Source organism: Sceloporus occidentalis, unplaced genomic scaffold (genome assembly GCF_023333645.1).
Source record: "Sceloporus occidentalis isolate IW3139 unplaced genomic scaffold, rSceOcc1.0.p SCAF_5, whole genome shotgun sequence".
Classification (NCBI taxonomy): domain Eukaryota; kingdom Metazoa; phylum Chordata; class Lepidosauria; order Squamata; family Phrynosomatidae; genus Sceloporus; species Sceloporus occidentalis.
Genome location: NW_028316985.1, coordinates 185909827 through 186031591, shown reverse-complemented (window position 1 = coordinate 186031591; position 121765 = coordinate 185909827). Strand labels below are relative to the sequence as shown.

The window sequence follows — 121765 nt, the reverse complement described above, 5'->3', positions numbered from 1 at the left end:
TGTACCAAACTGGTAATTATATATATATATATATATATGATTTGTCTTTCATGACTTGTTTCTCTGAAGCCCATGTTGACTGTTTGTGATTATGGCATTGGTTTCTAAACATTCACAGACTCTCTGTTTAATACTCTTCTCTAGAATCATTCCTGGTATTGATGTCAGACTAACTGGGTGATAATTGTTAGGATCCTCTTTTCTCCCCCTTTTTGAAGGTGGGGACAAGGTTTGCTCTCCTCCAATCTGCTGGGACCGCTCCTGTTCTCCAGGAGTTCTCAAAAATTATTGCCAATGGCTCTGAGATGACATTTGCCAATTCTAGGCTCCGACAATAACATCCCTGTTCTTTCCCTTGTCATGAACTGAGACTTCAGGTCCTTTTCATTGATCCAGGGAGAGGTTTGAACACCCCAGACTACAGGGCTTTTCAAATGAAACACAGGGGAACCAGATCTGGGTTTATACACTATTCATGTAACATTTATTAAACATTTATACATATATACATATGTACAGCATGCTTTGGTACCAAGAGCACACACACACACTCAGTGACTCACAATCACAGAGCAGCAGAAGGTGAATGAGAAGGGTTCTAGAATGTTCTGCATCAGAGGGAAAGATAGTTCAAGCTGCTGGAGGAAGGAACAACTCCAAGGGAGAAACACAGGTAGGCAGAAGATAAACTGACTGACTTGCTGGTGTTTATGAACAGGGGTAGTACTGGATAGTGACTGTAATCTGCATGAAGTTTCCTTAAACCTACTCATCATCATCATTTATACCTCACGTTGCCTGTAAACTGGGACTTAAAATAAATACAGCATAAAGAAGATCAATATTAAAATGGAAGCGAGCTATTCACACTGCAATACAAAAGTATTTGCCAGATATTAGTTATTAGAAAGGGCTCCGAGAGAGCGTCGCCATATCTGACTTGACCTTGTTGGCCTTCATGTAGCAGGATGATCATTTGGAGGAATTTGGGGAGGGGGCATCCTAGTCGTTCCAGGATCTGCCACAGACCTTTTCTACTCACAGTGTCGAAGGCTTTGGTGAGGTCGACAAATGTTACATAGAGTCCTTTGTTTTGCTCTCTACATTTCTCTTGCAGTTGTCTAAGGGCAAATACCATGTCTGTAGTGCTCCTATTAGCTCTAAAGCCACATTGGCTTTCAGGAAGAAGTTCTTCTGCAATAGCAGGGACTAATCTGTTCAGCAGTATCCTTGCAAGGATTTTTCCAGCGATGGAGAGCAGTGTTATACCTCGATAGTTTGAGCAATCCGATTTTGTTCCTTTTTTCTTGTACAGGGTGATGATGACTGCGTCTCGGAGATCTGATGGCAGTTCGCCTTTTTCCCAGCAACTCACAAGGAGCTCGTGGAGTTTAGCATGGAGTACATGACCTCCATGTTTCCAGGCTTCAGGTGGAATTCCATCAATCCCGGCAACCTTGCCATTTTTCATCTGCTGTATGGCCTTAACAGTTTCTTCCAAAGTGGGAGCTATGTCCAATTCCTTTTTCATCGGTTGTTGTGTCATATGTTGAATAGCTGAGTCTTGGACTACACGGTTGGCACTAAAGAGGCTTTGGAAATGTTCAGCCCATCGGTTCAGAATGGAAGCTTTATCTGTGATTAGTGTTTGACCATCTGTACTGTATAGGGAGCTTTGGATCTGATATGTAGGGCCAAACACTGCTTTAAGAGCTTCGTAAAATCCTCTGGAATCACCCAGATCTGCACAACGTTGTGTCTTTTCTGCTGAGTTGATCCACCACTTGTTCTGAATGTCTCAGAGTTTTTGTTGGAGTTGACTACATGCGAGGCGAAATGCTGCTTTTCTTACATGGCAGGATGGCTGGGCGAGGTGTGCCTGGTGAGCAGTTCTCTTCTTTGCCAACAGCTCCTGGATCTCTTGGTTGTTTTCATCAAACCAGTCTTGGTTTTTCTTGAGGGAGAACCCTAAGGATTTTTCCGCAGACTGCAGGATGCTGTTTTTGATATGTTGCCAAAGTGCTGTAGGAGAAGAGTCTACAGGATGGTCTTCAAGTTTTGTTTGCAAATTTGCCTGGAAGTTGTCTCTCATGGCAGCTTGTTGAAGATTGTTGCACAGTCATCACATAACTGCATGAATGTAAAGTAATATTCCATCTTCCTGTACAATTTTGGGCCCCTTTGAGGGGGCATCAAGGGTATATAAAATGGCACATAGACTGACTTTGTTCATTGCCAGGTTAGTCTGGAATATCAATAAGCAAAGGCATCTTGTAGCACCTTTGAGACTAAGGGTCTGTATATACAGCCCCTAAGGAGCAGTGAGATGCCGCCCTTTCTAGCCGAATCAGGGCCACAGCAATCTCACGCCACAGTCCCGATCCGGCCTTTCAATGACACAAAAAGGTGCCGCAAAAAGTGACTCCTTTTTGTGCCCACAAAAGGGCGCCATAGCCATGGCTATACAGTGTTTCTTCAGTGCTGCATTGTATGGATGCAGCGCTGGAGAAGTGCCATGACACTGTGCACCATGTGGAGTGGTGCATGGCATCAGGTTATCCTGGGGGGCAGAATTGGGTGTGCATCATGAGGACGCTATGTCCTGACTCCAGCCCCATGTCAGCCTTAATGGCTAGTGTGTAGAGCAGGGGTCGGCAACCTCCGGCCCACGGGCCAGATGCGGCCCACGGAGGCCTTCCCACCGGCCCCTGGCTGCTGTTGCCGTTGCCGCCAGTTGCGGCTTTTCTCCGCTCTGGGCGCCGCCATTTTGGGTGAAAAAATGGCGGCGCCCAGAGGCTTTTCGCCGCTCTGGGCGCTGCCATTTTTTCGCCCAAAATGGCGGCGAAGTATCACGCGACCACAGAAAAGGTCGCGCGAGATTTTGGCCTCCAGGAGGCCTGCTGCGCCCGCTGAAGCCCTTGAATAGGGCTCCGGCAGCGGCAGCCGGCCTCTGAGATTCCCGTTGCCATTGCTGACGCCCTCCAGGAGGGCTCCGCCGGCGGCAGGGGGCCTCTGAGAGGCCCGTTGCCGTTGCTGGCGCCCTCCAAGAGGGCTCCGGCGGTGGCAGGGGGCCTCTGGGAGGCCTGGTGCCGTCGCTGGGGTCCTCCAGGAGGGCTCCGGCGGTGGCAGCAGGCCTCTGGGAGGCTGGTTGCCTTCGATGGGGCCCTCCAAGAGGGCCCCGGCAATGGCAAAAGGGCCTCCCAGAGGCCCGCTGCCGCCACCGGTGCCCTCTTAGAGGGCCCCAACGAAGGAAAAAAGACCGGCAAAGAGGGGGAAGCCTCCAGCGCTGGCGGCCCCCACCGGCTTTTTTGCCCGCCTCTGACAGGGCCTGGGGCCCTGTCAGGGGCCGGCAAAGATGGAGAGGCCTGGCCTCTGGAGGGTGGAAGCTCCGCCCCCGGCACGCGGCCCCACCTCTGGAGGGTGGAAGCTCCGCCCCTGGCATGTGGCCCCGCCCCCGGAGGGTGGAAGCTCCACCCCTGGAGGATGGAAGCTCCACCCCGGCACACGACCCCGCCCCCGGAGGGTGGAAGCTCCACCCCCGGCTTTGGCCCCCCCAGTCGCCTGAGGAACAGCAACCCGGCTCCCGGCTCAAAAAGGTTGCCTACCCCTGGTGTAGAGGGCCTAAGTGTGTCAAAAGAAGTTGTAACATAGTTTCGTAACCATGTTACCCCAAGATTTAGGCCCCTCCATTCACTCCTCTCTATTTGATATTAAATTAATAAAGTTGGAGTGGGGGACCATGGCAGGTTTGGATTCCTGAATGTAGGAGCTAGCAAAGGAGAAGTTGGAGGGAGCCCACCTTGATGAAATCAGTGGAATTACTAGCATTATCTGTTGATACCTGGGGAGGGTGAAGGGATCATGGCCAAGTAATGGGACTAGAAGCACATAGTCTGACAAAGGATTTGAGAGCCAGTGAGCAAACCCCTTTTGTCTGTTTGCACCTTTCATTCATTGCCTTCAGTCCGGTTTTGGACCATTCTTTTCCCGCTTGGGAAACATTCTAAAGCTTTTTAATCCTTTCAAGCTTTGGTTTCTGTCCCCAAGACATAATTTGGGTTATATAGGTGTGGTACAGACTGTCCCCTTGGGGCAGCCTGCACCCGCCCCTTTCTGCGGAGGTTTGGGGCCAGGGCACCCATACCGGCAGGAACACCGACAGATGGCCATCCAGCCTCCGTTTGAAGACCTCCAAGGAGGGAGACTCCACTACACTCTGAGGGAGTTTGTTCCACTGTCGAACAGCCCTTACTGTCAGGAAGTTCCTCTTATGCTGAGGTGGAATCTCTTTTCCTGTAGCTTGCATCCATTGTTCTGGGTTCTGTTCTCTGGAGCAGCAGAAAACAAGCTTGCTCCCTCCTCAACATGATATCCCTTCAAATATTTATGATCACCAACAATGGTCCTCCCTGGCCTCACATCGGGAGGCATGGAGACGCACCATCCACAATCCTGCAGCCTTTTTCGAAAACTCACACTGAATGAGTCTCGAAGAAAAACGACAACGCAGAAAGAACCACAACTCGGAAACATCACCCAAGGAGACTTTCCGCTGTGCTTTCTGCAACCAGACCTGTTTATCTCGGATTGGCCTTTTTAGTCATCAGTGCGCTTGTACAAAGCGTGGGATCATGAGTCCCTCCTGAATCTTCATTTGCAAAGAAAAGCCAGAGAGACTAATAATGAAATCAGAATAAAATCTTTGGTATGAGTTGAAAGAACAAGCTGCTTTTAGGACTTCCGGGCAAGATGGCGCCAAAAGGAGACACGGGTGTTTAAGCTCTGCTACCTGGTCTTCTTGCAGTGGTGGTACTTGGGGGAACGGGGACACAAACGACCCGTCCATAGCCCTCCTGATAAGGGGGACTAACTGAGCAGCTCGAAGAGGGGCTTGGAGAAGACTAGGGAAGTAGCCAGGCGGTGTTGCCGGCGGGCGGACCCGAAAACTCCGAGGCTGTAGAGCTGAAGCCTCCCACCCCTGCCTCTCACTCGGTGAGAATGACAAGTGCTCATTGCCTTACATAATTGAAGAGGAATAGAAGGAAAAAAGCTGTGCAAGGGTGATTTGTTTACTCCTCTGCTGGGAGAGTTTCCAACATAAACTTTAAACCTAAGGGACTCGTGACTATACAAATCTTTTTTGGGCAAATGAACCTTAATACAAGTTTACAAGTCTACAAGATTACTGCACCTTTAATGAAAGACCAGGCTCTAGGAGCAGTGACAGCTGCAGCAGCAGAGAGCGGATTACAACCGTTGCTCTCAATATAAAGAGGCAAAACTCCCCGCTGCCCTCCCTCTCTTCTGTTCTTTATGTATGGGAGTGAGGCTGAAAGCTGTATAACGCAAGGAAGAAAAGAGAAACATCGCGGGGAAGAGATTTTAAAATTAAAATCCACTGAAAAGTTGTCTAAGACCAAGTATTGAAAGGGCATCAAGGAGAGGAGGGAGGAGGAGAGAGAGAGAGAGGAGAGGAGAACATCGGAGCGACGAAGAGAGAAGAGGAGTTAAGGTTGGGAGGGAAGATATAGAAGTGGATGCAGAGTTGGAGACTGAGAAAGAAAAGAGGCAAGCTTGAAGGAGCAGAAGAAAAGGCTGGAGAGGGGGAGGTTTGTCTCCTTCTATTTTTTTTTTCTTTCTCTTTTTTCCTCTCCCTTCCCCCTTTGTACAGGTCCTCTGCGCACGCTCACTCCTACTGAGCTCTTGGACGTTTCCCACGACTGGCTGGGAAGGCTAAAGCAATAATTAAACAAGGAATTCTTTGTTGTTACTTTAGATTGGAGAACTCTAGAAGCCCTCATTGGGGATAGTAAAAAAAAAAAAAGAACTTGTTGGGACTATATTTGGAACAACTGAAAGATCATCCCCTCCTAAGGTTTACCCTATACCTCTGTTGTTACTAACTGACTATTTTGGCTGGAATGAAAGTATCTAGTTTAAGAGTGTGAAATTTGGAACTGTGGTTTAAAAGTAAAGACAGAAACACAACTGTGAGTTTGAACATCAGATTGGAACATACTTGAATGGAAACAAGAAGTGCATTGGCTAGAAGAGAAAGAGAAGAGAAGGCAGAAGACAATAAGGTTGTATAATTACTCTTTTCATGTATATAGCTATATGTATACTACATATCCTGTATTGTGGTAACCTTTGAAACTTTATGATAAAGAGACATAGACTTTGAAATATCAGTTTATAAGATCTGATATATATATATATATATATATATATATATATATATATAACTATCCTTTTCTTTCACTCTTTTTCCTTTTCTTGGTCGCCCTCCTCTTTCCTCTTTTAGGTGGCTTCTAATGTGAGAACTAAGATATACACTGTTATAAATTAGAGAATTTGGATATTATCGTATAGCATTATTAAGCACCTTTGTAATAGATGAAAACATGCTTCTTGCTACTAAAGGGAATATGCTGAGTAGACTAAAGTAGAAATTTAAGTTAAAACTGCTAGATTGAAGCTGGAAATAGAGAAAAGATGGGAACCATAGTTTGAGAAAGGGGAATTAAGGAAGCTAACTCCCCATCTCTGCTCTCATAAAATCCTATATATGTGTATATACATATACATATATACATATATATATTTTTTTCTCTTTTTTTTTTTTTTAATTTTTTATCCGGATTGACACGTAAGAAAGAGAAAAAGCAAGATAAGATGGCATTTAACAGGAAGACACAAAATGTAAGCCAGAGGAGAGATTCGCAGGAAGGAACTATAAAAACTATAGATCCTATGGCTCATATCTTAGACGAGATACTTAAAATGAGGCAAGAAATGAAAGATCCTTGTCAGGAAATGAAAGACGACCTGAAAGAATCAATCCGTGAGATAAGAGAAGAAATAAAAGAGGCTAGAGTGGAAATGAGAAAAGATTTCAAGAAAGAGTTGGATATTTACGGGAAAAGAATGGAAAAGATGACAACGGAGATTAGAAATACCCAGAGAGAATTATAAGAAATTAAGGAAAGAACCAAGGAACTAGAACATAAATCCCAAAACAACAGAGACAGACAGGAACAACAGCAATACATGGAATTGAACAATGAATTACGCTACCGGGACAAATGCATTAAGATCAGAGGAATCCAAGAAAAAGCAAATGAAGATCTCGTAGAAAGGATTCTTCCGGAACTGGCAAAATACCTAGGATTAACTGAAAGCGTAATGGAAATGGAAATTGACAAAATTTTTAGGGTGAACTCAGTGCAGGCCCGAGAAAAGAAAACTCCACGTGATGTTGTGGTTTGTTTGGTCCGATCTAAGATTAGGGATCTAATAATTCAAAGAAACTACAATACTAAATTACTAATTGAAGGAGAAGAGACTAAAATTTTCAAAGACTTACCCCCACAAATTTTGGCAGCAAGAAATAAATACAAACCATTGACGCAAACCTTAAATAATCTGGACATTAACTACAAATGGGAAAGAATTGAGGGACTTACTTTTTTATATAATCAAAAAAGATTTAAAATTGATAATGAAGAAAAGGCAGCTGAAGCAGAAAGGAAATTAAGGGAAAAACACAAAGAGAGAGAAGAGAGGAAAGGAAGTAAGACATACCCAAAGAGGGAATGGCAAAACAGGAACAAAAGAAAGGAAGAAAGTGAAAGAGAGATGGGAGAAATACCCAATAGAAAGGAAGGAAGTGAGGAGAAGGAAGAAGTAGAGAACAATCCAGAGGAGAGGAAGGAAGAAGGAGAAATCATCGGAAGCCCAGCCATACAAGAAGAAAGAGACTCTGAGTTATTGCTGGAACTGTGATATACTGTAGAAAGGAAAAGAAACATAACCTGTGCTCTTAATCTCTAAGAGATACAGATCTTCTTAGCCAATAGAGTTGTACAGGAGGAAAAAGAAAAGAACAATAACAACAATAACGCCACTACAGCAACTTTTTTTTATTTTCTTTCTTTTTCTTTTAAAGTAGTAAACTTGAATAAAGACTGTTTAATAAAACCAAACTAAAATAAAAAAGGGGCGGAAGGGGTGGAACAAAAACAAAAACAAATAAAATCAATAAAACAATATAAAACCAATAACGAGTACAAAAAAACCCCAATAATAATAATTAAAGAAATGAAGCTCACCTCTTGGAACGTTAAGGGAATCAACTCAAAATATAAGAGAAGCATCGTTTTTCACTACCTAGAGAAGACAAAAAGCGACATACTATGTATACAAGAAATAAAGATAAAAGAGAAAGATAGTAAATATATCAGGAACCCTAAATTAGGACAATGCTTCACGTCATTAAGAGAGAAAAGAAAAGGAGGCGTCGCAATATATGTAAACAAAAAGTATCAAGCGAAAGAGATACTTAAAGATAAAGAAGGATCTTATATTGCAGTGGAAGTAAAAACACAAAATGGAATATTTTTGGTTATAGGGGTATATGCACCCACAGATAACCAAAATAAATACTTCTCTGATTTGTATGAACAAATTCAAAATACAGAGTACTTAAACATTTGCTTATTGGGAGATTTTAATGCAGTCATAGAACCAAAACAAGACAGGAAATCCTGTAAGGGAAAAAAAATACGAATAAACCAGGGAAAACTGCCCTCCACCTTTTTTAAGTTAAAGGAAGATTATACCCTGGAGGATGCTTGGAAACATAAACATAAAGATGATCAAGGATTCACCTTTTACTCTGAATGTCATGATTCCTTCTCACGAATAGATCTTTTTCTTATTACGAAAAATTTAATAAGTCAGATTCTGGATGTTCAAGTCCTACCAAAAAAAATCTCGGACCATAATCCAATCTCACTGAAGCTACATGGAAAAAAGTTTCAAAGCAATTGGAGATTACAGAGCTACTTGTTAAACAATGAAGAAATTAGAATACAGGTTAAAAAAGCTTTGAAAGCATACTTTAAGGAAAATAGAGCAGAAGAAATTAAGAATAAAACCCTCTGGGATGCAGGTAAAGCGGTAATTAGAGGGGTATTTATTAAGATCCAGTCTGAGATAAAGAGAAAAGAAATGGAAAGAGAAAAAATGGTAACAGAAAAATTAATTATTAAGGAAAGAGAATGGAAAAAGACAGGAGATAAAAAATTGAAATATGAAGTAGAAGAATTACAACATCAACTGAGGCTAATGGCATTAAAAGAAATAGAAAGGAAACTTAGAAAGGTTAAACAAATACATTTTGAAGCAGGAAACAAAGCTGGAAAGCTATTGGCGAATAAATTGAGAAAAAACGAAGGAAAGAAAATAATCGTACAATTGAAAGATAAAGGGAAAGTAGTTACAGATTCGAACGGAATCCAAGAAATCTTCAGACAATTTTTTCAAGAGCTATATCAAACTAATGAAGAAAGAAAGGATTGTAGAGAAAAATTAGGAGGATATATTAACTCACAAAAATTACTTATATTGAACGAAACAGAAAAAAAAAAAGAACTGAATAAAGAATTCTCCATTCTAGAAATCTCGAAGGCAATCAAAAAGCTACACCTTAACAAAACCCCAGGGCCTGATGGACTCCCTGCAGCCTATTATAAGAACTTTGAACAAGAACTAATACATCCATTGAAAGATACATTAAATGATATCCAACTACACGGCATGCCAGATTCCTGGAAAACTGCTTATATTACACTAATTCCCAAAGAAAACAGAGAAACTGATGAGCCGCAAAATTATAGACCTATCTCGCTGCTCAATACAGATTACAAGATCTTTGCTCTAGTATTGGCAGAAAGGCTTAAGGAAATCTTAAACCGAATAATACATGAAGACCAATACGGTTTTTTACCTAAAAGACAGATGAGGGATAACATAAGAAATACGATCGATATTATTGAATATTTCGAATCTCATAGCGAAAGAAAAATGGCTATGATACTGCTAGACGCTGAAAAAGCATTCGCCAGAGTAAGCTGGCCCTTTATATTCGAAACGCTCAAAAAAATAGAAGCAGGAGATAGATTCCTGAAATGGATGCAAGCAATATACACCGAACAAAAAGCTCAAATCATAGTTAACAATGAAAGAACAAAAGACATATATATTAAAAGAGGAACGAGACAAGGATGCCCCTTGTCTCCCCTGCTGTTCATTCTAACTTTGGAGATCTTGAATAATCAAATAAGAGCAGAACATGGGATTAAGGGAGTTGAAGTACAGAATAAGAGCTTTAAATTAAGGGCATTTGCGGATGACATAATCTTATATATAGAAGACCCTATAAATAGTATAAACCAATTAAAGAAGGTTATAGAAGAATACAGTCTCTATTCAGGATTTAAGGTAAATCAAGAAAAAACAATAATAATAACTAAAAATATGACGCATGCAGAAGAAAAAATATTAAGAGAAACCTCGGGCTATAGGATAGAAAAGAAAGCTAAATATCTTGGAATTACGATAACTAAGAGAAACATAGATTTATTTAACAATAACTACATGGTAACCTTTAAAAAAATTAAAGCCGATATGGAAAAATGGTCTAAACTTAAATTATCATTCCTGGGAAAGAGTGCAGTGATTAAAATGAATATATTGCCGAGACTTAACTTTCTGTTTCAGAACCTCCCAGTTATATCACATATGAAATATATAGACAATTGGCAAAAAGAGATCTCTCAGTTTCTTTGGAATGGCCGTAAGGCAAGAATTAGATGGAAAATATTATCGGATGAACCAGCTAGAGGGGGATGTGCACTTCCAAACCTCAAAGCTTACTATCTAGCAGCATGTTTATGTTGGCTAGAGGAATGGATCAAACTCAGAAATAAAAGGATATTGGCATTAGAGAGTATTAATATGCAATTTGGATACCACGCATTTATGTGGTACAACAAAACACAAGCCAACAAAGCCTTTACACATCACTTCATAAGAAATTCTTTGTTAAAGGCTTGGATAAGGATAAAAGGAATCTTCTACCGTCAGCTCCCGTTATGGACCTCCACTCAAGAAGCTCTATTCCAAAGAACAAAAACCTACTCTTCTGCCCATTGGTTGACCTATAAAGATCTCCTTGATAAAAAAGGGGAGTTTAAACCCCTGCTTCAAATGAAAGAAGAAAAGCTTCTAGAAGATTGGTATCTACATAGACAGTTATGTGAGCGATATAAAATAGACAAAGAAAATATAAATTTGAAAGAAAAGTTAGAAATTGACGAAATAATATTTGATGATAAACAAGGTCATATGTCCAAATATTATAAACTAATAAACAAAAGATTTCTGGAACAAGAAACAATCAAAGACACAATGCTGAAGTGGGCTGTGGAAGTAGGAAAAAATATAGATCTAGAAAAGTGGGAAAAAACTTGGCGTGACAGCAATAGGTTTTCCCTATGTCAAAATTATAAGGAAAACTTTCTCAAGATGTTCCATCACTGGTACATGTCGCCGAATAAATTGAATTTGATCTATAAAACTGGAGATACAAAGTGCTGGAAGTGCCAAAAGTCTAATGCTAACTTCTTTCATATATGATGGAGATGCAGATCAGCACTAACGTATTGGAAGAATATCCACTCTATTATGTCAGAGATATTGCAGAGCCCAATTCCTTTCGATCCTTTACTATTTCTTTTAAATATGACGACTACAATAGAAGATAAAGAAAAAGAACGAAAAAATAAACGTATAATTATATATATGGTTACATCTGTAAGAATGGTATATGCCAAACTATGGAAAAAACCAACAATGCCAACTAAAGAGGAATGGCTCTATAAATTGCACGAAGCAATGGAGATGGATATAATGACAGCTCGAATGAAAAACTATAAAACAGAGGCAATAAGTGAAAGAGAAGAAGAATGGGGAGGCGTGAGGGAATATAGAGAGAGGAGGAGGAAAGAGGGAGACGGGGAACTAAGATAGTGGGAATATTTGGTTTATCTCATATGCTTAACAGGACTATAATTTAATTAAATGCTGTATATATCTAAACCGATAAAGCGCAGAGCCGATAAGGATATAAATTCTACAGTATATCTTAAGAGATGTAGAGTGGATATTGCAAATGTACCAGAATTGTAGGTCCCAAATCCTTTTTTTTTCTTTCTTTTGATACACCACAGTTATTCTTTAGAAATAGGAAACACGTGATAAGAAGGAATGTGAGGAGTAAATAACACTCTGGAAGATTTATAAATATTGGAAAAGCTTAACATAGGACCCCTTTTGTTTTTTGTGTTTGGCTTGTTGATATTTTAGATGGTGTATAGTAGCTGTGTATGGGTAGTGTATGTATATATGTATATAGATACATATTGTAGGTGTATATTTTATGTTATGTACGTGGTAAGGGTTTCTCAATGTTTGTAAATAAAGTCAATAAAACTAAAAAAAAAGAAAGAAAGAACAAGCTGCTTTTTGTATAGACAACTGAGAGAAAGATATACAATGGATATGAAACAAGAAGGAATAAGGAAGAGTGATATGGATCTTGAGCAAGAAATAATGTCTAATAAGGAAGCTCCATTATCTAGAATATACAAATGTATTCTGAAAATGTTTGTGGAAAAGGAGATCATTAAAGAAAATATGATAAAATGGTCCCAAACTCTTGATTTAGATCAGTGAGAACTAGCATGGAAGAAAAAACTAAGTTATACCTCTTGTCAGGGATTAAGGGAGAGCTACTATAACATTTATTTTAGAAGGTATTTGACACCTGATAAATTGTGTAACATGTAAAGCAATTACGATTGTAAATGTTGGAAGTGTAAAAAGGAAAAGGGATCTCTTTTCCGCACGTGGTGGACTTGTGAGAAAGCAGAAAAAAATTGGAAACAAATTCATTATGAAAGGAAGAAAATAATTAAAGTGAGCTTGGAATTTAAACCAGGGATGTTTTTGTTATATGGAATGAGAATTTGGAGGAAAAGTTTGGTAACATTTTATTTCAGTGGCAAGATTAATCAATGCCAAAAATTGGAAGAAAGAGGATATTCCTTCAGTAGAAGAATGGGCACTTAAGCCATGGATATTCTTGAAATGGGCAAATTGAGTAGAAGTCTGAAAAATGAGAAATCTAACAAGTATGTTGAAGATTGGAGCAATCGTATAGAATATTTTCAGCAAAAATGGGAATAGAGGTTGAAGGACATAAGTATTAAAACAAGAAAGAAAGAAAGAAAGAAAGAAACTTGTACTATATCTGGAAGTGGATTTAATTAATTGAAGATTTGTATACATTAAGAATAGGAAACAATACGAAAGTGGGAAAGAAAACGTACCAATATTTTCCTACTTCTTTGCTTTTTAAGATATTGACGTAGGTATTGATAATATGCTAAGATATTAGCGTAGGAATTGACAAAGAGGCTCATGCTTTTAGCACTGCAAATTTAGCAATAGCAATAGCAAGTGCAAATTTTTAAGGAACTTACCAAGTTCTTCTTGTATTTCTTCGTTTTCCTTAGCCAGATTGGACAGCTCACTTGATAAATTATGCGCAAGGGCGATTACTGCAAAATCTATATAATAATAATAATAATAACAATAACAATAATAATTACAGCTCAGATCAGTTGACTCTTTAAAGGTTGATTCACAGGAGTTATCTATTTAAATACTTCTATCTCACCCTCTATTGTGAGATCTCAGGGTGGCATACCATTAAACAATACAAAGAGATTTTAAAAATCTTTTGCATGAAATGATGCTTTAAATATTTTTTATGATCTTTAACAGGTCTTAACTTTTGCGATCAACTGCCCATCTGCCTTTCTCCCATCAATATTTTTATCCTGCCCCTCTGCGCAATGCAACCGGGGCGGCTTACAACATTAAAATATATATTACCTGTCCCCCAATCCCTCCCCCCTTGAAATGCAGTTAAACAATTTACAGCATAAATCATAACTTAAAAGCAAACACTATACAAACAAACAGTGACTGCAGCAAAAGACGGGTTCAACAAGTTAGGTTTTCTTCTGCTGGGTGGGCATCTATTCAGGAAAGGCCTGCCAAAAGAGAGCTGTCTTAACAACCTTTTTAAAGCTGTTTAAAGTGGTTATATGATGACGGATCTCATCATGGGAGAAGAGAAGAGGTCCTAAGCCATCAGACTAAATCTGACAGTTACCATCTCTCTCTTCATATCGTGGATCGTACTCAACAGCGAACTCCCGCATTATTCTCAATGACTCCGTAATGAGTGCATCTCTCCTTGCCAATATTATATCTAAAAAGAAGAAGAAGAAGAAGAAGAAGAAAAGAGCATGTGTTCAGCTGGATGAAGGTGTTGTTTGAAGGGATGTCACACTGAGGATGGAGCAAGCTTTTTTTCTGATGCTCTAGAGACTCTGAGCAATGGATGCAAACTACAGGCAAAGAGATTCCACCTAAACATTAGGAGGGACTTCCTGACAGCAAGAGCTGTTCAACCATGGAAGATGCTCCCTCAGAGATTGGTGGGGCTCTCCTTCTTTAAACAGAGGCTGGATGGCCATCTGTCAGAAGTGTTTTGATTGTGAGTTCCTGCATGGCAGGGAGTTGGGCTGGATGGCCCTTGGGGCCTTTTCCAACTCTATGATTCTATGATTCTGTGTGTGGAGGTAGTGGTAATGCTCAGGGGTCCTGGCCGTACCTTCATACTGGAAATGCTGTTGTTGGCTTTGGTGCAAGGCTCCTCATGTCTAACATTTGGAGCTCAGCTAAGGCCATATCTCCATAAGCCAAGACACACATTATCCCCCCACCTTCACCCTATGGTTCCCACGGTGTGGAGTCCTGATGATGCAGGACCAAATCCCCAGTTCTGGTGCAATCTTTACGGTATTGCTGTTGTTTGCCTTCAGGTTGTTTCCAGTTTATGGAGACCCTAAGGTGAACCTATCACAGGTTTCTGGGGCTGCCCAAGGTTTCCAAGGCTGAGTGGGGAATTGAACCCTGGTCTCCAGAGTCTTATGCTCAAACCACTACACCACACTAGCTCTGGAACTCAGGATAGAACACTCTTATATATATGCATGTATACAATGTGTGTGTGTGTGTGTGTGTGTGTGTGTGTGTGTGTGTAAACACTGACCATTTGCTCTGGATCTCCTTGGAAGATCTGGAGCTCTCCGTTGTGATGATGACAGGCAGCTGTTTACAATGCGTCCTATTCTGCTGCAGCCTGGTGCCACTGGCACTGGCATGCCTTGCTCGCTCTGAGGTCAGAACAAGGCGCCCAGCCATGTGGTTGATGATGGGTGTCTCACTCAGAGGTCAGAGAGAGTGATGAATGGCAACATCACCAATGCCAGGTGGCACAGTGGGACATATGTGAGAAGAGCCACCTGGCATTGCAATGAAGTTCCCAAGTAATGGGAAGATGTTGGGGGCAGCTCCCATTCAGATACCACCTTACCCAAGACGTCATCATTATGATTTTTAAGGCATGTGACACAGCGATGTTCAGTACAAAACAATAGCCAGAAATCTATTTTACAAAATGAAGGTCCTCCTTTCTCCAATTATTACAACTTTTAAACAGCAGCGAAGAGAGGGCTAAATCCATTTTTTTAAATGTTCCAACTACAGTTGGCTCTCCACATTTGTGGCTTTGACTCTGGCAGATTTGATTGATATGTGCTCTCTGGGAGTTTCTAGGTCCTCCGGTGCAACTCTGCCAGAGGTTGACCATAGAGTTGTGCTGGAGAACCTAGAAGTTCCTAGAGAAAACACTTCTCTAGGCATTTGTAGCTCCTCCGGCACAATTCTATGGTCAATGTCTGGGAATTGTCTGGGAGATGTTGGCCACAGAGTTGCACTGGAAGACCTGGATATTCCTAGAGAGGTGCTTTCTTAGGCCAAAAGAATTGTGTGCTTTGCCACATTCACGGGGAGGCCTTCACCTCTAACCTCAGGAAATCTGGAGGGACCACTGTGCTTCGATTCCCACCTCGGCCATAAAACCCACTTGGTGACCTTGGGCAAGTCACGCTCTCTCAGCCTCAGGGGAAGGCAATGGCAAACCTCCTCTGAACATATCTTGCCAAGAAAACTCCACTTAGGGTTGCCATACGTCAGAAATAATAAAGAATCACCTGCCAATGTGTGAGATGTGCCATTAAGTTAACAATTGTGAAAGTGTCATTGATTCAGTGGGCCTATGCTAGATTTATTCCATAGTGCAGGCATGCCTCAGTTAACAAAGCCCCTGACTGTGAAGCTCTGTTTTAAAAAGCTTTTAAAGCCTTATCCGTGCTCCTTTCCTTCATATCCTCTGTCTAGCTGGAGGGTTTTCAGCAGTGTTGGAAGGACAGTGAAGGAGGCCTGGAGAAACAAAGCCATGCTTTTTGAACAAGACCATTATTTCTGCGGAAAAAATATTTTCCAAATAATTTCAAAATGTGGGAATAGCAGGCAAAAACTACACAGAAATTTTAACCTTAATCTTATTCATTCCAACCAGATTTTGCAAGTCTAAGGAAATTTTGGAGGAGTTGGGAAATGAACAATGGCATCCCTTGCCATCTCTAGTTGGACATGAAACTAGCTAAGGGCGCCTGAATATTCAAGGGAACATGGAAGTGCCTTTGACTTCAGTGGGAGAGTCCTCAATCTTCTGTCATCTGACTCATTAAGATCAGTGGGATGGAAAAGGACTTAGCAGAGATTCAGGTAAATGCTCAGTTTTTCCAAAACATTTCAGAAAGGGCCAGTCCTTTGCATTTGCGTAAACCTGAGACCGTTCAAAAGGGACAACACTCTCTCCTCTTCCTCCCCACACCCAACAGATGAATGAAGAGTTTAACTTACACAAAATGAGCATCACAAGTGCAAGAATGAAAGAGATAACAGCAAAGACTCTCACAAAAATTTCACCCTTTCGTGTTTCAAGGAATGGTTTCTTCTCTGTGGGAAGGAGAAGAGGAAAAGAAATTGTGTCTCAGTAGCAGCAACTGGCACCCCACAGTCACAACATGAATAACACACATAGCCACCTCCATCTCTGAGTTCAGAGGACAACAACCACCCACCTAATACTTCTCTCTCTTTCTCTCTCTCTCCTTCTCTCTCTCTTTCTCAGGACCCACCCGCTGTTTTGCCATCAGCCTCAAATGCTAGGATCCTAGAATCCTGGAATCCAAGAGCTGGAAGAGACCACAAGGACCACCCAGTTCATCCACGTTCTGCCATGCAGGGACACAGAGTCAAAGCACCCCCGATATAAGAGATGGCCATCCAGCCTCTGCTTAAAAGAAGGAGACTCCACCACCCTCCAAGGCAAAGTCTTCCACTGTCAAGCAGCTCTTACAGTCAGGACGTTCCTCCTAATGTTGAGCTGGAATCCCTTTTCCCTAGCTTGCATCCATTGCTCTAGATCCTATTCTCTGGAGTAGCAGTAAACAAGCTTGCTCCCTCCTCCATATGACACCCCTTCAAATATTTAAACAGGGCTATCATATCATTTCTTAACCTTCTCTTCTCCAGACTAAACAGCCCTAGCTTCCTAAGCTGCTCCTCAAAAGGCATGGTTTCCAGGCCTTTCATGATTTTGGCCACCCTCCTCTAGACATGCTCCAGCTTCTCAGCTATTACTTCCTTTGAAGTAGTTAAACTGTGTGTCCTGAAGGGTGGCTTAAGTTGTTGCAGCAGGAGAAAGAAAATACCAACCTCAATAAGACCTGGAGGGAGAAAGACATAAGTAAGTGTAAGTTGGACTTAAACCTGCGTATGCCATTAACGGGACGCTAGGCAGTCAGTATCACCGACAGTGGCAGACGGCAGATTCAGATTCTATACTTTTATTCCTTGTTACGGGTGAAGAGATTTCCTGAATCCTAAAGCTTTGTGTTCAGTTTCCATGCTCCACTTGTCCCCAACCTCCCTTCTCGCCCCCATTCCTGGCCATTCCTTGTTTGCGCAATGAACCTCTCAGGTGTGTCCAGGATACATACCTTCAGCAGGCGCATCTGTTGGGGAGAGAGAAACAAACATAGGTTCATTCTAATAGATTCTAAAGCAAAGCCCAATGTTGAAATACAGTAAAATCCAGATTTTAACCAAAAATATATCAAAAAAAAAGGAAGAGGAAAAATCGGAAGAAATATCTGGCTGCAACAGAGCTAAAAAGGTGGGATCCCTTGGAATATGGCCAACTAACAGAAATGATGATTTATATGACAATAATTATAAACAAGCTTGGAGGGATATTCAATTAGATCTTCAATGCTAGAGCAATAAAAAGATATCCCTTTTCGACCATACTGCCGTCATCAAAATGAATGAGCTACCCAAGTTAATGTATTTGTGAACTTGTCAGTCATATCAAAAAACAGTGTATTGCTGGACTGGGATAAGGAATTAAGAAAATCTGTGTGGAAAGGAGGTAGACCCAGAAAAAAATGGAAGATATTGCAAGTTGCAACAATAAGGGGCGGTTGCCCATTACTCAGTTTAAAGCTATACCATCAAGCATCCTCTCTAATTTGGATCCAAGGATGGATAAAACTGGAAGATCAAAAGTATTAGATTTAGAAGGTGCCCAGTTGAGATTTGGCTGGCCCACGTACCTATGATATAACAAAAGCCGTATTAATCAAGACTTTAAGAATCACTACATCAGAAATGTCTGTGCGCAAGGAACCTCTCAGGTGTGCAATGAACCTTTCAGGTGTGTCCAGGATACATACCTTTACCTCCAGGAGGGGGAGCTGCTCCAGGTCCTTTCGCTAGAAAGAGAAACAAACATGGCTTCATTCTAATAGATTCTAAAGCAAATCCCAACATTGAAATAAAATTAGGGCTTTATTTAAATGAATCCCATGTGGCAGAAGGATAAAGTATACAGTGGTCCCTTGGTATCTGCTGAGGTTTGGTTCCAAGAACCCCCGTGGATAATTCCCATCATATACAGTGGCATAGTAAAATGGTGTTCCTTATATAGAAAGGCAGAATCAAGGTCTGCTTAGTGAAATTTATATTTTTGGAGATATTTTCAATTTGTGGATGCTTGAATCTGTGGGTAAAAGATTTGTGGATTTGGAGGATACATTAAAACAAACATAACACAACAAACTAGTACCCCAGTTCTGGCCCTGTCTAGACAGGCTGGACTTGGTCTCAGTAATAGCAGATGATGATGATGATGATGATGATGATGATGATGATGATGACGACGACGACGATGATGGCATCCACTTTTTCTCTCAGTTCAATGTAGATTACAACACGTAAAAGAAACATAGTTTAAAAATATACTAAACTCCATACTTTGGGAAGGGAGAATGAATATTCCTCCTCAGTTGTTGTTAAGTGCCTTCAAGTCATTTCTTGGCATCCTAAGGAGAACCTACAGTATGATGGGGTTTTCTTGGCAAGATTTGTTCAGAGGGGAGTTGCCTTTGCTTTTGCCTTCCATCAAGGCTGGAAGAAAGTGTCTTTCTCAAGGTCACCCAGTGGGTGTCCATGGCTCAGCAGGAATTCGAATTCTGGTCTCAAAGGTCATCGTCCAATGCTCAAACCACTATGCCATGCTGGCTCTCTTGCTTAACATAGCCACCAGCATTTGACAGATGAAAACCAGAACATGTGGGCCTAGGAGTTTATCACACGTGAAAATAGGAACTCCAATCCAAAGCCATTCCGAAGGGAAGGGGATGTAGGTTCAATTCAAATCCAAGCCAATTAACGTGATTAATTATCTCACATGAAGAGTGAAATTGTGGTCATGCCTGAGGCAAAGTAGAGCAAGTGCAACATAAGTTATCATGCCATGCAGATTCATGAATTCAAATTGGTACACTTGCACATGCTCATTGGGGCTCTGAATGCATTGAGTACTTTTATGCTTCCAGGGTGAAGAAGGAGTCCACTTCCTATTTCTGCTAGCCTCACGTGAATGATTGCTTTGTGTTTCTTCTTGCCCATAACTCCCTCCATGTGTGGTCTCGAGTATGTGTAGGTGAGTATGTGTGTGTGCACATGTGTAGTGTCTAAATATATGTATATTCACACACACACACAAACACACACACATATGTATATGTATATATGTATACAGACCCATATATATAGATATATATGTTTATGTATGTATATGTATTATATATATATACATGCATAATATGTATGTAAATATATATGTATGCACATAGATAGACATACATGTATATAAATACACACACACACACACATATATATATATATACACATACATGTGTGTATATATGTACATACACACATATACATATACACACACACATATACACATATATAGGAGGAGGAAGCAGAAGAACGGAGGGTGCAAACGGAGGCAAGATCGGGGTGACAGAAGAGGGGGGAGGAGGAAGCAGAAGAACGGAGGGTGCAAACGGAGGCAAGATCGGGGTGACAGAAGAGGGGGGAGGAGGAAGCAGAAGAACGGAGGGTGCAAACGGAGGCAAGATCGGGGTGACAGAAGAGGGAGGAGGAGGAAGCAGAAGAACGGAGGGTGCAAACGGAGGCAAGATCGGGGTGACAGAAGAGGGAGGAGGAGGAAGCAGAAGAACGGAGGGTGCAAACGGAGGCAAGATCGGGGTGACAGAAGAGGGAGGAGGAGGAAGCAGAAGAACGGAGGGTGCAAACGGAGGCAAGATCGGGGTGACAGAAGAGGGGGGAGGAGGAAGCAGAAGAACGGAGGGTGCAAACGGAGGCAAGATCGGGGTGACAGAAGAGGGAGGAGGAGGAAGCAGAAGAACGGAGGGTGCAAACGGAGGCAAGATCTGGGTGACAGAAGAGGGAGTAGGAGGAAGCAGAAGAACGGAGGGTGCAAACGGAGGCAAGATCGGGGTGACAGAAGAGTGAGGAGGAGGAAGCAGAAGAACGGAGGGTGCAAACGGAGGCAAGATCGGGGTGACAGAAGAGGGAGGAGGAGGAAGCAGAAGAACGGAGGGTGCAAACGGAGGCAAGATCGGGGTGACAGAAGAGGGGGGAGGAGGAAGCAGAAGAACGGAGGGTGCAAACGGAGGCAAGATCGGGGTGACAGAAGAGGGGGGAGGAGGAAGCAGAAGAACGGAGGGTGCAAACGGAGGCAAGATCGGGGTGACAGAAGAGGGGGGAGGAGGAAGCAGAAGAACGGAGGGTGCAAACGGAGGCAAGATCGGGGTGACAGAAGAGGGGGGAGGAGGAAGCAGAAGAACGGAGGGTGCAAACGGAGGCAAGATCGGGGTGACAGAAGAGGGGGGAGGAGGAAGCAGAAGAACGGAGGGTGCAAACGGAGGCAAGATCGGGGTGACAGAAGAGGGGGGAGGAGGAAGCAGAAGAACGGAGGGTGCAAACGGAGGCAAGATCGGGGTGACAGAAGAGGGGGGAGGAGGAAGCAGAAGAACGGAGGGTGCAAACGGAGGCAAGATCGGGGTGACAGAAGAGGGAGGAGGAGGAAGCAGAAGAACGGAGGGTGCAAACGGAGGCAAGATCGGGGTGACAGAAGAGGGAGGAGGAGGAAGCAGAAGAACGGAGGGTGCAAACAGAGGCAAGATCGGGGTGACAGAAGAGGGAGGAGGAGGAAGCAGAAGAACGGAGGGTGCAAACAGAGGCAAGATCGGGTGACAGAGGAGGAAGAGGAGGAGGAAGAAGTAGAGGAACGGAGGGTGCAAACGGAGGCAAGATCGGGGTGATAGAGGAGGGAGAAAGAAGAGGAGGAGGAAGCAGAAGGACAGATGGGGCAAACGGAGGCAAGAATACTGGAAGCAAATGGCTCAAAATTGAAGCGCTGCATCATGGGAAATGTGGCACCTTGGAGGTTTAGAGGGGTGTACTAGGACTGAAGCAAAGGTGCATTCCAAACCAAGACCAATTTGAAATGGATTCAAATTGACCTTGGAAAAAGATTTGTGAATTTGCTAGTTCACCAAATTCACCTACATCAGGAGTGACTTTGGACTGACTTAGGATCAGGCTCGGAATGACTCCCCAGAGACAGCAATCGTGTGTAATAATCTATCCTGTAATAACATGAATTTGCATGGTTTCAGATTGGAGTTGCAAAAATCATTGTGTGATATCATCTCTAGAAACATCACAGGGTGCTCAAGATGGCAACAGTGATTGCCAAGGAAGAACACACATACCAGAAGGCTTTGCAGCAGTTTGATTTTACCTGAGCCTACAGGGAAGGCAAGATTCTGTCCCTTCCTGTTCTCTTTACTTCCTGCTGAGTTAACTAAGGGGCTGAACCTACTCCACCTTTCACTGCTGGAATTGGGAGATGGCAACTACATGCTGTGGCCCCGGTCTGGCCTTTCTGCAGCACAAAAAGGAGCAGCTCCTTTTTGCGCCATGGGAAGGGCACCATAGCCACCAGCACTGTGGCTTTTCAGCACTCCTTTGGTGCTGTATCATCTGGATGCAGTGCCAGAGGAGAGCCGTGACGCTGCCCACTGTGTGGTGGGACGCACAGCATCACGTTGGCATTGAGGCGGAGTCGAGGTGTGCGTCATGCAACTGTTGGGTCCAGTGAAAACCATTTCTTCAATTTATACTCATCACTTTGGTTAAACTCAGTGCCAAAGAGTACTGAAAATGTACTGAAGTCTATTTGTTACACCAGCCCACAGCTACAGAGTGACATCTGCTGGGGAAATTCCGCATGCAAATAAATAAAATAAAATAAATAAACTTTATTTATATACCGCCCTTCGGAACATCAGGGCGGTTCACAGCAAACATCCAATACAATTTTTAAAAGCAATATCATCAAAACAATAATAATACAATAAAAGAACTTGTGCCAGATCGCAGATAAGTAACAGGAAACTGATGGGGGGGGGAGAGGGCTCTTAGGGCAAGAAATCAGGGGTAAGCCTGCTTGAAAAGAAACGTTTTTAGCCCCTTCTTAAATTGGGCCAGGGAGGTTGCTGAACGGAGCTCGATGGGCAGCGAGTTCCAGAGGGTGGAGGCCGAGATAGAAAAGGCCCTTCTAGTGGTATTAACCAATCTAGCCTCTGGAACTCTTAGCAATTGCTGCCCGGTGGATCTGAGTGTGCGGGGCGGATTGTACGGAGAGAGGCGGTCCTTCAAGTACTCTGGGCCCAAGCCATTTAGGGCTTTATAGGTTATAACCAACACCTTGTATTGCGCCCGGAAGCGAATAGGCAGCCAATGTAGGTCTTTTAAGACCGGTGTTATATGACTGGTCCTAAGTGTATTAGTGACCAGTCTTGCTGCCATATTCTGCACTAATTGCAGCTTCCGGGTATGGTACAAGGGTTGCCCCATGTAGAGCACATTGCAGAAATCCAACCGAGAGGTTACCAGAGCGTGTACCACTGTTTCTAGGTCCCCCTGGCTCAGGTAGGGACGCAGCTGGTGTATCAGCCGAAGCTGATAACAGGTGCTCCTGACCGTCGCATCCACCTGAGATGTAAGGTGGAGCGACGAATCAAGGAGCACCCCCAGACTGTGTACAGAGTCCCTCACGGGAAGCGTGATCCCATTCAGGACAGGTGGAACCACCGCCATCCCTGGGCCAGGAGAACCTATCACAAGTACTTCCGTTTTCTCTGGATTCAAGCTGAGTCTGTTTTCCCTCATCCAGCCCATTACTGACTCCAGACAGGCCACGAGAGGAGAGATGCCATCCCCGGTCACTGCATCAGTCGGAGACATAGAGAAAATTATTTGGGTGTCATCAGCGTACTGATAACCCTACGCCCTGCGCCCCATGTCTCCGGATGATCTCTCCCAGCGGTTTCATGGGAGACAAAATGGCTCCTTGAGGGACCCCAGATGTTAGGGGTCTCTTGTCGGAGCACACGTCTCCCAGCTGCACCATCTGAAACTCCCAGAGAGCGCAGAACCACTGGAGCGCAGTGCCCCCGACTCCCACCTCTGCTAGGCGCTCCAGAAGGATACCATGGTCTATGGTATCGAAAGCCGCTGAGATGTCCAAGAGCACCAACAGGGACACGCTTCCACTGTCAATGCCCAGACGGAGGTCATCGACCAAGGCGACCATGGCAGTCTCAACCCCGTAACCCGCCCGAAAGCCGGTTTGAAATGGGTCTAGATAATCCGTTTCATCCAGGATCGATTGGAGCTGGATCGCAACCGCCCTCTCGATCACCTTACCCAAAAATGGCAACAGCGATACGGGCCGATAGTTATTATGCATCAGGGGGTCAAGGGAGGGATTTTTTAGTAAAGGTCTTACAGTGGCCAATTTTAAATTCGATGGAAATTGCCCATCCCTGAAAGATGTATTAATAATCCGGTGTAACATTGAAGTTACCACTGGTCCCCTCTGAGCCGCCAGCCATGAGGGACAGGGATCGAGAGAGCAGGTCGTCTTCCTAACACTCCTAAGGATCCTGTCCACATCCTCGGTACTTACAGACTCAAAGTGATCCCCAAAGGGATCTTGTAGTACCTATGGGATTGTGCAAAAGACATTGCAGCATAATCTCTTGTAGATATCATTTACTTCCTCAGATGCATGCACCAAGGTCTAATCTGCACTACAGAAATAATGTACCAATTACCAATTGTTGCCTCTTGATGCTGCTTTGGCATCTTTCAAGTCCCCATGAAAGATGGAATGGGGAGGAGGAAAGAAGCTGTGTGATGCTATAGGCAACTGGCCAATATTCATATAGATCTCATGGCACTGCAAGCTATTTGGGCAACCATCTTTCAGACCTCTTCAATGTCATTGGTCATTACTGGCTCAAGATATGGGCACACTTTCTTCTTTTAAGGAACAGTGTCCTAAAAGTCTTTTTGTATTGTCTGGAAAGTTTCTGCTCACTTCCCATCCAGGATTAACCAAGGAACTCAGCATGTATCCTAGTATTGAACCATACAGGTCCTTTGGGTTTTGTTTTTGCTGTTATATATTCAGATGATTTAAAAAAAACTTTGCTGGGTGGGAATAAAGTGTTGCTACCGGTGCTAGGAATTGCCACCGAATGCTCTGAGACAGCAGAGGCACTGTTTGTGTTTTGTGGAATGAGAGGTACAGCAACAGAAACCAGTACACATTTATGTTACCTTTATAGCAACACGTACAACATTTACTCTGTCTGGAGACCTCCGGGATGAGAATGTGGCAGATATCTTTTCCCATGAGCATATATTCCTCTATTCTCAGACACATCTACAATATCCAACATGGTGTCTGTGGAGCAAGAGGCAATCAAGGAAGCCTTGAAGAAAATGTGCTTAAATAAATGAAGGCCACCAATGAAGTGGACCTCAGTTCACTAGCTACAGCCTTAGTGCCAAAGGACTTAAAACAATCACCACCATAGTTAGGAACACAGCTGACAAAGCCATGACAGTTGGAGAACTTCAAAAATAAAGGGCAAGAGATGACTCTCCACCTGTAATACATACCTGAAGCAGCAGGAGGCGATAGCATGGTCCAGTTCCTTGTGCAGGAGATGGAAGGCTTGTGTCCAGACTTAAATGAAGGGGCATAAACCTTCAAGCCCCGACAAGACTCTCAATGTTATCAAATTGTTCTGTTTCACTGGGAAAAGCCAAGTGTTCCACACTTTATTTTATTTATTATCTATACACGAAGATATTTCTACCTTGCCCTCTGCTGAGAAGCCCTATGGCAGCAGCATACAGTTAAAACAAGATAAACAGTCAGCTTTAGTCAGGCCTCCCCTTGAATCCTGTGTCCAGTTCTGGGCACCACAATTCAAAAAGGATATTGAGAGGCTGGAGTGAGTTCAGAGGAGGGTGAACGAAATGGTGAAGGGTCTGGAAACCATGTTTTATGAGGAGGGATTTAAGGGGTGATATGATAGCCCTGTTTAAGTATTTGAAGGGGTGACCTATTGAGGATGGAGCAACTTTGTTTTCTGATGACTAGGACATGGTGCAACGAAGTCAAAATACAGTAAAATAGATTCTACCTAAACATTAAGAGGAACTTCCTGACAGAAAGAGCTGTTTGACAGTGGAAGACGATGCCTTGGAGGCTGTCGGAGTCTCCTTCTTTGGAGGTTTTTAAACCATGGCTGAATGGCCATCTTTTGGGGAGTGCTTTGATTGAGGATTCCTGAATGGCAGATTGGGGTTGGACTGGATGGCCCTTGGGGTCTCTTCCAACTCTACGATTCTATGATTCTGAGAAGAATGGAGGGGAGACCGAAAGGAGGAGAGAAGAAGTGGCTCTGCCGGTGGATGAAAAGAAACTGAGGGAAGGTAGCTTGGGGGCTGGGACATGTGTGATAGGCACATAGTCTTGCTCAGCTCCTCAGCTCTGAAGTGTTCCATAGGGATTTTCTGTGCAGGTGTAAACCTATTTGTGTGAAGCACAGAAAACACAATGAAAAATGGAGGAGCAGGTAATGGTCCTCCTGTGGGGCCAGGATGCTGCATACTATCCTTACGTCTTCTGTCCAATGCAGGCAGAGCCTGATCCTGATCCAATGGGAACAATCCTGCTGTGTGGCATGTTAAGGACAGGATAGCAGAAGCATGGCAGGATTTCATTTTTATTAATTTTTGTTTGCCAACCTTACTGCTGCATAATAGACACAACCAAGGGCCCTTGCTGAATTGATTATACGTGCTTCATGATCTACACCACCTTTACTCAAGCTTTGTTTGGGCTGTTCCATTGCCCACACCTCTATCTTCTGGAAACCCAGGCAAAGTACAGACTCCACAGCCCTGGACTGGGTACTTAGGAGTGATTATATCCATGGTCCTTTCCATGTCACCATTCCATGCTGAGAACAAGGCTTCAACCAAATCACCCTCCCTGTCACCACCAGGAAATCCCTCAGAGCATTCAGAACCCCTTTGGAGTCCACAAATCTCTGGCAGAGACTGGCAGAGGGATTGTTGTGCACTCTGCCCAGCAAGAGCATCCACTGTCTGCAAAAAATAAGGTCCAAGATGTGGCTTGGGCCAACACTGTATCGAGACAACCTCATGGTTGCCAACACAGTGGCCATGAAGCCTGAAGCAGGCCCCATCACAGCACCCTTGGCATGACTATACAGGTTGGGTATCCCTTATCTGAAATGCCTGGAACCAGCAGTGTTCTGTATTTCAGATTTATCTTTTTAAAATATTGGAATACCTATATTTGCATATGTGTACATAGTGAGATGTTTTGGAGGTCTGAAGCAGGGGCACCACTAAAAGTGTGCGATGAGTGTGGATGGCCATTGGTGACACATGAGAGGGGCTGTCCTCTGGTGCGACGGGGCTGTCCTCCAGGTTTTGTAGATCTGCTAGCCAGGTAGAAAAGCAAGTCCCCCCCCCCCCTCCGGCTGTCTGGGCAGCAAGTCCACCAGACCTGGAAAGGCTGTGGGGTGGCAAGGGCAGCCTATCCCCACCAGCGGCTGTGGGTGGATAGGTGTACCTTCTGTCTCTGGCAGATTTGCTGACTGAGAATCGCCTCCCTTTGTTGCCCAGCCAGTAGCTCTGCCAGACTTGGAGAAGGCTGTTGAAGAGAGGAGCAGGGAGGTACCTGAAATGATCCACATTGGGTATCAAATATACTAGGTATGCCACTGGTCTGAAAGTAATTTCATATAATAGTTTAAATAATTTTGTGCATGAAACAAAGTTTGTGTACACTGAATGATCAGAAATCAGAGGGGTTTTGGAGTATTTTGAATTTCAGGATCAGGGGAGCTCAAGCTGTATTCAAACCACCCAAAACCAAAGTCCTGGGGTTCTCCATTCAGAGTTTACAAATAGAAACAGCTCTTGGCATCTTGATGAGCTATCTACAACGTATTCTCCCAAGACTGGGGTATTAGGTGTTGTATCCTACTTGATGGAGGCCTCTCTGGACAAGGAAAGGGAGGAAGTGTGGCAAGACAGTAAGCACCAAATGGACCAGAGGAGGCTGGTGGTCCTGTCATGGCACTGGCAGAAGCCAAGCCCAGTCCATCCCAGGCAGTGCCTGCAGATGAGGAATGGGATGCAGAGCTACGCAATCATGCGGAGAATCAAAAGTTAAATGCTGGGAGCAAAGAGTCAGGAAACAGCTTGCTCCACTTTAAATGGCAATTGCTGAGCAAATGAGGCCAGCTGGGCTGGTTTTTGTTATTGTTGTGTGTCTTCAAGTTGATTCTGACTTAGGGCGACTGTAAGGTGAACCTATCAAAACTCGTTTTGGCAAGATTTGTTCACAGGAGGGGTTGCCTTTGCCTTCCTCTTTGTCTGAGAAAGTACAACTTGCCAAAAGCCGCCCCATGGGTTTCCATGTTTTTCTAAGGTCTTAGTCCAATACTCAAAGCACCAAATCATGCTGGCTCTTTCGGCTGCTTTATTATTGGCTAGAAATTAACTGAACCAAGGCCATTCTGTTGCCCCATGATAGGTTCACCTTAGGGGTTACCCTAAATCAGAAATGACTTGAAAACCCACAACAACAAAAGAATAGCACCAACACTTCCTGAGAAATGGCTAGAGGCATCTCCACTGATTCCTCTGCTCCTCAGCCGCATGGGAATAGCCATGTTGCAGGGCAGAGTTGCTTAAAAGGTGGGTTTTGAGGAAAGATAGCTGCAGAGACTTCACTGCGTGGCAAATGTGTGTCTCCTGAGCATTCCAGCAAGTATTACAAATACTGCTGCAACAAAGAATACAGAGAATTGCTGACAACATAGAAAAGCTATGGACATCCTTCCCTGCCCTACAAAACACAAAGCAGCAGATTCAGATTTTCTCTCTCCTCCTAGTACTTGCGTTTTGGTGTATACTCAAAATACCCTGAACTACTGTCTCTGGGATCTGGCATGCTCCATCTCATCAGAAAAGTATAATCTGCATATTTCAGTGAGTTAACAAAAACCTTGAATTTTTTTGTTAAATGAGTGGTACAAAATTATCCGCACCTGTTTGTCTCACATTTGGCATACTTCATTGTTTCTAAAGGGATGATCTGAAACATATTGATCCAGTTCTGACCAAACAATTTGGAAGTTCGCTCTCTATTGATTTCCACAATAGAATCCATGGAGATACATTCAAAGAATTTATAGTGGCATCTATTAAAAGAAGTGAAATGAAATAGACCCATCCCTGGGTTCCCACCCAATTTTTCCTCCCATGTGCATCCCAAGAAAATCAAATTGCAATGACTACAAGTGAATTCTCCCAAACTTTATTGTTATAGCCATCTAAGTCAGTTTGCCAAATCCATTCTTGGAGAAGTAGGACTGCCAAGGAATTTTGGAATAACGGTGTCAGCGAGGTTATGCTGTTTCATGTATGAGTTGGATAACCTGGTGAATTGACTGTGGCTTCTGTATTTAATAAGCTGGATGGTGTCCCCGTTTCCTTCACAACAATCATGGAACAGAGTTCCATTTGTCTTATGTCTTACACTCATTTCATCCACTTTTCCTGAGGCTTCATCTTACAAAGCACTCTTCCTATTCTACTGCATGTAGCAGCCATCCAACATTTCTTGCTACTTGGGCAGTTTGTCGACATCAGCGCACAGCCTGGTTTTCTTAGATCATATGGTGGATGATTCTCTAACCAATATCTGAAAAGAAGAGCACCACCAAAAGGTCAGACCAGGTGCCTACTTTCTTCTACATGTTCTTCAATCAAGGAAACAATCAATATACCTCGGGATTCTTATCTATTCATAATTTTGATGTGTAGTTTGTACTGGGAGTCTCTATTCAGTCCCTAGGTTGGACTGCTTTGGGTCCCATCTGGGAGAAAAGCAGAATATAAATAAAATTAAATGAATTGTGTTGCTGTGGTAAAAGCTTCGTTTGGCTTGGTTGACCCTCTGAATCCAAAGGGTACTCAACATTGGCTCCTTTAAATCCTGGAGAGAAGTGACCGGTGGGGGTCCAGTGGGGTTCTGTCCTGGGGACAGGGCGATTCAACCTCTTTATCAATGACTTGGATGACAGAATTGGGGGCATATTCATCAAATTTGCAGATGATACCAAATTAGGAGGAGTAGCTAATGCCCCAGAGGAGAGGATCAAAAATCAAAATGACCTGAATAGATTAGAAAGCTGGGCCAAAATCACCAAAATGAATTTCAACATGGAAAAATACTAGGTACTGCACTTAGGCAGAAAACATCAAATGCATAGATATAGGTTGGGGGACACCTGGCTTAACAAGACTATGTGTGGAAAGGATCTAGGAGTCCTAGTATACCACAAGCTGAACATGAGTCAACAGTGTGATGCAGCAGCTAAAAAAGCCAATGCGATCTTAGTCTGCATCAATAGAGGTATAGTGCCTAGATCAAGGGAAGTAATAGTTTGCCCTGCAGCAGAAACGCGGGATACAAATAAAAGTTTTATTATTTATTATATCATCATAGTGCCACTCTATTCTGCTTTGGTCAGGCCTCACCTGGAATAATTCTGTCTCCAGTTTGGAGCACCACAACCTCTTCTAACTCTATGATTCTATGATTATATTAAAGCTATTTACAACAAGACTAAGACAAGAAACAGCTAAAAAAAAAAATACCCCGAGGATAAAAAAGTTAAAGCACAATTAAACAAGCTATCATATTAACATGCCATTAATTTCAAAAAGCATAAAATCATTTTTAAAAGTCAACCTCAAAAATACAGTAACTCCCTCCCAACTAAGGAAGCCCCCAACGCCTGGTGAAATTAAAAGGCCAGTCCCTGCTGGTGAAAGGAGAGCAGAGAGAGCGCCAGCCAGGGCTCCGGTGGAGGGAGTCCCATGGCTTGGAGCAGCCACTGCGAAGCCACTGGGAGGCTCCGGGGGTCACCCATGCGGACAGTGACCTGCCACAGAAATGGAAGGAGATTGGGCATCTCTGAATTCAGCAAAGCATCCTGGCCAGTGCAAACAAGGGCCTCTTCTCCCAGAGTCCCAGTTGAACACGCAGACAACTACACCATACTTGGATTTTTGTGGGGTTTTCCAGCTATGAGGCCATGTTCTGGAAGAGTTTATTCCTGACATGTTGCCAGCAGCTGAGTCTGGCATCTTCAGAGAATGCTGGCATGGAAGAGAGTGGGGTATATATACTGTTGGTTGAGAGGAAGTGAATTACATGTTAATCTGTGTATTGTTCCGTTGTTGAATGGCAAGGCCTCAGGGTTTCTATTTACTTCATGAGCCATTCTCTGCTGGGAAACCCCTTGATCCTGGGTGGTTTCCATTTGCATTTGCTGGGTCCTGATTTTGGTGTTTTTCAGGACTAGTAGCCAAATTTTGTTTACTTTAAGGGTTCCTTCTTTCCTGTTGAAGTTGTCCAAGTATTTGTGGATTTCAGTGGCTTCTCTGGGCATTCGGACCTGAAAGTTGTTGGCATGGTCCAGAATTTCAGTGTTTTCAAACAGCATTTTGTGCCCAGGATGGTTTATAACATGATCTGCTACTGCTGATTTTTCTGGCTGACCCAGTCTGCAGTGTCTCTCGTGTGAAAGGGATCTAGGAGTCCAAGTAGACCACAAGTTGAACATGAGTGAACAGTGTGATGCGGCAGCTAAAAAGGCCAATGCTATTTTAGGCTGCATCAATAGAAGTATAGTGTCTAGATCAAGAGAAGTAATAGTGCCACTGTATTCTGCTCTGGTCAGGCCCCACCTAGAATATTGTGTCCAGTTCTGGGCACCACAATTCAAAAAGGACATTGAGAAACTGGAGCGTGTCCAAAGGAGGGCGACAAAAATGGTGAAGGGTCTGGAAACCATGCCCTATGAGGAACGACTTAGGGAGCTGGGGATGTTTAGCCTGGAGAAAAGAAGGTTAAGAGGTGATATGATAGCCCTGTTTAAATATTTGAAAGGATGTCATATTGAAGAGGGAGCAAGCTTGTTCTCTGCTGCTCCAGAGAACAGGACCCGGAACAATGGATGCAAGCTACAGGAAAAGAGATTCCACCTGAACATTAGGAGGAACTTCCTGACAGTAAGGGCTGTTCGACAGTGGAATGCACTCCCTCGGAGGGTGATAGAGTCTCCTTCCTTAGAGGTCTTTAAACAGAGGCTGGATGGCCATCTGTCAGGGATGCTTTGATGTGGATTCCCTGCATGGCAGGGGGTTGGACTGGATGGCCCTAGTGGTCTCTTCCAACTCTATGATTCTATGATTCTATGATTCTATGATTCCTTAATTTGTGTTTGAACACTGTATTTGGTGTTCTCTATGTAGACTTGTCTGCAGCTACATGGTTTACAGTAAACTCCTTGCTATTCAACCAACACAGATTGACATGTAAATCACTTCCTCTCAACCAAGGTCACACAGTGTGTGTGTGTGTGTGTGTGTGTGTATACATATACACACACCACTTAATACCATTCCAGCATTCTCTGAAGATGCCAGCCACAGATGATTCCTAAATGTCAGGAATAAACTCTTCTAGAACATGACCACATAGCCCCCAAAACACATGAAAAAACCATAGATGCTGGCCATGAAAGCCTTCGACTTCACACTACGCCATACTCTTTGTGAAGAATTACTCTCTCAAAAGCATCCATATTTATTTCAAAATGAAGGCCAAGTTTTGTGCTATATCCTAGAAAGCAGTGGCATCACTAAGGGATGTGGGGGGCTGTGAACCACACCAGGTGACACCCTGAAGGGGGGATGACACCATTGCTCCCCTCTGGGCAGAAAAAGGCTGTGGCGTTCACCTGTGTCCCTCTGAAACGCTGAAGAGATGGTATGAGTGGGGTGAGGCTCAGTGGGAGGACAAAGCAGTGGGTTCAGGTTTTCTATTCTTTTAAATTTATCTTTAAAAACATCACATTTTACCACATTTTCACTTTAACCACATTCAGGCTGTGTGTATGAAACTGTAATTTGGAGGATTAACGTTTTGAATGTTGCTAGTTCTTTAAATCACAACTCTTGCCATTATACTCAGTGATATACACTAATTATGATTTATGAGTAACATTAGTACAAAAAACATGAGTAAGAGGCTGTGCAGACTGGGAGGAAAAGCCAGGTTGGGGGCAGAGTTGGAGTGTGGCGTCCATATGACACAGTGCATGGTGTGACGGCACACAGTGTGCGGCGTCATGGCAGTCCTCTGGTGTTGCATCCACATGACGCGAGGCACCTTGACTATTGCACCCTTTGCAGGGCGCAAAAAAGGAGCTGCTTTTTGCGGCTCCTTTTTGTACCCTGCAAAGGTCAGATTGGAGCCACGGTGTGTGGTTGCTGCAGCCCTGGTCTGAAGAACATGGAGGCGGCTGCAGGCCTCCCCTTCAGGGTGGTCTGCACAGCCCGTATGGTATGGTATGGTATGGTATGGTATGGTATGGTATGGTATGGTATGGTATGGTATGGTATGGTATGGGGGGAGGTCATTTAGGGGGTAGGTGACACCATAAGTTACCACTCTGGATGATGCCAACCCTAGTGACACCACTGCTAGAAAACCCTCACTGAAGAACAATAAGAACATTTCTTGAGAAGGTTCCTGCACTACAAGCCATAAATTAACATGTAATAACTCACTTGGTTGGCGGTTCGGTGGCATCAATATCCCATGTCCATTTGTCATCTTCTGCTCGGAGGCCAAGCCAGTAAGGGGTATGTCTTCCTTTGACTTGTTTGTATAGAAAAATCTGTTAAAAGCAGAATCAGAAATTTTTCCTGGGAATGACAGAGATTATCCAAGATCAACATTTTTCCAGACAGTGTCTCTTCTCCATTTTCTTTTGGTCACTGGGAGGAGGAGGAGCTAGAAGCCTCATTCTACAGAACTGCTGGTAGAGGCATGCGCCTAACGGCGGGCACGTTTTTCTTTTCTTTTCACATTCATTTTTATTTTTATAGTCAAGGAGGGGTTTTATTTTTATAGTCATGGAGGGTTTGGAGTACAGAGGAGAAGGTCGCCTGGGTACAGTGTTGGTGGAGGACATCTCCTTCAATTTTACACTTTACTTTTCACTACTCCTTTAAGGGGCTTATGGGGACTTGCTCAGAGAAAGTGGTTCAGAGACTTGCCTCTGGAAAGAGCTAGTAGCCAGGAGTTCTCTACATAATTAGAGTTCCAGTTGATTGAGCTCGTTAATAGAGTTTGGGGACAAAGGCCAAGCCATCAGGGGTTCTATACACTGGTGTTTAGCAGGGGAAACCCACAGTTTTGTTTCAGAGCCTCCTTAAGACTTCCCAATATGGACCCTGAAGGCCCTGCTGCAGTCACCTGGAACACCTGTGGGATGTTTGTCTTCTTGCCTAGGGATATGGGGAACTTTACCTGCCCCAAGTGCAAGTTGGTAGCCCTCTTAGAAGAGAAAGTACAGCAGCTGGAGGCCCAGGTCACTACACTTCAGCATCATATGGAGGAAGAGGTTTTCCTGACCAGAACGGACCAGATGGTCCTGGACAGGAAACACACAAAGGAATTTCCCGGGGGGTGGAGGTCTCTTCACATACAACAGATGTAGATGGTTGGAGGAAGGTCACACACAGAAGTAGGGAAACCAGGGAATGTTCTGTGAGCTTACAGCTACAGAATCAATTTGACTCTCTCTCTATTATCAAGGATGATGAGGAAGAGCAGCAGGGACAGAGCAGGGGACCCTGAGAGTACCACCAAAGGGAACAGCTGCTCCTAAGCCTTGGAGGAGGCGTGTGGTGGTCGTGGGGGACTCCTTGCTGAGAGGCACTGAACCAGTGGTTTGTGGGCCTGACAAGATGGCTCAGGAGGTGTGCTGTCTCCCTGGGACAAGGATCCGTGATGTGACGGAGAGGCTGACAAGACTGGTCAAGCCTACTGACCGTTACCCCTTTCTTTTGGTTCATGTGGGAACCAATGATACTGCGAGGCACAGCCTTCAGAATATCAGAAGGGATTATGAGGCTTTGGGTAGGAAGTTGAAAGAGATGGATATACAGGTTGTCATCTCATCTCTTCTCCCAGTCGAAGGACACGGTCCAGGAAGGGAGAAGAAAATAGCAGAGTTGAATAATTGGCTCCACAGATGGTGCCGCCTAGAACGATTTGGATTTTTGGATCATGGTCTGAGGTTCCATGAGGAGGGACTTCTGGCAAGGGATGGTTTGCATCTCATGCCAGTTGGCAGAAACGTTTAGATCAGGAGGGCTTTAAACTGAGTTATAGTGGGGAGGAAGACAGTATTCTGGAAGGCAAAGGGCTGGAGAAAATAGTCAAACTGACACAGAGGGAACAAGGCAAACAGTGCAAGGACCCAACAGTGGGAGGCAAAAGAACTTGCACAGGCAGCAAGTAAAAGGGACCCATGGTCTGCAATGTCTCTACACTAAAGCACAGAGCATGGGAAATAAGCAAGATGAACTTGAACTCCTAGTACAACAAAGCAAATATGATCTAATAGGCCTCCCTGAAACCTGGTGGGATGAGTCTCATGACTGGAATGTGGAAATAGAGGGGTATAAACTTTTTAAGAGAAATAGGCCAAACAAGAAAGGAGGAGGAATAGCATTATATGTCAGAGATATTTACACCAGTGAAGAGATCCAGGACATCAATCCTGGAAGCCAGGTGGAGAGCATCTGGATAAAAATTAAAGGGGAGGGAAACAACAAGGATGTTACAGTGGGAGTCTACTACAGACCCCCAAGTCAGACTGAGGAATTGGATGATATCTTTCTAGAACAGATGACTACACATTCAGAAAGGAGAGATGTAGTAGTCATGGGTGACTTCAACTATACTAATATTTGCTGGAATTCAAACTCAGCAAATTCCTCACTTGCCTGGAAGACAATTTCATGGTCCAAAAGGTGGAAGAGGCAACAAGGGGGTCAGCTATTTTGGATCTGATCCTAACCAACAAGGATGACTTGGTTAATGGGGTGCAAGTGGTGGGATCCTTAGGTGGAAGTGACCACGTTCTCCTGGAGTTTGTTATACAATGGAAAGGGGAAGCCAGGCATAGTCAGACACGCATTCTAGACTTTAGGAGAGCGGATTTCAGTAAACTTAGAGAAGTACTGAGGGCGATTCCATGGTCAAAAATACTAAAAGATAAAGGAGTTCAGGATGGATGGGAGTTTCTCAAAAGGGAGATACAGAAGGCACAATTTCAAACAGTTCCAGTGAGAAAGAAAAACGGGAGATGTCTCAAGAAACCAGGAAGGATGACTAAAGAACTTTCAACGGTGCTAAGATTAAAAAGGGACATGTATAAGAAATGGAAAAAGGGGGAAATCATGAAAAAGGAATTCAAAGAAATAGCAGGCATTTGTAGGGATAAAGTCAGAAAAGCTAAAGCGCATAATGAACTGAGGCTTGCTAGAGAGGTTAAGAACAACAAAAAGGGCTTTTTTGGATATGTCCGCAGCAAAAGGAAGAAGAAAGAAACGGTAGGGCCACTGTGTGGAGAAGATGGCAAAATGCTAACAGAAGACAGAGAAAAGGCAGAATTACTCAACACCTTCTTTGCCTCAGTCTTCTCAGAAAAGGCAAAGGCTGCTCAACCTGAGAATAATGGAGCAGAGGACAGAACAGGGGAATTTCAGCACAGAAGAAGTAAAGAGATAGTAGAGGAATACCTTGTTAATCTAAATGAATTTAAGTCTCCAGGACCAGACGAACTACATCCAAGGTTATTAAAAGAGCTGGCAAATGTAATATCGGAGCCATTGGCCATAATCGTCTTTGTTAGCTCCTGGAGAACATGAGAAGTCCCAGCAGACTGGAGGAGGGCAAACATTGTCCCCATCTTCAAAAAGGGGAAGAAAGAGGATCCAACTATCCTCCAGTTAGTCTGACATCAATCCCAGGAAAGATTCTGGAGCAGATCATTAAACAAAGAGTCTGTGAACATCTAGATGGCAATGCCATAATCACAAAAAGTCAAGATGGGTTTCAGAGAAAGAAGTCATGCCAGACAAATCTAATCTCTTTCTTTGATAAAATTACCAGCTTGGTAGATGAAGGGAATGCTGTGGATATAGTATATCTTTATTTCACTAAGGCCTTTGACAAAGTTCCCCATGACATTCTTGCAAACAAGCTTGTAAAATGTGGGCTAGACAAGGTAACTGTTACATGGATTTGTAACTGGTTGACCGGCCAAAGCCAAAGGATGCTCAACAATGGCTCTTTTTCATCCCGGAGAGAAGTGACCAGTGGGGTGTCCAGTGGGGCTCTGTCCTGGGCCCAGTGTTATTCAACATCTTTATCAACGACCTGGATGACAGAATTGGGAGCATACTTATCAAATTTGCAGATGACACCAAATTAGGAGGAATAGCTCCTAGACTAGACAAGGTAACTGTTACATGGATTTGTCATTGGTTGACCAGCCGAACTCAAAGAATGCTCAGCAATGGCTCCTTTTCATCCTAGAGAGAAGTGACCAGTGGGTCCCAATGACTTCGATGACAGAATTGGGGGCATACTTATCAAATTTGCAGATGACCCCAAATTAGGATGAATAGCTAATACTCCAGAGGACAGGATCAAAATTCAAAATGACCTGAATATATTAAAAAGCTGAGTCAAAGCTAACAAAATGAATTTCAACAGGGAGAAATGTAAGGTGCTGCACTTACAGCGGAAAAATGAAATGCACAGATATAGGATTATGGGGGACACTTGGCTGAATGAAACTACATGTGAAAGGGATCTAGGAGTCCAAGTAGATCACAAGTTGAACATGAGTGAACAGTGTGATGCGGCAACTAACAAGGACAATGCGATTTTAGGTTGCATCAATAAGAATATACTGTCTCGATCAAGGGAAGTAATAGTGCCACTGTATCCTGCTTTGGTCAGGCCCCACCTGGAATACTCTGTCCAGTTCTGGGCATCACAATTTAAACAGGACATTGAGAAACTGGAGCGTGTCCAAAGGAGGGCGACTAAATAAATAATAATAAATAAATAAAATCTTTATTTATAGCCCGCCTTTCCATAGATCAAGGCGGGTTACAAAATGCAGAGTATACAATTACACAATACAATACCGCGATAAAAACATTAAAAACTACAAATAACAACATCCAAGCTAGCTCAAGATGCGAAAACAGTGAAGGGAGAGCAGAAGTTACTTCGGGGACATTAGGGGATAGCCTGCTGAAAAAGGAAGGTTTTCAGCCCCTTCCTGAATAGGTCAAGGGAGGTGGCTGAGCGGAGCTCGCCGGGAAGCGAGTTCCAGAGCTGTGGGGCCGAGATGGAAAAGGCCCTCTGTGCTGTTGTAGAATATTTTGCATCTGGAACTCTCAATAGTTGCTATGATAATAATAATAATAATAATAATAATAATAATAATAATATGGTGAATGGTCTGAAAACCATGCCCTATGAGGAGAGACTTACGGAGCTGGGGATGTTTAGCCTGGAGAAAAGAAGGTTAAGAGGTGATATGATAGCCCTGTTTAAATATTTGAAGGGGTGTCATACTGAGGATGGAACAAGCTTGTTTTCTGCTGCTTCAGAGAATAGGACCCGGAGCAATGGATGCAAACTGCAGGAAAAGAGATTCCAGCTCAAGGAGGAACTTCCTGACAGTAAGGGCTCTTCGACAGTGAAACACACTTCTCCCTTGGAGTGTTGTGGAGTCTCCTTCCTTAGAGGTCTTTAAGCAGAGGCTGGATGGCCATCTGTTAGAGATCCTTTGATTGAGAGTTCCTGCATGGCAGAATGGGTTTGGACTGGATGGCCCTTAGGTGTCTTCCAACTCATTCTATGATTCTATGATTCTATGATTAGGCTGAGTAGTAATTTTCTATGCATTTTGCAAAATTTAAGCCCCTGAAGCCTGAGGATTATGAATTTAAGTTTAAAGTAAAAAACTGTAATGTTGTGTGTGTGTGTGTGTGTGTGTTATACAGTGTAATATTAGCAGTTCAAGCTTGCAAGCTAGTTCTGGGACTGAAGCCGATTTAACTAGAAACAAAGAGATATGGAAAAACAGCTTGAGAGAAAACGTTAACAAAAGACTGGGATATTAAAAAAAACCTGGAAAAGTCTTCTGAATTGCCAGAGGATCATAGAATCATAAAGTTGCAATAGACAACAAGGGCCATTTCACCATGTGGCTTTCTAGTTTGTTGTGGCACCAGAGTTATCTGACACAGAAAGCTAAATTGTGGCATTCCCTGGGAGACCCAGGGGGTGCGACCCCTCCCAGGATAGCAATGTTTACCAAGATTGAGGTGTGATAACCCTACTGGCAGACCATAGGATTATGACTCGCCTTCTGGTTGACAATGCTTTATCCATAATTGGATAAGCCCATGTTGATTCGACTGAGACAGTGTACACATCCTGCTCCCTTTGCTAATTAGGATTTTCCTGAATATACATTGGTCCCTGATTCCGCAAATTGCCTTCTAATGTACTATGAGATAATGAAAACCTAATGTAACCCTGATGTGAATAAAAGGGGCTGGCCAAGACCTGGCCAGCTAAGAAGTTTTGCACCCCCATTCCTGTCTCTGCGTCTCATTGCCGCCACAGCTGGTGACCCCGACGTGATACGGAGAAGGTGGCTTTGGCCCAGCTCACTCGACTGGAATAGTCTGCGCACACATCCTCAAAGGATCCCGTGAGTATGGGAGGAACGCTGACCGCCAAGCAAAGGTCTCACGATAGGGAGTTATAGTTAAGCGGTTGTCAGGGGATAAAAAAATCACCCGGAGAGACATTAAAAATTTAGTCGCAGAGATCTCATGCCAGTGTCCCTGGTACCCAAAGAGGGGAATACTCTCTGTGGAGGAATGGGAGAAGATAGACAATCATCTTAAGGCTGAGCCTCGTGCTGCGGCATCCCACTTGATTGCCTGGCAGGTGGTAAACTCGGCCGTGGGACGGCTAAGCCAATCCACGGCCCCCAAATCCTGCCCACAGCCCCCCGCTCCTCTAGCCACATTAGCTCCTCCAGGAGATCCACCTGGTTACCCCGTTCCAGTGGTTGCTCCTCCCTTATCGCCTGTAAGGCCCCGGCTGGGAGCGGTAGAAGCAGGAATAGCTGAAGCAAAGAAAAATCCTAAAATCAGAACACTAGAAGTGGCCTGGCTTTAAACTCTACCTGAGTTGAAAGGTGGAGGGAATGCCAATAAATCCCTAAAGGTCTTGGCCAATTTGATTTGGAGCAAGTGGTTTTAACCCAGACTCTTCATTGGACAAACCTTTTAAGGTATCCACCAACTTCGGCTAAAAATTGGGTCTGAACCCTAAGCCAATCACGTCTAAGAGGCTTTACAGCTTCACGACAGACTTGGAGGACATTCTTCCAAGGAAAGGAACAGTAAGTTTTCTCAGCTTTTCTGCCCTTCATCCTCCCACTGGAGGATAAGACTCAGATAAGCTCCCAAAATTGCTAGGGCTTTCCCCAACAAAATGAAGAAAGAGATTAAAGAATTGGTAGCCCAAGTCAACCTCCTCAAGGAGGAAAATTCCATTTTAGCAGCCAAGGTTCAAAAATGGGAAGCAACATCAAATCAAGAACAAACCCATTTCTCCATCGCAGAAGCATGTGTAATGGCAGATTTGTTAGGTCCCTTAAATCAGGAAACGAGCATAAAATGGATGATTCGGGCTGCAAATAGTTATCCATATGCTGCAGGATTTCATCTGACACAGTTGGCTAGGCTGTGCATGTCCTCTGCGGACAGAGACAACCTGGAAGCAGCAGTGATGTGTCGAAACCTTTTGTCCCAAGATATGTACTCCTGGATGGGACATATCTTGAGCCTATTGTGGCCAGGACAACTGGCCGAGGATTTATACTATGCACAAGAGCAAAAAAAAATGAGGGTCCAGAAACATACATGGCTAGGAAAATGTTGCTTGCAAGAATAGCTCTCCCCTCCAAAGCTATGAATAAAGAGTTCATGGGTGAAATATATAGAGGACTTCATCCCAAGAGCAAGGAGTCTCTGGGATGCCAAATCAAAGAGTCGGAGCTATTTGCGGGTTGGGAAACCTTTTCCCAGCACCTAAGGCAGCTCTCTTCAAAATTTCATCTGATGATAGCACAGAGACAAGAAAAGTCCCTAGCCCTAAGAAGAAAGCTAGGGAAAATTCCCTTAAAAAAGGCTTTTTAGATCCATCTAAAAGCCCTACTCAGCCTTCTCTCATTTCCCAAAGAGAGATGGAAACACCCAAAGGCCTGCCTCACCATAGCAAGCAGAAATTGCCAGAGATCCCCAAGGGACTCCATTCCAAGAGCCCCTATATTACTAGTTGCTCTGTAAATCTCAGGAAAGCAAGCCCCCCTTGCCCAAACGAAAAGAAAAATGTCTCACTTTCTTTTGGAGACACCTCTGCTACTGTTTGGACTACAGTCTACAAACAGAGAGATCAGAACCATACCCCAAATAAGCACTTCGAGGCCAAGAGGGTCAAAACCCCAGAAAACAGGGCATGGACTCAACCACAAAACCCCAAGCTTTGGAAACCTTTCCAGACAGACATGCCAGAGAAAGGGAACCTCAGAGGTCATATTTCCCATTCCCGTGGTTCAGATTGGAGTGGCACTGGGAGATGTGTTTCCTGGAAGGGGCAAAATCCCAGCTCCCTGGGAAAAACAGTGAAAATGGATGACACCGTCTCAGCTTCAACCCAGCTCCCTGACCAAGAGGTGAGGCACACTGTTTCAGCCTCAGCTCCCAGAACAAAGACCTCAGAAGGTAGTTCTCGGAAAGGAATCGTAGAAACTGCTCTTTGAGAAACACAAAGCCCTGCAGGCATTTTAAACATTGCAGAGAACTTTTGTAAGTGTTGGGATCTTAAAAGACAGGAAGTTTTCCTTCTCCTCAGTAAGTCCAGTGTATCCAGTAGTCTGTGTTTTTTTGTATTTCTGCATTTTCCTTTGTGCCCATGAGGCAAGTGGATAAGATCATTCAGTAGGAAATTCCAAATTGAGTAAGGACCCCCCCTCTTCTGTTCCTGCTTTGCAGAATTGAGATTGAGAAGGACAGGTTGCTTACCTGTAACAGTATTTCTTCGAGTGGTCATCTGCGAATACATACAAATGGGTTTTACTGCGCCTGCGCAGTGCTGTTCGGAAACTTCTGGAATCACTGGGCAAAGTTAACTCTGCAACATATTGAAACTTTTTGGTGGTAACTCCGCCCACCCGTTATAAGGCCCCTGCCTTCCCGCTCTTTTCCCCAGTTCCGTAATTTTTCCGCCAAGCAGGCGAAGGAAGAGAGCCAAATAGAGCAGGACACTGAGGGGATGGACGGGTGGGATTTGTATGTATTCGCAGATGACCACTCGAAGAAATACTGTTACAGGTAAGCAACCTGTCCTTCTTCTTCGTGGTCTCTGCGAATCATACAAATGGGTTTAGACTGACAAGCTAAGGTATACGGCGGAGGGAGTGTCCTGAGACCAAAGCTATGGTAAACCAAAGGTACATTTATTGCAATAAACACCTTGAACCATCAGAGTCAGTCATCTTATTCACGCACAGAACAAATAGCAATAACCTTGCTAAACCTGAGAAGGGAACAGAGGTCATGCAAGACCGATCCCATGGGATCTGTGCAAACTAACATTTAACAAAGTGTTAAACAGTGTCAACTGCACAACACAAAAATATCAGCAGTGCAATCAATGCAACCCTGAAACCAACACAGCCCTCCCGAAAGCTGCGTCTCGGATGGCTCTGGTGTCCAACCTATAGTGCTTAATAAAAGTCAGTGGTTGGGACCAGACAGCAGCCTTACAGACATCCTCCAAAGGAATCCCCGAGAGAAATGCGGAGGACGCTGACATTGCCCTTGTGGAGTGAGACCGAACCCTGCCAGGGAGAGGCTTGCCTATCAGTTCATAGCAGAGGTGGATGGTACCAGCCACCCATTTGGACAACCTCTGCGCAGATACAGGCAACCCCCTCTTCGGTACCGAGTAGCACTGGAAGAGTCTCTCGGACCGACTGAAGGCAGCAGTTCTGTCCAGGTAGAAGGCTAGTGCCCTCCTGACATCAAGAGAGTGCAGGCGTCGCTCCTCGTCCGACGTAGGGTTGGATGCGAGAGTGGGCAACACAATGTCCTGGCACATTTGGAAAGCAGACACTACCTTAGGCAGGAAGGTAATGTCCGTACGGAGGACCACCTTGTCCTTGTGGAACCTCAGGAAAGGTTGGTCCCTACGTAAAGCACAGAGTTCGCCCGCACGGCGGGCAGAGGTGATGGCCACAAGAAAAGCGGTTTTCCAAGTCAATAGTCTCAAGTCCGCTGTGGCCATCGGTTCAAAGGGCTTGGATTGGAGGGTGGACAGTACCGACTCCAAACTCCAAGCCGGCGTAGGCACCGACACAGGAGGATAAAGGTTTGCACAACCCTTCAGGAACCCCTTCACCAAAGGGTCTTTGAAGAAAGAAACCCTCCCCCCGAACTGGTATTTGGCACAAATGGCAGACAGGTAGCATTTGATGGATGTGAGGGACAGCCCTCCATCCAAAAGCGCCATCAGGAACTCCAACACCACTGGAGTGGACACCTGTGCAGGAGACAAGCCCTTCTGGTCCAGGAAGAGGCAAAATCTCCTCCATTTCAGGGCATAGGAGCGCTGGGTGGAAGGTTTCCTCGCAGCCAGGATCACCGTCCTCACCGACTCCGGTAAGGCAGTCAGCGCCGAATTCTCCAGGCCACCAGCAGCAGGCTCTCGATGTCGGGGTGGAGAATCCGACCGTCCTGGATCGAAAGCAGGTCCGGGCGAGGGTCGAGACGGAGGAAGCATCTCCCGGAGAGGTGGAGAAGGGATGCGAACCACGGCTGTCTCGGCCACCACGGGGTGATGAGGATCGCATGCGAGCGGTCCGTAGTCAACTTGGAAACCACTCTGATGATTAGAGGGAACGGAGGGAAGGCGTAGAGGAGCTCTCCCGTCCAGAGGAAAGCGAATGCGTCTCCGAGGGATCCGTCCATTCGCCTCCTGGAGCAGAACTGGGGACAGTGGCTGTTCCAGCTGGTTGCGAAGAGGTCGATCCGGGGGGTTCCCCACCGATCGAAGAGGTCGCTGACCGTCTCGGGATGGAGCCTCCACTCGTGGCACACCGACGGAGATCTGCTGAGGCGGTCTGCCAGCTCGTTGTCTTCCCCGGGGAGGTGAATCGCTTGGAGGAGAACGCGTCTCTGGATGCACCAATCCCAGATACAGAGTGTGAGGTCGAGCAAGGTCCTGGATCTGGTACCACCTTGTTTGTTGATGTAGTACATCACGGTGGTGTTGTCCGTCCTGAGGAGGACCACTCTCCCCGAGACAGCAAACTCGAATGCCCTCAAAGCCTTCTGCACTGCAAGCATCTCCAAGGCGTTGATATGGAGGCGCTTGTCTTGTGCGGACCACCTGTCTTTGACGACAAGGTCGAGCAGGTGGGCGCCCCATCCCTCCAGGGATGCATCGGTTGTCAGAGTCAGCTGTGCCTGGGGCTGATGGAAGGGCATCCCGGTGCAGACGTTGGAGCTGTCCAACCACCATCTGAGGGAAGCGGCCACAGGTCTCGGTACCGTGAGCCACTTTGAAGGCGGGTCCTCCAACGGAGAGAAGACAGAGAGGAACCAGGCTTGGAGAGGCCGAAAACGAAGTCTTGCCCAAGGGGTGACGAATGTCGTCGACGCCATGTGGCCCAGAGCGACTTGGACATCTCTGGCTCTCACCCTTCTGTGGGAGATGCACGGCCTGAGGGATGCTGTCAGGGCCTGAAACCGGTCCGGAGGGAGGAAAGCTAGGCAGTTGTCGGAGTCGAGAACGGCCCCGATGAACTTGACCCGCCTGGTCGGTGTAAAGTGGGACTTTTCCCTGTTGACGACCAGCCCGAGAGAGTCCAGGAGGCGCAAGGTGAATGAGACTGCCTCCTGCAGCTCGTCTTGGGATTCGGCTGCGAACAGCCAGTCGTCCAAGTAGGGAAAGACCATGAAGCCCTTCTGGTGAAGGTATGCCACCACCGGTGCCATGCACTTTGTGAAGACTCGTGGAGCCGTGGCCAAGCCGAAAGGAAGCACGTTGTAGTGGTACGAATCGGGGCCGACAGCGAAGGCGAGGAATCTCCGGTGGGACTGTCGGATCCCGATGTGGAAGTAGGCATCCTTCAGGTCGACGGTCGCGAACCACAGGCCCTGGTGGAGCAGAGGTAGAATGGAAGCCAAGGTTACCATTCGGAAGCGACGGTAGTCAAGGAACCGGTTCAATTGTCTCAAGTCCAGGATGGGCCTGATGCCCCCATCCGCTTTCGGTACCGTGAAGTACCTGGAAAAAAAGGCCCGGGAACACTGGTCGGGCGGCAAAGGGGAGATTGCCCCTTTCGCAAGCAAGGTGCGCACTTCGTCGAGGAGGGTGTCCGAGGGGGGAGTGGACATAAAGGCTCCAGTTGGAGGGAGCTCTTGGAACTCGAGGGCATAACCCCTGCGGACGATGTCGAGAACCCACGAGTCCGATGTTACAGAGGCCCAGGTGTTAACAAAGGGCCTCAAGATGTCCAGAAAGAAGAGGGGTGAAGGGGAGACGAAGCGCGCTGCGTCCCTTCAGGCTCTCTTCTTCCCCTGGTCGGTGTCCTGCCGGCGGGACTTGCAGTACCGGGGCGGGAAGTTGCGACGGCCAGAGGAGGAGGAAGACTGCGAGGGGAAGCGCTGTCTCTGAGGGCCCTGCTGCTGGGGCTGTCGGTCCCGGGAGAAGGTCCCCTGTGACTGACCTTGTGGCTGCCACGGGCGCTGACGCTTCCGGAACGGAGAAGCCGGTGCCGAGGACATGCCGTGTTTCTTCGCCGCCGCCTTCATCCTAAACTTGCGGTTTAGGCGGTTGTCGGTCTCGGCGTGGAAGAGGCCGGTTCCGTCGATCGGCATGTCCTCAATGGCAGCTCTGACCGTCGGGTTGAGGTCGGAGGCCCTCAGCCAAGCGTGGCGCCGTAGAGCCATGGAAGCCGACATGGCCCTCCCGGAGCAGTCCACCAGATTCCTGGAAGTGGTGATCAGCCAGCTTCCAATGGAGTGCGCCTCGTCCCTGATCTCCACCAGCTGCCTCTGGATGTCGTCTGGGACGTCCGGGACGAGGGGGGAGATCCGTTCCATGAGGGTCTGGATGTAGGCCCCCATGCACGCAGTGTAGTTGGCGGCCTTGACCCCCAGTGCCGACGCCGAGTAAGCCTTCTTGGCCAGTCCGTCCACCTTCTTCGCCTCCCGGTCGACAGGAGAGGTGGCCTGCTTCGGGACGAAGCTGTGCTGGGCTCCCTCAACGATGGCAGAGTTCGGCCGAGGGTGTTCGGCCAACCAAGGGCAACTCGCCGGGGCAACCCTATATAGCGACTCCACCTTGCGGGAGGGTGCCGATAGGGCGGCCGGGGAGTCCCAGGACCTCTTCACGATGGTCTGAAGCGAGGGAAGGAGAGGCAGACACGGCGGAGTGGGGACTCGTCCATGCACCCGACGCTCAACCGGGTCCTCAGCGTCGTCGACTGCGGATGCGAGCTCGATGTCGAGAGCCCTCGCCATCTTGACCACGTGCTCCGTGAAGGACCTGACATCGTCCGACGGAGAAGACGGCTCCGGGTTGTGCATCCTCTGAGGGGAGGCCGAGCCTGAGAGGACATCCTCGTCCGAGGGTGCCTCCGAGGGTAGCAGCGGCTCGTCTTCGGAATCCAGGTCGGAAGAGAGAGGATCAGTCACTCTGACCTGGGATCTCGGACGGGCTGGAGCGAAGTCGACCGAAGACCGGGAGCGTCTACGGGGTGGAGATAGCGACCTCTCACGTCTGCGGGGCGGAGACGGCGACCTCTCGTAGACCGACACGGTCGGTACCGATGCGGGCGGGTTAGACCAGTCTGTAGGAGGGGGGTTCAATTTGGTGAACTCCCTCAAGGCTCTGTCCTCCGGGACCGACATGTAGTAGCGGCGCGACTGCATGTCGTAGAAGAGGTCCGGGAAATCTTGCCCGCGAGGCAAGTCGTCCTCATCCTCAGTTGCCGGGTGGGATGGCGACCGATGCTCGAGGGAGCGAGGAGGCGCTGTGTCATCCGTCCCGTGGATGAAATCCACGGTCGGAGGAGGCAGAGGTGTGACCGGTACCGGGGTCCCTTGGTCCAGCGGCGTCGGTCCCTGGTCGCGGGGAGCTGATGAAGCGGAGGCGCGAGCCTGTTTGGAGGGGGAGCGCTTCTTCTCCTTCGGTCCCGGTAGGTCGGTGGTGGTCCGATCCTTGGAGGACTTTGCCTTTTTAGGGGCAGGATCGCGACCAGACTCATCGTGGTGTCTCTTCTTCCCATGCTTGGAGGGCTCGTCGGATGGGAAGAACGGGTTGTCCGGGAGGTCCAGGATGACAGCAGCCGCTGTCGACGACGAAGGCCTCGGTGATCTCGACCCTTGTACTGGCTCGGTCTGCTCCTTAGGTGTCGCATGGCGCGATGCCTTGGACGCCTTGGAGGCCTTGGAGGACGAAGGCGAGGGCAGATGGACCTTCAGCTCAGTAGCCTCCTTCGAACGGGAACCCTCCGATCCCTTCTTCGGTTTGGAGGCCCGTTCGGTACCCTCAGTCCCCGATGGCTTATGGGGGCGCTTGGAGGGTCTGTCGGTGGCGCTGGGCAGTTTGGAGCCACGGGCCACATCGGAGGTGGTGGAAGGGGTCCCGGCCGGGACACACACCACACTGGAGACGGCAACTCTCCCCGATCCCACGCTGGAGACACTTGCCCGGGACGATGAAGCGGGGGGCGCCAAAGGCGGGACAGAAGAGGACCGCAAACCTCCCTCCTGCACTTTCCCCAGGGCGATTGCCGACGTGAGCCGGGACTCACGGTTCTTACGAGCCTGAGTGGAGAGGGATCCGCAGAGCGTGCAGGCCTTGGGATCATGGTTTGGTCCAAGGCACAACAGGCAGGAGGAGTGCGGGTCCTGAACGGGCACCTTGCCCTTGCAGATGTCGCACTTTTTGAAAGGCGCCGGCATTTCCAAATCGTCAAGCCGAAGGGAAATCCGAAAAACGAAGTCAGCAGTCCGAAGGTCCGAAGTTACCAGGGGCGGGAGACAAAGAATGGTCAAGATACAGTCCGAGTTCAAAAACGAAAGTGATTCCAGCAAGCGAAGCAAGCGAAAGTTCCTTGAAGCAGCTAGCGCGGCGGAAAAAAGGAACTGGGGAAAAGAGCGGGAAGGCAGGGGCCTTATAACGGGTGGGCGGAGTTACCGCCAAAAAGTTTCAATATGTTGCAGAGTTAACTCTGCCCAGTGATTCCAGAAGGTTCCGAGCAGCACTGCGCAGGCGCAGTAAAACCCATTTGTATGATTCGCAGAGACCACGAAGAAGAAATGTCTCGCTATTTTCTATTGTTGGCACTCTACATGTGCTCAGGCAGAGTGACACTGTCTCAACCTTTTGTCTCTACATTCTGTTTTCAGAGGATTCTGTATGCCTTTAGTTTGTTCTCTCCTATTTAATTGTGGAAATTGTAAAGGGACAGGAGTTTCTAGGTTCCCCCCCCCCCACTCAAATCTGTGTTAATTTTGCGTTTTTGGTTGTGATAAAGCATAATTGAAATTCTCTTTGGACGCACAAATCTTACAGACAAAGAGAACATACCATTTTATGGAATAAAATCAGTACTTAGAGTGTGCTTGGAAAACTATGTCTCATTCTTCTAGTAGTCAGCTTGGCTTGCGCTCTGTCTCCTTTATGTGTTTGATTTGCCCAGGCTTGGCTGGAGAATTGCAACAGCCAGAGGCCAGCATGGTTGTTATAGATCCTATCAATTGTTGCTTGTATCTGTTAATTTGCTTGTTTGTTTGGCTGTTTATGATTAACAAATCTGAAGACAGCTCCCTTCCTTTAGTCCAAAGGTCTTTGCTGCATTGGTTTTTCGATAGGGATTAATTCCTGTTCTCAAGTGTCTTTTTCCTTGCTGCTAAGCCTCACTTTGGTCAGCACAGTCTATCTGTAAAAACTGTCTTGGCTAAACTGGGGAAAAGGTTTTGTCTAAGTTGCTGTATACTCTCATGGCTAAAGGACTACATATCCCATCTACCTAAATTGTGGTACATGTTTAGAAACAGATTCTAGTCCTCTTGCACCTAGAAATTGTTCATTTGTCTGTCTGCTAATGTGTTTGGATTTGTGCCACACTTTTGCAACACATAAGCCTGAATTTCTTGTACTCTTCCTCCATTTGTGTTGTTTTGCTTCCTTCTTTTATACATTGTTTCCTAGAGAGAGAGCTTCTCTTACCAGCACAGTCTATCTGTCTCTCTTACTCTTCATCTGGGTTAGCTATAGTGGGATTACTGGGAGGGGGGAGAACCCCCTCCTTCTCCTCTGCCTCGTCCTTTTTGTTGTTGAGTTTAATCCTGTACTCCATAGGTCTGCTTGCGGAAAAGGATTTGCTAAAATAGATTTCCTCATTTTTGCTAAAATTGGTATCCTACCTTCTCTACTAAAGTCTGCTATTGCCATTCTTCTATGTTCTTTCCTATGGATAGCCCTCTCTGTTAAAAGTTCAAAAAGGGGGGAGAGGTTCTTTTTCTCTCTCCTACGTCTTCTATAAACAAAAAAGGGGGGATGCACCCCCCACCCCCCCAATCAACACAAAAAGGTTGTGAACAGGGTCATATCTGTTGTATTTGATTTGCCTGGAATAATTTAATTGCACTATCTGATTATTTATTTCCAACACAGAAACATTTTCTTCATTTTCCCTGCTGCTGTGGCCCTTGGTGTGATATTGACAGTTTCCAGAGACAGCGGAAAGGACCAGCAACCCCCGTCATTTGGGGAAGAGGTTGTGCAGCAGTGTGAACATCAGCCAAGTATCTTAAACCTGCACACGGCATCAAGGCCTTCAGAACCTAATATTTCAATCCAATCAACAATTTCACATGATGTCAAATGATGAACAACATGAACTTAGAAATGCCACTCTGTACAATGGAGCAGCCATAGACTATTTACTTTTGCTGTGTGAAGACATCAAGATATGTGTTGTTTCAAATTGTCAGATAACTCTTATTCCATTAATAATTTGATTGAAGAACTACATGATTTACCTGACTCAGGTCCACCAGAACATTGGATATTCTGGATTATGAAGCTGATTGATTTACTATTTGCCAGACCTTCATTGGCTGAAAAGACTTCTTGTATATGGCATTATCATTTTTGTATTATGATCCTATTTTGCTGTTTCATCCAATGTATTCCTGCTTTGTGTTCTAGGCTTTTACAAAGGACAATGACAACCACGGAAAAGCAGCTGGTCGCAGGATATGTACACCAGCTCATAAAAAACAAAAAAGAGGGAGATGTGGCATTCCCTGGGAGACCCAGGGGATGCGCCCCCTCCCAGGATAGCAATGTTTACCAAGATTGAGGTGTGATAACCCTACTGGCAGACCATAGGATTATGACTCGCCTTCTGGTTGACAATGCTTTATCCATAATTGGATAAGCCCATGTTGATTCGGCTGAGACAGTGTACACATCCTGCTCCCTTTGCTAATTAGGATTTTCCTGAATACACATTGGTCCCTGATTCCGCAAATTGCCTTCCGATGTACTATGAGATAATGAAAACCTAATGTAACCCTGATGTGAATAAAAGGGGCTGGCCAAGACCTGGCCAGCTAAGAAGTTTTGCACCCCCATTCCTGTCTCTGCGTCTCATTGCCGCCACACTAAATGTCCCACAAAACTACAACTCCCAGCATTCCACAGCATTGAGGCATTGCAGTTAAAGTTTGGTCAAAGTGCATTATTTCTGCAGTGCAGATACTGCCTTAGTCCACCCAAAGGGGTGTGTGTATGTGTGTGTGTGTGTCTACATGACACACGATTCTTGTGCAAGAAAAGATGGCTGTTGGCCAGTAAGCATCCATAGCCATCCAACCAGCCAAACTATTTCTGCCTGCTTCTTGACTGCCATGGCCCAATGCTATGGAATTCTGGGAACTGTAGTTTGTTGTGGCATGAGAACTCTCTGACAGAGAAAGCTAAAGGTCTCACAAAATGTCAGTTCCAAGGAATTTCACAGCATGGAGCCATGGTAGTTAAAGTGGTGCTGAACTGGATTATCTCTGCATTGTGGATGCAGCCTAGGTTATTTCTCCTCACAAAGGTAACAGAGAGGAGAACAGAAAGCCATCCTTGCTGTTGCTATTTGCTCTGAAGTGCAGGAATAGAGAACGAAAGTCCTCCCTAAATTGGAATTAGTTGTTTAACAGCCCAGCATTAGAATGGAGTCCTGGTCAAGCTCTCTGTGTGACTTCTTTCTGTCCATGGAGGCGTAGGATAATATGCCTTTCCTAAAGCTTCAGCCTTTGATAAGGAAACAAAAATATTAAATGTAAAAAATGTCAAAGCCAAGCCTTGCTTTGAATGAGCAGAGTAGCAGAAATGTGCCTTTGGCCTGTTACAGACTGCCCAAATAAAGCTGCTTCGGGTCTCTTTGGAGGTATGCTGTTTAAATGATGCATGCATCCTAAGAATCCAGAAGCTGCACCAAAGCTGCACTCCAGTGCTTAGGAATGGAGTGTGGCTTTGGCGCGACCTCCGGACTCTTTGTTTAACTATGCTTCCCTAAGAACTAGACTGACTCCAAAAACAACACAAGTTGCTTGTGGTTCAAAGAAAAGTTTACTAATGGCTTTAAACTATATAAACATAAAGGCTATATCCCAATCTAACTAGTGAACAGAAATCTTTATCTCACCATCTTTACAAAGAAAATCAAGACAGGAGGAAAATGGAAAAGAGGCAGTTCAGTTGAACTTTGAGAAAGAATGTCTGTTAGTCCCAAAAGGAGAGTGACCTAAATCACATGTTTAATTTGAAATTGGGGGGGGGGGGGGATTTGCATGCAGGAAATCCCTATCTAACCAAGGAGGGGAAAGAGAATGCAAAAATCTTCCAACAGGAGGAAAGGAAGAGGAAGCAATAAGATAACCAAGTGTAAATGCTTATGATGGCTACGACAGACTTTTGTAAATACTGGAGGGACAGGATAGTTATAAGATTATTACCCTGTGAAGGCGGTTTTACTTACCTGTTCGGCTTCATCTTCAATCTTTACCAGTTCAGCTTTTTCCTTCTTACAAATGCCTTTCACCTTTTCCCAAGTACCTCCATAATCTTCCATTACATAGAGGGCACTATTATAGGCAAACCAGTCATGGTTCAATCTGTAGCGAACGTTATCTTCAACCAAAAATGGGATTGGGAGAGAGATTAGGATTAGAAGATGCTTGCTACTATATCTCTACAGATTTTATATATAATGAAAATACCTTTGTTGTTAGCTGCCCTCAAGCTGGTTCCAACTCATGGCAACCCTGTGGGTCAGACATCTCCGCGAATCCCTCTCCTCCCCTGCAGTCCTGCTCAGATCTGGCAATAAGCCCTCGCCCATTATCAAGTCTATCCATCTGGACTGCGGTCTTCCTCTCTTTCTTCTTCTTTCTACCTTTCCTAGCATTATTGTTTTTTTTTCTAGTGATCCGTTTCTTTTCATTATGTGGCCAAGGTATGACAGTTTCGACTTGATCCTCTTTGCTTCCAAGGAGAGCCCTGGTCCGATCTGTTCAAGAACCCATTTGCTGTCTTCTTGGCTGTCCATGGGATCATCCTAAGGACTCTTCCTCAGCAGCACATTTCAAAGGAGTTGGTCTTCTTTCTGCCTGCTTCCTACATGTCCAACTCTCACATCAGTACCTGGGGATGATGGGGAATGTAACGGCCTGGAAGATTCTGACTTTAGTGCTCAGTTGTTCTTCAGTATCTTTTTCCATTTCTTTCATAGCTGTTCTTCCCATTCCTAGCCTTCTCCTTATTTCTTGACTGCAATCTCCATTCTGGTCAATGTTCTCTTCTAAATATGGGAATTCTTTAACTATTTCCATTTCCTTCTTGTCTAGATTGAATTTGTATATTTCTTCTGTGGTTATTATTTTTGTTTTCCTTGATGTTCAGCATCAGACCTGCCTTTGCACTTTCATCTTTGACCTTCCTTATGAACTGTTCCAATTCCTGAATGCCTTCTGCTAATATTATGGTGTTGTTCGCATATCTTCCGCTGTTTATGTTGCTTCCTCCTATCTTCACTCCTTTTTCTGATTCCAATTCTCCTTTTCTTGTGATGTTTTCAGCATATAAGTTAAACAAGTGAGGTGATAGGATGCAGCATTGCCAGACCCCTTTGCCTATCGGGAACTACTCTGTTTCCCTGAATTCTGTTCTGACGGTGGTCTTTTGTCCTTGGCACAGATTCCTCATCAGGACTATCAAATGTAGTGACAACCCCATGTCTTTGATTGCATTCCATAGCTTTTCATGATCTATGCAATCAAATGCTTTGCTGTAGTCCATGAAACACATGGTGATTCTTTTTTGGAATTCTTTGGTGCGCTCCATTAGCCATCACATGTTTGCAATGTGGTCCCTTGTGCCCCTTTCCTGGTGGCGCAGTGGTTAAATGCTTGTACTGCAGCCAATCACTTACAAACCATAAGGTTGTGAGTTCAATACCAGCCAGGGCTCAAGCTTGACTCAGTCTTGCATCATTCTGGGAATGCTAAAATGAGTCCCCAGCTTGTTGGGGGCAATTAGCTTGCCGTTGTAAACCACTTAGAGACTGCTTAACTGGTATGAAGCGGTATATAAATGAAGCTGTTAAATGTCAGGAATAAACTCTTCCAGAACATGGCCACATAGCCCAAAAAACCCACAAAAACTATGAAGCTGCTATGGCTATTGCTATTCTTTTTCTGAATCCTGCTTGCACCTCTGGGATTTCTCTCTCCATGTACGTTTGGAGTCTATGCTGCAGAATTTTGAGCATTATTTTGCTTGCATGTGAGATTAATACTATTGTCCTATAGTTGCTGCAGTCTCTTGTATCTCCTTTCTTGTGGATTGGTGGGTATCTCAAGAGTTTCCAGTCTGATGGCTATCACTTTGTATTCCATATTTGTTGGCATATTTCAGTTAGCAATAAAGTTGCATCTGTCTGTAGGCACTGTCTCAGTTCAACATGCTAATAATTATAGTACAATTTATTCTAGTTTACAGAGTAACACTTCAAGACAGAGGCTACAGCCAATCTTCTTGCATGTTTCTTCCAATAATGAATATACTTAGCCTCATTCATTGGTTCCCTTCCTTGTTTCTCCTTTTTGCATGCATATATAAAAGTATAAAGGAATGTCTAGTATATTTGGTAACATGGATTCTGTGCTCTATCTAATTTCACTCCGCAAATGGGTCCTTGAACAGACCAAACCAGGGCTCCCTCTGGAAGCCAACATGGCGAAACAGGCTGTTGTACTTTGGCCACATCATGAAAAGGCATGACTCACTTGAAAAGATATTAAAGCTCGGAAAGGTGGAAGGCTTTAGAAAGAGAGGAAGGCTGCACACCAGATGGCTGGACTCATTTAGGGAGGTCAAGGGTACCAAGCAGAGCAGTGGAAGACAGGGGCTCTTGGAGATGTCTCATCCACAGCATTGCCATGAGCTGGGCCAATTCAAAGACAGTTAACAGCAGTAGCTAAATAAAGATAATGGTATGCTGCCTGGGGGGGCGGGGGAGGATGAAACCTTTGTATCATCCTGTAATATTGATCTTTATTTCTATTAGAAACTTTGCATTTACCATATTAAATGTCAATTATTTTATGCTATACTAGATGTATACAGAAGTATATGTTTTGACATTTAAATTTTAGTGGCTTCTTTGTTAACTGGCTAAGCGATGTACAAACAAGAAAGCGGCACTGAATATTTTGCCCTTCAGTGCTGACTTGCAATGGGACTGAACTGCGTTGGTCAGGGACACAGGATGGCACAGCTTTATCAATGGAAGTGAAATGAAGTGACAAAGATGGATGATGTATGAAATATCCCACAGTACAAAACTTTTGCATAATGCAATGGAGGGAAACTCTGACAGCAACTCCCCCTTCAGCCCTAACCAGCATAAACATTGGGCACAGAGATTGTTGGACTGCGGCCCTTTCGAAGTTGTTGGGCTCCAGCTTACCTAATCCAAAACATCCAGTTAACATCAAAAACCCATTATACCTTTATTAGGCCAACCAAAATACACAATATACATGTTGCAAGCTTTTGAAGCACCACTAGCTTCTTCATCAGACAAGTTGTTAAAAACCCCACAGGAGGAAAAAAATGAAGATGTTTGTCATAGGCTTTCATTTTGCTGTTTTTGTTCTTAGTTCAGATGTTATGGAGGGACATATCTTGCAGGCTGGCACCTCCTCCCTCTGGCCCTCTGGCAACTGGGAGCTTCTCAAAGTCCGGGAAATTTAGCAGGCAAATCTGTTTACACACGCCAGTATTCTAGCAATTTTTATTATTCTGCCCATCACCAGAAAACATCTGAATTAAAAAGAAGAAAAAGCACCCAAACGCTTACCAAAGCTTAGAAAAACTGGTTTATAGCACCACTGACTGAGGATTGTGAAAACACTTGCATTTGGGGGTTATAACAGCACTGACTGAACACTGTGAAAATACTTGCAAACAAGCTTCTAAAATATGGGCTAGACAAGATAACTGTTACTTGAACGGCCGAACCCAAAGGTGCCCAACAGTGGCTCCTTTTCATCCTGGAGAGAAGTGACCAGTGGGGTGTCCAGTGGGGCTCTGTGCTGGGCCCAGTCTGCTATTCAACATCTTTTTTAATCACTTGGAGGACAGTATTGGGGGCATAGTTATCAAATTTGTCGACGACACCATATTAAAAGTAGCAGCTAATACCCCACAGGACAGGATCAAATTTGAAAACAAAACAAAGATAAAACATGATTCCTTACCCCCCCCCCCAAAAAAAAAAACAAAACCTGTGTAAGAAGGACAATAATAACCTGGAATTAAATACAGGTTGTAAAATGAAAAAAAAAAGGTAAAATATTTGGTTATTTGGCTTTCCAACAAAAATCCTGACTCCTTTACTAATAATTATCAGAGTACATGGAAAGAAATTCAGAATAAGTTAATTAGATGAAACAAACTTAACTTATCACTTCTGGGCAGGATTGCTACAATTAAAATGATTTTGATTTTGCAAGAAAAAAGCAAAATAGAAATAAATTATTATTATTATTATTATTATTATTATTATTATTATTATTAACCCTCTGCCATGCAGGAAATCTAAATCAAAGCATCCCCATTGACAGATGGCCATCCAGCCTCCGTTTGAAGACCTCCAAGGAGGGAGACTCCACCAAAATGTCCGAGGAAGGAGTGTGTTCCACTTACTCTCAGGAAGTTCCTCCTAATGTTGAGGTGGGATTTCTTTTCCTGGAGCTTGCATCCATTGCTCTGTGTCCTGGTCTTTGGAGCAGCAGAAAACAAGCTTGCTCCCTCCTCAGTGTGACACCCCTTCAAATATTTAAAGAAGGCTATTGTAATGATTGGGCCCTCCAGTCATTTGGGGACTTCCCCTGAACCACAAAGGGTTAATCTGGGGGGGGGGAGGTACATGCTAATGAGAGCTGACATCACATGCTAATGAGCAGCTACATCATAGCTGATGTAAGGCTCACCTGGGCAATCAGCAGTGCCAGAGCGACCTTTTCAAGAAGGTTCCAGGAGAGGACTTTAAATACCCTGTAGGACCATGCTTCCTTTGTTCTCCATCTTTGTGTCTGTTTGGGGAAACCAGCTGTGTGCTTGAACGGAGGCAGGCAAAAGTGATGCAAGTAGAGCTAGGCCATGAGGGCCAGCTCCTTGCATCCGAGAACTCAACAAGGACTGCAAATCCCATCCCTGTGTGAGTAGCTAGGAACTGTGTTAGTTAGTGCGTCTAGGTTTTTGTTATGTTTATCTAATAGCTTGCCTGAAATGAACATCTTTGTAACTGTGTTTTCTGACCTGCAAGGCAAGGAGGCCTTGCATGAATGATAGCCTCCTATTCTGTTCTACTTCTTTAATAATAATAATAATAATAATAATCTTTATTTCTATCCCGCTTTTCCACAAAAGTGATCAAAGCGGCGTACAAGATACAGTTAAAACATCAGTATATAAAATTTTAAAAAACATTAATAGGGGATATAAAATCAATATCTTTCTTTAAAAGTATCTGCTGGCTCTCTCTGCTCCTGGACACGTGCCTTTTAGCTCGGTTGCTGATTACTGATTGCTTAAACGAGAGAGATCCCTAGCAAGTCCCAGTGTGTGCTTAGGGAAAACGTAGTTCATTGAGATTCACTGGGTGGTGGCAGCGAGGCTACAGGACCTCAAGGGGTCTCATTCAGCTCGGCAGGGAGTGGGAATGGAGACCTAGGAGATCCTAGAGGGGAAAGTGTGAAGGGGACGCCCTGGGAGTAAGGGCTGGTTGCTCCATCACCTCTTAACCTTCTCTTCTTCTGACTAAATATCTCCAGCTCCCTAAGTCGTTCTTCATAGGACATGGTTTCCAGGCCCTTCACCATTTTAGTCACCCTCCTTTGGACACATGGCTCCAGTTTCTCCACATCCTTTTTGAATTGTTTTGCCCAGAACTGGACACAATATTCCAGGTGGGGCCTGACCAGAGCAAAATAGAGTGGCACTATGACTTCCCTTGATCTAGACACTATACTTCTATTGATGCAGCCTAAAATCGCATTGTCCTTGATAGCTGCCACATCGCACTCTTGACTCATGTTCAGTTTGAGGTGTACTTGGACTCCCAGATCTCTTTCACACATAGTCTCATTCAGCCAGAGGTATGTCATATTGAGGATGGAGCAAGCTTGTTTTGTGCTGCTCCAGAGAATAGGACCTGGAATAATGGATACAAACTACAGAGAAAGAGATTCCACCTAAACATTAGGAGGAACTTCCTGACAGTAAGGGTTGTTCAACAGAGGAGCACACTTCCTTAGAGAGTGGTGGCGTCTCCCTGATTGGAGGCCTTTAAACAGAGGCTGGATGGCCATCTGTTGGGGTTGCTTTGATTGAGAGTTCCTGCATGGCAGAAGACTGGGCTTGGACTGGATGCCCCTTGTGGTCTTTTCCAACTCCACGATTCTTTGATTCTATGATTATATTTGTTTTTGATTTTCAGTTACTTGCAGAAAGCATTGAAATGGGTGGGAATCGTACAATTCTTTGATAAAATTGTCTGTGTTCACTTCTCTCCACATAGTGACCAAATGTTAGGACTGTGTGTCCGTTCAGAGATACACCTATTACCTAAAAATGTTTTGAAGTCTCACAGCTGTCTGTTCCTGGTCTATCAGGGAGCCTTGGTGGTGAGGTGGTTAAATGGCTATATTGCAGCCATTCACAGCCTCAAGGTTGTGAGTTCGATCCCAGGGCTCCAGGGTCGACTCAGCATTGCATCCTCCCGTAGGTCTCTAACATGAGTACCCAACTTGTTGGGAGCCATTAGCTTACACATTGTAAACCACTTAGGGAGTCCTTAAGTGCATAGAAATATACTTGCTATTGGTATCAGGAAGGAAAGAGGAAGATTTGTGGGGACTTTCAGCGAGTGTTGTGTTACGGCAAAGACTCCCTCTCCATTTACATTCCTGGGCATCCCAGTCTCCCTAACTTACCCAGTTCAGCTTCGAGTTCATTGAGCTTTGCGGCCCACATTGCCAGTTCTTTTGCAAGCATGTCAGCTTCCAAAATGGTTTCAACATCTAAAAGATTTGCCATAATTTAAGTTAATGGGATGTAGAGCTGCTCATTGCATTAACAATAAACATATCCCAACCATCTCTATTATTTTAGAAGTGGGGTCCCGAATACAGCGCCTGTACAAACCTCCATTTATGCCCAAATGTCTCCCTGTCCCTGCACACTCAGGAAAGAAGAAGAGACAAAGATGAAGCAACAGGATCATAATCCAGACATGCTCCTGCTATGCTCTTAATTTTTGCCATGTTTATCGCTGTGTTTGTACCTATGTGTGAACATGCGGGATGATGGGTTATGCTATTCTATTGGTGAGGCTGGGAAAAATAAAGGGTTGTATCAAGCTTTTCTGAATCGACTGAATGCTTGTGTTCATCTTTAGAGTTCAAACAAATCATCTGTTACACAATGGATGATTGGCAACTCATACCTTCTCCTCCGCACACCAGCTCAGCCCTGATACACAATTTTTACCAAATGTTTTCAAATGAGTAGCCTAGTTCTGTCACAGCCCCATAAACCCCATATTTCCTATTCTGCCTGATTCAGTCCAAGGGTCGTGCCGTCCGCCTTCCTCATGTTCAGCAGGGCAGGGAAACATGATCCAGCCCTTGCCTTGCATTTTGCCCTTCTCCACTCTCCACCTGATTCTGTAAGGTTGCCAGATTGCATCTGGCCTAGGGCTCCTTAACTTTAATAGTGTTTAAGAGATCTTGGAGCAGAGGCATCACTAGGAGGGTGTGGGAGGTATGGACCATACCAGGTGTCACACTAAGGAGGGGCAACAGCACTGCTCCCCAAACCTTTGGGCAGAAACAGGCTGTGGCATTCACCTTTGTCCCTTGAAAATGCTGGTGCTCAGTGGAAGAAATGGTGTGAGTGGGCTGAAGCTCAGTAGGAGGAGAGGAAGGCCCCAGGGGTTTTTAAAATTCAATTTAACACCTTATCAATTTTTTACTTTAACCACATGAAACTATGCGTCCCTTGGATTCTTTATGCACAGATTTAAGCATCCCTGGCTTGAAAATAGTCCAAAAATAATATAATTCCCCCAAAGCAAACCTTGATTTTGCCACTTTATATAAGGAACACCATTTTACTATGCCACTGTATATGTTGGGACTTGGATTTTGCTATCCATGAAGAGCCCAGGAACCAAACTCTAGTGGATACCAAGGGCCCACTGTACATGTAAATACATTGAGGCTGTGCATGCGATATTCTAATTTAAAGTATAATGTTCTTTTTGCTAGTTGTTGATGTCAGTGTGCCAGTGCGGTGTATGTCGTGGTTTGAGCATTGGACTAGGAATCTGGAAGACAGGGTTCAAATCCTGGCTCAGCCATGGAAACCTACTAGGTGACCTTGGGCATGTCACAATCTCTCAGCCTCAGAGGAAAGCAATGGCAATTGGCAAAGCCCCTCTGAAGAAACTTGCCAAGAAAACACCATGACGAGTTCAGCTTAGGGTTGTCATAAGTTGGAAACGACTTGAAGGCAAACAGCAACAAGTCGTTTATGTCACAATTATTGCCATTACGTTCTGTGAAGTGCAGGAATCGCTGTTTGTGAGTAGCATTAGTACAAGAAATATGACTGAGGATTCTGTATGGTGTGGGATGGGAGGAGGTCAGTCGGGGCTGACAACATGAGTTAGAACTAGTGATGTAAAGAATATTCATCAAAATTCGAAAAACAGTAGAAATATCTGTTATTTAAAGATTTCAAAAGCATTTTGAAGAGAAGAAATTCTGAGCACTTCCCAATGAATGAGTAAGAATTTTGATTTTTAATCATTTCCAAATGAAGTGAAGGGACAGGACCTTTCCGCTGACAATTCAATGGCCAGAATTTGCGTATTTTGCGTAAGCAAAGCTACCATTCATACTGGGTTTTACCAGAGGCTATTGCCTTTGTTAGGGTGATGCCCCCCCCCCCCCCATTTTTGCCCACAGCTTTGCTTTGAAAAACAAAACAGAACAAAAGGAGGGAGCATTTTGTGTGTAGGTGGTGGTGGATACTTTCAGACCTTCTCCCCTTTCTCATCATGCTCTGCCATTCAAATTCTCACAGGAGAGACGAAGGGGGTAGCATTGGAAGGGATTCCCAAGGGTCATCTTCTTGGATACATCACTCTCTCTCATTCATGGATATTCTGCACTCTCCTTTCCAATGATGATGATGATGAATGATAGGTTTACCTTAGCATCACCATGAGAGAGGTGCAGAGAGAGAGTTGGCCCTGCCCTGCCTCTGAGGCTGAGACAGTGTGACCCTAACAAAAGAGAAGAAGGGGCGGGGTGGGGTGCAATGGCAGGAATTCTGCCATGGATAAAACCTAGCACTAAAAGTGAAGGTATATCTCACATACAAAGCTAAGCAAAGAGGACACGGGCTTGGAATAAACATCCTGTGCTAGTTAATACATAGTTATATATAATGTAGCGGCAGAGGCAAAAGTAATTACTATAATTTCCATTTTAAAAGCAGGCGTCACACAATAATGGGGGATAGGCCTCCTCAACTATTTGTCCTTGCATGAGAGCCAAAATAATCATGGTAGCATTCTCCTCAAAGTAGTAGAAAATAAGTATCCCTTTGCAGCACTGTCCCGCAATTCAGTGATCCCAAAGTGTTGCAGAGGAATTATGTTGTGGCGAAAAACATGCTCGATTGTGTGTGTGTTTGTTTGTTGTTTTTGCACACACACATGCAAATCTGGATTCTGTACAAGCATCTTGTGCAAGAAGCAGTGATTTTGGTGCAGATATCCATTTTCTGCACTGAAAACAGTTTTGTGTGTGTGTGGGGAGGAATCTTTTGCTCTGCAGAATAATTCTTCTGCAATGGTTCCAAAAGTTTGAAAACCAGGAGCAAATTGTGCAAAATTCTCACTGGCTATTATGTTTTCTGATAGCATTTTCTGACTGTCAGAAAAGAAAGTGCAACCTGAGAATGATTAATTACAAACAGTCTTTCCATGCCTAGCGGAGAAGAATAACCAGGGGACCTGTGCACTTCTTCTGTCTGCTATCCATGCACTAAAATATGTTTATGAACACCTTCAGCAGTGCTCTCTCTTTCTCATGGCTTTTCATCTTTAAACTGGATTTGGAAAACTCTTCAAATAGAAAACACATTCAAACAGAGAACACACCTATGATGGCTTTTCAAACAGAAGACTGTCCTCAGAAGGGGACACATGGCTACTCTGTTTTTCAGACTGTCCTCATTTGGAAGGTTTTATAAAAACTCTTATTATTTTCTGCACTTTTCTGCCCCTTCAGTCTGTTAGCAAATGCAGCCCAAGAAAAGTAACAGGGACTGTTTACAGGGGACTGAATGAACGACAGATGAAGGTTTAATCCTTTCTCCACTCTGCTCCACTTTATCGCAGCTATTTCCAGGAGTGTTTTTCTAAGCTGAGCTATGAGTCTGGAAATACATTCAGCCTGGCAGGACAGACCCTAGCTGGAGCAAGAGGCAGGGATGGCTGAAAAGATGGTACCTTATTACTCACCTTCTCTAGTCTCGTAGCTTTTATCTCTTGAGATCATATAAGCTTTAAGAATCCTCATCCCACGACGTAAAGTGGCTGTTTTCTGCCATTCATTCATAGCTAATTGCAAAAGGTAAGATTTGTTATCTTATGCAAGCAGATTGAAAAGTTCAGAACAGCCATTAAGAGCCATTAAGAGTGATATGAATGTGTCAAGCCTGCTCAGGCAGGAGGGTGTTTTAGGAGATTGTCACATGGACAAAAAGACCCAAAAGAGATTCGGGATTTAAAAGCCACAATCGGATGTCATCACACACGCTGGCAGCCGGGCGAGAGCAACCTGGCTGCACCCCAGACCCCAGCCTCAATGAATGTGGAGGGCCCACTGTACTGATACCTGGTTGATTATAAAATTAGAAGAAGTAAATCCATGAACAGCATTTAGGAAGAATAACAAATTATTTGATCTATAGAGGATGGAAAGAGGAGTGGTATCTGTAGTGTGGTGTGGGGGGTGCAGACCGTACTGAGTGACAAGCCCAGAAGAGAGGTGACACCTGTCGCCCACCAACCTTGGCATGGTATATGGCAGCATGGGAATGTGCCCATCACCCCCTGACATGTGCTGCTCTACATGTGAGTAGAACGCTGCACAGCAGGGGTGCAATGCATGCTCTCTCCTTGCCACTCGCTGCTCTACATGTGAGTAGAATGGCATGCAGTGGAGGGTGTGTGTTGGGTACGCTCCCTGTCTATTGCATACTGCTTTACACATAAGTAGAAGGGCATGCGATGTGGGGAGGGGAGCCGGGCACGCTCCCTCCCTGCTACATGCCACTCTACACATGAGTAGAACAGCATGCAGAAGGTAGGGATCGTGCCCAGCCCCCTCTCCTTGCCCCATGCCATCCTATGTACATCTGATCAGATATTTCAGTGCAACACTACATGGATGTCAGTGGGAGAAATTTAATCACAGCTTCGATCTTGCCCTTGAAATCAATGGGATGCAGAAGGGGAGAGTGGGGCTGGAATCATTCCTTCTCTTTTAAACAACAGCAGCAGCAGCAGCAGCAGCAGCAACAACAACAACAATATTTTTCACACTGAACTCAAGTCAGCCAAGGTAATTCTGGAGTTTTCATTGCTGAAAAGTTCTGTAACAGCAATTTGGGATGCAGCCTCATTGCAGAATTAAAGCAGTTTGTCCCCACCTTAACTGCTATGACTCTGTCCTGTGGGATCCTGGAATTTATAGTTGGTGAGGCACCAGAACTCTCAGAGAGACCTGGCTGAATACCTAACCAAACTGCAAATCCCAGGAATCCACAGGATAGAGTCATGGCTGTTAAAGTGGGGTCAAACTGCTTTAATTCTACAGTGTGGCTACACCTTGACTGGCGATGATTCTTCCTATCTAGGGACATTGGTCCAAAATACACAGCAGAAATAATCCTGTTTGAGGCTGCTTTAACTGCCGTGGCTCAATGCTCAGGAATTCTGGGAACTGTAGTTTTGTGAGACATTGAGCCTTCTCTGTCAGAGAGCTCTGGTGCTGCAATAAAAGACAATTCCCAGAATTCCCTAGCACTCTACCAGGGCAATTAAAGTGGTGTCAATCGGGATTATATTATATTTGTTTTGGACCATCAAGACTGTTTTCATCTTTGTTTACTTTTAGCAAGGCTGTGGAAGCCATTTTTGTTGTTATTCCTTTTTTAAAAGCTTGTTTTAAAAGATATATACAGTACATAAGATTATTTATATATATATATATATATATTTATATATATATATATATATATGGAAACTAATAAAAAAAGAAACTTACCATAAACAATGTACATGATTGCAATGGCAAAAATGATAACATCAGTGATGACAGCCATATATAATGCTTTGGGGCTATTAAGGAATGCTTTTACTCTGTCAACCAGTTTTGGGGCTTTGGGACAAAAAGAAAGAAAATTGTATGAATGATCAGGAAATAAAATCTCATGATTATCATAGGAAAAAATCATGTCTATAAAGTACTGTAAGAAGAACTCTATACAGATCTTGAGTTACATGCAATCCCTAACCTGGTCTTGTGGATCCTGGAAAACTCTCTTGCCTCCACCACCAATTGGTGGTTGTTGTTGTGTACCTTCAAATCCTTTCTGACTTATGGTGACCCTAAGGCAAACCTATCATAGGGATTTCTAAGGCCAAGATAGGGTTGCCATAAATGAGGAGCTCCGAACCGGGACAAATGTAGGACAAGGCTTAAAAATGTAGGACCATTTTTTTAAAGGTCCTACATTTTAAAACCTTGTCCTCCTCCTCCTTCCTGGCTTGGGAGGAAGCCTCGGCCTCCTCTCAGGCCGGGAAGGATGCAAGGGCTGCTCCTCATCGCGGCGATCACCGCGGTGGGAAGCAGCCTCCTCCCGGCCCCCACTCCCTTTCCCGGCCTCTGTGAAGGCTTGGGCCTCCATAGGGGCCGGGAAGGAGGGAGGAGAGCGCCCGCGATCGCCGCGATCGCCGGCGGCCCCCACTCCCTTTCCCGGCCTCTGTGGAGGCCCAAGCCTCCATAGAGGCCGGGAAGGAGGGCCAGGGCCGCCTGTCATCGCGGCGATCGCCGCGGTGGCAAACGGCCTCCCCCTCCTTCCTGGCCTGGGAGGAAGCCTCAGCCGGCTCCCAGGCCGGGAAGGAGGCGGAGGCCGCCCCTCATCGCGGTGATCGCCGCGGTGGGAAGCGGCCGCCTCCTCCTCCTCCTCCCTGGCCTCGCTGGGGCCCGGGAGGGAGCGTCTCCGCGGCTGGAGCTCCAACCGCGGAGAGCCCTCCCAGGCCTCAGAAAGGCCTTGGAGCCGCCGCGGCGCCGGAGGTGGCCACGGTGGGCGGGGCCGTCCCGGTTTGGGCGCCAAACCGGACCGGGACCGGGATGGCACCGCCCAAACCGGGATTGTCCCGCCGGGGGGCGGGATATGGCAACCCTAGGCCAAGAGCATGTGGCTTGCCTGAGTCACCCAGCGAGTTTCCATGGTTGAGTGGGGAATCGACCCCTGATCTCCAGAGTTGCAGTCCTACCTTTAAAACACTACATTATGCTGGTTCTCATGTGGGCAAGCTGGAGCATGTCCAAGCCACTACGTCATGCTGGTTCTCCCACCATCACTTGCTGGATGGGAAGACAACAGAAGTACACAGCAAGTTGAATATGAGTCAACAGTGTGATGCAGCAGCTTTAAAAGGAATGCAATTCTTGGCAGCATCAAAAGATGTATAGTGCCAAGGGAAGTAATAGTACCACTCTATTCTGTTTTGGTCAGGCCTCATCTGGAATACTGCATCCAGTTCTAGGCACCTCAATTTAAGAAGGAGGTTGAGAAGCTGGGGCGTGTTCAGAGGAGGGCAACCAAAATGGTGAAAGGTGTGGAAACCACAAACCCCTATGAGGAGAGATTTAGGGGCTTGACAGACAACTGCTAAGGGGCAGCGGGATGCCACCCCTTTCCTGGTCAGATCGGGGCCGGCAACTTCACACCATGCCCCCAGTTCAAAAGGAGCCGAAAAAAGCGGCTCCATTTTCCACCCTCGAAAGGGCACCATAGCCACGATGTTGTGGCTATATGGCACTACTTTGGTGCTTCATCATCTGGACACAGCGCTGGAGTTGCGCCATGATGCTACACACCATGTGGAGTGGCGCATGGCATCAGGGCACCCTGGGGGGCAGAGTCAGGCCTGTGTTGTGAGGATGCTATGCCCTGACTCTGCCCCCATGCCAGCCTTTCAGGCCGGTCTGTAAAGGGCATTTGGGAGCTGGGGGTGTTCAGCCTGGAGCAGAGAAAGTTAAGAGGGGACATGATAGCCCTGTTTAAATATTTGAAGGGATGTCATATCTGCTGCTTCAGAGACTAGGACATGGAACAACCGATGAAAGCTACAGGGAGAGAGATTAAACAGAGGCTGGAGGGCCATTTGTTGGGAGTGCTTGGGTTGTGTGTTCCTGCATGTTGGAATGGGGCTGGACTGCGTGGCCCTTCAGGTCTCCTCCAACTCTATGATTCTACGATTCTATGAAAGAATGGCTATGCCTATAAGTTTGTGATTGGCTATTTGCTCAGAATGCTGACTGAGACCTCTCAGCCTGGTCCAGCACTTCTATTTTTCTACATAGTACATTCATATATTTTTCATAATGAAAAAAAATGAATGAATGTGTTTCCAGTGAGCTTGCTGACCTTACTAGTAGTGATGTAAAACCTTTTATTTTATCATCTCACCCCTGCAAGTGGGCAGGAAATGTTACTTCCCTTTGCATCCTCTTCAAGAGTCCTGTATCTACACTGCAGAGTCGTGGGTCTATTCTACACTGTGGTTTAGTGCTTTGAGTAATGGACTTGGACTCCAGGAGACGAGGGTTCAAATCCCTACTGAGGCCTGGAAACCCAATGGGATTACTTTGGGCAAGTTGTCCTCTCTCAGCCTCAGAGGAAGGCAATAGCAAACCCCACCTGAACAAATATTGCCAAGAAAACTCCATGACAGTGGAGCCAAAAGTCAGAAATGACTTGAAGGCACAGCAAAAACTGAAGTCATCCCAGTTTGAGATCAGTGACGCTCAAATAACAATAACACACCACTTGATATCAGAGACACCAGCTGTTTGAAGGTTTTAGCCCTAGGACTTGGCTCCTCTGCTGGGCTTTGCAAAGGACTTGCAAAGCTACAAAACTGAATCTCCTCAGCTAAAAGTATTGCGGCTTCTCCCTCACTCCCATCTCCTCCATTGATCATGTTCCTTTTCAGTCCCTTTGTCAACTTCCCTTAACAATAACTTCAATGGGCCACTTGCGTGTGTGCATACTGCTTCCATACATTCTGTTTTGTCCTTTTCGTCTTCGGGCGGCTTCTTTGGATCTGATAAAACAATAGAATATGTTTCCCATCAGTACTAAAGTAAATTTAAAAAAACAGTAAACATTAATACATACATGAACACATGTAGGGATCAAGTCAGAAAAGCCAAAGCCCAGAATGAACTCAGGCTTACTAGAGAGGTTAAGAACAACAAAAAGTGCTTTTTTGGATATGTCCGCAGCAAAAGGAAGAAGAAGGAAACGGTAGGGCCACTGCGTGGAGAAGATGGCAAAATGCTAACAGAGAAAAGGCAGAATTACTCAAGACCTTCTTTGCCTCCGTCTTCTCAGAAAAGGAAAAGGGAGCTCAACCTGAGGATAATGGAGCAGAGGACAGAATAGGGGAATTTCAGCACAGAATAAGTAAAGAGATAGTACAGGAATACCTTGTTAATCTAAATGAATTTAAGTCCCCGGGACCAGATGAACTACATCCAAGGGTACTAAAAGAACTGGCAAATGTAATATCGGAGCCATTGGTAATAATCTTTGAGAACTCTTGGAGAAGAGGAGAAATCCCAGCAGAATGGAGGAGGGCAAACGTTGTCCCCATCTTCAAAAAGGGGGAAAAAGAGGGTCCCAACCTGGCCTCCCATGATTTGGATTTTTTGTGAGGGAGAGGTGGCAGATCACTCCTTCACCTCCACAGAAAAAGGCTTTGCAGTTTAATGGAGTATCCACAGAAATCTCCAGAAATGTGCATTATCACACACATGGCCATCCATCTGCTGCACATTTTTGACAGAGGAAGGATGAACTGAGGTGAATTTGCACAGGAAAGTGAAGACAATTAACCCCTGATACGAAGGCGCAAAAATCCACTGCAATTTGCACAACACATAGACTGGGAGGAGGCGGTCTATGTGTCTGGTCCCTTGTCTTTTGGTAAGGTTTTTCATTAGAATGAGGGGGGAAAGGACCTTCTTTCTGTGACCTGTGCTGTCTGTCCTACAAACAGGACATGGAAAGACCTTTCTTGCGCATTGCCAAATTATGTCTGATAGCAGTCAGAAATGTTCCAATCTAAAGAGCAGGCAAAGTGCCATTATGTGCTTGCATTCCTGAAAAGAGAAAGTCATAGCACAAGTCACTTACCTTCCTTGCCTGGTCCTGGTGGAGGTTTGCCTTCTTTGCCTGGTGCTGGTGGAGGTTTCTTCGGCGCCATTTTATCTCCTTACTTTTAGTATTGTTTCATATTGTACTCTGTTCATGAAGCTAAAGAACAGAGAAGATTGTTAAATGGAATTAAAGCATTTCCTACAGCAAATATTTGATAAGGGAAGTGGAGGTGTGATAATCTGGGTATTATTTTCCATTCATATTTTTCCATTTTAAGGCCATGAAATGTGTTATTAGTAGCAAATAATGAAAGTGTGTGCATACACTGTATAATAAATATTCATTAATTTTATTTTTAAAAAAGCCTTTACTTCTTTTGGTTCAGGTTTTTCCATTTAGAATTATTTGCTTTTTAGCATATTAAGTCTGATAGTCTTTTGATCTCTTAGACTTTGTCCTTTTCTTTGTCAAACAAAAATTTAGGGCCAGAAAAACAAAATTTTGTCAGATCAAAGCCTTGAAAGCTTTAAGTCCGTTTGCTTTGCATTGTGCCAAATTGAAGAGCACCTTTCCTTAATAGATGAGAGGTCCTTCATAGATGAGAGGTTGCTCAGAACTAAAGAAGAACTAAAGGAGGCATTGTAAAACTATAAATCACAGGATTCCATAGGATGGCGCTTGAGCACTTAAAGTGGTGCTAAACAGCATTGTTTCTACAGTGTAGATGCACCCGAGGTGTTCAGCCGGTTAGCCTGGGTGGTGAGTTCAAGAGCAAGCAAAGTTTAGGGAGAGATTCCAGCCTTCTTGGTGGTGCAACTTTCTCCTGCATACCCAATCCCCCTAGAAACATGTCATAATGTAGTTTCACTCTATGGGGATGTGTTGCGGGCAGGATGAAGCTGGAGCAGAAGGACAACGGCTGACTGAAGATATTTCATAGGCTGTGGTGAAGAACCAAGTGGTGCCTCCTCCCAGTCTATGAAGAGTTGGGTCTTGGACCAACTTTGGTGATGGAACAGCATCCTCTAAAGGCAGAAGGTTAATCCAAAGGGCACAAAGCAAGATCCAAAGCACACAGCTCCACTCTACTGCTCCACATCTTGCTGCCTCTTCCCAGTGTTGGCCACCTGAAGCATTTGGCCAGGTTCACTCCCTGTCTTCTCCTATCTGAAGGACCCCCAACACTAAGCCTCATGGAGCCCTTTCTCTCCCAGCCTCTTGAGGACCTGTGGCCAGCCAGAGGAGTTGGCTACCTAACTGACACCATGACTGGGCATAAGGCAGCTACATCTGGATAACATTCCCCATTCAGGGCTGCCCAGCTTTGGAAATCATCGCAAGTCAACCAACTTATCTACAACTTACCTGGGTTTCCTAGTAGAGTTGTTCCTTCCTCCAGCAGCTTCCAACTGCTTTTGCTATGATGCAGAATATTGTGGAACCCTTCCCATTATGCTTCTTTGTGATTTGGCCTCATGCTCCTCTGTGATTGGCCACAGCAGGCAGCCAATCAGGATTCATCACCTAGCTACCAGGTATTAGGATGAGTGATGTGTGTAAGTCCAAAGCTGGCACATTAAACTCTAAATGTAAGGCAGGTACTACAGTATTTGATAATAAATTACAGTGGCCCTTTCCCTTATGCGGGGGATCCGTTCCGCACCCCCCCCCCCACGTAAGGGACATTCCGCACATGCTTGAGCCCCATTAAAGCCAATGGGGCTCGTGTTCGCAGCAGCTCTTTCCAGGGCCTAACTGAAATCAAGAGATGCTATATCTACAGCATTCCCTTTGTGTACCAAACTGGTAATTATATATATATATATATATATATATATATATATATATATATATGATTTGTCTTTCATGACTTGTTTCTCTGAAGCCCATGTTGACTGTTTGTGATTATGGCATTGGTTTCTAAACATTCACAGACTCTCTGTTTAATACTCTTCTCTAGAATCATTCCTGGTATTGATGTCAGACTAACTGGGTGATAATTGTTAGGATCCTCTTTTCTCCCCCTTTTTGAAGGTGGGGACAAGGTTTGCTCTCCTCCAATCTGCTGGGACCGCTCCTGTTCTCCAGGAGTTCTCAAAAATTATTGCCAATGGCTCTGAGATGACATTTGCCAATTCTAGGCTCCGACAATAACATCCCTGTTCTTTCCCTTGTCATGAACTGAGACTTCAGGTCCTTTTCATTGATCCAGGGAGAGGTTTGGACACCCCAGACTACAGGGCTTTTCAAATGAAACACAGGGGAACCAGATCTGGGTTTATACACTATTCATGTAACATTTATTAAACATTTATACATATATACATATGTACAGCATGCTTTGGTACCAAGAGCACACACACACACTCACACAGGCATACTTTACTCACACACACAAACTCCTCTTGAAAAGGATGATCAAGCCTCTCGAAGGAACGAGGGGTGTTACGTTGCAGCTGATTTGGAGACACACTTTTAAGGAAATTCTAACAATCTTTTGTAGGATCTTTCAGTCTTTCAGGTTGCCTTTCTGGTTTTTGCAACACACATTACATCTGTTTCCATGTTTTCACATTTGAGTCTATGTTGTTCTTCCTTGTTTTTCGTCAGGACTGTTCTCATAGTCCTTATCAACAGATTGTCCTTGTTTTGTTCCAGTTCTGTTACATTCTGTTAATGCAAAGTTTGTACTCTTTCTTTTTCCCTGTTTCGTGTGCCAAATCGCCATTTTATATAATAATAATAATAATAATAATAATAATAATAATTTGTATACCGCCCTCTGGCAAACCAATCCGGGCGGTTGACAACAGTAAAATATAAAATATAACAATTAAAAACGCTTTATCCCTCCCCCCCTTAAGACAGTATTAAACAGTATAACATATTAAAACACAATATCAAAGCATAAAAACAACAATTTAAAAACCCTGATGTCCCTCTGTTAATCCTCAACCATCACTAAGATGGGGCCACGGGAGGAATGAGGGAACCTGGGAACCTGGGCCGGGATGGTTAATCTGGAAAGGCCTGCCGGAAGAGATCCGTCTTGACCGCTTTTTTAAAGCTGTCTAATGATGTTATCTGACGGATCTCATCTGGCAGATCGTTCCAGAGTTTGGAGGCGACAGCAGAGAACACATTCTGGGAGGTTGCCGCAAGCCTAGATTTTAGAGGCTGCAGTAAGTTCCTCCCATGCATTGCACTCTCCCTCATTTTCTTTGGGGTTCCAATTCATTCATTACACCCTCCCCTTCAATTTTTATCCAGATGCTCTCCACCTGCCTTCCAGGATTTAAGTCCTGGATCTCTTCACAGGTATAGACATCCCTGAGATATAGTGCTGCTACTCCTTATTTCCTGTTTGGCCTATTTCACTTTAAAAGGTGACTACATTCCAATCATGAGACTCATCCCACCAGGTTTCAGTGATGCCTATTATATCGTACTTGCTTTCTTGTGCTAGGAGTTCAAGTCCATCTTGTTTATTTCCCATGCTCTATGCATTAGTGTACAGACATTTAAGACCATGGCTTCTCCCCCCTAGCTGCCTGTGCATAGCTTTTCCCCTCCCATTGTTGTGTCCCTGCCCTATTCGCCTTGTTCCCTAAATACTGTAACTCCTGTCTTCCAAAGTATTGTCTCCCTTCCCTACATAGCTGTCTTGTCTCCCTGGAGGTGTGTTGTCTTCCTAGGACAAAAATCCGTGATATGACAATCAGGCTGACAAGACTTGTTAAGAGTACTGACCATTACTCCTTTCTTTTGGTCCATGTGGGTACCAATGATACTGCAAGGCACAGCCTTGAGAATATCAGAAGGGATTATGATGCTCTGGGTAGGAAGCTGAAGGAAATGAAGTGATGTCATATTGAGGATGGAGCAAGCTTGTTTTGTGCTGCTCAAGAGAATATAACCTGGAACAAAGGATGCAAATGACAGGAAAAGAAATTCCACCTAAACATTGATAGTTAGGGCTGTTTGACAGTGGAGCATAGTCCCTTGGAGAGTGGTGGGGTCTCCTTCTCTGGAGGTCTTTAAACAGAGACTGGACGGCCATCAGTTGGAGAAGCTTTGGTTGAGAATTCCTCCATGGCAAGGGGTTAGCCTGGATGGTCCTTGGGGTCTCTTCCAACTCTATGATTCTATGAACAGCTTTCCTTCTTCTCCTGGAGCAGGGACTGGTCTCGAAAGCCTCTGGTTACAGTTATATAGAGCTAGGCTGCCAGCTCTGTCTCCCCAGTGACTCACAATCACAGAGCAGCAGAAGGTGAATGAGAAGGGTTCTAGAATGTTCTGCATCAGAGGGAAAGATAGTTCAAGCTGCTGGAGGAAGGAACAACTCCAAGGGAGAAACACAGGTAGGCAGAAGATAAACTGACTGACTTGCTGGTGTTTATGAACAGGGGTAGTACTGGATAGTGACTGTAATCTGCATGAAGTTTCCTTAAACCTACTCATCATCATCATTTATACCTCACGTTGCCTGTAAACTGGGACTTAAAATAAATACAGCATAAAGAAGATCAATATTAAAATGGAAGCGAGCTATTCACACTGCAATACAAAAGTATTTGCCAGATGGAGGAAGGACGGCAAGAAGGGGGACATCCTTGCCTCCTTGGGAAGTGAGTTTCAGAGCCTAGGAGTAGGGTTACCATTTGTCTCAGAAAATCTGGAAAATCCCAGGTTGAAGGGACTTAAAAATGTCCTGGACAGTTGGGTCAGTTGAAGCAGTAAATATGGAATTTCTCCTTGTCACAGGCTGGTGGGTAGGTTAAAATGTGGCAGTGGCAATGATGCAAGAAACTGTGTAAGAAGACTAGCACAGTCTTCACACCAGCTGTGAGGAAAGAAGAAAAAAGAGCTCTTAGTGTAGTACTGGCACTGACACTGAAATATTAAGAGGTAATGATTAATGTGTTGATTCTGCACAATCAGAATGCAAATTAATAATGTGCTTAATTATAATAATTTGCATAATATACAAATTATATGTCCAGATATGAGGGACTGAATAGGGCAACCCTACCTAGGAGCTACCATGCAGAAAGCTTGGTGACATGCCATTGCTAATCAAGCCGGTGAAGGTGGTGCAAAGACCTGAGGGTCTCATCAGAACCTGGTTAGACTCATATCAGGAGACTCAGATAACCTCTTTGGTCTATGCCCAGAAACAGATATTCCACACTCTCTCCTTTTCTTCACTGGCTGTAAGTCCAAGGCCAGTCAGGAGCATTATGTAGGAGTAAGGGGTCGCTGCATTCACCAGGCCTTGCCGAGTGTGGTAGTGCAAGTTGTTCACATGGGCTGATCCCTGGAACTGCCCTATTGTTTCAGTTCCTGCATGAGCTCCACGGACAGATTGTCCAGCATGCATTCTTCTGAGGATAGGCCTGCCCTTCTGACCAATGTGAAGAGAGGTAGAGGGATCTCCAGATGTCATGCTTAGAGCCTCTGAAGGCCCCAGGCATGTGATTGAGGAGGCCCCATCCATGTAATCAGGAGGTCCCTCTAATCTTTCTCCTCAGGAGCCCACCATCTGGAGAAGCAACAGCATGCCAGACAACCTGTCCACAGAGCTCCTGCATGTACCACACCAACAACTGTGGCTCTGGGAACAAGCCATCCCATTTCCCTGCACTACATAGCCTGGAGAAGTGGGATGGCACGGTGCCTGGTGTGCGAACCCAGGCATGATCCAGCTCTCCATACATCAAAGAACACTGCACTAAACCCAGGGTTTCAGGAAAACATCATGGTTTCCTGCAACCTCACTCCATAGTAAGGTCATGTTAAGGGGGAAGACTCATCGAATTCCATCCGAAATTGCCATGCATTGGGCAAACAGGCAGCATGGGCCTTGAGATGAGGATGGGATTTTTTCCCCATGCAGACAAGGCTCCTGACACAGATACCATTGGCTATTTTTTGGTCATTAGGAGTCCCCCATCAACAAGTTAACAGGAAGGAAGAAAAATTTCTATTGCAATTGAGGAACCAGAGACATTTCAGTAAATGCTGCTTTGAAACTGCTGCATTCCAGTCCCACTCTGAATTTCAATCCAAAAACCCTCCACTGAAAACTGTGGGCTCAGCCTTATTACATTTATCTCAAACAGGGGTGAGAATCCTCCAGGTTGTATCTCCCAATATTCTTCACTACTGACTATGCTCGTTAGGGCCGCTGGGATTCACGGTCCAAAAACTTCAGGGGGCTTGCAGAATCCCCACCTATTGTAACATGATATCTTAACAATCTGTTCCATTGGATCCTTCCTCATGTAGAACAGAAGATGAGACTACACTGAAAGTGAGGAAAAGATGGCACCCAAAAAAGCTGCAGCTGGGAAAAAGGGTAAGTTGATTCCACTATTATTCTCTCTTTACAGGAATTGTTCTGTATCTGACCTCTCTGCATCCACAGTTCACAGGCAAGGAGTCTCTTTCTTTGGAGGTCTTTAAACAGAGTCTGGATGGCCATCATTCGGGGATGCTTTGATTGACAGTTCCTGCATGACAAGGAGTTGGACTGGATGGCCCTTGTGGTGTCTTCCAGCTCTGTTATTCTATGCTTCTACTCTAGGTTGCTCGGTTCATTTATGATACTATCAAACATGTTGCTGTTTTGCAGAACCTGGAGCCAAAGACGCAGACAAAGATGCAGCAGCTAAAGATGATGCTGAAAAACCCAAGGATGAGCGTACGTAAGCTATACATTGATAATTTGTCTGTTTCCTAAGAGAGGAGGGCGACAGGAGTGGCTGGAAAGACAGCCGGAGCCAATCATGAAGAGAAGGGCAGAGAGAGAGGAGAGAAACTGGCACAGGCCCTTGGTCTGAATCTGTGCAACTGTCCAAATATTGTTGAAATGGAATACCCCTCAGTCCCAATTGAATTGATCCATTGGCATTTCTTCCAAAAGAGAAAACCCTTGAATCGGTGGTTGAAGGGTGGGAAAGCAAACTCTCATGCAAATCCCACTAATGTAACGAGTTTGCTCTAGTTAGGACTGGGAACTGGGTTTCAGCCTTTTGAAAAGATTCACTAAATCCAAGCCAGGAACTATGGACCAGAAAGCAAGTCTCCATTTTGGAAACCATTTTGTGGGAGGCTGTGAAAACACGTTGAAAGTGTGAATTTCATGCTGCTGTTGTGTGTCCCAGACTCAAAGGTAGACAGCCTTTTCCTCTTGACCAGGGCTTTGGAGGCGCTGGTGTTAGCACCAAGGCAGTACAGTTAGCCCTCCAGATTTGTAGCATTGACTTCGGTGAATTTGATTATTCACAGCTTTGATTAATATGTTCTCTCTAGGAATCTCTAGGTCCTCCAACACAATTCTGCTGAAAGTTGATCATAGTGTTGTCACGGAGGACCTAGTGATTCTTAGAGAAAACACTTCTCTAAGCATTTGTAGGTCCTGCACCATGATTCTATGGTCAATGTCTGGTGAATGTTGACCATAGAATTGCACTGCTGGACTTAGCGATTCCTAAGTAAGTGTTGTCTCAGGAGAACTGCATGGTTCCTATTGCCTTAAACCAATTTGGTCCAGAGCAGCTGGTGGAAAAAATTCAACCCCACGAGCTATTGAATGCTGACCTATGTAGGCTGCAGTTACATAACAGTGTCACTTGGACAGTCATGGGATATCTAGTCATGCCCTGGTGGTGCAGTGGTTAAATGCCTGTACTGCAACCACTCACTCACAAACCATAAGGCTGTGAGTTCATATCAGCCAGGGACTCAGGGTCGACTCAGCCTTGCATCCTTCCGAGGTCACTAAAATGAGTACTCAGTTTGTTGGGGGCAATTGGCTTACACATATTGTAAACCGCTTAGGGAGTGCTTAAGTGAACTGATAAGCGGTATAGAAATGTACTTGCCATTGCTATTGCTATCATGCCTGCAAAAGGAGCTAGCAGCCAGTAACTCTCTGTATAGCTATAGCCCCAGTCTCTTGAATTTGGTGACAGATCTTGGTAAACAGGTCATGTGAACAGGAGTGCTTTATGTGGGTGTTTAATGGGGGAGATTTTGGGAGGCAAGACCAGTCCTGTTTCAGTGCCTAATTGAGACTTCTGAACATGGACAGTGAGGGAGCTGCTGCAGTCAACTGCAATACTTGTGGGATGTTTGTGCTCTTGTTTATGGGTGTGGGTAACTTCACCAGCATTAAGTGCAAGTTGGTAACCCTCTTGGAAGAGAAGGTCCACCAGCTGGAGGCCCAGGTATGTATATTTCAGCACATTATGGAGCAAGAGATTTTTCTGGACAGAGTGGAATGGACAATCCTGGATGGGGAGCACACAGAGCAAGTTGTTGTGGAACAGGTCAGTTCACATACAAATATTTGAAGGGGTGTCATGTTGAAGATGGAGCAAGCTTGTTTTCTGCTGCTCCAGAGAATAGGACCCGGAACAATGGATGCAAGCACCAGGGAAAGAGATTCCACTGCAACATTAAGAAGAACTTTCTTGACAGTAAGAGCAGTTTGGCAGTAGAAGACTCTCCCTTGGAGTATGGTGGAGTTTCCTTCTTTGGAGGTCTTTAAACACAGGCTGGGTGGCCATCTCTTGGGGGTGCTTGGATTCTGTCTTCCTGCATGGCTGGAGGGGGTTGGACTGGATGACTCTTGAGGTCTCTTCCAACTCTATGATTCTATGATTCTATTATTGATGGTTAAAGCAGAATATTCTCCTTTTTCCCTTCTCAGCAACGTCCCCGAGCCTGATGGAAAAATTACGTCTATCTCCCACTTTTGCATATATTTGCATCACGTTCTGTACTCTTCTCAGTATTGCTGCCTTGGCAATGATGGGCCTGTGTAAGTCCATTTCTTCCTGCAAAGGGAAGCTGTTGTAATTTTCTTATAACAGGCTGGAGTGAAGAATGATTTCAGAGAGATCAGGAAGTGCTCCACCTTCACACTCCCCTTTTATGTCTGTTTGGTTTCGGGAGCTATGACTGTGATTAAATCTTTTCCACTGAGGATCAATGTAGGGTTGCATTGAAAGATCTGGTCTGATATAATAATAATAATAATAATAATAATAATAATAATAATAATAATATATATTCCCTCCTCTCCCAGAGTGGATTGCGGTGGGATTACAGCCCATAAAATTAATACAGAACACATTGATAAAATGCAATAACAATTATTTTTCCATTAAAAGCTAACTTATCGTCTGTGGCAATAACAGTAAGATTATATTATGGTCAAGAAGTGGAGCAATATCTTCTACATGAGGCCAGATGGGTAAGCTCGCTGGAAGAGATCCATCTTAAGTGCCTTCTTAAATGCCTCCAAGGACATAGTAAGGTGGAAGGCGGATCTCTTCCAGGAGACTATTCCACAGTTTCAGAGTGGCTGCTGTGAAGGCTTGTTGGGAAGTCGAAACATGTCTGGTTGATTGATTTTCTAATGAATTCTTCCCAGTTGTTCTGAGAGTGCGGGGTGGATTGTGTATGGAGAGGCGTCCCTGCAAGTAACTCTAGCTCAAGCCATGTAGGGCTTTAAAGGTTATAACCAACACCTTGTACTGCGCCCGGAAGCTAATCAGTAGCCAGTGAAGAGACTTCAAAACAGGTATTATGTGGTTGAACCTGAAAGAACCAGTGACCAATCTGGCTGTTGCATTTTGAACCAATTGAAGCTTCCAAACTTGGTACAAGGGTAGCCCCATGTAGAGCGCATTACAGAAATCCAGATGAGAGATTACCAGTGCATGTACCGCTGCTTCAAGGTCCCTCTTGTCTAGGTAGGGATGTATCAACCGAAGTTGGTACCAAGCACTCCTGGCCATTGCCTTGAGATGATAGCTGTAGGGATGAGTCCAGGAATACTCCCAGGCTGCGAACTTTGTTCTTTAGGAGAAGTGTGACTCTGTCCAGGACTGGTTGACAAATCTCCTTCCCTGGACCAGGGGTACCTATTGCAAGTACCTCCATTACTCTGGATTCAACTTGAGCTTGTTTTACCTCAACCAGCCCATTACCGACTCAAGACAGGCATTCAGAGGAGAGATGCCATCCTTGGTCTCTGCAGCAGTCGGAGACATAGAGAACCATATTTGGGTGTCATCAGTGTACTGATAACACCGCACCCCATGTCTCTGGATGATCTCTCCCAGCAGCTTCATGTAAACGTTGAACAGCATGGGGGACAGGATGGCGCCCTGAGGGATGCCAGAAGTCAGCTCCCTTTTAAAAGAGCAGCTGTCTCCCAGCATCACTGTCTGGAATCTGCTCGAGAGGTAGGAACAGAGCCACTGCAATGCAGTGCCCCCAATTCCCAACTCTCTCAGGCGTTTCAGAAGGATACCATGGATGATGGTACTGGCCGCTGAGATGTCCAAGAGCACCAACCAGGTCACACTTCTGTCGATGCTCAGATGGAGATCATCGACTAAGGCGACCATGCCAGTCTTCACTCCATATCCCGACCTGAAGCTGGTTTGAAATGGGTCCAGATAATTGGCTTCCTCCAAGACGGCTTGGAGTTGGAAGGCAACTGCCCTCTCAATCACCTTGCCTAAGAATGGTAAAAGAGAGACCTGCCTATAGTTGTTTCTCACCAGGGGGTCAAGGGAGGGTTTTTTTTAGAAGTGGTTTAACCACTGCTTGTTTTAATTTGTCTGGAAATTTTCCCTCCCTGAGGGATGCATTAATAATAGATCTTAACAATGTTTTTACTGCATCCCCTCCCTGGACATCTCACTTACTGGTTCTGATATAATGCCCGCTTCCAGATCAATTCTTATCTGGGGGATTTCATCTGCGAAAAAGTAATTAAATGTGACGCAGTAGGGTTTAGTTGGTTCTAAAAGAGGGTTCGGGGCAGGAGACAACTTAGTAAGCTTTTTAACCACCCTGAACAGCTCTGCTGGATGAGACCTTGCAGATGCAATGCGTGCAGCATAGGAAAAAAAACTTCACTGCATCCATTGACACTCCATAGGAATTCAAGAAAGCTAAGAGCTGGGGTGGGAATCATTTGCTTCTGCAGATGTTGTTGAACTGCAGCTGCCAGCAGACCTTGCCAGCAAAGGCAGTGGCGGGGAATACTGGGAGGTGAATCATATAAAATCGTAAAATCATATCGTAGAGTTGGAAGAGACCACAAGGACCATCCAGCCCAACCCCCTGCCCTGCAGGAACTCTCAATCAACCACCTGATTCCCACACCTGGCACAGAGCTCCTTCAGAAAGCTCTTCCTTTCTCCTCTGATATTTAATATGGGCTCTCTTCTCCCTGAGCAGAGCAAGGCTTTAATATATATATATATATATCCATTTTTTTTCAGAACCAGATGTGGATTTCCAACCACTTCTGTCTTAATTTTTGTGTGTTGGGGATGTGTGTGTGTTTTTAGGGGGGGAGGGAAGGTATTATAGTAGCCTTTGTGAAGAAGAGTGGAGCAGACTGCATTGGGGATTGTAGTGGAGTCTTCTTCTTTGGAGGTCTTTAAACAGGGGCTGGATGGTCATCTGTCAATCGAGATGCTTTGATTGGGAGTTCCTGCATGGCAGAAGGGGGTTGTACTGGATGATCCTTGGGGTCTCCTCCAACACTGTGATTCTATGATTCTAAGAAAATTGGCCCATTATGGTTCTCCACTGTAATCCATGACAGATTTGTTTGTTTGTTCGTTTATTTACTGGATTTCTATCCTGCTTTCTCCCACGATGGGATTCAAAGTAGCTTATGATAAGTTTTAAAATGTCCAGTTGAATCCTTACTTTAGGCAGGTTTACTCTTATATATTTATTGTTTTTATGTACAGGGCTGTGCAAATCTACAGTGCTATATAAATAATAATACTAATAATAATAATTTAAAAAAGCTAAAAAGAAATAAATAGCAGAACAATTAAGACAATATCAAGACACACTTAAGACATATTTAAGTTCGTTTCTGCTGGGATTTGTTTGCAGGACCCCCGTAGATACCAAAATCCATGGATTCTCAAGGCCAACTAAATAAAACGGGGTGGTATTATTATTATTATTATTATTATTATTATTATTATTATTGCAATGGGCCCTTGGTATCAACTGGGGTTTGGTTCCAGGACTTCCATGGACACCAAAATCTGTGGATGCTCAAGTCCCATTCAATACAATGACGTAGTAAAATAGTGTCCCTTATATGAAATGGCAAAATCAAGGTTGGCTTAGATGCATGTATATATTTTTTGAATATTTTCATACCACGGATGCTTGAATCTCTGGATAAGAAATCTGTGGATACAGCGGGCCAACTGTAGTTAAAGTAAAAGATTAGAGAATGCATTGCATCACTTACACATGCACTATAGCTCCATAATTGAAATAGAAAAGCTTCTTTTTTGTTTTGTACACTCAGATCTAGTACACACACAGACACACCCCAGTTTTAGAATACACCTTACTCCCTGTGACCTAAGGTCATTTCGAAGGCTTTCATGGCCGGCATCCATAGTATTTTGTGCGGTTTTCGGGCTATGTCTAGAACATGGCCACATAGCATGAAAAACCCACAAAAAACTATGGTCATTTGTTGCAGTTTTTGTTCACATATTCTAAGGAAACCTCTGGCAGTTTTCCCAGTCTTGGGACCTAACCAAGCATTTTGCTTTCTTTTTTAACCAGACAGAAAATGGCCAGACATAGGCCCCATTCTCACGCGCTCATTTGCTCTGGAGAGAACTGGGCAGATCTGGTTGCCCCCATACTGAATCTGCCCAGAAAGAAGTGCCCACTACCCTTTACCTTGATGGATGCAGTTTGCCCCTCTGAAGTTCACATTTGCAGTACTGCTTTAAAATGGAGCCTCCTTTGTTGTCAATCAAATTCACTTCCGCTTTCGTCAAAGGTGACATAACCTACAGCCATTGGCTTTCCCCCTCCTTTAAAAAACAACAACTGGTGGCAGTGTGCGCATATTCTGTCAACTTGTGAAATTTAAAAACCTCCAGGTGTGTGTGTGTGTGTGTGTGTGTGTGTGTGTGTGTGTGTGTTGTGTGTCATTACAAATTATGGCAACCCTAAAACGACTCCATCCTGGGGTTTTCTTGGCAAGATTGGTTTGCCATTGCGTTTCCCCTGAGGCTGAGAGAGGGACTCGCCCAAAGTCACCTCATAGGTTTCCACAGCCTTCCCTCTGAATGCCAGCCTCTAGCTTCCCCTTCGCTTCCAGCCCAGCATTTCCTCCTCTTTGGAACCTCTTCCCTTCCCTTTCCTTCAAGCCCAATGCCACCTCCAAAGTCCTTGCCTCTCCCCACCCCCAATGAAGCCTCTTCCTTTCCCTTCCCTTCCCTTCCCTTCCCTTCAAGCCCAATGCCACCTCTGAAGTCCTTGCTTCTCCCCCTGGATGCCAGCCTCTTCTCTTCCCTTCACTTCCACCCCAATGCCACCTCTGAAGCTCTTGCCTCCCCCCACCACATGCCAGCCTTTTCCTTTCCCCTCCAGCCCAAAGTATGTGCATAATATGTCACAACAACAACAACAACAATAAATGTCACTTGCAGGGGAGGCCACCTCAGAATGCCATCTCTGCATCCTCTTTCTTTGCTTCCCTTCCGATTGCCACCCAGAATGCCATCTCTCCTGACATACACATATATACAAAAGCATTCACACATTGTATCAGTTTGTCAAATTTAAAAGGGAGCACAAGCATTTGCATATTCTGTCAAACGCACACACAAAATAATTTTTAAAAAGTGCTGCTTGCAAAGTGACCGTTGCGAGAGGAAGGCATGTTCCTCCCTCTGACCTAAATCCCTCCCCTGAACTTGACCCGATGGTGAACGGGGCCAAGTTCACATTTGCCGGCAGCAGGGAAGAAACGGGTTTTCCAAAAGGAAACAAGAAATAATCCACTTTTGGGAAAATCCGCTCTAAGGGGGATTTGCCCTGCTTCTGGTGTGCAAGACCCTGATCCTGATGTGTTTAAACCGGTGCCAATGGGAACTTCCGACTTTTAATCCGGGTTACAATTTGGTACAAAAGGTAGTCTGAATGGCCCCATAGGCTCCAACTGTACTGCAGAAATAATCCAGTTTGACACCACTTAACTGCCATGGCCCAATACTATGGAATTCTGGGATCTGTAGTTTTGTGAGCTATTTAGCCTTATCTTTCAGGGAGTTTTGGTGCCACAACAAACGACAAATCCCAGGATGCTGTAGCATTGAGCCATGGCAGTTAAAGCAGTGTCACACTTCTGCAGTGCAGATGCAACCATAGTCATGATTCTCAGGCTCTATATTCTACAATGCATAGGTTTCGTGAGGTTATACATCCTTATTGAATTATAAAAACATTTTAATGGTATATGGACAGACTGAGGAGTTGCCACCTAAAATTTGCCTGGTCTGTAACATTAAGAATTCCAGGGTAGGAATTACATCCCAGGAACTGTTTTTCTTCCCTCCATGAAAAATCCCATTCCTAGCAGCAGAAGGAGAGCAAAGGTCTCATATTTAGTCAGGGCACCCAAAGTGGCTGCAGACAAAAAGTGAGCTCTTTTCTGGTCCCAACCTATGTCTTGACAAAGGCAATGCCCTCGGACCTTTGGATTCATGGATTCTGACCCATGGATTCAACCAACTATGGTTCAAAAATATTCACACACATACACACACACACACACACACACACACACACACACAGATCCCAACAAGCCAATCTTGATTTTGCCATTTTATATAAGGGATGATATTTTACTACACCAGAGGCACTTGGTTGTTGTTGTTGTTTTACCTTTTATTGCATTAGGTAGAGATACATATCTTCATTACTTGATTACATATTCAGTTTTCCACAAATTTTTCAGTGACTCTTAACTGCATTTTCCAGATTTCATTTCCACCCATTTCTTCAGTCTTCTGCCTTTTATATATTTCTCTCTTCTTTGGATTTTTTTTATCTGTCGCCTTATGCTTATTACTTCTTCCCCCTTTCTTTTATTTTATTAAATTTCTCTTCCTTCTGCTTCTTATACCCTACTTTTCCTTTCTTCCTTTTCCTTTCCTTACCCCTTCCTTTTCCTCATTCCATCCCCTCACTCTTCCTTAACTTCTACCTATCCTCCCAATATCTACACCTACCTTCTTGTCCCTTTCCCTTACCTTCTCTACACTTTCATATACCTTCCTGTCTTTACCTATCCTCTCAACCTCTTCACCTTCCTTCTTATCACCTTCGCAAACCTTCTCACGTACCTTTTCTGTCCTTTCAGCACCTTCTCCTCCTTTTTTTTATCACCTTCTCATACCTTCTGGACATTTTTAGGTATCTATCTGCTTTTTCAATCCTATCAGTAATCTTCTTGTCACCTTCACATACCTTCTCCTGCTCCTACCTACTTTTTGCTATCCTCTCAACACTTTCTTGTCGCCTTACTGATGAATATAATGGGACTTCAGCATTCACAGATTGAACTTTCATGGCGGTCTGTAACCCGCCTTTGTTATCTATGGGGAGGGTCCTGGAACAAAATCCCGGAAAATACTGAGGGCCCACTGTAAAACAGAGTTGATTGGGCTTCTCCATATGAAGTTACACAGCGCCCTTCCCTGAGATCTGTATTTGATCATAGCTAATATGAACCCCGAGAGTCAATGTAGGGTAGTGGTTGGAGTGTTGGACTCTGGAGATGAGGCTTCGATTCCCTGCTCAAGCATAAAAACCCCACTGGGTGAGTTTGGGCAAGTCACACACTCTCAGCCTCAGAGGATGGCAGTGGCAACTCTCCTCTGAAGAAACTTGCCAAGAGGTTTCTTAGGGTTGCCATAAGTAAAAAATGACTTGGCTATGGCAAAAGAACACATTTAGTGTGTTGGGTTTTTAGTACCCCAAAATGTTTTCTAAACTAAGGGTTTTTTGTTTTTTAAAAAACCTGTGGTTAAACTTCCTGGTTCTTGGGGGCTAGAATCAGGGTTTGATGGCTAGCAAAACATGGTTCTGACCTCTCATAAAAGAAATTTAGAACACCATTTTATTTCTTCTTCTCTCTCCACAAGTTCTATTCGAATTTTTGAAAACAGCTATCCTACGTGCAGCAGCAACCCAAATTGAAGAGTTTATGGATACAGTGGAACCCGATCTCCGAGATAATTCAAGTAAGCATTGAATCATCATGATAAGACAGCACCTACTCTGCCTGTTCTATATCCCTTCCATCAAATTGATTTTAAGTCTCTTTAATTTATCTGGGAGGAAATGCTCTGGAGAATGAGCAGATTGTGGTATTAAGTAGACAGACATGGTGAGAACCCCACACTGGTCAGTACGCCAGCCAGCATTGTGTAGTGACTTGAGTGTTGGACTAGGACTTCTGGAGACCAGGGTTGGATTCCCAGCTTGGCCATGGAAACCCACTGAGTGACCTACGGCAAGTCACACTCCCTCAGCCTCAGAGGATGGCAATGGCAAATGCCTTCTGAACAAACCTGCCAAGAAAACCCCATATTAGGTCCGCCTTAGGGGCACCATAAGTCAGAAACAACTTGAAGGCACACGACAACAAAGGACTTTATCGCACACTGCTTTTAAAACGTTCTGGGGACTGAAGGAGGATACTTGTGTGTGCGCGTGGGCGCCCAAAAACGGAGTTTATCACACACAATTCAGTCCTCCAATTGTCCCCGTTCTGTCCCCGGTGCGCACCCGTTCACGTCCAGTCCTGACGGGTGCCATTTTTTGCCGACGGAAGGTAATCCGTCAGGCAAAAATCACGCCCGTCAGGACTGGACGTGAATGATTGTGCGCCGGGGACGGAACGGGGCCTCTTGGAGGACGTATTCGTGTGCGATAAACTCCGTTTTCTGCAACACGCACACGCGTGTCCTCCTTCGGTCCCCAGAACGTTTAAAATTGTGTGTGCGATAAAGTCCAAAGTCAGAGGAAGCGTTTGCCACCCACCTCTCACCTACCGCTTGTCCATTACAACTGCTCTCCCTCTCCCTCACCCCACACCCTGAAACCCACAATATGCACCAGACACAGAGCTGCAAACCCTGGTAGTTGGTGGTTCCTCTGTCCATAAAGTGGTGAATCAAAGTCCTGGTTATGACCTTTAAAGCCTACACAGCATGGATCCAGTCAAGCTGAAAGACCATATCTCCCTACACAAGCCAGCATAAGCTTTAAGATCCACAGGGGAGGGTTTTCTATAATGCTCATTACTATCGCAGACACAGATGGTAAGTACACAGTTGAGGGTCTTCTCCATGGCTGCTCCCAGGCTATGGAACTCCCTTCCATTGAAAGTCCAGTTGACCCCCTGCCTGCTCCAATGTCAGGAGTTTCGCTACAACCTTCTTTATATATTTTTTTAATCATTTGTTATCTAACATAATAGTTAATTTGTCCATTTCCACCATTTTATATAATTTTAAAAGCCAATCCTCTCCTACTGGTACAGTGGTCCCTTCTCTTATGTGGGGGATCCGTTCCGGATCCTCCTCCTCCCCCCCCCCCCCCCATAAGAGAAATTCTGTGTATGCTTGAGCCCCATTAGAAGTAATGGGGCTTGTGCTCTCAGTGGCGCAGCGGCACGTTTGCAGCATTACTCTTTCCAGTGCACAGCCCCGTTTCTTCCATTACTGCTTTCAGCATATGCTGAAAGCCATGTATATTGTGGCCGCGTACAACATGGGCACACTGTATTTCTGGTTTATTCCATTTTTTAGCATATATAATTTTTGTAGCCCAAATCACATCCAGTAAACACATTTCTGGGACCCATGGGGTAACTGATTTGTAAGTTCTTTGTCGTAAGTTTATGGATTTGTTTCCAAATTTTATTGGCTTTTTTGCATTGCCAACAAAGATGAAAAGCGGTATCTTTAACTTTCCCAGACCTCTAGGATTTATTCAACATATTACTCTTAATTTTCACTAGTTTATCTATTGGTAGATGCCATCTTTACAGCCTCTTGAAGTAATTTTTCAGAATGTTATAACTTCTTGTAAATGTAAAAAAAAATATTCCATGATTTTTCCCCGATGGTCCAGTTGTGTATCATGTCTAATATTTTGGGCTCATATGTTCATATTGTATCTAATTCAATCCTTTTCCATGTCTGATTTTAACATCACTTTATCAAGTTTAGCTATTAAGTTTTTATTCCCACTTTATATAATTGTCTGCAGTTCCGTCTTTTCCATTTTGAAGCCTTCTAGTTTCATGTCTTGTTTGAATCTCTCATGAAGCTGACGATAAACAAACCACCAACAACTGCCGTTTTCTGTTGCCAATTCCTTCCTTGATCTTATATGCCACTTTCCTTCTTGAATGTTTAATAATTCTTTATAACTTAAACATTTGCCTCTATGCAAATTTTCTTTTTTATGAAAATCTTTGTGTGCCGAAATCCATAAAGGGGTTCTTGGACAGAATTTGCTTTTATACTTTGTTGTTGTTAGCTGCCTTTGAGTCAATCTTGACTCATGGTGACCCTATGAATGAGACATTTCCAAGTCCCTTTATCCTCTACCTCTCTGCTCAGATCCTGCAGGCTCAGGCTCATGGTCTCCCTTATTGAGTCTGTTCATTCTGGCATGCGGTCTTCCTCTCCTTTACATCCTTCCACCTTCCTTAGCACTGTTGTCTTGTCTAGTGAACCATGCCTTCTCATAATGTGGCCAAAGTACACCAGCTTCAATTTGGTTACCTTGGCTTCCAGGGAGAGTGAATCATAGAACCATAGAATCATAGAGGTGGAAGAGACCACAAGGGCCATCCAGTCCAACCTTGATATGCTGATCTGTTCCAGGACCCATTTGTTTGTCTTTCTGGCCACCCACGGTATCCTCAGCACTCTTCTCAAACCACACCATATCTCAAAAGAATTGATTTTCTTCCTATCTGCTTTCTTCACTGTCCTGCTCTCAGAGCCATACATGGTAACAGGGCATACAATGGTTAGAACAGTTCTAAACTTACTGCTCAGTTGAATATCTCCAAGCTCTAGGATTTTGTCTAGTTCCTTCACAATCGTCCTTCCCATTCCTAATCTTCTGATTTCTTGAAGCAGTCTCCATTTTGATCAATGTGTAATCCAAGGTGTGGGGAATCTTTATTTTGATTTCCTCATTATCTAGGTTGAATTTATGTAAATCTTCTGTGATTATTATTTTTGTTTTCTTTAAGTGTCACATTAGGCCTGCCTTTGCCCTTTCTTCTTAGACTTTCTAGTGATTGTTCCAAGTCTGTGATGCTTTCTGCTAGTAATATGGTGTCCTCTGCATAGCTTAGATTGTTGCTGTTCCTTCCTCCTATCTTCCTTCCTCCTTCTTCTGTCTCCAAGCCTTCTTTCCATATGAAATGCCCTGCATATAAATTGAACATATAGGGTGAAAGGATGCAGCCTTCCTGGACGCTTTGCCAACCAGGAACCATTCTGTTTCTCCATATTGTGTTCTTACAGTAGGCTCTTGTCCTAAGTACAGATTCCTCACCAGGACTATCAGATGTGGTGGCACTCCCATTTCTTTAAGAGCATTCCATAGCTTTCTGTGATCTATGCAGTCAAAGGTCTTGCTATGGTCTATAAAGCACATGCTAATTTTCTTCTGCAATACTTTTATACTTTATCTAGAGTCAAAAGTGAAATTGCTTCTAATGTTCAGTCAACATCTACCCTCCTGTAAATTCAAGCCATTAGACCTGGGCTCACCTTCTGGAGCAGCAGAGAACAGGGCTGACACTTCCTCTCTGTGACAACCCTTGAGGTGTTTGAAGACTACAGTCATGCCACACACAGAGACACAGAGACACACAGACACATATCTTCTCTTCACCAAATTGAACATGTCCATCTCCTTCAGTTGCTCCTCCTATGCTTTGTTCTCCATGCCTCTTATGATCCATGTTACTCTTCTCGGATCCTGCTCCAACTTATCTGTTGTTCTTAAAATGAGGCACCCAGAATGGAACACAAACATTTTGACCCCTGAGGGTCCTGAGGACCACAAACATGGCACTGCATTGGAGGCCTGCATGAGGCCCACAGGCTGCTTTTTTCCCATATCTATGCTAGAGAGTGGTAGGAAATGTTTGACATTCCCATGACATCAATAGGTCCAATGTTTTAAGTATTGAAATACGGTGGGCCCTTGGTATCCGCTGGGGTTTTGTTACAGGATCCCCTGTGGATACCAAAATCCATGGATGCTCAAGTCCCATGAAATACATTGGCATAGTAAAATGGCATCCCATATATAAAATGGCAAAATCAAGGTTTGCTTCTTGAATTTTTAAAAATGTTTATTTTTTTTAAATCATGTTATGGATGGTTGAATCCGTGGGTAAGGAAATCATGGATACCAAGGGCTGACTATCCTCACTGAAGATGCATGGATGGAGTACAATACTAAAGCCACAGACATTTAAAAACAATAACGTAGTTGTGGGGATGGGATCATAGTGTAATGTGATACAAAAAGATGCAAATGGTGCTACTATTTGATCTCCCCTGACTTTAATTCTTCTGATGTTTTAGCCCTAGAAAAACTCATTGCAGTCCAGAGCTATGCAGAAAAATTGGCAGGATGGGCTACACAAAGTATTGCAGTGGAAAAGGCAATTGGTAAGTTACTAAAAGGATGTAAGGGTGACGTAGCAGAGTACAGAGGGAAACTGGCTTGAGGCAGCACATGCTAAATGTCCCTCTTCTATGCATCTCTGAAAGGTACAGGGCCCCTGAACAATTGGCAACCCAAGCTGAAGATAAAATGGTTCCAAATGGTTCCTTTCATGAGGATCAAAACAATCAAGTTCTGCTTTGCTATGTTTTAGTTACAGATGCCTAAGTGATTCTGCCACAGCCAGGGTAGGGAAATGACCACTTCATGCACACTTAAGAAGAGCCAAATAGTTTGCTATTGTACTACGGGTGAATTGCTCATAAAAATATATAAGAGGAGCCAAGTAGCCATACAAAGCATATTGGCAAAGAGCAAAAGACCTATCTTGGATGTTGTCCTTTGGATCAGGAGTGTTACAAATCTCCTTACAAAAGTGAAATCTGGCTCCCCTTCTATGATCCTTGGGATGGTGATGATGAAACTCTGGGCGAGAGCACTGTCTTGCAAATTATGTATACATTCTCTCCTAATTTGTTAGCCCAGAAATAGAATTCTGTTGGTGTTTTATTCACATGTAGGTTCCCTTACACCTGTAGTTGTGCTTTTTAAAATCACAGTATAATCTCCATATCTGTCCTGTATACAGCTGGCGAGTGCTCAGATGAGTACACCTCTATCCCCAAGAACTGCCAGGGGAAAACCAGGCCAGTTCCAAGGCTTGTAAGGCCTTAAAAATAGAAGTATGGCCCAGGCAATTGAAGGGGAGAAAGCAATCATGACCAAAGGTGAGAGAAGAGTTGCTGAAAAGATTAGTCAAGAAGCAGATACCAAAGAGAGCCAGGAAGCAAGAGGTGTCAAACAGGTTGCAGAGAAGTTTGGGCGCTGTTGTTTTGCAGCAATGGATGGAGCAAATATATAGCCAGCAGTTAATCATAGAATCATAAAATTGTAGAGTTGGAAGAGACCCGAAGAAGGGCCATCCAGTCCAACCCCATTCTGCCATGCAGGAACTCCCAATCAAAGCATCCCCATTGACAGATGGCCATCCAGCCTCTGTTTAAAAACCTCTAAGGAAGGAGACTCCACTACACTCCAAGGAAGGAGTGTGTTCCATTGTTGAACAGCCCTTACTCTCAGGAAGTTCCTCCTAATGTTGAGCTGGAATCTTTTTTCCTGGAGCTTGCATCCATTGTTCCGGATCCTGTTCTCTGGATCAGCAGAAAACAAGCTAGCTCCATCCTCAGTATGGCATCCCTTCAGATATTTAAACATGGCTATCATATCACCTTCTCTTCTCTAGGCTAAACATCCCCAGCTCCCTAAGTCGTTTCTCATAGGGCATGGTTTCCAGACCTTTCACCATTTTAGTCGCCCTCCTTTGGACATGCTCTAGTTTCTCAACATCCTGTTTGAATTGTGATGCCCAGAACTGGACACAGTCTTATTCCAGGTGAGGCCTGACCAAAGCAGAACAGAGTGGCACTATGACTTCCCCTGATTGAGATGCTATTCTTCTATTGATGCAGCCTAAAATTGCAATCAGCCCAGCTGCCCTCATTAGCTCAGTGTCCTGTATTTAAATTGGAGCAAGACAACTCCTGACACTTTATGTATGCCACTTGCAAAGGTAAAGTGCCTCTGCCTTCTCCTCCTGAACTGCAGCTGTTGTCTGGGGTGAAGCAGTGAGTATTTCAATACCTAAAACACTGAAACAATTGAACCCAAGAAAATATTCAAACACACATATATATATAATATATTTCTTGTTCTCAGGACCCTCAGGGGTCCAAACAATTTGCTCAAACACGGCCCTGAAATGTTTAGTTACGATGGGGGATACTTGGTTCAGCAGTACTGCATGTGCAGAGGACCTTGGAATTATTGTTGAACAGAAACTGAAAATGAGCCAGGAGTATGATGCTGCAGCAAGAAAGAGAAAAGAAAAAAGAAGGTGAATGCTATTTTAATCCTGCATTAATAGACGTTGAAGCAAATAACAGTCCGACTGTATTCTGTGCTACTAAGGTCTCATCTGGGGTACTGTGTTCCATTCTGGACACCTTACTTTAAGAAAGATAGACATGCTGGGGCAGGATCTGATAAGGGCAACCAGGATCAAAAGAGGTATGGAGGTCTCTATGATAAGTTCCCTCACACATACGGTTCTACCTTTTTGACCATGGCATGTCACCTGTATCCAGTTCATAAGTGGAGTTTCACACGTGTGGCTGTTGCATGTGTAGTTGTTCATCCTTAGATGATGTGTAGATACCCATCAGTGTCTAAAACTTGATTATTGTGTAGTTCTGTAACTGGGTATAGTCAAGTCGTACCTGGAGGAGGTCTCCTTGAACAAAGAAGGAGAGGGACTGGGAAGAGCCAGGATGGTGAGCCCCAGCTGGATCCATCGGAGACTGGCAGTCCAGACAGAACTGCAAAGGAATCCGGTGGTACAAACAAGCTTCCTCCGTCCTCAATGTGACTGACATCTCTTCAAATATTTAAACATAACTATCACATTTTAACCTCCTCTTCCCCAGGCTAAACATTCCCAGCTACCTAAGCCACTTCTCATAGGGCAGGGCTTTTACACCTCTCACCATGTTTCTCCCCTCAGAACACTTACATTGTGTGTAAAACACCAAAAGAATGCTAGCCTTTTTTTTTTTTGGCATTAATGATTTTTCCCCCACAAAACAAGACTCAATGTGCAAAAACAATTGGAAAAAATGGATAAAAAGTTCTCATAATCTCACACACAGAGAACAAAGCTTCTTCATTGTACTTGATTGTGAGAATAACATAAGTGAAAGCGCCACAGTTTAAAAAGGATGTTGAGAAACTGGAGCCATGTGTCCAAAGGAGGGCGACTAAAATGGTGAAGGGTCTGGATACCATGTCCTATGAGGAACGACTCAGGAAGCTGGGGATGTTTGGCCTGGAGAAGAGAATGTTAAGAGGTGATATGATAGCCCTGTTTAAATATTTGAAGGGAAGTCATATTAATGAGGGAGCAGGCTTGTTTTCTGTTGCTCCAGAGAACAGGACCCAGAGCAATGGATGCAAGCCACAGGCAAAGAGATTCCACCTCAACATTAGGAGGAACTTCCTGAGAGTAAGGGCTCTTCGACAGTGGAATGCACTCCTTCCTCGGAGATTATAGTGGCGTCTCCTTCCTTAGAGGTTTTTAAACAGAGGCTGGATGGCCATCTGTCAATGGGGAAGCTTTGATTTAGATTTCCTGCATGGCAGAATGGGGTTGGCCTGGGTGGCCCTCTTCCAACGCTATGATTCTATGATTCTACATCCATACTAAAAACCCAGGAGATTATACTGATTAATTTTGGGCACAGACCTCCCTCTCTTTCTCTCTGCCCAAGGAGAGGGGATTTGCCCTATCTAATGGCCTTTGAAATGTCCTTTCCAGGCAAGGACCACCGGAGTGCATCATAATTGTATTCTTTATTGAGGGAAACATGTCAGATACTTGCAATATGTCCAGCATTTGCTCCCTAATGAAATGTCCTGTTATTGCTTCATCAGGCTTTTCAGGGCTGATTGCTCAAGGAGGGAAAGGGGTTTTTCATAATATGCTGCACTGTCGATATATATATATATATACACACACACACACACATATATATATGCTGTGCGTTTAAAATATTTTTAATTCTATAATTCAGTTACGTTTTTAAGTTAGGTATGGTGTGAATTTTTAGCTTTTGCAAGCTGCCTTAAGATGGGATCATCGTCATCATCACCATCATTATCTTCATTCTCATCATCATCATCCTCGCCATCACCACCACCATCTCAACTCCGATGAATAATATCACTCTAATAATGGGCCTTTGGGAGATTTAGTGCCTCTGGGAGAAGAAAACAGTTACACTTCATGTAGTCAGAAGCAGTTTGGAATCAATTACAGACTAACAAAATGAGTGAAATTGCCATGGAAAGGACACAATAGCAGAACTATTTTTTTATTAAAGGGAATTACAAGAAGTGACACTTTGTGGAAAGTGCCACTTTATTTCAGGGTACCTCATTGATTCCTATATTCTACCTGTCAAACTATCTAACTGATATATTGCTATTCTTGTTATCTAAATGATCATCAACAACAAGAAGAAACCATTATGTTGCTACAAGCTGAGTCTCCCTTATCTGGAATTCTGAAATCTGAACTACTCCAAAATCCAAAATCACCCACACAAGTGTCTGAGATAGCGACACATTTGCTTTCTGATTGTACAGAGGCTTTGTTTCATCCACAAAAATATTAGAAAATGGTATGTATAAAATTACCTTTAGGCTGTGTTCATAACGCACATATGAAACATAATTGAATTTAATGTTTAGACTTGGTCCCCATCTCTGAGATCTCTCCTTCTGTAGATAATACTAATACTAATAATAATATATTAAGCGGTCACAGATTCATCAAAATTCATAAAACATACAAAAGCAGTTTAAAACATTTAAAATTTACAGAATACACCTTAAAAACCAAATTAATTTGGTGGAACAGGGAAAAGAACTGACTTGCTCATTCTCTGTGCAGAACAAAGAAACTTAGCCACTATCTTTGTAATGGACTTGTTTGTATCCTGTGTAGGAGATGCTTTACGTGCCATTCTGAGGTCCTGCCAGGAAAGTTGCTTATTAGAAGATTAAGGAGTTTGGTACTCTCATCCCTATAAAAGTTACATGCAATGAGAACATGCATCTAACAAGGCTAATGCGATTTTAGGCTGCATCAATAGAGGTATAGTGTCTAGATCAAAGGAAGTAATAGTGCCACTATATTCTGCTCTGGTCAGAACCCACCTGGAATACTGTGTCCAGTTCTGGGCACCACAATTTAAAAAGGATGTTGAGAAACTCGAGCCATGTGTCCAAAGGAGGGCGACTAAAATGGTGAAGGGTCTGGAAGCCATAAAGCCCTATCAGGAACGCCTTAGAGAGCTGGGGATGTTTAGCCTGGAGAAAAGAAGGTTAAGAGCTGATATGATAGCCCTGTTTAAATATTTGAAGGGATGTCAGATTGAGGAGGGAGCAAGCTTGTTCTCTGCTGCTCCGGAGACTAGGAAACAGAGCAATGGATGCAAGCTGCAGGAATAGAGATTCCAGCTCAACATTAGGATGGACTTCCTGACAGTAAGGGCTTGTTTGACAGTGGAACACATTCCTTCCTCGGACATTTTGGTGGAGTCTCCTTCCTTGGAGGTCTTTAAGCAGAGGCTGGATGGCCATCTGTCAGGGATGCTTTGATTGAGAGTTCCTGCATGGCAGGGGATTGGACTGGATGGCCCTTGGGGTCTCTTCCAACTCTGTGATTCTATGATTCTATGATTCAGTTTCTTCTTCATTACAGGGGCATAGTTGGTTCTCATATACCACACCATGATAACGCCCATCTACAACTGCAGGTGGCAGGCAATTAAATCTGGCTCTCAAAATATATATATATATATATATATATATATATATATATATATATATATTCTGGAATAGTCAATTTTTCCAAATATCTAGCACTTTGGGGGAATTTGAAATTCAAGCTGAAATGCAGAGGAGAGCTATTGGCATTTGATAAGGAATCTTGAAGAGCTATGTCCTTAATCCAATTATCTAAAATGAAATTAAATGCCTGAACTCATAGGCATAAAGAAACTCCGTAGACAGACCTAATAAATGTAGTTTAGTAGAAAGGGGTGTGTGAACTGAGGCCTCTTAGTGAAGAAAGAGCAAGAAATGGCTGTGACTATATAGTATAGTACCCTGGTACAGGCATTTAATAAGATACAGGAGTCTTTTATCTATAGTGGTATGGAGTAACTTCATCCATAATTTATCTCTTGGTATTGAGTCAAAGGCAGATTTTAAATCTATACAGGCAGTATAAAGGCCCTTTCCCTAAGTGGTCTTGTATTTTTTTGCTAAATGGTTTAAGGCAACACAGTGATTTATCATTGATCTGCCCTTTCTGAAATATTTCCCAAAACATTTCCATCCTCTATGCAGAAGCCTAGTCTTTGATTTAAATAACTAGCATACAATTTGCCCGCAACCAAAAGTAAACTAATGGGCCTATAGTTTGATGGCTCCTCTCCTTTTTGTAAGAATGGGTATGACAACAGCCTCCAGCCAGGCAAGAGGGGATTTACCCGCGTTGTTAATATGGGGAAACAGATTTGCTAGAAGGGGAGGGGGCACCAATCTATGTTCACCTTCAACATTTCTGGGAGGATGGAGTCTATTCCCAGCACCTTACTTGATTTAAGACAACTTATCAGGGACTTCATTTTGATCTGGGAAACTGGATCCCATAAAGGGATACTGTTTAAGGCTATGGTAGAAGACTGAACCACTGTGCACTCTGTGACACCTACAAACAGAGTGGAAAAACGCTGTTCCCAAATGTCTGCCGGAATATTGTAGCAAAATTCATCCGAAGTGCATTTTCTTCTGCTGTTTAGTTGTATTTAGACCTCTCCTAGAAGATTTGGTGTTTTTACTCTTTTTCTGGGAGGCCTTTTTCCTCCTTTTCTTCATTCTTTTACTAGAATCTTTATTTTCCTCTCTGTTTTGGAAATTGACATCGGCATCTTCCTCCCTTAACAGAGGTACACTCTTGATATCACTTTCTTTTGGAATGAGAGGCCTCTCATCGCTCTTATAGAGTTCAACCAAAGTAAGTAGTAAGCTGTAGCTTTCCACCAGGAATTTCTGAATTAGGTCCAAATCTTTATTTATATAGTCGAGGTATTTCACCAGTGTAGTATCCTTTGAAGTCTGATTTTCTTGAGGTAAGGATAAGCCTCTAGGGAGTGAACTGGAACATGAGGTTGAAATTGTAATGTTTCCCTTTTGGAAGGTTAGGTTCACAGCATGAATTGAAATTAACCTCAGCAACTCTTTCCTCATCAGATTGGAAAGAGGGACTTTCCAATGCTGGCCCACATGTGTCAGCTAGTAATTCAGCATGGGCAATTGCCACTTCCAGATCTATTGCAAGCCCTTTCCTTACATTACTTACAGTCCAGTCAAAGGGGCTGGTATAGTTATTTGAGTCCTTCTCTTCCTTTCCTTCCTTAGTTTCCTTCGTTCAGAGCAAATAGGACAGAATTTTAGTTTGTCTGGACCTTTTTGCTTTGAGGAAGACCTAATCCCAGAGGAGAAGGGAGTGGCAACTCCGTACGCTCCCTTCTCCTGCCTTGCAAGAACCATAACGGAGAAGGTGATTTCCAACTAATAAATTAGAGTTAGCATTCCAAGATTTACTGCTATCATCTGAGACTGGCAATAGCAACAGCAATAGCAAGTACATGTCTACACTGTTTATCAGTGCACTTAAGCACTCCCTGAGCAGTTTACAAAGTGTAAGCTAATTGCCCGTAACAAACTGGGTATGCATTTTAGGGACCTAGGAAGCCTGAGTTGAACACATCAACAACAGGAATGAGGAGGTTGCAAATCTTTTTCTTTCTTCTGCCTTTTGTCCTTGAAGATTTCTTGCTATTCTCTTGTTGTTTTCTTTCTTCCAGCAAGTGGCTTTTGTTATTGATAAGGTCTAACAGAACAAAAGCTTTTAGCATCCCTGCAGACAGGGAGAGCAGCTTACTTATGTGCAACTGCCCTCAGCACCATCTTGCCTCCCTCCCCAAAAAGCCTCAATGACATCTGTGTATGTTTTTCAGCTTTTCTGGATTAACATCAGGCAAAGTTATCACACTGCCTTATGTTTATATCCCTAAATACAGAAGAACCCAAAATCCAAAACACCTCTGGTCACAAGCATTTCAGATAAGGGTAACTCAACCTGTATGTAATAGATTATCAGTTCTTAGATGTACATACACACTTTGAATATATATCTGCATGGACTTTCCACAAATTAGCTTCTACTGAATCTTCTCTTTTGTATTACCCACCCCTACTTTCTTCTTCACACATTGTTGGTTTGAATTGCAGCGGAAGTTACTACACTACTTGAGCAAAAATGGCAGGCACATGATGGCAGCATCTATTTATTTCCCGACAAACCGCAGACGTTTCAAGGAGCAGCAGATTTTTGTGTGACCCAGAATGCCACCTTGCCTACCGTTGAAACTGAAATGGAAGAGGTGAGCAGAACCCTGGGAAACATCCATGGCAGGTCTAATTGGTTGGTAATTTCACCATCTAATCCTTTAAATGCATCTAATCCCTTGTGCTTAGATATGTTATTATGGCTTGCTCAGGTCCTTCAAGAATAAAAGAAGGTTTGCAGTGGCTATATTCCAGTTCAAATTGGGAGGAATATCTCCTCACTTCAGGCTATCCCCTCAAAGCAGGCAGCAGATGGGATATTTGGTGGCTTTCGGGATATGGATGGATTTAATGACTTCCCATCTTACCTTAGATACAAGATGGATGTGTTTGACTACATTACCTTAAATCCTATTTTTTATTCATGACTAGAGTAAATCAGAGGGACCAATCTATGGGTTGAGTTGATTGGATGAGTTTATTCTAGTTGAGATTAATGAACATGTCTCTGACCATTAATTCTGAAGCAGAGTTCCCAGAAGGGGCCATATTTGCCAGGGAATCTGGCACTTGTAGTCAAAAACAGTAATATTCTGATCTCTGAATTCAAGCCTTCCTTCTCTTTCAAGCACCAGTTTGGGTAACCCAAAATAAAAAAAGAGGGAGAGGAAACATCACTTAGTATTTACCTAATGCAAAGGTTATTGATATTACCCAAACACATCAACACAATCTTTGAACTGTATAATTGCTTTCTTCTCCACTATGGTAAGAAAACTGCAAGGTTGACTACTTGGGCCCAGTAAAACTGGCAGTGAGAAGTAGCTGTGTGTCCTGTTTCTTAGTCAATATATATTGGGTTTTATGTGAGCTATCCATGGCGCTTTAACCTATTCCTATACTAAGTTCAGCACCATGGATAACTTCAGTAAAGGTAGGAGTTGCTCCCATAAAGCCCATCATAGATTTTTCACCCTGGAGCAACAGAATCCCTGGTGACCTCTGCTCCTTATGAGGCAGTAAGATTGATGTTCTGGTAGTTTCTGCAGTTATCTGTTCGGAACAATACAGGAAAAGCATGTGGGAGTCATAAAGTTGGCATTTGGAATGGCAGAGCCTTCCTCAAAAGAGTGTCAGTCCCCAGAAAGCAATGACTTTGCTCTTGCACTTCCCTGCAACTCTTCTTTGCCACCCATCTTGTAACAGTGAACAGTGACCACGTTATCAACGAGGAATTTACAGTCACAAGAGGAGGCCTGTCACTACACCTCAGGGACTGGCCCTTCGAGCTGTATGCCAGGAACTAGAAATCCATAAATGAGGCAGAGGCTCTAAGTACAATCAATGTCTCTTTTATTGGAAACAGGGATTCAGACACACACAGGCACGTACGCACATGCATTCATACAAGGCTCAGGAAATAATGTGTTAGATGTGGGATAGATATAGGCGTCTCTTATGGTAATACTCACCTGATGTAGAGGTTCTATCTTGGGAAGTCCAGTTTGTGAGAGGGTTTGTAAGTCTGCTTAATATTTAAGGCTTAGCAGACCAAGTCAGAGCGACATAGATTTTGGCTGCAAATGACCTGAAAGGGGCAGGCAGCCCATTCCTAAATTTAGGACACCTTTTAAAGGTTTGACAGGGTCTCTAGACAAAGGGCAATCAGTCTTCTAATGAAACTGTTTGAAGTGTATTTCACATCTTAGGTCCATGTTTTGATCTCACCAAATGTTTCTGCCAGAGTAGGGACCCAAATGGCTATGCAAATGCCATTCAATTGATTCAAATGGCTCCCTCTCATTCACAAAGAGAAACACTTCCTTAAGACATCTGCCTGATAGCAGCATAGCAGCTCCTGCATGATTTCATCAGAGCTGGGAAACGAAATTCGTAACCCATGGCTTCCCCTTGTTTCAGTGGGAACCTGTTATTTAGATCCCATGCTAGGGCCATATAGCGACTCAGGTCAAGATACACTTTTGATATCAAGGTGCAGGTCAGAGCTTATCATTTAGATATATTAAAGGTGCAGATCAATGTCTATCAATCTCCAAGTTTCCTGTGCAGATGGGAATGAGCTCCCTAGTTGCCAAGACCGTTGACAATCCCAAGATGTGCATTTATTGTAAACAATCAAGCCAAACTTCATTTAAAGAAAGGAAGTTTTACAGTGCAGAAAGGCAGCCACATAGGCACTGTCTTCTAGTGAGTGTCCTGCAGTCTGTATACTCTTGTAGCAATGGAGACAAATCATATCATGGCATACACATACTCTCTTGCACATGGAGACAATACAAAATTAAGTACAATAAAACAGAATCAAATAATAGAATGATAAAGTATAAAGATTAAATATATAGATAGAAATAATAATAATAATAATAATAATAATGCAATTTATTTATATTCTGCTTTTTTGCAAGGAATCAAAGCGGATTCCAACAGTATAAGGATAAAACATGATACAGTTAAAATTACAATCAAACAAAGAAACAACTCCCATATCCCAACCCTCCCCCAATCACAAAAACAGCAACAATACATATAAATTGATTAAACAGTAAACTATGTTAAAAACCATTCCAAGCGAATTCCTTAAAATACAAGTAAAATTTGGCAAGAAGATATCTCCTTCAAAGGAAGAGGACAGGGACCAATGACAGCGATAGGGGAGGCTAGGTGGATAGACTGCTTATACAGAATCAGATGGGAAAGGCCCGCCAGAAGAGATCCGTTTTAATAGCTTTCTTAAAAGCATCTAAGGTAGTTATACAATGGATCTCCTCCAGCAGGTCATTCCATAATTTTGGAGAGATCGAGACAAAGGTCCTCTGAGAAGTGGACACCTGGTCTTATGTGTCTGTAGTAAGTACTTCCCAGACGTTCTGAGAGTGCGGGGCGGACTATATAGGGAGAGGCGTTCCCACAAGTAGTCTGGGCCCAAGCCATGTAATAATAATAATAATAATAATAATAATAATAATAATAATAATAATAGGATTTATTTATATGCCACCCAATCACTGGGAATCCGGGCGGTTTACAACAGAGGGGATAACAGACGGTTCCCTGCCCTCAGGCTTACAATCTAAAAAGACACAAAACAAAAGCAGAAGGGAATGATGAGGGGAGGAGGGGATCAGGTCCAATATTCTTCTCTCCCTCGGAGGCCTGGACCAAGGCAGATGGACCGGAGGGAGGGCTCTTCTTTTTCAGGCTAGCCCTGATGGAGCTGGACCAGCCTATTCACTCCCTCACAGGCCGAAGGATGACAGTTATGGAGGGAGGAGCCTCTTTCTTCAGCCTAGCCCTGATGGAGCTGGACCAGACTTGGAGGGCTGTAAATGTGATAAATGTAGGGCTTTAAATGTGATAACCACCTTGTACTGCACCTGGAAGCTGATCGGCAGCCATTGAAGATTTTTTTAATACCGGTGTTATATGATCAAACCTCGATGTACCAGTGACCAGTCTGGCTACCATATTTTGCATCAACTGAAGCTTCCGAACTTGTCACAAGGGTAGCCCCATGTAGAGCACATTGCATAAATCAAGACGAGAGGTTACCAGCGCATGTACCAATGCTTCAGTGCTCTCCCTGGTCCAGGTAGGGGCGCAGCTGGCGTATCAACTGAAGGTGGTAACAGGTACTCCTGGCTATCGCTTCCACTTGAGATGACAACCGGAGGGATGAGTCCAGGAGCACTCCCAAACCGCAAACACAATCCTTTAGGGGAAATATGACCTCGTCCAGGACCAGTTGACAAAACTCCTTCCTGAGGCCAGGGTTTCTTATCGCCAGTAACTCCGTTTTCCCTGGATTCAACTTGAGTTTGTTTTCCCTCATCCACTGACCCCCAAGACAGTCATTCAGAGGAGAGATGCCATCCTTAGTCACTGCAACAGTCGGAGACATAGAGAAACATATTTGGGGGTCATTAGCGTACTGATAACACTGTGTTCCATGTCTCCGGATGATCTCTCCCAGTGGCTTCATGTAAATGTTAAACAGCATGGGGATCAGACTAGCGCCTTGAGGGACGGCAGATGTCAGCTGTCTTTTATGAGAGCAGCTGTCCTCCAGCCTCACCATCTGGAACCTTCCCAAGAGGTAGGAACGGAGGCAGTGCCTCCAATACCCAATTCTCTCAGCCGTTCCGGAAGGATACTGTGGTCAATGGTATCGAAGGCCACTGAGATGTGCAAGAGCACCAACAGGGTCACGCTTTCCCTGTCGATGCCCAGATGGAGATCATCGACTGAGGCGACCATGGCAGCTTCAACTCCATAGCCTGTCCTGAAGCCAGTTTGAAATGAATCTAAATAATCGGCTTCCTCCAAGACGGCTTGGATTAGGAAAGAATGATAAGCAATAGAAACTGTAACAAAGAATAGGCAAATATGGGTGACAAGGGCCTATTAGCCACCCAGGATTCCTTGTCCCCATCACAGCCTCACTGAAAGAAAACAACAACAACAACAACAACAACAACAAGTAATATTTTGTAATCAAATGACTTCTGGGCGGTACAGGGGGTTTTCACCATGCCCAGAGGGATTTTAGGGCCAGGTCTAATAAAAAATGGTCAGCTCACAATGGTCAGCCTGGACTCCAGTATCCAGCTCTACCAACCTTCCAGTTCCAGAGCTGACGATTAGAAGCACTCAGGTTCTGCCTGGTCAGAGCCAGAGACAAAGGCAAACAGACAGGCGAAAGCATTGGGTTGGGTGTAGGCCTTTTTAAAAAACATGCCCTCAGAACCATCTAGAACAGTCGTTCTCAGCCTTTGGTACTCTAGATTCCTGAACAATGAGCATACTGACTGGGACTTCTGGGAACTGAAGTCCAAAACACCTGGAGGCCCAAAGGTTGATAACCATTGATCTAGAAGGTTCTTGCATCTCCCCAATAGCTCATCTCATTGGAGAGTTGCCATCACATCACCTGTGATGTAGACCTTCATTACAATGTAACTGCGCCTCCACTCACATTTAACCTTTTGTTGATGATATTGTTGTTGTTGTTGTGTGCCTTCAAGTCTTTTCCAGCTTATGGTGACCCTAAGGTGAAGTTATCATGGGATTTTCTTGGCAGGTTTCTTCAGAGGGGGCCTGCCATTGCTGTCCTCTGAGGGTGAGAGATGATGACTTGCCCTAGTTTACCCAATGAGTTTACATGGCCAAGCTGGGAATCAAACCCTGGTCTCCAGAGTCACATAGCTCAGTGTTCAAACCACTACACCACATTGGCTCGCAACCCTTTGTATCTGGAGAGAAGGCTCTGATAAATGATGGGACTCCCATTGATCACAACTTGTTGCCTCATCACCATACCCACAAGGATTGCACTTCCACGGCTGTTCATGCAATCTATAAATTATTATTCCTGCCATGCTTACTGTACTAGCTTACTATGATTCATATAAATAACAATATTTACAAAATTACAGTACACTTTACTTTACTAGCATTGTATAGAGTCATTTTTTTTATTGTAACATCCCTCCATTTAATTTCAGTTTACTGTCCTGTTTCATTCCCCGCTGCCACATGGCCATGTTGATAACAGTTGGACTACATGATGTTCCAAATAACATCTGATCTGTATGGCCTTCAGTCAGCTTCACTTCCCAGTATAAAATAGGTTCAGCTGTTCCAAGACAAGATCATTAAAATTTCAGTTCCAATCAATTTTTTTAACATCGGTTCTGATTATGGACTAATATAATAATTGTTCTGTTGACCTATCACTATACTGTGACAGAGTCTTCCTTTCGGTTAATGACTGAGCCAAGGATCGGTTCTCCACTCAGCCCCAGAAAACTCCATGATAGGTTTGCCTTAGGGTCGCCAAAATTAGAATTGACTTTAAGGCACACCGCAACAAACTGCTCATATTTACTTTTCAGTGTCACACATAGAACAACATACTCCAGAATTGGCTATAATTCATACCTACATCACTTAACATAAATTAACAAAAACAAAACCACTGCACCAACACTCAGGATGTGAACAGGGTCTGGTTTCAATATGTGCATGAAGTGGTGTGATGAAGAAGCTGCCTGTTGTGATGTTGCACACATGCACAAACACAAACGTGTGTGCATGTGTATATATCTGCCTTGGTGATGGAGGGAGGGAGGGAGGGAGGGAATGGTTGTTCAGAAAAGCTTTAAGAAAGGCCTAATGACTTGTGCTATTTGCAGGAGTTTCTGGAAACCATTATCGCGACTCAGCCTGATTCTTCCTGGATTGGACTCCAGAAGAAAGATAACAAATGGGAATGGCTGGACGGGAGGCCTTTGATAGTGACGTACGTTTATGAGCAAAATACCTCTGTCGCTTGTGTTTTAGATGCTTTCTTAGAAATATATTTCCTGCTGCATGTTTTTTTTTTAAAAGAAATCCAATTTTTCATTTCCATTAAAAGATGTATATGTAGAGAGAGAAAGAGATTGAGAGAGACTGAGATTTGAAGAAGCCAAATACAGTTGGTCTTCCACATTTGCAGCTTTGACTTTTGTGGAATTGACTATTTGCAGATTTGATTACTCTGTTCTCTCTAGGAATTGCTAAGTCCTCCAGTGAAATTCTGATAGAAGTTGACCATAGAATTGCGCTGGACAACCAAGAGATTCCTGCATACTTCTCTAGGCATTTGTAGGTCCTCCAACATGATTTATGGTCAGATTCTGGCAGATGTTGGCCATAGAGTTCTGTTACAGATTTCTAGAAAGGTGTTCTCTCAGGTGAAAGTAGTAGTGGTTTTTATAGTTTTTTGTGGGTTTTTTGGGCTATGGGGCCGTGTTCTAGAAGAATTTATTCCTGATGTTTCTAGAATAAACACTTCTAGAACATGGCCTCATAGCCCGAAAAACTCACAAAAAACTATGGATGCCAGCCGTGAAAGCCTTCGACTTCACATGAGTGTTTTGTTTTTTTATTTGCAGTTTTTCCACTTTCACGGGGGTCCTGCATTTCTGACCCTAGCAAATGTGGAGGGCCTCGTGTAATATTCCACCATCCTGATACTCACCAGTCAATGAAACTGAGTATTTGATAGAAGCAGGCAGAGAAAACTGCTTTACAACTCTATTTGGTTGTGTTAAATGGCTCATTCATTTTCCTGTATCACATTTTGTTACTGGCTGATAATAACCCAAAAGGGTGGGATCCAGGGAGGTCTTTTTCCGCAACAGTCTCACCACAGCATCCTTTAGGCAGGATGGAAATCTGCCTAGCTGCAGTGAGGCCCTCAGCAGCACTCCTCTTACCCACTCAGCCAGTCCCTCTCTAGCTGCTTTTAGAAGCCAGGAAAGGCAAGGATCCAGTACGCACATGCTGGCCCTCACTTCACCAAGGATCCTGTCCACATCCCCAGGCTGCACAAATTGAAACCTATCCAACAATACAGGACAAGCAGGCACCAAGATTACATCCGCTTTGCTGGTGTCAACTACAGCATCCAAGTTAGAGCAAATCCAAGTGGTTTTGTCTGCAAAGTGTCTTGCAGTCCGGCCAGAGAGAGGAGAAGGAGAGGAGCTGCTTGGCAGCCATTTTGAGATCGTGTGCTTGAGACCGTGTGCTCGTTGCTGAAGGGGAGGAGCTTCTGTGAGTCACATCTGTGAGTCACAAGGGGGCGGAGCTAGCAGACTAGCTTTATATACCAACTTCCAGAACTCTGCTCAAGTGGCATCAGGTTAGAATCGGATATTGAAACAGAACCTTCCCTTTAAGTGTAAGATAGCACCCAGTACATTCCTTTAAAGAAGTATTCCCAGTAGATTGACTGTTATACTCATTACTAAAGACTTTGCAGTATGGACAACGAGGGATCTGCTGCAGTCACCTGCAACTCTTGTGGGATGTTTCTCTTCTTGCCTACAGAATTGGAGAACTTCACATGCACCAAGTGCAAGTTGGTAGCACTCTTGGAGGAGAAAGTCCAGCAGCTGGAGTCCAGAGTAGCTACACTTCAGCAGATTAGGGAACAAGAGGATTTCCTTGACACAATAGAACTAACCATCTTGGATGAGTACCACGCAGAGGAAGATGCTAGGGTGGAAGCGGTCACTTGCCAAACAGAGGAGGCAGACAGCTGGAGGAATGTCACAAAGAGAAGTAAGCCAAGAAGGAATTGTTCGGGGAGCTTGCAGCTAGAGAATCGATTCCAAGCTCTTTCCCTTATCAAGGAGGATGAAGAAGAGCAGCATGGACAGACTTCAGGGACGGAGCAGGGGAGCCTGAGAGTCCCACCTGAGGGAACAGTCGCTGCTAAGCCTCGGAGGAGGCGTGTGGTCGTAGTGGGGGACTCCTTGCTGAGGGGTACAGAAGCAGTGATTTGTAGGCCTGACAAGATGTCTCGAGAGGTGTGTTGTCTTCCAGGTGCAAAGATCCGTGATGTGACAGAGAGGCTGACAAGACTGGTCAAGCCTACTGACCAATACCCCTTCCTTTTGGTCCACGTGGGAACTAATGATACTGCAAGACACAGCATTCAGAACATCAAAAGGGATTACGAGGCGCTTGGTAGGAAGCTGAAAGGAATGGATGTACAGGTTGTCATCTCGTCTCTTCTGCCAGTTGAAGGGCATGGTCCAGGAAGGGAGAGGAAAATAGCAGATGTGAACAACTGGCTTCGCAGATGGTGCGGCCGAGAAGGATTTGGATTCTTCGATCATGGGCTGCGGTTCCATGAGGAGGGACTTCTTGCAACGGACGGGTTGCATCTCACGCCAGTTGGAAGAAATGTTTTTGCCAACAGTCTCAAGAACTTGATCAGGAGAGCTTTAAACTGAGTTCCGAGGGGAAGGGAGACAATATTAAGGAAGGCGAAAGGGATGGCGAAAATAGTCAAACTGACACAGAGGAAACAAGGCAAACAGTGCAAGGACCCAGCAGTGGGAGGCAAAAAAACTTGCACAGGCAACAAGTAAAAGGGAACCATGGTCTGCGATGTCTCTACACTAATGCACAGAGCATGGGAAATAAGCAAGATGAACTCGAACTCCTAGTACAACAAAGCAAATATGACATAATAGGCATCACTGAAACCTGGTGGGATGAGTCTCATGATTGGAATGTGGAAATAGAGGGGTATAACCTTATTAAGAGAAATAGGCCAAACAGGAAAGGAGGAGGAATAGCACTATATGTCAGAGATATTTACACCAGTGAAGAGATCCTGGACATCAATCATGGAAGCCAGGTGGAGAGCATCTGGATAAGAATCAAAGGGGAGGGAAACAACAAGGATGTTACAGTGGGAGTCTACTACAGACCCCCAAGTCAGACTGAAGAATTGGATGATGCCTTTCTAGAACAGATGACCACACACTCAGAAAAGAGAGATGTAGTAGTGATGGGCGACTTCAACTACCCTGATATTTGCTGGAAGTCAAACTCAGCAAAATCCTCAAGGTCTAGCAAATTCCTCACTTGCCTGGAAGACAATTTCATGGTCCAAAAGGTGGAAGAGGCAACAAGGGGGTCAGCTATTTTAGATCTGATCCTAACCAACAAGGATGACTTGGTTAATGGGGTGCAAGTGGTGGGATCATTAGGTGGAAGTGACCATGTTCTCCTGGAGTTTGTAATACAGTGGAAAGGAGAAGCCAGGCAGAGTCAGACACACATCCTAGACTTTAGGAGAGCGAATTTCAGTAAACTTAGAGAAGTATTGAGGGCGATTCCATGGTCAGAAATACTAAAAGATAAAGGAGTTCAGGATGGATGGGAGTTTCTCAAAAGAGAGATACTGAAGGCACAATTTCAAACAGTTCCAGTGAGAAAGAAAAACGGGAGGTGTCTCAAGAAACCAGGATGGATGACTAAGGAACTTTCAACTGAGCTAAGTTTGAAACGGAACATGTATAAGAAATGGAAAAAGGGGGAAATCACGAAAAAGGAATTCAAAGAAATAGCAGGCATGTGTAGGGGTAAAGTCAGAAAAGCTAAAGCGCAGAATGAACTCAGGCTTGCTAGAGAGGTTAAGAACAATAAAAAGGGCTTTTTTGGATATGTCCGCAGCAAAAGGAAGAAGAAGGAAACGGTAGGGTCACTGCGTGGAGAAGATGGCAAAATGCTAACAGAAGACAGAGAAAAGGCAGAATTACTCAACACCTTCTTTGCCTCAGTCTTCTCAGAAAAGGCAAAGGGTGCTCAACCTGAGGATAATGGAGCAGAGGACAGAATAGGGGAATTTCAGCACAGAATAAGTAAAGAGATAGTAGAGGAACACATTATTAATCTAAATGAATTTAAGTCTCCGGGACCAGATGAACTCCATCCAAGGGTATTAAAAGAACTGGCAAATGTAATATCGGAGCCATTGGCAATAATCTTTGAAAACTCCTGGAGAACAGGAGAGATCCCAGCAGACTGGAGGAGGGCAAACGTTGTCCCCATCTTCAAAAAGGGGAAAAAAGAGGATCCCAACAATTATCGTCCAGTTAGTCTGACATCAATACCAGGAAAGATTCTGGAGCAGATCATTAAACAGAGAGTCTGTGAACATCTAGAAGGCAATGCCATAATCACAAAAAGTCAACATGGGTTTCAGAGAAACAAGTCATGCCAGACAAATCTAATCTCTTTCTTTGATAAAATGACCAGCTTGGTAGATGAAGGGAATGCTATGGATATAATATATCTTGATTTCAGTAAGGCCTTTGACAAGGTTTCCCATGACATTCTTGCAAACAAGCTTGTAAAATGTGGGCTAGACAAAGGAACTGTTAAATGGATCTGTAATTGGTTGACCGGCCGAACCCAAAGGGTGCTCAACAATGGCTCCTTTTCATCCTGGAGAGAAGTGACCAGTGGGGTCCCACAGGGCTCTGTCCTGGGCCCAGTGCTATTCAACATCTTTATCAATGACCTGGATGACAGAATTGGGAGCATACTTATCAAATTTGCAGATGACACCAAATTAGGAGGAATAGCTAATACCCCAGAGGACAGGATCAAGATTCAAAATGACCTGAATAGACTAGAAAGCTGGGCCAAAGCTAACAAAATGAAATTCAACACAGAGAAATGTAAGGTATTGCACTTAGGGCGGAAAAATAAAATGCACAGATATAGGATGGGTGACACCTGGCTGAATGAAACTACGTGTGAAAGGGATCTAGGAGTCCAAGTAGACCACAAGTTGAACATGAGTGAACAGTGTGATGCGGCAGCTAAAAAGGCCAATGCTATTTTAGGCTGCATCAATAGAAGTATAGTGTCTAGATCAAGAGAAGTAATAGTGCCACTGTATTCTGCTCTGGTCAGGCCCCACCTAGAATATTGTGTCCAGTTCTGGGCACCACAATTCAGAAAGGACATTGAGAAACTGGAGCGTGTCCAAAGGAGGGCGACAAAAATGGTGAAGGGTCTGGAAACCATGTCCTATGAGGAACGACTTAGGGAGCTGGGGATGTTTAGCCTGGAGAAAAGAAGGTTAAGAGGTGATATGATAGCCCTGTTTAAATATTTGAAAGGATGTCATATTGAAGAGGGAGCAAGCTTGTTTTCTGCTGCTCCAGAGAACAGGACCCGGAACAATGGATGCAAGCTACAGGAAAAGAGATTCCACCTGAACATTAGGAGGAACTTCCTGACAGTAAGGGCTGTTCGACAGTGGAATGCACTCCCTCGGAGGGTGATAGAGTCTCCTTCCTTGGAGGTCTTTAAACAGAGGCTGGATGGCCATCTGTCAGGGATGCTTTGAATTGGATTTCCTGCATGGCAGGGGGTTGGACTGGATGGCCCTAGTGGTCTCTTCCAACTCTATGATTCTATGATTCTATGATTCTATGAAATTCTTCACAGTGAATGTAAAAGGCCCCTGTTACCACTCAGAACAGCTCTGCTGGATGACATTGTGCAGATGCAATGGTGGAAGAGAAGTATAATTTCTTCGCTGCCTCCATTGGCTCAGCCTAGACCTTCCAGTGGGCCCTAGTCTGTGTTTGGTCGGACTTACTCTGAATCTTCTGCCATCATCACTCCAGTCTCCGTCCCACTCGTTTCCACGTCACCATCTCCCTAGTGAACCAGTTTGGCTCTGCTTTGTGGGAGGGATTACTTAGGGACAATCATGTCCACTGCCTTGGCTATTTCCCTATTCCAGAGATCAGCCAGGGCTTTGACAGATCACCTACCAAAGCAAGAGGAAACTTCCCAAGAGTCATCAGGAATCCATCCGGATCCATAAGCCACCTGAGGCAGACCATCTGAATCAGCTCCTGAGCCCTGCAGAGGCTCTGAGTCCCAGTGAGTCTCAACCCTACGAGGCAGTGATCAGTCCATGACAATGGAACTACTGAGAGTTCCTCCACTCCCAGATCACCATCTGACTTCAGGGTCTGTAGTAGACTCCCACAACAACATCACCATTGATTTTTATCTAGATTATTTCAATCTGGCTTCCAGGATTGAAGTCCTGGATCTCTTCACTGATGTAAATGTCCCTGACACATAAATGCTATTCCTCCTTCTTTCCTGTTTGGCCTATTTCTCTTAAAAATGTTATACCCCTCTATTTCCACATTCCAATTATGAGACTCATCCCACCAGGTTTCGGTGATGCCTATTATAACATATTTGCTTTGTTGTACTAAGAGTTCGAGTTCATCTTGCTTATTTCCCATGCTCTGTGCATTAGTGTAGAGACATCTTAAACCATGGTTCTGCTTTACTTGCTGCCCTGGCAAGTTTTTTTGCCCCCCACTTCTTGGTCCTTGCATTGTTTCCCTTGTTCCCCCTATGACAGTTTGACTATTTTCTCCAGCTTTTTTGCCTTCCAGAATACTGTCCCCCTCCCCATTTCTGCCCAAAGGCAGATGTTTGAGGATCAGTGCTGTCAGCCCTCCTTAGTGTGTAGCCTGATGTGGCTGAACACCCCGCACACCCCTAGAGATGCCACTGGCAGAAATGAAGACATGGAAAATCATTTCTACGTCAAACTCTTCTGCTTTCTGTGTATTTGGAGAAGGCAACTTTGTAGTCTTTAGCCTTCTCTGCAAAAGAGTGCTGGTGCCTCACCATATTACAAATCCCAGGATCCTGTAGGTTGGAACCATGGCAGTTAAAGTGGTGTCAAACTGCTTTATATCATAGATGCACCCTTTATCTTTTAATGCACAGTTTAAATTGTTTTAATGTTATCAACAGTTTAATTATATGTGAAGTCAAAGGCTTTCATGGTTTTTTGCAGGTTTTTCAGGCCATGTTCTAGAAGAGTTTATTCCTGACATTTCACCAGCAGCTGTGGCTGGCATCTTCAGAGAAAGCTGGCATGGAAGAGAGTGGGGTATATATACTGTTGGTTGAGGGGAAGCAATTTGCGTGTTACTCTGTGTATTGTTCTGTTGTTGAATAACAAGGCCTTGGGTTGTCTATTTAATCAATGATCCATTGTCTGCTGGGAAACCTCCTCAACTCTGGGTGGTTTTCATTTGCATTTGCTGAGTCTTGGGCCCGTCCCAGACGGGCCAAATGTGCCATGCTGGTGGCGTACTAGGGTTAAGGGACTGCGCAGCAACTGCACGGTCCCTAATCCTAGTACGGCACGATGCCGTAACAATGGCAGCACCCTGTGTATACCACGCTGCCATTGTGATGTGAGGGACGCATAGCGTCCACACGTTGCGCCACGCCAGTTACATCATGAGTGCTCCTTTGGCGCACTCGGGCATAACTGGCACAAAAAGAACCCGCTTTTCACAGTGTTTTTTCTTCACAGGGAAGCCGCGCGGTTTGGCTGCTGTGGCTTCCTTGCGGGGAAAAGAAGGCTCCGGCAGGCTTCCCTTTTTGGTAGGTCTGTACTGGGCCTTGATTTTGCTGTTTTTCAGGATATTTTGCATGTTTTTAAAAATGCATTTTGCATCTGGTTTGATTGGTAAGCCCTCTTGAGTCGCAGTTCTGAGAGAAAGGGTTGTCTCTTCTCTTCCAGGTTCTGGGCTGCGGATAAACCAACAGCAAATGGTCCAGACTGTGTCATTGTGGATACCGCGTGCGTAAAGCCCAGGCAGTGTTGGACGGATATAGCATGCAATGAAACAAAGAAAATTGTTTGTAAGCAAAGAGGCAACCCGGAGTGGTTGGAGTGACAGTTAGTCATCTAGGTTATGAAGAAGAGCTCAGCGTTCTGATGTTTATTTGCTGTTGTTGAGAACACACCTCATCAGTCCTGAATTCCTGACGGTGAGGGAAGAGCTTAATTTGTAATCTTAGACCTAAATTGCTGCAACAATAAAGAAAGGAAGAGGATGGTATGTGGAAACGCATTGATTGAATACAACCGTGGGTGGCTCTGCAGCTGTTTCTCCTTGCATTCCTCGCCATGAGCTATGCTGCCTAAGACTGATGGGAGCTGCAGTCCAACAAGAGGATCACAGAATGCCCACTTTTCATTTAGTAAAATGCCCTTTTCAATTGCAGCTCTGGGGGAATTATTGCTGCTCCATGGGAATAATATGCAGATGCATTGAAATATATGGCCAGGCGACCTCCGTCCTGCTCTTGATCTAATATTGCCCCTACGCCTCCATTAGAAGCACCTGTTTGCAGTATAAAGGGCCTGGAGAAAGAGTACTTTGAGGGCCTCTTGTTCCATGTTCCTCCATCATTGTGTTTTTCTGTGAAGCTCTTTAATTTTCTTTTTATTACAATTTTATCACATTTCCAACACAATTAGAAAACACAGAAAACGCACACTTCGTTATACTAAACAAACACGCTTGACAAATTACATTTAAAAAAACAGACAAACGTTATTCCCAACTTAAAAGTACTTCCTCACAGATTGTAATCTCTTTGTATATGTTTCTTTCTTGGTTTTTTGAATTTTATTTATTAATTTTAATACATAATATACACACATAAAATACATAACAATTGTTTGCTTACATAGACAGCACGGACTTATATCATGAACGGATAGATAGCATTATTTCTCTGTTATCCTCCGTGATTTGGCCTTGCCTATATTCCAGCGTATCAATTTTGTCTGTTATTTCCCCTCCTCCCAAGATAAAAAGAAAGAGAGAGAGAGAGAGAAAATAGAAGTATTATATATATTAACAGTATCTTATAATAGTATGGATGGTTTTAACTCCCTTAATCATTTTATCCCATTTCTGTAGTTATCTTTAGTCCCACAGTTTGTTCACTTTTCCCCACTGACTTTGAAATTTTGGCTCTGTTTTCCTGTTCATCGTCATAGTTATTTTGTCCATCGCCAATTAGTTCATTCGCCTTAGTTACCCATTCTTCCTCTAAATTATTATTTCCCCCTTTCCAGTGATAATAATCAAAACTCTCCTTATCATGTGTTTATTACATTCTTTACAGTTATTTGCTCATAACAGAGGTAAGCATGCCAAGCTTTTTCTAGGTCGATGCCTTCTAATGCCACTAATTCTTCATTAGGTTTATCCAATCTTTTATCCAGGTATATGCACACGCCTTATAATAGATTTGCAGATTGGGTAGACCTAGCCCTCCTTTCTCTTTACACTCCTGTAAATTGGCTAGTTTAATCCTGGATTTCTTTTCTCCTTCCAAATAAAATCTTGAATCTCTTTATTCCATGTTTTAAACATATTGTTTGATGTTATAACCGGAATTGTTTGAAAAGTTGTAATATAATTTATTTTCTAACAGTTCAGAGCTTTTATTTGTAATTGTAACTCCCCGATATTTTGCTTTTTGCACTACTTTCTAATCTGTTCTCTTCTCTAATTCCTTTTCTTCTATTTTGGAGAGATTTTTTTTCATCAAAATGCCACTTTTTTGTTTGTTCATTTTAAATCCTGCCACAAGCCTTTCCCAAAGTTTCCTCCAGTCTAAAAATACTATTGATCGGATTGTTGAAAAAAATTACTATGTCATCTGCAAAAGCTCTTAACTTAAAGTGATGGTTCCTGATTTGTACTCCTTTAATTTGGTCATCTTTTATTATTTTCCTCAGTACAACTTCCATCATCATTATGAACAAAAGTGGGGACAGCAGGCAACCTTGCCGTGTTCCTTTATTAATTCTGCATCTTTCTAATCGTTCACCATTAATTGTTATTTGCGCATACTGAATAGTATATGTTGTGTTTATCCATTTTAAGAACATGTCGCCAATTTCAATTTGTTTTAACACCTCCTTCAACCCCCCAACTTGCATTATCAAACACTTTCTCTAAATCAAGCAATATCACACCTAATAATCTATTATATTCATTAATATCCTCCTATTATTTTTGATCTGTCGTTCTGGGAGAAATCCAGCTTGGTCTTTGTGTATCCATTGTGTCAATGTTTGTTTAAGTCTATCTGCCAGTATTGAAACAAAAATCTTATAATCAACAATGATATCAGTCTATAATTTTCAATTAATTCAACATCTCTATTTTCTTTTGGAGTTAATGCAATCATTGCGTTACACCATGTTTATGGATACCTTCCAGTTTCTATTTCTTTTATGGTGTTATATGAAGGTGTTAACAGAACTTCAGCAAAGGTCTTATAGTATTTTGCTTTTTGGCCATCTGGCCCCAGAGCCTTATTATCCTTTAATTTTTAAATTGCTGTATGTATTTCTTCCTTTGTTATTGGTGCGTTTATTTTCTCTCTCTGTTCTTCCGTAAATTTTGGGACTTTTTCGTTTTCTAATAAATTCTCAAATCTTTTCTTTCCTAGTTTGGAAAGAAAAGTTTCAGGTAGCCTCTTTGCTAGAAATAGATTTTTGAAATATTCTGTAGCAATTTTCTTAATTTGTTCTCGGTGTGTATATTCTTTGCCTTTCTCCTTTAATTTAATTTAATTATAATTTTATTTTCTCTTTGCTTCTTAATTTTATATGCCAACCATTTCCCTGATGCATTGGCATGTTCAATATAGTGTTGTTTTGCACACTTAACCTTATCTGCTACTTGTTGTGTAATTTTCTGATTTAATTGATTTCTCATTATTTTTTAAATCTTGACATAGTTTTCCATCTTTAGGGTTCTGTTTAAATTCTAGCTCTTTCTGTTTTATTTTTTTCCCTTTATTTCTTTCTCCTTTAGGTTTTCAGATCTTTTTTTCCTGACTTCTTGCTGTATCAATTGACCTCTGATGACAGCAGTCGTATTTTAAATCCTGTCTTATTTTACTGATAATCTCTTCATCCCTCAGTAAATAGTCTTTAAATTTCCATGTAAATTCATTTTTATGTGATTTTAAGACCATATTTATTGCATTATGATCTGAAAAAGTTTTGGGTAGTATTTCTATTTTCCTAGTGTTTTTACAGAGATCCTTTGATGCACATCTCTATTAGGTTTAATTCTTCCATTAGTTCAAATGCTGGGATATCAGATCTATTTTTTGTCTTTCTAAAAAGTGAAAAATCTTCCTTCTTTTCTATTTTGAATTTAACCCATTGATGTTCCATGATAATATTCTTGTAGACATTTTGTTGTTGTTGCTATCTATTCTCTTTGTTATTTCTATTTATATATTCTTTATTTCCCCTTTTTGTAGTTTTAATATCGATTCCTTCTATTCCTCCTTGGTTTCCTTTCTTCTTTTTTTATTTCTTTTGGTTCTGGTTTTTCACTCTTTTGGGGAATCTCTTTTTTCTTTTGTTTAGTTCCTTTTTTTGCTTCTGACTCTCGATCTGATTCTGTTTCTCTTTCATCTCCTTTTGTTTTTCTGTCAGAGTCCTCTGTACTCTCTTTTTCCTTTTCTGCTTTTTTCCTCCTATCTTTTTTCCCCAACTCTGTCTCAAAATTTGTCCATTTATATTCTCTAGCTCTCCCTTCTTTATTCCCTTTTTTTTGACCTTCTAAATTCTCTTGATTCACTGTTATTAGTTAACAAGACTTTCATCTTTTCCTCCGTATTTATAACAAATCCTTTTTTCTTAAATGTAAAGGAAACTCCCTCTGTTTTTTCCCATCTGTATTTTATGTTATTGTGTCTCAAATATTCTCTTAATATTATATAATCTTTTCTTTTTTTCAAAATTTGTGCTGGTATTGCTCTAAATATCTTTACTTCCTTACCTTCCAATTCAAATTTGTTATTAAAATTTGTTTCCAAGATCAAATCTCTTACTCTTTCTCTTGTGAAAAAGATCATTATATCTCTAGGCAAATTACGGTTTTTTGCCACCTAAGAGTCAACTCTGATTAGTTTATCGATTTCTAAATCCAGTTGTTCCCCTGCCCAGTCAATAAATTGTGCCAGAGCTGGGATGATCCTTGTGATAAGATTTTCATCTAATTGTTCTTGAACCCCTCTTAATTTAATTGCTCTCCTTTGTAACCTTAATTCTATGTTTGCTTTACTATATTGCTCCTCGAAGTGTCTTTCCTCTATGCTACAAACTTTCTTCTCTAGACTTTCTGTCTTTTCTTGAGTCTCTTTCATTCTTTTATTTATCATTTCAATTTCTTCTCTAATTTTAAATATGTTTGCTTTAAACATTTCTATCTCCTTTTGTAGCTCTATTTTTATTTCTTCTTTAAGTTCTCTCATCTCCTCCTTTATTTTGTTAGAGATTTCCTTTTTTATATCCACCCCATTTTTTAAAAAATTCTTCTAATAGCATAAAACAATCTTCATTATTGGGTGGTGCCTTTTTTCCTGCCTGTTTGTCTACTATAAATTCCTTCCTTTGCTTTCTCCCCTCTCTAATTCTCAGCGTTTCTGTATAAGTGTCCTTTCTGTCTTAGCCCCCGAAATCCCCACTCGCCCACCCACTTTGTCCAAAAAAATCACCCACTGCTTCACCTGGAAAAAAAAAAGTTTGAGGGGTTGTCCCACCGGATAGTCCTACTTTTCCTCCCCGCTGCGCCCGCGCTGCTCCTCCGACATCGGGTGGAAAACTGTGGGGGCCTTTAGTAGGTCCCGCTGGTCTGGTCTCTCCCTTCCCATCACGTCTGCGCTGCTCCTCCGCCTGGAGGTGTGCCTTTTGACAGCCCGGGGCATTTATGTTGTGTTCTGCTGCCGCTGAGGCTGCTGCGCAAGTGGCTGGTGGTAGTTGATGATCAGTATGTTCCTTTTCCCACAGTTCCTGTTGCCCTTAGGCTCCCTGCTGCTGCTACTGCTGTTGTAGAAGGCGCTGGGTGGGCATGGCCAGGGTCTCCTCCCTCTCTCTCTCTGCTGCCGAGCTGCTGTTTCTTTCTTGATTTTCTATAATCAGAATATTCTTCGTGACATTTAAATTTATATTTTTAATTACAATTATTATTTTTGTTCACTTCTTTTAAATTGTAATAAATTTTATAAATTCCATATGTTCTCTTCAGTTACATTACTCCAAATATGTCCAAACTAACTGTTCAAAAATAGAAATCTATAATCATCGTCATATATTACATCTTATATAAGTTAAGTCAATGTTAAATGTGAAGTTGAAGGCTTTCATGGGTGGCATCCATGGGTTTTTGTGGGTTTTTCGGGCTATGTGGCCATGTTTTAGAAGATTAACATTAAATGTATTATATTAAATCAATTTTAATATCTTCTTTTCTCATATTCGACCATTATCCAAAATAAAGTTGTAATTGATTATTCCTTTATCTTGAATTCTTCCTATAACCCAAAAGTTTTCTTAGTTCAATTATCACTTAATCCAATTATCATTAAATGAGAAGTTTGGTGCCCACAAAACTGGTTGAGAGGTGCCAACAGAGTACTTTGAGGGCCTCTTGTTCTGTGTTCTTCCATCACTGTATTTTCTGTGACGCGCTTTTCAAGATAAAGCCAGTGAGGAATATGGCCACAGTGGCAAATTCGGAGATAAATGGCTGATAATAACTGACCAGTATTAGGAATTGCTATGTGTCTGTTGTTGTTGTTGTTTAGGAGATGGGCAACTGGACACATATGCCACCATCTGTTCCAGGTGAATCTTCTTGTTGCCTATAAAGTTTGCATCTGTTTACTGGCAACCAGACATCTCACACGGTGGGCTGTCAACCCTGCTTTCCATAAAGCTAAAATCACTGATCTTAAGTGGAGTGCAGTGATCCTTCCAAGTTTTTCTATATAAAATGCTGTCATGTAAATATGTCACAGCAGAGTTGCCTAAATGGGCCAAGAACCTGTCCATCAGCCCCTCAAAGGACAGTACATGTCCATGCGACCTGAAGAGCATGTGAAATCACTGGAATAGCCCATGGCCATTTTATCAAAGGGCTCAGTAACCAAGGCCAATAGACTTTGGTCAAAAGGAAAGAGGACAAATACCAGACTTGCCAGAGCTTGTCCAGCAAACTGTCTACCATAGGCATGAGATAGGAATCAAACCTGAACACTGTACTGACCTCCGCCATTCAGTTCAAAACTGCATTGATCAATCTGGGTACTAAGACAGTTGGCTCCTCAAGGGGCTCCTGGAGTCCTCTATGACTGCCCCCCTCCAATTCTACCATGCTATCCAGCTCTTTGTCAATGACCTCCTAGGTCAGGCTCTTGCTGTGGCCCTCACCAATGCCCTTGAGGTGGCATCTGCCTGATGGATAACCTACAGAGTATACATGGACTTTGGAGAGAAGGCACCCTGGAATTCTTCCTCTGGCTGGTTTCCCTAGTCAACCTGCCAGTTGGCTAGCTACGGGTCAAGATGTAGACAAACACTTTGTGGCCATCCCTTACCCTCTGGGCCTAGAGGCTCATCTTCATCCCATGCATCTCAAGCACATAACCCTTCTTCCTATATCATCCTTTAGACATTTAAACATGATATATGGTATTTAGAACCCTTTTTGAGTTCCTTCAGGACCACTGGATAATCTACATGGCCTATTCGCCCTACTGTTTGAACAGGACTTGCCACTAGTTGCTGTCCTTGAAGGCAACAGCATCAATACAAGGTGTCCTGGTTGTAATTCCCCAGGATGCATGTGCTGGTCATGAAACCACTTTTGGTTTCCCCAGGCCTAATTCCTACTTACCTTAAAGTCTGGTTCTGGATCTGAACTCTTCATTTGGTTCCGGTCCTGGAGTGGTTCCCACTATGTGCCGGGTTCCATCACAGCACAGGAGGTCGCAGAAAAGGAGAGTCACACAGAAGCCAGGGACGCTGGGAAGGGGGTCACACAGGAAGGAGGCCGAGGAGACAGACTGGCCAGCAGGTATGAGGGGCAAGGGACACTTTTAGAGGCCAGAAGGCCAGGACCATTGCAGCTGCCCTGTGTCACAGGGAGCAGAATTGAATCCGCCTCCCTGGTTCCCACTTGCTCCAAGGGGCAGATTTGAACCCACTTGGTTTCCACTTGGGCTGAATCAATTTATTTCTAAATAAATCAATTCAGCCCAAAAAACACCCCATTTTACCTGCTTCTTTTTGACGCAGGTTAAATGGGCAAAAAACATGGCCCCCTTTCCGAATTGCTTCAGCGATTCAAATTATGTGGGAACCATGGTGGTTTAAACCGGATCATAAAATTGCCACCTTGGTAGATGAAGGGAATGCTGTAGATATAGCATATCTTGATTTCAGTAAGGCTTTGACAAAGTTCCCCATGATATTCTTGCAAACAAGCTTGTAAAATGTGGGCTAGACAACGTAACTGTTACATGGATTTGTAATTGGTTGACCAGCCGAAGCCAAAGGGAGCTCCACAATGGCTCCTTTTCATCCTGGAGAGAAGTGACCAGTGGGGTGTCCAGTGGGGCTCTGTCCTGGGCCAAGTTCTATTCAACAACTTTATCAATGACTTGGAGGACAAAATTGGGGGCATACTTGTCAAATTTGCAAATTCAAGATGACCTGAATAGACTAGAAAGCTAGACCAAAGCTAACAAAATGAAATTCAACATGGAGAAATGTAAGGTACTGCACTTAGGGAGGAAAAATGAAATGCACATATATAGGATTATGGGGGACACCTGTCTGAACGAGAGACTTCTACGTTTGAAAAGGATCTAGGAGTCTAAGCAGACCACAAGTTGAACATGAATCAACAGTGTGATGCGGCAGTTAAAAAGGCCAATGCTATTATAGGCTACATCAATAGAAGTATAGCGTCTAGATCAAGGGAAGTAATAGTGCCACTATATTCTGCTTTGGTCAGGCCCCACCTGGAATATTGTGTCCAGTTCTGGGCAAAACATTTCAAAAAGGACATTGAGAAACTGAAGCCATGTGTCCAAAGGAGGGCGACTACAATGGTGAAGGGTCTGGAAACCATGCCCTATGAGGAACAATTTAGGGAGCTGGGGATTTTTAGTCTGAAGAAGAGAAGGTTAAGAGGTGATATTATAGCCCTGTTTAAATATTTGAAGGGATGTCATATTGAGGAGGGAGCAAGCTTGTTTCCTGCTGCTCCAGAGAACAGGACATAAGAGCAATGGATAGAAGCCCCAGGAAAAGAGATTCCACCTCAACATTAGGAGGAACCTCCAGAAAGTAAGAGCTGTTCGACAGTGAAAGACACTCCTTCCTTGGAGTTTAGTGGAGTCTCCTTCTTTGGAAGCTGTTTTGAAACAGAGGCTGGATGGCCATCTGTCAAGGATGCTTTGATTGAGAGTTTCTGCATGGCAGAATAGGGTTGGACTGGATGGCCTTTGTGGTCTCTTGCTACACTATGATTCTATGATTTTAGACTTTCTTCTTTGAGTTCCTTTAGAAATTGTTCCAAATCTTTTTCGTTGTCTGTTAATAGTATATTGTCTCCTGAACATCTAAGATTGTTGATTGTTGATCCACATGTTATGGTGCCTCAGACTGCACCTGAACAGTACATTTGAATCATACAGCCACAGAATTTTTCGAAGTAACGACATGGAACACTGAGCCCAACCCCTTGCCATGCGGGAATTCACAAGTAAAGCACTTCTGAGTGCTGCCCCTTGGCTTAAATTTAATATAAAAATTATAAATTAAATCGAATAGAAATATTTTCTCCGGCTTATGTGCTATGTCTGGAATTTTCATTGGCGTCTGGGAAGAAGCCAATGGTGGACCAGCATAAAGTGAATGGAAAGAGTTCTGGAATCTTCTGAGTCACAAAGGAAGGCAAGCGAAGCCGCCGATGAAACAACTGAGGCAGAAAGAAGGCAAAACAGATTGGAGCAGAGAACACCGCACAACTGGGACACTGCAACATCTTCTTGACCAGCAACAGGTACAGTGTTTGCATAGCTTTTTTTAGCTGTAAATAAAGGGTGATTAAGGCAGAATATGGCAGACGTTTCTGAAATTATGCATGTTGTTGAGAACACGGGAGCATTTCCCCCTTTTTCTATGCCAGATCTCACCTTGTAAGTCATTGAGTGAAGCTGAAAGTAGATCCGGATGCAATGCAATTGCAAAATTGTCCATTTACGTTTGGAAATGGCAATTCCAAGACACGCTGGTGGCCTAATGTTACCGTACGCTTCTCAATAATTTCTAACTGATGTGATTCTAAGCTGAACCTAGCATGGGGTTTTCTTGGCAAGGTATCTTCAGAGAGGGCTTTCCATTGCCTTCTTCTGAAGCAGAGAGAGTGTGACTGATGGAGGATCCAAACCCTGGTCTCCCTGTGGTCAATGCTCAAACTACTACACCTCTCTGGGTCTCTGGCCCATATCTTAGGTGACTTTTTATGAAAAATGATGGAATATAAGATGATCAATAGGTACTTTTTATTATGCTAGCTGTATTGAATCCACTGGGTCCTATTTAGGGAGAAAATCAGTATATAAGTGCAATAAATATATAAATAAAACAAATAAAACACTGTAATCAATGTCAGCATTGAATATTTTGGGAAGGTGAATGTTTGGAAATCAAAAAAACCCAGGACTCTGGGAGACCAGGATTCAAATCCAGGTCAGTCATGGAACCGATCTGTGTGACGTTGTGTAAGTCACTCTTTCTGAGCCTCAGAGGAAGGCTATGGCAAACGTCCTCAGAATAAATGAATCAGAGTGTCCAATTTGGATTCCAAATCCAGGAGAAAGATGGATCAGAAATCAAATCAACAAATCAATCTTGCTAAGAAAACTCCGTAATAGAATCTGCATAAGTCAGGGGTGACTTCAGACACATAACAGCAGCAGCAGTGACTCCATCTTGCTTGGCAAATTCTGGCAAAGTTTCCTCCAGAAAATTAATTTCTTCAAGTGTATGAAGCTCCTTGGTATCAATCCAGATCCTCAGTAATCTTTGATCTCATGGTGCCTCCTCCCAGTTGTGTTTTAGGATAGTCTTCTAACTTAAGAGGTGGAGGTTTGAGTTTGGGACCCATCAGCATGAAAAGGAGATGCTCTCTCTCATTGGACTACATTTGAGAAGGTTTTCCTCTGGAACGGGGGATTTGGAGTTTCATCCAGTGCTTGACTCAAGCAACCAAACTTCCCTTCCATTTCCCCAACGGCAGCCCCTTGTGTCCCATGAGAAGCCTCACTGGAGAGGGGATGCCATTCAGGAAAGGCCAGGGATGTGGCTTGGCAGTGTACAAGAGGAGGCCAAAACTGGGACACGGACACCTTGCCTTTCACACAATTTTCAAGAGGAAGGTGTCTGGACCGTAGGGCCACCTTTTCTGGAGCTGTAGTCAGACGGAGATTTGGAGATGTTCTTTCACCTCTCTGCAAGAATGGCCATGGGGGCCCTTTCCTCTTTTGAAAAAGAGACAAGAATGGGAGGACGGTGGGGTTTTTATTTGTAATGTCAGCCTTTCTGCAAATTCACTCATGTGCCTATACTTTACAATACTACGTTTTTTCAAAACTCCTTATTTCATCTACTCTGTTGTATGATCGCAGGCAAAGATTACAGGACAGCCATCAATACTCAGAATGAGAATTTAATATGGCAAAGCCAGGTAGGTTGTTTCTGTTTCTATCTTCCCTTCTCTGGCCACGGGTCCTTCTTGAGAAGTTGGGGTTGTCTGTATGTTAGGACCTCCCTTTCACCTTTATCTTTTGAGAATTAAGACGGGTCTGACAACTGGGTCCTGGAAAACCTTCCTGACAAGGAAAAGGAGTAATGTTGGCATGGCTTTGCCTTCACATTTTGTATAGCCACAGTCAATTGGGGCATGTCTGAGAGGGCATTTGGAATAGAGATTGGCTATAGCAGCCTTCCACCATGAACGCTTTCCAGGTCCAAATCAGCTCCCCAAAGTCTCATTTAATTCAGTGAGTCTTAAAGGTGCCTTTGGTGACATTTAGGAGTTATTCCATTATTTATGTCCCTTAACTGATGCAGTTTATTGATCTTGGCTGCAAATTGCACATTTCCTCTCTTCTTATTCTTATTCTTATTCTTCTCTCTCTCCCTCTCCC

The 121765-nt window shown here is 43.9% G+C and overlaps 2 protein-coding genes and 2 long non-coding RNA genes across 8 annotated transcripts in view; 2 read left to right on the top strand and 2 right to left on the bottom strand.

Moving 5' to 3' along the window:
- Positions 1-13406: 13406 nt before the first annotated feature.
- On the bottom strand, positions 13407-17908 carry LOC149313296 (uncharacterized). Its single transcript, XR_016281458.1, has 4 exons — positions 17892-17908; positions 16750-16845; positions 14087-14185; positions 13407-13475 (listed from the first exon to the last, which is right to left on the bottom strand). It is a non-coding gene; the product is annotated as an uncharacterized LOC149313296 (long non-coding RNA).
- An 11162-nt stretch (positions 17909-29070) lies between these two features.
- LOC149313295 (L-selectin-like) lies at positions 29071-80729 on the bottom strand. 4 transcript variants are annotated; one of them, XM_089527146.1, is made up of 9 exons: positions 80648-80729; positions 67928-68047; positions 66792-66833; positions 63763-63876; positions 61953-62051; positions 58351-58437; positions 51828-51979; positions 33382-33491; positions 29071-29440 (listed from the first exon to the last, which is right to left on the bottom strand). In XM_089527146.1, exons 2-9 carry the CDS (start codon positions 67995-67997, stop codon positions 29278-29280), a joined length of 837 nt encoding a protein of 278 aa, XP_089383272.1. In that variant the 5' UTR covers positions 67998-68047; positions 80648-80729; the 3' UTR covers positions 29071-29277. The 4 variants fall into 4 exon arrangements, with proteins under 4 accessions (XP_089383272.1, XP_089383273.1, XP_089383271.1 ...); XM_089527147.1 differs by lacking the exon at positions 80648-80729 and adding an exon at positions 72550-72619; XM_089527145.1 differs by lacking the exon at positions 80648-80729 and adding an exon at positions 69257-69333.
- LOC149313294 (C-type lectin domain family 4 member K-like) lies at positions 61898-111211 on the top strand. 2 transcript variants are annotated; one of them, XM_089527151.1, is made up of 9 exons: positions 61898-62064; positions 74180-74249; positions 74526-74594; positions 76608-76718; positions 83905-84003; positions 88390-88476; positions 96452-96603; positions 102721-102827; positions 110457-111211. In XM_089527151.1, exons 2-9 carry the CDS (start codon positions 74216-74218, stop codon positions 110611-110613), a joined length of 816 nt encoding a protein of 271 aa, XP_089383277.1. In that variant the 5' UTR covers positions 61898-62064; positions 74180-74215; the 3' UTR covers positions 110614-111211. The 2 variants fall into 2 exon arrangements, with proteins under 2 accessions (XP_089383277.1, XP_089383278.1); XM_089527152.1 differs by lacking the exon at positions 76608-76718.
- An 8336-nt stretch (positions 111212-119547) lies between these two features.
- LOC149313293 (uncharacterized) overlaps positions 119548-121765 on the top strand; it is a 4807-nt gene continuing 2589 nt past the window's right edge. The window contains exons 1-2 of the long non-coding RNA XR_016281457.1: positions 119548-119616; positions 121244-121302. This is a non-coding gene — a long non-coding RNA (uncharacterized LOC149313293). The remainder of the gene's footprint in view (positions 119617-121243; positions 121303-121765) is intronic.

Coding starts and splice junctions, on each gene's coding strand:
- LOC149313295 (XM_089527146.1), bottom strand. CDS start 67,997: ATGGCGCCGAAGAAACCTCCACCAGCACCAGGCAAAGAAGGCAAACCT. Junction 66,834..67,927: donor ACCAGGACCAGGCAAGGAAG/GTAAGTGACTTG, acceptor TTGTTTTATCAG/ATCCAAAGAAGCCGCCCGAA. Junction 29,441..33,381: donor GCCACCGAACCGCCAACCAA/GTGAGTTATTAC, acceptor TCTTCTTTTCAG/ATATTGGTTAGAGAATCATC.
- LOC149313294 (XM_089527151.1), top strand. CDS start 74,216: ATGGCACCCAAAAAAGCTGCAGCTGGGAAAAAGG. Junction 74,595..76,607: donor TGAAAAACCCAAGGATGAGC/GTACGTAAGCTA, acceptor TTCCCTTCTCAG/CAACGTCCCCGAGCCTGATG. Junction 88,477..96,451: donor TGCAGTGGAAAAGGCAATTG/GTAAGTTACTAA, acceptor TTTGAATTGCAG/CGGAAGTTACTACACTACTT.